Source organism: Parasteatoda tepidariorum, chromosome 10, assembly GCF_982258835.1.
Source record: "Parasteatoda tepidariorum strain Cologne lab strain chromosome 10, Ptep-v5.0, whole genome shotgun sequence".
Lineage (NCBI taxonomy): Eukaryota > Metazoa > Arthropoda > Arachnida > Araneae > Theridiidae > Parasteatoda > Parasteatoda tepidariorum.
This window is the reverse complement of record NC_141764.1, coordinates 103,998,902-104,143,080: the sequence shown is the minus strand read 5'-3', so window position 1 is coordinate 104,143,080 and position 144,179 is coordinate 103,998,902. Positions and strand designations below refer to the sequence as shown.

The 144,179-nt window shown below is 30.0% G+C and overlaps 1 protein-coding gene across 1 annotated transcript; it reads left to right on the top strand.

The window, feature by feature from the left end:
• Window positions 1-30,660: 30,660 nt before the first annotated feature.
• Window positions 30,661-128,522, top strand: LOC107446547 (two pore potassium channel protein sup-9-like). Its single transcript, XM_071184367.2, has 4 exons — window positions 30,661-30,833; window positions 49,143-49,654; window positions 124,661-124,978; window positions 125,839-128,522. Exons 2-4 carry the CDS (start codon window positions 49,372-49,374, stop codon window positions 126,351-126,353), a joined length of 1,116 nt encoding a protein of 371 aa, XP_071040468.1. The 5' UTR covers window positions 30,661-30,833; window positions 49,143-49,371; the 3' UTR covers window positions 126,354-128,522.
• The last annotated feature ends 15,657 nt before the right edge of the window (window positions 128,523-144,179 follow it).

Genomic DNA, 144,179 nt, shown 5'->3' with positions numbered 1-144,179 from the left:
AGGTGATTCCATGACAGGTGCTTAGAGTATTTCTTTCATAATCCAGGATGCATAAAACGTCTTATGAATGTCAAAGCTTCAGCTTCAATGAGTAAATATAGCAGAAGGAAACCAAGTAAGCTCTCACGCGCAGTCGTGGTAATAGTCCTAGGAGCAGCCTGAAAAGGATACACAGGCTATTCTTTGCAGTTTGTTAAAACTTGAACTGACGGAACTCAACTTAATCTTTGAACACCAGACAATGGCGCCATATATGACAATAGGACTAATGATCATTGAGTAAATCCATTAGATTAACTTAGGGCATAAACCCCATGTTTTACTAATAGCGTTACTGCTGGAACAAAACGCTTTCTTAGCCCTGCGAACACAGTATTTAAAGTGATTAGTCCAGTTAAGTTTGGAGTCAAAGAAAAGAGTGAGTTTTAACCTATGATTAAAGTAATGCGCTTGAACATCATCAATATTAAAGTACTTTTTTCTTGTGAAGGCAACAAGACTTATCTTAGATGGATTAAGTGAAAAACCAAATTTAGAGCACCCTCTAGAGCACTAGAAGTGCATCATTCATAATTTCAGAGACTGTTCTGCTATATTTGCCTCTGACAACAATAACGCTATCACCAACATATCCAATACGAGGAATATGATGATTAGCCAACTGAACCAATAATGAGTTAATATCTAGGCACCACAGGATGGGGGAACCCCGAGGACAGCCGGAGGTCACACGAACCTTCATGCTATCAGTCAATAAAGAAGAACAAACATAGCTGGAAGACAGCTGATTAGCTATCCACCTGGTAATAAACGAATTTCTACCTCTGGATTTAAGTGCATTGATGATGGTCTCAACAGGAACATTGTAGAATGTTCCTTTCATATCAATCAATACGGCCAGAGCAATCTCTTTATCTGAGTGAGTTTTCTCAAGGAGCTCTCATGCAAAGCAGAGTCAGTAGACTTATCACGCTGATAAGCATTCAGTGAGATTGACAATGGCTTATCAATAAGAGCAAAGTCCCTGAAATATCTGTCAATCTAAGCTATTCAGTGACTTTCTACAGAAAAGAGGTGAGGCTGATTGGTCTAAATGACTTAGTTTCAGAGTAGTTATCCTTCCCTAGTTAGGGGATGAAATGTACCCTGGTATTCCTCCCAGAATGAGGTACTTTCCCAAAAGCTATACAAGCTCAAAAGATTCTGCATAGAATAGGAGTCAATAGGTCAACATCCTTAATAAGCATCAGCCATACCTGGCGAACTCAAAAGATTTAATAGCCCATACGACTTTTTAATAAGAGACTACCATCTTGGAGACCTCCTAGTCTTTCTAACTGCATGTATTCGAAGAGCTGTGATGGCACAAGGGATACGGCGTTCGCCTTCCAATGAGGTGAACCGGGTTCGAATCCCAGCGATAGTTGGTTCATGCGAATTTCGCTCCCGGCTCTCACCGATCACAGTGCTGATGTAAATTATTCTCAGTGGTTGAGTCATGGTAAGAGTCCCCTTGCCATCAATCTAACCGTGGGATTTTTTCATGATTTTCCTCCCAATGTAACGCAAATGCTGGTTAGTTTCATCAAAAAAGTTCTCCACGAATCAAATTTCTTCCCATGCTTGATTCAGGATGTACCCTTGTTTTCTGGATTGAGTTCAAAATTACAAGGCTATGAACTAAATATTACTAGTCGTAAGCCCAAAATTTAGTCGGTTATTCAACGACGGTTATAACTATATTCATAACTACATGTAGTCGAGAAGTTACTGTAATGAGTACCGGATAAGTAATGACTGCAGGATAAGACCGAGGGAAGTGTTCTCTAAGCAGTTCACCAAGACCATGACTCCCTTTACTTTCCGTTTGGAAGCCGGATAGTGTTAAGGTTGCAACTGTAGTCTTTAGTAACAATTTGTGCAGAATTTGCGGTGACAAAAATTGTATTAATACCATTGCAGAAAGTCTTTCAAGAGCAATGATTCGCCTGTCTAATAGTCTTGTTACTGGTTGTGAGAGGTAGGATTGTCATTCACCAGATTTCTTTGCTCGGTTAAAACGCTTTCTACATTTTTAACGTAACATACTAATCTCAGAGGACCACCAAGGAACTCGCCTTGGGGTGCCTGTGGCCAATGAGACAAACCCCAAGTGGCCGCCATTAAAAAAATAAAAAAATAAAATGCGGTCCATTAACGCATCCTCCCCGCTGATTGCTGACTACTACCCAGAGTTGGTCGTCGATTACAGTAATCGATTACAGCTGTAATTAATAACAGATAATTACGGCTATGTAATCAATTACTTGCAATCACGATTACAAGTAATCGCGATTGCAATCTGATGTAATTAAAATTTGTAATTAAAATTTTTGACTACATCAGAGTAGAGCGAAAATGTAATTGATTACATTTTTCAATTACAGTAATAAATTACTTGTAATCATGATTACAAAGTTTGATTACAGCTGTAATCATGATTACATAGTCGATTACAGTAATCAATTACTTGTAATCGTGATTACAACTTTCAAAAAGTTTTGATTACAGTTGTAATCATGATTCCAAGCAATTGCAATTACAATTAATCACAACAAAAATGATTACGGGTAATTATGATTATAAGTAATCAAAATATATGATTACATGAAATCATGATTACATGTAATTTGATTACATGTATTTGTGATTACTTGTAATCAAACTATACGATTACGATTGTATACTATATGCAAATTCATTATGTAAGTATGCATGAGTTTACATATTTTTATGTACATAGAATGTACGCACCGCACGCATGAACGTACAATTTGTGATTCTTATATATACAATGTATACACGAGCGTTGTTTGTACGTACAATATACATAATTATCGTAATATACTTAATGCAATACGTATATGCTTAGTACATATAATTATGCATTTATGATACGTGTACGCACGTATGTTAGTTTGTACAAAAATGCAATGTTTTGTATCTTTGTATACATAGACAATATATGTATGAACGTATATCAAAATAATGTTTATGCGTTTGCATGCTTTTATGTATTTAAGTACATACATTGTATACATTTACGATAATAGCACGTACATACAATGCACGTACATACATGTATATAAAATTGCACGTATTTACGTACAATATGCAAGAATGTTGTTTAAAAGTACAATATATGCACATAGTTGCGTAAATAAAATGCATAAATGTACATTTATATGTACACATCGATATGTGTACACGCAAAGTATGTACTTACGCACAACGTACGTATGTACTACATACTTTGTTAATACTTATACGCATGTAATGTATGGATGTACAAAAAATAGTTATTTGCACAATGTACGTATGTACATACAACGTATACATGTACATAATTACAAGTAATGTATAAATACATGCGTATATTTAAATATAGGTAATTACAACATACAAATACATTGTGCATACATTAAAAAAATTTATATAAGTAAAGTTATTAAAGTTTGTTTTAAAATTTATTCTAAGGCATATAAAACTCGACCTCATACTTCTTAGAAAGCAAACGGTAATCATATTTTAAATTTCTAAATATTATTTCCACACATAAAATTTACCGTTTTTTTTGCCATTTAAAAAATTTCTATGAACCATGCATAATGTTCTAAGAAAAATAAATCAGTATTGTGAAACATTTCAATAAAATACCTGAAAATAATTTTTCATTCAAAGAATTTTAAAATGATATAGAACAATTAAAGCTGAAAACTAAATTTAAACATCGTTTGATTTTGTCATTTAGCTTGCTTGAGTCATTATAAGTTAACTTACACGCATTTTATTTATTGCATTGTACACATATTTAGACGTAAATGTAATGTACATATGTATAGGTGCAATGTATGTGCGTATGTACAATGTATGTACATACATTCATGCATTGTACATGCATATATAGTACATAAGGACATGCATACATGGTACATACGTGCATTGTACATGTGTGGATACATTCATTGGAAATATATACATTGCACCATATGCATAGATTGGGATAGCATGCATGTACACATGTAAAATTTGTACGAAAGAATTATGTCCAATATATTTATGCACATATGTACTGTATATGTACACACATATTTACATTATATGAACATTATATGTTCATTTCATCATATGTACATTATATGAATATACATCTGTACACTATATGTATATACATCTCTACATTATATGCATCTCAGATGTGTGTATGTAAATACGTTATGCATGTCGAATGTATGTATGAATATATGTTAAATATAAATACGCCCAATGTGCGTGCAATCGTACACAAATGTATTATGCATATTTGGATACATTGAACAGGAACATATTGTGTATATGTACATCCATACATTGGACATGCATATCATGTACATGTATGCATGCATATATATTGTACATTATACTACATATATACTTATATTGTACATGTATACATATATTATACTGCTCATAAATAAATTGTACATGAATGCATGGGACATACATTGTACAAACAATGTATGTATGTTTGTACAAACAACAAGTACTTGTATATACATGCGTAAATAAACATAAATATACATTTTACATACACAAATATTTGAATAAAATGCATATATTCATTATGTATAAATGTACATGTCTACATTGTTTGCACATACATACGTAATTATTAGCTATATGCATACGTACATATATTTTATACTTACTATATAAGTGTATTTACATGTGTGTGAAGCTAAAATGTCTGTACATATGCACTAGATGAAATCATATGTACATAAATTTCAGTTGCATTCATTTGTACGTATACAAATAGGTACAAAATGCAATACATGTAAATACGTGTAAAATGTATTATTATAAAATACATTATACTATCTACTGTAAAATATAATCATTTATAAGAATACAATAGTCTTGTAATCGTGCATTTAGATTACATGTAATCATAATTACATGTGATCAAATTACATGTAATCATGATTACATGTAATCATATATTTTGATTACTTGGAATCATGGAGATTTACCCGAAATCGTTTTTGTAGTGATTACTTGTAATCGCAATTACTTGGAATCATGATTACAGTTGTAATCAAAATTTTGATTACAGTTGTAATCAAGATTACAAGTAATTGATAACAGTAATCAATATTGTAATCATGATTACAGCTGTAATCAAAATTTTTTGAAAGTTACAATCACGATTACAAGTAATTAATTACTGTAATTAATATTGTAATCATGATTACAGCTGTAATCAAAAATTTTGAAAATTGTAATCATGATTACAAGTAATTGATTACTGTAATCAAAAAATGTAATCGATTACATTTTTGGCCAACTCTGCTACTTCCCCTTATTGTGTGGTGTTCGTTTGCACCACAGCCAAAAATTGTACAATGTCAGGAATTGAATCTTTGCTGTCACAGATTTTTACAGCAACTAAGTCCCTATGAAGGAAGCTGACAATCTTAAGGGCACTTAAATTAGAAGCCAAAATGCAGGACCATGGCGGGTTAGAACGGGTATCATATCAATTTTAAGACCCTTAAACTTGAGACCACGAATTCTACCTATACGGGTTCAAGGCTTCTGTACAAGAGTAATATCTAAATCTCCTTATTCAGCCTTTTAGACAAAAGGCTAGAGACAGCAGTGCTATGATGGAGATTAATTAGATCAATCTTAATTGATTCTATCCCCATGAGGGGTTAAAAGAGAATGGATGGTAATAATTAACTATCAGGATGACAATTAACCATCCTCGTAGGATTTAGGAGGTAACTCCTTTTTTAGCAGTTCTATGACCTCGTCAATTCCAAGCATAGATGCTGGTGATTCAGGTCGTAAAAGTAATATCTGACCCAGTATCCAGCTCCAAATCTACATAATCACGAGCATTAAGGGAACTTACCTTGGTAGAATCAAGAGATTTATCTTGGTAGAATCAAGAGTCTCCTGATCCATTCCTTCAGGCTCTTTGCCTTCAGTTGAGACAGAGAGGACATCCGATGTTTTCGGAGAATCTTCTGTCCTTTTCTTATTTGGTTAGTGGAAGACTTTAAACACGCCACGATCCACTCTAATGAGGCTTCCATTGTCGGCCTTCATAATATCCATCGCTTTTTCAAGATCATCTAGAGGTGTCCGGTTCAGCAGCACTTTGCATGACCCTCCATCTCATCGACTTGAACCCCAAGTTGAGACGCTGAAGGCGATTGGTTAAAAAACGTCTCCTTTATCTTATAAGCAACCTTCAAAATTTTAGGCAGCTCATCAGCACTTAAGACTTTAAGTGAGATATGCTGCTCAAAGACCTCTCGTGAAAGTTGCACCTGATCCAATTCATTGTGTCATTGCCACACTGGAGAACCAGTGACCCTCACAGCACGTTATTGCTGAGGATTTCGGACATCCTATCACTGAAAGAGATTGTGTCAGTCAGACTCAAGATCCTCTTGATAATTTGATCAGATTTCCCCAAAGAGAGCCTGTTCGAGAGAAAGTTCCTCTTGACAGTAGCAATTTTGGAGGATCTGATGGTCTGGGCATAGGTTGGACCAGATTGGAGGACGCCGGTTGGGCACCCCTCACCGGCTTGGTTATCCTCACAAGGAAGGACCACCTAACTGGAGTAGGTTTCTCACAAGGAACAACATCCTCTCTGGGTTTCTTGTTAGTTTCAGTCTGCTCACTGGGGAAAGGTGTTGCGTCTGGAGGTCTAGGCCTTTTGGCACCACCATTTCTCCCAGCGGATTTCCTCCTATAACTCATTTTCCTTCTCTGGTTCTTGAATAGTCTATCGGTGCTAGGCGGTCCAACCTCTGAGTGTTTTCGGTCAGGGACGGAGGCTCCAACTGAAGTAAGATGCTTACTTTTGGATTTCTCCTCACCAGCATTATCAGCAGTATTGACAATGGGCTCACCCGAAGGCTTACCATATGCTCCAAGAGCATTCCGAGGAACACTACAGAACTTTGTGGGTGGTGATTGTAGTGTATTTTTCGAACAGGAATCTCGCCTGATCTGCGTCCTTTGTTCACCGACGTGACGGACGATGCCGCATCAAAACTTTTTATCTTTGCCACTCATTATCAATTCGACTACCTATCGTTTAGTTACCCGTCATGATTATCCAGGAGGTACTACGTGGAGGCGGCAGGCATTCCCCTCGAGCGTCGAGGGTTAAAAAACATAGATTTTAAAATTAATTTAATAGATTGTGGCCCAAGGGACACAACAGGAAATTAGTTATGACAAATTAAAAAAATATCTGAAATACCTTCAACAGTGAATTAGATACATATATAAAGGTTTGTAAATAGATAAATTCATGCCTATTTAAATTGCTGTAGCCTTAAAAGGTACTCTCGGACAAGTTTCAAACAAATTTTAGCAATACCATAAGTTTCTTATTTGCAATTGGTTTGCTATGCCTGACTATTACGGCTTTAATACTAATTGCTATTATTCTGAATATTATACATTGTAGAAAAACATTAAGTGATAAATAAGTGATTGTATAAAATTATTAATGAAAATAATTGAGCCAATAAAAGAAATTATTTGAAAAATATAAAATTTGCGTGAAGGTTAATTGAAAAATTTTTATTGGGTCAATAAGAATGTCGATAACATTAGTTATACCATATTATTCTGCTAAGCCTAAAATTGTATGCAACAAATTGAGACGACAAATGCATTAATTAATTAATAATTTTTTCTTTCAATTATCTCAAGAGGTTAGTAGTAAATTTGAATTAAAACTTTATGAATTAGAATTGTTTAAAACATAAATGTCAGTTAAAATTTAAAACGACGTATTTCTAAATTGAACTTTTGATTTCAGTGGAATTCTGTAACGAGAGGACAATTTAAAAACTAAATATTTATTACATTCATCAAGAGTTCACAATTAGTGATAAATATGATAATATTTCTTATAAAATGTATCACGTATTAGTTTTAAATGAGTTGTTAAAGCATACAAATAGTTTTGATCAATTTTTTAGTAATTATTCGAATTTATATTTAGAAAAAAGAAAATTGTAAAATGCGTACAATTAAAACCTAACATGGCGAACGTTGGATTCTATCCCATCATCCTCGAGTCAGCTTTCCTAGTTTCGCCCTTTTTGGGTAACTGAGCGCTAGTTATTGCAATGTGATGAAAAATTACTTTATTAAGTTGCAGTAAATAACATGATTTTTCATAGCTTATAATGTACTACTGTCAAAAGAAAATCCAAAATACATTTTATTATTTGTTTGTATAACAAATTATTTCGCCTGGCTTGTCTTATTAAAAAAAATTATAATTCACGTTTTTGCTGCTAATATAGAATGCTCATTACCACTTGCTTTTTATCAATATTTTGAGTTAAGTATTATTTACAACCATCAATAGATCTTTCTTTCAATAAAAATTTGCAAAATCTGCAGAAAGATAATCAACCACCTTGATTACTATCAGGCTCTGAAACAGAGTGACTTCTTAATTGGACAAACTCGTTAACCTTAATTAAAGAGAGTGTACCAGATTTAAAAAAAGGAAATAAATAAATTTGTAATTCATTCGAACATTTCTCGATGTTGAATTGGAGATCATGCCAAAACAGGCGCCACATGATGAGATTTTTTAGGCAACATAAAATTATATTTTAATTACACAGATAGATATAATGGTAAACAAATAACCTTTTGATTTAACACAGTGTTCTACTTGAAAAATTTTAACATTGTATTTCAAATAATTTGTCACGTCTCTCGTTGGTCAGAGATGCTCATGCAGGATTTCAAACGCATTTCACTGGCCGAGGTAGGCGTAGATTTTGCGAGTCACAATAGACATTTTCAGTAAATGTTGCGCTTCATGAGTGAAAGGTCATAGACAGAAATTTTCTCAGTAGTGGTGTGTTTAGATCGTGCATACCTTGCATCCGACGCATAGAAATCGGCGACTACTCACGACTTTAAAAAGCACGCCGTCTGAATCGAGAAGAAAACGAAACGATTTAGAATCAATGCTACAAATGTTTCAGACTAGAGCCAACACATGTAAAAAACTTCGAAAGTACAACATAAAGTGTATGATTGCTAAATAGTTATAAATTGCACACTTACCCAATAATTCGAGAGCAAAATTTATATAGGGAAATAACTATTGTCTTTGTCTCATTGCACAAACACTGCAATCATTAAGTCAGATTTTTCTATGTATTTAACTGTGGTTTTAAAAAACTCTTTATTGGAAAGTATATTTTTAGAGCTTTAACAAAGAATGGGCTCGAAGCTATTTGGAAAATACTTTGCACGTGAAACAGGTACTTATTGTTAAGGGAAATACGTACTCTGTCTAGTTAACTTTGTTTGAAAGTTGGATTTCTTTGCTCCCCTTCTGTTACTTCAATCGATTCTGTCAACAGTCTTAGGATTGAGGAAGAAGGATTTTGCTTCAAGTCAAATAGAATAAGTCAATATGCTTCACTCTTATGATTTTTTGGGAAATAAAATTACCTTTTATCTTCAACTATAATAGGATGTACGGCAGTGAGGTAAAAATCATAAAGTATTGGGAAAATAGGAACACATAAATAACTTTTGATCTAATGATCGGATTTTCGCCCAATTTTGATAGTTAGAGAAACTGACTATAATTATTCTAATAGATTTTTGCTAGCGGTATTTTAGTTACAAAATAAGACACAATGAAATAAAAAAAAACTTAAAATATGGCATTTGGATGTAAAGAAAACTTTGTTAACCTTATACATTTCACAGGTTAGTAATTTTTATAGATTTCGGGTATAGAGATTGCATTCTTTATTTTATAAATGGCTTTTATTAAATAATTATTATTTAATAAAAGACTATTATTATTTAATAAATAAATATTATTATTTAATTAAATGATTATTTTTAGCACGTATTTCTTTTCTTTCATATTTAATCCGATCATTGCATTTTATTTATTCTAGAATTCAAATTTATACTTTTAAGACTACGTTTCTATCCGATAGAAACATGTAAAAAAAATCTTAACATAAATTAATGATTGTATTGAATTATTCATCACTAATGCGTCATTTTTTTCTTAATTTTTGTTCTAAAATATACCAGGTGTAGTTGTATTTTTTTAACTCTCTGTAATGCTTTTGAAAGAATAAGTTTTTCAGTATTTCTTAATTTCAGAAAACTTGTTTTTAATCAATTTAGTTCATAAAATATATTTCTGCTCTTAGAGAAAATTATCTAGTAAAATTATACTTGTTCTTCGGAGAAATTAATACCCACGATTTTTTTCTTCTTCATAGTAAATTTGTTATGTCCAGATAAATGGTGCATGAAAACTCCCCTATTCTAATTTGCATGCTTTTTTTTAAGGGAGATGGGTGTGGTTTGAGGGGGAGAGTGGAATATCTTTTAGACAGGCAAGTGAGGCATTGTTTTTCATGCATTTTCTTAAGCTGAATCGAACGAAACCCATCACAAAGTCGGACGAATAGTATTGAAGTTATCATGGTTTTATACACAAAAAGTGAAAATTTTTACATTTGTACCTATTTAACAATAAGACAAATATACAAAAAATAACGCAAGTATACAAAAAGTATATATTTGTATTTATACTTATTTACTCATCTGATCAATCAAAACAAGTGTACACGAGTCAGTAGATGATATAGTTCAAAAGTTACAAGAGTTTTCATGTCTAAAGTGCAATTTTTGACATGACTGACGTGCTCGTTTTACGTTGCTGCCTAGGGGCTATCAGAACATGCGAGGTACATTTGTATATGAACACTTTCATATCAAATTGAACGAGGTGAAATTCGAGTTAAAAGAACAAATACGCTTGAAGTTAAATAGGTTTTCATTATAAGAAGGAATAAGGAATAAAGGAAAATATAACTTCTTTATTAAAAAGCGAATATATTTTATTTATCAGCTTTTGGTTGTTAAACGGTATTTATATTTTATCAAATAATTTTTATCAAATAATTTTTATCAAGTAATATCATATGATTACTTTATACAATAAAGGAACTTCATTTTTAATTTTAAGCCTTTAACTTAAAAGTATTATAACCATAATAATAATAACAAAGAATAATGGTAAAAGTGGGTAATAAACACATTTTATTTGTAAATGACGTAAATAAAAGGACAAATAAATAACTTACAAAAGTGTAACTTATTTCTAAGAAGTTCCTTAAAAACTATCTTTGATAAGCTTTATAATTTTCTGAATGTAGAAGTAAAATCATAAGAAAACTGATCTAACTCTTTCATTTCAGTTTTGAGGGTTCATGAAATGATTCATGATTTCTGTCGTAAAAATAAATTATAACATTTACGACTAATAAGCTAAAGTGACAGTTTAAATTTATTTTTCTAATAGATCATTTCGATGGATCAATTAAAAGCAACAAAACAAAACAATTCTATGTTATACTTTAATATATAGATTTGTGAAGCTGCTCACTGTAATTAATATAAATATTCATCAAAATAATCGAAATTAATTTATAAAAAAGTACGATATCGAAATTTTTGAAAGAAAAGGCATTTATTGATTTTCATTAAAACTTACAACATAACAATAGATTGAGACAAGTTTACTTTACAAAATTTTATCAAATGTAAAAATACAAAAAATTATGGTTATCTAGGAGATATATTCATATAGATGGTATGCTGGCTAACCCTGGGAGATTTTCGTGTTCTTCCTCTGCATGTAATACTAATGCGGGTTAGTTTTCTTTTATTTTAATTAACTACAACTACACTAATTAAAGTTTGCAGTGCAGATGTTTCTACACAAAAAACTCTTCTCCATGAATGACAAAGGAGGGTCAGGGAAGCGAAATTAAAATAACACATTGATCACATACTTTGTTCTATCAATGTAAAAGAGCAAAAAAAGATTGTGAATACAAAATTACATTACGCACTTTTAATATGAATTCGCAAAATTTCTCGCCATTAAATCCATAAGATATTGCATAATTACTACTCTTAATATATATTTTTAGAATATTGCGAAAAAAAGTTTTGAAAAGTGTATTAATTAGGAATTACAGATTAATGTTAAAGCAATAAAAGTTTTAGATAAAAGTTTAGTTTTAGCATTAAATGACTAATAGTTTAAAAATGTAGTGAATCAACTAAGGAATCAGGTCTGAAAACATCAAAAACAGTTTGACTGTCTGAAGTAACAAAGAGTAGCTTAACTCTAAGTATTACAACTTATTTTCATTTTTTAATTTATCGTGATGAAATTTCGTGCTGTTAATAATAATCACATTTCTCATTCTTTCTATTTCATCTGGCAATCAAGCTAGCTTCAATATTTTCAGTGTTGCGTTCCTAAGCAGCGATTCATTATATTTTGATACCGTTTGTATTTTTCTCTCGTGAATATTAATTATGTCCACTAATGTTCTTTTACTTCCTTTTTTTTAAAGAATTTTACAACACATGCGTATATTTTCATATTTTTCTTCATTTACTGATTAAAATAAAAATTTCATAATACTTTAGTGTTCTTGTGTATTTGCATTAAAGCCCTAAAAACAGGGTTAAGTGCTTGTTCATGTTTGGATGATGTGTGGTCTTGTGTACTAGCTATTTTTTTCCTTACCGTGGAAAAACAAACAATCCCAGCTATTGGAGAATTAAAACTATTTACGGAATGGAAAATTTGGAACCTTTAAAATTTTTTTAATGTAAATATTTTTTTAAATCTACAAATGAGTGTACGATATATATATATATATATATATATATTTTAAAAAAAGGAAAGCTGCAGTTTTGTGAGGCTTTATAGTATATTGGAAGATCTTTACGTCATTGTCTCGATTTTAATTAATCTCACTTTATTCGACAGCTAATTTATTTAATTCTGAAACATCTTTAAAAAACAAGAAAAAAAGTTAAAAAAAAAGGGGAATAATGTATTTAAAAAATAAATTCCACTCTCAAAATAAATAAAAGCAAGAAAATTATTACTACTAAATAAATAAAATGTATATAGAATGAACGAATTATCAGCAAATATAATTTTCATAATAAATTACAAGCTTATAAATAAAAAGAAAGCTATTGTTTTTAAAGCGTTCTCCATAGCAGTTCTTCAAAAGGACAGAGAGAGAAAAACATTTTCAAAAGGGAGCAAGACCACCTACGGAGAAGATTAGACCGCAATCGTCTCTTGGAGAATGAACTTGGGGATGGAAGTTGCCTTCCTCCCTTGCTCAAAGGTAGAAAGGGACTTGTGTTTCAAAGGCAATATTACAAAAGTAATAAAGATAAAAAAAATTGACCTACATTTTCGTGGATAGGAAAGATTGAAAAATTTATTAATATTTTTTTTGAATTGATCACTCCGATTCTTAAACAAGAAAAATCTATTCAAAGTATGACAAGCCCGCCATAGACTTTACATGTTAAAAGCAGAATTGAGGAGTCTGCTTGGTTCAACACTTTTCTCCCGGCAACCATGATTGGGGAAGCGACTTTCTGATCATTTGAGCTCGCCCCGTGTTCTTTGTTCGCCATGGTTCAATCAAATTTAACACATGTTCGGATTTTGATGGTAGAGCTTGCCGAGAAAGCAAAGCCGGTTTCAGCGTTGTCAGAGACTCGAAAGTTGTTTCCATAATCCTAATACTAAGTGTCATGTGGGAAGAATCTTATGTAGAAAGAAAGAGCTTTAGTACTGTTTACTACTTTTCGAAGAATCTAGGCAATACATCTTAAACTTAGTTTCATTTTCATGAATATTTCGCACTGATATGAAAAGCAGAAAATAAGTTTCTATCTAGATTTTTCGAGAAGTGGTAAACAGGGTCTTTTCTACACACAACGATTCAATTATGGTTCACATAATACTGATGGGAGTTTTTCCATTAGGTGGTACAATAATAGGCACTCTCAGTAGAAACACATCTGTGCAATCCTTCACTTCAAAGTTCAGCTGTGTGTAGCGTTTAATTCTGTTCACGTGTTTAAAATTACTGTTTAATATTTATCAAGATATTATTAGTCTATTTTTATATTCATAGAAAGGCGCATTCCCGCAAAGTGTTCCTCTCTTTTGGAGAGCTACAGTGCCTTCAACCTATATCGCATAATTTTATAAACAGTAATGGATGTTCGATGTATGAAAAATTTTTTTTTGGGGGGGGGGGGGGGAGGGGATTCTTATTTGTTATGTACAATCGTAAAACTCTGTTCGCGATGGTTAACCAGCGAGCTTTGTTCAGCCAGTCAAAGTTCATGAAAGCAGGAACCCTTCGACTCTTCGAACTTAATGCCCTTAGATATCTGGATTAATTATTCCAGGTTGATATTAAGTTTTAGAAAATCATCACCGATGAAGTAGGACACATTTAATAGGAATATTTCCAAAGGCGGATAGTTTTTGTAAAATTGGGGGCTTGATAACATGACTGAATACATGTTGTCCAATGGTTTCATTACGTCTAAACATTTACTTACTTACCTATCCTCTACGTGCCTTTGGGCACTTAAGGCCTCTAGGCCCTCCAACGCCTCCTGTCTCTAGCAATAGATCTTGCATCCTCCCAGCCAGATATTCTACATTCTTTTAATTCGCCCAAAAACATGCGCTGGATGGTAAGTCTGGGTCTTCCCCTTGTTCTTTTACCATCAGGGGCCCATGTAGGTGCAGCAGATGTAATTTTTTCTTTGGGCATTCTAAGGATATTTGGCCCGATATGCTTTTGGTTTCTGTAGTCAGGGATGTCTTACGGGGTAGAGGGACTAGCCCTACGCCCAACCCTCCTCCTTTATCCAGGCTTGGGACTGGCGCACGGAATAGCCGAAGCAATCCACGTGGCGGAGTTTCTAAACATTTAGCAAGGAAATAAATATCACACCATAATCCATTTAAGAAAAATTGGAATTGAGAGAAAGTGTGCATTTGTTTCACCCAGAAAATATTCATCCCGCCAAAATGACTGATTTTCGACTTGATGTCCACCAAGAAGCGGCAAATAAGATTTAAATCTCTTGACAAGATGAGGTTTAGAACCTGTGCATCATTTCATAGCTGAGCTTTGAAGTGAAGTATTACACAGAAGTCATTCGATTGGAAAGCAGTAAAGTGTTTATTATTACACCACCAGTTTGTTGCAAATGAATAAATGAATTAAACGAAAAGTTCATGCACAAATTTCAACTTAACTACAGTAATGTGAGAACTAGAATTGAATCGCTGTAAGTAGAAAAGGCTTCAGTCCCGTTCATTACTTTCCAAAAAAGCTAAAGAAAAAAAAAATTATTCCCTGCGTTTTTTTTATCATTGCAAAAGATTTGAGAAAAGGGTTAGAATGCATTTCCTGGTTGCGTTGTAAATTATATTTTTTTTCAAGATTTTCCATAGGAATAGAAAAAGCAGAAAATAACTCTTTTTTTCAGCTTTTTCGAAAAATAGTAAACAAGCTCTTTCTGCGTACAACGATTCCATTTTCTTCCTTCACCTTTCCTTGCCACTTGATCAAAGTATAGATGGCAATGAAGTTGATTATCGTAGTAGAATTCCAGTGTGTGGCTCTAACGATGGAGATGATTTCGTCTCGGTAAGCTCTACTGAATTCTCTACCAATCCCTTCTATTAAGTGACTTTAGCAAACATCTGTCCTGATGGTTTCTCTACATTTAAAAAATGCACAAAAATTTTAAATCAGGGAAACCGAGACAAGAGTAAAGCAGCTATTTCAGCTTCATTATTGAGAAACTTAATGAATTTCCAAAACTACTTACATGAATAATTTTAAAATCACTTTAATTCTAAATATGGTTGAGTCGAAAATAAATATCACAACACTGAATATCCAGTAAAAGCTGCTTTGGTTCCTGGTTTTGAGACTAAAACTATGACCCGGTACTGGGCTGTCAGTAGTTGCCGGGAGCATACCTCTCAACAAACTCTTTTCAGGTATTTCACTTCCCGAAGAATAGCACTGCGCAAGCGTCGGCACAGAAACAAACTTCTCCTGGCAAGGTGCCAGAATACCTATGTTTTACCACTTTTATTTTTAAGGTGACCCAGGTTCGAATCGACCACACTACTTACACAAAATGTCAGAAGGATCCTATTTTAGAGTGATCATTGCTGGAACAACAACAGCGTTTCTGTCAGTTAACATAATATTACTTATCTTTCTCTATCAAAAAAATCAATTAACACACTAGTGTATAGAATCAGTTACTTAAAAAAAATATAATACAAATGGTTTAAATTATTATTACAATTAAAAAAAATAACGCGTCATTTATTTGTTTTCCCGGTCATTTATTTCTAAAGAATCATACTAATAAATGCAATCAAACAATAAAAAAAAGTACTTTACAAAACGAAGATTACATACGTGCCAGCAATTTGTGCTTTTAATTTTTGTTAGGATTAGTAGTAGTTTTTGATATGTAAATAAATTCTTAAATATCGTCCTTGTTTAGCATACATTATTTTACAATACTGCTCAAAATAATGAGTTCTGTAAAATATAATTTACCATCAATTTTAAAACCATGAGGAATTAGATATTTCTTCAACGATCCTTAAGTGTCAAAATTTAAAGACTCATTTGAAAACTTAACCTCAATTTTTTTAGGGAACTCCTTGTCTTTTTTCAACTTTTTAAGTAGTCTACTCTGAAAAAAAAAAGCGCACCTTTCTCCTTGTCACTTGCATGATATATATGAATTCAAATTATATCTCTTCATTCTACCCTCTTCAACAGAAATAAATTTTGTACAGCTCCAGAGGCAGGCAAAAAGTATATTTTTCGAAAATATGCTTTGTATTGATTTTTCTTTCTTTTTGGAAAGGGGAAAAACATTTTTAACGAGCTCTCCTCGTTTCATGTTTTATTAATGAGCTATAAAATTTGATTTTGTAAAAATAGGAAAAGGTATTAAATTTTCCCAGCTCTCTTAACTTACGAGTTTTCTCTAAAGAGTTTCCGATGTATTGTTTTTTAAGTCTTAAAAAAAAAGAAAAAAAAAAAAGAAAAAAAAAAAAAAAAAAGAAAAAAACTATGTAAATAAATGCACTTAATTTTGAGAGCATGTAAGACCCGGAAATATTTACTCAGTCACATACATACAACTTACAATCATGCTAAATATTTTGCTTTCCCAATAAAAGTATTTATCGTGTACTTATCGTGTACGGTCAAAAAAGGGTTCGTTATGAAATTTAATTTAAGTTTCCGTTCGTAGTTCAGTGAAAATTTTTGTCAATAATACATAAAAGTAACCGTAAGTAGAAACCGTAATAATAAAGTAATTGAATTTTTTTTTTTACTGTTCCGAGAAATATCACGAGAGCTTGGAAAATATTTCAAATAGTGGATGACGCTTTGTAATTCATGTAAAAAGAAAAAAAAGGTTTTTAGTTTGTTGTATTGATACTTTTCAGATACTTTTTGATACTCATTTTGATACTTTTCACCTTATTTATTGATACTATTCAGAAAATAAAAAAGGTAATACCAAATGTAGGTTAGGTCGATTTTTAAATTTTAATTTACGTTGTTCAAGTCATCTTTTTATGTTTTTTCTTTGCTTCTCAATTTTGAATCTTCTTTTTTTTCTTTTACTAGGCACTATTTCTTAGCACTCTCTAATTCTGTTTTTTTTTTTCTTTTTGAGTAAGTTAATATTGCAATACATCAGAAATTCTAAAACGATTTCACTCAAACGGCATATAAGAATTCGTAAAAATGTAAAATCGTTTCGATCTTAATAAAAGCGATAATTTTTATTAAGTTTTGGGAAAACCATAGATAAAAATAGGATATTATGAAAATATTTTAGTAAACTACATAAAAACCAATTTAAAATTGTTATTTTTTTTAATAAATAAAAATAGTTTCTTAGAGATTTTGAAAAAAAGAAATGACATTAAAAAATGTGTTTCAGGAAACTATGGAGGGGGCGGGGGTAACGATTCTTGAGTTTTCGTTTTTTGATTGAGATTGCTAGACTCTCGTATGATTAAAATTTGCATTCAACAAACCTTAATAAACCTAGATTATCACCATTTTATTTTTCGATTTAATGTAAAGAAAAGTGGATTTCAAAATTAAAGCTTTTTCAATAAAAGTAACTAACTTTGGTATAAAATTTAGGAGATCAAACTTTCAAAAAGTCAGCAATATGAAAAGAGTCATATTATTTATTTCATTATTATTTCGATCGGAATTTTATGCCAACATCATTCCCTGCAACACCAGCTACGATGATCTAATTTAAATAATTTCATTCAAATTGAATTCCTTTCCCTTTTCGCTGACTTCACAAATCCTCTCTGAATATTCAAAGTGTGAGAGAGAGAAAAAAGAATAACTTCGTTTAAGTAGAAATACTATTTACAAAAGAAAAAAAAGAACGAAGTTTAAATTGAATATTAAACCACAAGATTTGAATGCAGAAGAAATCTGGCGCTAAAATGCCGATACGAGGAATAGGGATCTAAGTTTTCTTTCTTTCTCTTTTTTTGCAATTTGTTACGGATACAAGTTGGGATTTAAATATGCTTTTTGTTTCATTATTAAAAAAATCAATAATTTATTGTCTACTTATTCTTTTTATTTCTTTATCAAAGCATGAAACAATTGACATTTTTTTCTTTTAAAAAAATGCGTTGTATTTTTTTTCTTCGTTTTTAGCAAATTTGGTGTCATTGAATACTTACAGTAGCCATAAATAACTAAACAGCCTGAAACAAACAAGCTTGTGTAAACTTACTTTATAATTTATACAGAACTCAATTAAAAACCTGAATAAGCTGAAAGAATATTATATTTTGTATCGAAAATTAATTGTTGTTAAAAAAATAGCTAAGTTAACAAAATAGCTGATCCAAAATTTTCTTTTCTTCCATATTTATTTTTGTAGGATATATAATTATGTATTTTGTTTAAGTTGAGGTTACGTATCTAAATCTATAGCCTAAATAAACTCAAAGCAAACTTTTTATCTAAAATTAATTGTAAAAAGTTAAAATTACAAATAATTAATAAAAAATATTCTTTTCTTCATATATTTATTTTGAAATCTCGGGTTTTTTCGAAATGCAAGTTATATGTATTGAATACACTAAGCTTTTTTTTCTTTCAATATGTTGCTGATAAACCAAAATAAGAGGTAATCTACTAAAGTCATGATCATTTGCGGATAAAACCCTGAGAACCAGCCTTTAAAGCTGGGTCCAACGCAGAGCTCAAAATGCCATGTTTTTCCCAGAGTTAGCGTTCAAAATCTGGGAAAAATATCAGTACTCATACTTCAGCAAGCCCTCGAGCAGCAAAGAATATACATAGGGGAAGAAGTCTAGCTTCCATTGACGTAAAGTAAACCTGTCTCCCAAAGTCAGGTGTGGTTCCTGAGTAGAAAGGGGGAAAAAAACGACATTTAGGGGGACAACCGCGCAAATTCTTGAAACGGGCCCTCCATTCCTCCTAAAAGGAAAAGAAAGGTTTGAAAAAGAGAAGTTTTCTCTTTTTATCATTGGTTTGTTTTTACACTATTGATAAACTGTGCTGTATTATTAATTAAGATATTTTTTTTTGAGAATACATTTAACACATTTTGACAAAGAATAAAGTGGTGGGAAGCAGCCTATCCAAAAGTTGTCCAACAACTGGTTGACGTATCATTTGACTGTCACTTTTGCTTCTTTATGCTGGATCTTTGTATGTTGTGCACCCTGTAAGTTGTTTTTCCGATGTACAGAACCAAGCAGTTCCCTGCGTTATTCTAAGAACTGGACATTTCTTTTACCGAAAGACTCGAAAATTCGTTAGAATTACTAACTCAGAATTTCTATAAATGGTCCCCTAACATATTTTGACCCTGATATTTTAGTCCCTCCTGATGACAGAGAAATGTTCAAAAGTATGTTCAGATTGTTTCCTTATTTAATTGAATTTTATGATATTGGAATCAATGAAACCTTAAGGTAACATTTTTTTCAATAAATATTATTCTAATTTTTTTGAGAATAAATATGTTTACGATTTTGATTATTATTAAAAAGCTCGTACCACATTTTGCTAACATTTTAAAAATTATATGCGTATGTGATAGCGACGGTCAAATCAAGCCTGAAGTTACATTTCATATGCTTATTATAAAGTAATAAAAAAAAGACGCATCCTTAACAAAAATTCAAACTAAATGAATTAAAAATGCATTTTAATTAGAAATTAAGACATAGAATATGAAAAAGTATAAATGTGTGTTTGCAAGACAGCTTCAGGGGACACACTGCCTGCAAACACACAGGAGCCTTTCTGCTGTCAGTGACCAAAACTGACAGTGCCCCGAGTCCCCATAATGAATAGAAAGTGCTTAAAAACAATTTACTTATAATGTTATTATTTTACTTAAAATGTTTAAAAACACATATTTTGCCATTTACTTTATACACTTTTAAATCATAAATAACAAAACTTTAAAAAATTGAAATATAATTAAAATGACCGTTTGCATTCTTGGCAGATGTTTAAAAAGTGCTCTCCCCACAATTAACCTTGTTGCACATTTTGTCATCCTGCGTTTCCTAGACGGTCAGAAAGTACAAATTGGCCGCACTTTTAGACGCGTCTTCTTCTGTTAGCCTTTCCAACAATCAAAATATCTTCAATGCTTATTTCATATATATCCGTCTTTGAACAGTTTTTGGGATTTACGACTACCCATGTTTAACTCCGTAACCTTGTCATTTTGAACCCAATCCAGAAGACAAGGAAACTCCGGGATCAGTACCCCATGGGGTATGATTTGTTATGGGAACATGGAGGACTTTGTAACCCCGACAGATTTAACGTGCTTGACTCACCCTTTACTACACGGGGAGTCTTCGGTCGCCGGGGATCGAGCTCACGACCTCTTGGACATGGGCTCCGCTCTCTACCAACCAGGCTATCCCGGCCCTTATTTTATTTTATATCCGCCACTGAACAGCCGACCCAATTTCAATGCTTATTTTAAAAATTCGGCTGTAGGACAAATATTATAGCGAATCTCGAAAAGTAACGAGCCTAACTAATTTTAGTAAGCGCAAACGGGAGCAGTTTATAAATGTTTGGTTAAATCCATCGAGAATTGATTGCATGTTACTGTCAGGAATATTTCTAAATGTTTCACTTTCTCACTTTACCATAGCATTCAAGAACTCGTTGAGGAGTTTCATTCTGGACACACTGCTCAAAATTTGCCTCTTTAAGAACACAGCATTTGATTCCATTTTTCGAACTTTTCTTTTAAGCAGAGTTTTTTTTTTAAAAAAAATAAACCAACAAAATTAGTTTATAAATAAAATTAGTAATGGCGTATCCACCCGTCGCATAAATTTTTTTATCATTTTTTAAAATCAATCTTTCTTTTTAAAAGACTTCAAAAGTCAAGAGTTGTCTTAAAGTTTGTCACGGGTCCTATAAATTTATAATAGAGGTCGTAAATTTACATTATACAAATTGAGAGATTATAATTAACTCACATTATTTCGCATTTTCTGGCTGCTGTGTCTTCCCAATTATCGTCTTTTCTTGAATATTGAATCAATTGTTTTATAATTTCGAAACTTTTCAACGAAACACCTTCATTAAAGCAGTTATTTTAAGTCCTAAGGAATGTAATGAGAGCAAACAGTGTTTTCTTTTTCCTTAATTCATTGTACGAAAAGATTACACTTGCGAAACTGACTTCGTCACTCTGATTTAGTAGAAATGACTCGAGTCATCCTTCGGTTCATTAGGGGACGGTTCGAATATGACGTAAGCATGTTTTTGGAGCTGGAAACGACTTCATATCAGCAAAAATAAGTAAATTACAAACCCTCTCTCCAATGCTTATGTAAGAAAATAGTAACACTCTTTTGTTTTTCTGTTCAATGTTAATGAAATAAAAAAAATTGATGACATAATTAAATAAAAAAAGTAAAATATTTTTAAAATAAGAGATGTAATTTTGAATAATAGAAAATTTACGTTAAAAAATTTATTTTGTGAAATTTTGAAATTTTATTTTGTGAAATTTGAATTTTCTTAAACTTTTCATCAAATGTTATTTTTATTTTTAATTTGAAATATTTCAGAATGCAATTTTTCTTAATTTTATTTATTAAATTAATTTGACACGTAAAAAAATATAAAAAAGGATATTTTAGTTTCTTCCTTAAACACTACTCTTAACCTTAAATTCCCCTTGTCAGCCAAAATAAGCAAATTACAAACCCTCTCTTCGCTTTCGGCTCTAAAGTAATATTTAAACGACCCCCTTATGTTAAAAACCACCCGAAATAAAATTTCATTACTTACGACTCCCAAGAAAATAGCTAAGAATCAAATGAAATGGATTTCAATTAACCGTAATTAAAGTATTTGAAGAGATTTTCAATTTATAAGAAATAAAGTAATTAAAAATGAAGATTAATTATGAAATGTGCATTCGAAATATAAGGGTTTAACAGAATACAAATATTAACAGGATTAAGTTTTCTTAGATAATTATTATTTTTTTCTTTTTTTAAAAAATTATATTGCATAATGATTTACAAAGCTTTTATTAATCTGTAGAAATGTATGACAGTGAATAAATTAAACCAGAAAACTAACTTAAAAAATTTAATTTATTTTTTCATCATATGATTTAAAAAATTGTCTCAAAATACTTATGCATAAATTTCATCTTTATTATTTTACTTTGAGCTATCATTCTCAAGAAATCTCTTTTCAGATATTTTAATTTTACTTTTTATTAAATCCAAATTTTTCTTTTTGTATTATTCAAAAAATAAAATCAATGTTAAAAAAGGGTATGGTTAACTGGGGGATGCTTTTAGAAACTTTTATGATTTTTCACATTCGTCAATAAAAAAATAAAAAAGAATTTCCAACGTCCAAATTGAGTTTTAAACAAAAGTAAAAGGATGTTTTTATTTCACTTTTCTGTATATTTTTTTATTACTATTTTTAAAACTTTTACTGAAAGTAACTCCTAATTTTTTATTTGAGCATCACTTATTTTCATTGAAATTGATTACAGTTCACATGCTAGACTATTGTAATCCCTTGCGCAAGAATCTGCAAGCGAAATGACAACTGCAAGTAAGAAAGAAATAAAAACAAATGACGCACATTGAAAATTGATTACTGAATGTAATATTTTGACCCTTACTTTATCACGCAACTGGACTCGTAGACAATGAAAAGCTTGGAGGTAAGCATAAAAAAAAAATCTCCAGTGTTGCTAAAAGAAAATTTTTTAAATTTACTAAAACTAAAAAAAATATCCTGAATGAGTGTTTAAATTATTTCTACGCCCAAAAATAATTATACGTCTTGTTATATTTTGAGTATTTTTAATACTCTGAGAAATTTTAAAAATACTTTAAACCTTTATCTAGCTTTTAAAAGTTAGTTTGTTGGTTTTCCCAGTTAAAAAGTTAGTTTGTTAGTTTCCAACTTTTAAAAGTTAGTTAGTTTTCCCACAAGGTTTTTCAAAATATGAAGAGAAACTGTTTTGTGTCAATTAAAGGAGAGAAATGAAAATTTATAATTCATTCATTGTACTGCTTACACATTTATTAGACAACAACGAGAGAGATAAATAAAAAAATATTTTGCTAACATAAGACCTCACATGGTATTGGTTCGTATCTAAGCTCAATAGAATAATACATTTAAATTAAATAATATATTCACAAATTTTCTGTTTAATGTTAGAAATTGGGTGGAGACGGTACACCCGTCTCGTATTTTGTTATCAAGTAATAGTAGTAATAATAATAAAAATTTAGGACAGTGCAATTTTCTGAATTTACAGAAGAATGATTCTATTTATATACTTATTTAATTATTTAGGTTTTAACCTCACAGAAGCGTTAAATATTCAAAGTTATACCTAGAATGACGGCTCTGATGCAATTTAAAATATTAGAAATAAAATGTATCGTTTTTCGGACAAGGAACTAATATGATTTTATAGTAGGTACTAAATATTTTTCCGTTAAAAATGTGCCAGATCAAGAACTGGAAAGAAAGAATGTGAAGAGCGTGTTATCAAAAAATAGAGTAAATACTATGAAATAAGAGGAGCAATGTGAAAACAAATATAGCTCAATCAGAGAATAGATTGGTTAAATGAATTAAAAAAAAATCATGTATTCGGCCTTACTGAGGCAAATGTGAAAGATTGTTTTGAAACTGTAAGGAAATGAATAAGTCAGTCATATTTATGAATTAAAAGAGAGTATTTCAGCTATAATTTACTGAGTTCTTCGAACAGATTAGAAAAAGTCAGCAAACAATAAATCAGTTCTGAACAATACTACGAAATCCTGCACAAACTTGAAAGAATATGTCAGCACAATTAAAGATAAAATAATTCCTTTGTTTAAAAGTAACAACAGAGTTTTTGAACGTTGTAGAAAATTGATAGAACAGAAAAATATTTATGAAACTTAATAAATGTGTTCAAATAAAAATGTGCTGTGTTTCAATATACTGCGTTTCGGCATCGAATGGAATTTCAAATTTCAGCTTAAAATGATATTTATGTTCATTTAAATCCCTTGGAGAATACTACTTGAAAACGTTTTTTTTTCGTACATTTTCAGTCTGCGACAGAAAGTAAAAAGAATCGATTCATCTTGGCTAAATATTGAAATATGAATCTATAGCATATCCTCTAGAGGTATGTTCATTTATTTTTTAAGAACATTTCCTTATCTTTTTTAGTCAGTGCTTTAAAAAAGAGTAGCTTAGAAATAAATGAAACTTCTTTTCCTGTTTTTTTATAACCAACTATACACTTAGGTATATTTCTCCATCTGAGAGGAATGAACGGGGATCTTTTAGGTCGAGAAGTTGAAACTTGACAAGTAATTCGAAAAAAGGTACTTTATTTTTTAGTTATTTTTTTTTTTTTTGAACACAGAAAAATGCCTGGAATCGAACGATGAATATCGGTTTCTCTTTATAAAATGACGTTTATGTTTAGAATATCTATAGAAATTTTATATTATAAATTTGTTTTCCATATGAAAAATAAAACTCCACATTAAATGTTTGCATTTCGCATTTGGTTTTTGAATCAGAAATTTTTTTTTCAAAATAAATAATAATAAAAAAACAAAGAAAAATTTTAAATTAATGTTTTTTTTATCGATAATTGTTATTTTTTTAAAACTTTATGGATCGATGCTGGTACTGGTATTTTTATTTACGTCGCATTAGAGCTATAAATTGGGCTATTAGCTGTTGTTTGGGAAGCATCCCTGAGGATGATCTGGAGACTACATACGTCACATACCGTTTCACAGGCGGACACATTCCTACAGCATTCATCCATTTGCAAAACTATCTTCATCGAAGCCGATGCTTTACATCCGGCGTTCAGTACTATTTCATATTGTTTTAGCCCTCTGATGGGAAAGACTTTAAAACAAAACTTAGACTTTAAAACAAAACTTACAACAGTTACTTTTCTCAGCAACTGAAATTTAGAATATGTGATTAAGAAAATTGAAGGAATGTGATTAAGAAAAATATGTGAACTGTTTCCAATTTCAAATTAATATTGAAATGCACAGGTTTAGAATTTTCTACAGTGAAAAGTTTTCGGAACTTCAGTGTTCAAAAAAGTATACAAAAGCTAGACGTTAAGAACGTATCCAATGAGCGAGCAAAGCGAGCATCGGATTGCGAATCAATCCGAAATGAACTGCGAAAGCAGTTCCGGGGGTTGGCGAGCACCAGCGAGCAGGGGGCGAAGCCTCCTAGTATTTTGTAATTTGCCATTTAAAATTGCATCATTTAAAATGATTTGAAAAATTGTCTATCCTATAATTCAAAAATTTTCGACTATTATTTAATTAAATAATGAAGGATAATAAATATGTACTAAAAGTTATATTTTTCTTTGGATAAACACATTTGTCATAATTATCTTTGTTATAATTATAATTATTTGTTATATTTATCTACACACTAAAGTTATAATTATCTTTGGATAAACGAATTTTATTATTGTGTGCAAATGTTTTTGAATTCGCTTAAAACTTTCTCGAGACATGGAGATGTAACGTATTGAGTGCTCGAAACTTTGGTCTCCTGACTAAACTCTTGGCTACCCCCCCTCCCCCCTATGTTTTGGGGGGTCAGAAATCTGAATCCATCGAAAATAAGGTATATGTTTATTCAGAGAAAACAAGTTTTTGCGTTTGGTTTCGTAACTCAAAATATCGTCTGTACTAATAAAATAGCATATATGAGGCCACCCCCTCGAGCCATTAAGATTAAGATCTAGAGCGCGATCATTAGATCTAAAGTTATTAAGGGTGGTCCGTTTTTTTTTTTTATTTTGAGCACTCTACATACAATGTGATTATTAAATATCGTTATAAACATATCGCTGGTTCAAAATTAAAACGACACTTCTGCATTCAAACAACAATTATGTTTTCGGAAGTGCCGTTTTAATTTTGAACCAGCGATATGTAGCCCTGGGGATTATTAACTCGAAAAATAAAATTTTGTATTTAAATCAATTTGTAGGCAGGCATTTGAGAATACCGTTATCCAACTCTTGCATTTGCTGTTTCAGTAGCTCAAGCTTGAATGGCGAATCCTCGGAACTAAAACGAAACTCAATTTTTAGCCTATTTTGCCGACGACAGAATAGATAATTTATTAATTTTTGAGGAGTCAGTAATTTAAGTCTTTTAAGCATATTTTAACGACAAAGGGATGGAAGCTGTGTTGCTGCCTCTCGCTCATCATCTCTGCCTATATTAAAACAATCCTTCCAACTTTATTTGAAGTTTTTTTCCCCTCTTTTGTGAGGATAACTTTTTTTAAAAAAAGGCAACGGAGAAGGGAAATGAAAATCGTTATAAGCATTCTTTTTACAGTACTTATGTCCACAAGATGTCAATTCGTTCTATATAGATAATTGTTATAGGTGTTTTTTTTCTTCATAGTATAAATGTTCTTAAGCGTATTCAAGCCGCAATTTCGTCATTCGCTTTTTTCTCCTATCACCAAAGGTTTCAAAAAATCGTTCAAAGCTACAGAGTTTCAGCAGGTGAGGCTGTGAGAGGGGTCACATTATATTTACTGTGCCCAGCCACTTCACTATACTCAGATACAACTTTAATAACAATAGTAGCTGTTCAAAAATTAAGAAGAGGGAACTCTTTTAGGCACCTTATATGCTAAGGGAAAAAAAATAAAATCCTTAACTGGGCGAACCGCAATGAACACAAAGTATATATTTTTGATATTTATTTGAAAAGTAAATGCTATTTAACTGCTTAAACTTTCGAATTTGGGATCTTTCAATTTTTGCATTTTATCCTTGTGCAATGCTTTAACAACAGAAACTCAATTTGTTGAAACTGCGAAAAATTCATGACTCTCAACCAAGTACTATTTCTTAATTTTTTTGAAAAAATTTTGTTATTTTTACAGACAAAACCTCGTTTGGAATATAACATAGAAACATTTTTCATATGATTAGAGTACTTAAATGCATTTAATAGTTCATGACTGAAAAGAAGTATTTTTGGAACTCTTCCTGAAAATAATGTTTAAGTAAAGGAATATCCACTGGAGTGGATCATTTGGGATTTCTATATTAATCAGATTTTTCTCATCTGACTCAAAGGAATTCTCGAAGGAGTTATCTATTGAGTAGTTAAGGTATCAGTTTTCTTTACAACTAAAAAACTCTGAGAGAACAGCAAAAGAAAAATATGTAGGTTTTGAAGAAGTTCTACTCTTGGGGTTTCGTTTGAAAAAACATACTTTTCTTTTGGATTGGAAAAAGTATAGAAACGCTATCTTTTTATATTAAAAAAATCGCAATTTGCTGTTACGAGCGTTAAACGTAATGTTATACTTTGTTTGGAAGTAAAAAAATAATACATTAAACTTAAATGGTCTGTAGAATTTACAAAAAATGATGGCCGATCTGCGGCCAGGAGCAGAGGAGTTGAAAACTGGCACATTCATTTGCTAACATGAAGCGAGTTTTTTCTCGAAATTAGAATTTGTTCGAAATTTTATGTGCTTCTTTCTGAGATTTCCCCCCCCCCCTCAGTTTGTATTGCTTGAAATATTGACTATTTATCCATTGTTGTAGAATTTTTTTTCCCACATTTGAGTTATTATTAAAGTAACAAAAATAGGGCAATTTTGCCAGATTCTTACCATTTACATCGAAAACTTTAATTTTTTAATTGTTAATATCTATAAAAAAAACTATATTTGAAGTATTTCGTCGGTAAAGAGTAAACTTATTTTCTTCCCATTGAGTCTCCACGTTCCCTTCATATTACAGATTATTCATTTTTAAATCTAGTTAATCGTTCATTTCATTCACAAAATGTTCTTACATAAAACTACAATAATTGTGTATTTTATAAACAAAATTTTTTTTCGTTTTTGTGGAAAATATTGAGTGAAACAGTGTTGAAGTGGGTCGGCGAGAAGAGTGGATCAGTATAAAATTTTACAAGGCTTTCATAACTTTATAATTCATTGATCTGATCCACAACTAGAGGTTTTACACACAGAAGTGTAAACTGAAGCTTTTTACAAGATGTAAAGTACCTTGACGTGATCAGTAGTTCAAAATATTGATTTTAATTAAGTTTTTAAGAAACCCATTGTAAATAGGCAGTCAACAAATGTCTGTTGAAGTGTGTGGTAGAATTCTTGAAATAGTAGAATAATTTTTCCTTGTGAAGATAACTTGGCTGGTGGTCACCCACACATTACTGCATAAATGAAATGTTGATTTTTCCCTTTTTCTCTATTTATAACAGAATGTCTTTCATTTTAATCATTGATCTATAATATTTCTTCTATGGGATATTTCGTTTAAAAAAATTGCCGCAATAGCGGGATTCAAGTCATTTTCAGCTCGTCATTAACATGCAGTTTTTGTATCATAAGTATTAATATTTTGATAGTGACTTGGGAAAATTTTCGCAATAGCGGACTTTTCATAGTAAACCATATTCGTTACACCGAGGTTTTACATTATTTGTTGAGGATGACATTCACTGAGGTTTTCATAAATTTCCAATCACAAATATTTGGAAGTGCGTTTAACTACTTGGATGTAATGGTTAAAGTTCAAACTCTGTATTTTATGAAGATCACCGAAGATTTACTTTTAAATGAGCGGAATTCTAATGACGCTTGCAAATATTTTCCTTTTAGACAAATAATGACGTTATTAAAACTTAAGTAAAAAAGTATTATTTTCAAATCTAATTCAGATTTACCTTTCTGAAGTATGTAAGAATTCGGTACTTATTCTAAAGTAAGTTTGAAATATATCAATAACATAATAATATTCAAAGTAAATGTTTTAAAAAAATTACGCCTTTTTTTTAAACACTACACTGTTCAGTTGAGTTACCTAAAGCGTGTATTTTTCTTTCAATATATACTTAAAGAAGTATTTTATAAGACTTGCTCTTCAATTTGAGCAAGATTTGAGTTTTGCACAGTTTGTTACCAGCAAAAATAAAACTCTACAGCATATAAAAGAAAAGTTGTTTACCAATGACTAAGATTTTAACATAAAGTATAAAAAAACAGCAGTTTTCACTAGCGGCAACACTCAAAATTAAGAAAATTATGTAAAAATGAAAAAAATATGCAGTGATTTATTAATTGTTTGCACACAGAAATGCAGGCTTTTGTGCTCATTATAAGCCCTTGAAAAGCATGACACGTTAGAGAATGATTTGAACATCGACGAGAGCACACAGAAGGTGAGATAAAAAGAAGGTCACAAATAAGTGGAACAAATAATTGGATTGCAAGAGAAGAGTCAAATGAAAAGACAGTTGAAATCTGCTGTTCGAGGTCACAGAAGTACAATTACAAATAAGCATCTCAATGAAATAACATTAATGACACATCAGAGAGGAGCTCAGGGGATCGAGGCTAAACTAAACTAAAATATATTAGTCCATTATGAATTTTATCTCTATATGTGAATGAATTTGCAATTTTGATGGTCGCAGATTATTCATTAGGTCAAAAGGAGGGGGATTTCTTGTTTCTTTTCTTGTCCCTACAACTAAAATAAAGTGCCCTAACCTGCATTAGTTTCAATCCATACTTTGAAAATGAATTGATTAGTACAAGTCAAAAAGTGGAGAATTCGAGACGGAGAACCAAGTAACTAAATAAATATAGCAGAAGATGGCAGGATCAGTGCGAAGCTACAAGATTCTGTAAATCCACGAGAGCATACCAGCTGGCCGTCATAAAAAGTCTTATGCAAACGTGTCTGGCGAAGTAAAAAAAAAAGAAAAAAAAAAAAAAAAAAAAAAAAAACTCAGAATAAAAGGAGTACTTAAAACAAACCGCTAAATTGAAAAACAGTTAACTTAATAAAGGAGAGCAATAGATGAATAACGGAACCAATGACAGCTCTCGACTAAAAAATCTAAATCACGTAAAAGGAGTGACTTTTCTTCCCTTTTACATGCTGCCGTCCCCCCTTGCATCTTAACCCCCCTCATTCTCTAGAAACATAATGGACCTTCCCTAGATCCCAAGTCTGCTCTCCTCTAGGGCGCTGCAGAGCTGAAGAACAGGGCGGACGAGGCGCACCGCCCCAACTCGCGTCTATCAGTAGGATTTCAATCAAGTTCTGTTATGTTTGTGGCGCCAATGGTTTTCGACATCTGGAGTTCGAGTGTTTGCCTCTCCACTCTGGGATACTCAATAATAGAACGTCCAGAGGTAAGATTTCTTTTTCTTTTTTTACAAAAACACACTTTGTTTTCTCGAAATTTAACTTTCATACTTTTTTTTTTCATAAATTTTTAATAAGCCATTTATATGAAATAATCGTTTCCTAGAAAACGTTTAAGGAATGATTTCTAAAAAATATTTTGATATAAGTCTACTGAATATATAATGAATACGTCTGTCTACTGAAACTAAATTTTCCTACATTTTACATATAGATTTTTATAATCCGTTTATTTAAAGTGTCAAGCTAAATAAAGATACTTTATTTAAAATACTGATCATAAAAAGATGAACGAAGTAAATATCACTGAATAACACATTGAATTTTAAAATGCTTTTACTCATCTCCGGTGAATTTTATATCGATGATTCTAATTATTACAATAAATTTCAAATTTATTAACTAAAACATCCCGGAAAGTTAAGAATGAAACTAATAATGAAGAACTGAAATAAGAATTTCTGAAATTCTTACTTCAAAACATAAGTCTGTAACAGCGAAATTTTTTATTTATTTAGTTAGTTTCACATGTTCTTAGAAATGTAAGGCAGATTTATAAAACATCTATCGAAATACTAAAACTTGCATATAATGATGCTTTCAAGTTTTAACATAAAGTAAAAACTTTTTTTAGATTAAATATTTTGCAAACTGTGGATCTGAATAGAATGTTGAAACATTAATTTGTTTATCGATGCAAATTAGGTAATTTTACTTAGAAAAAAATTATTAAAATATAACTAAAGCTTAATTTTTATTATCAAGCAATTTTTTTCTTAACAAAAATTTAGAACATGCTTTTAAAACATCTATGGAAACATTAAAAATAATATTTATACCGAAATGATGCGTTCAAATTTTAATAAGAAGCAATTTTTTTTAAAAATTATATTTTTTGGGAACAATAGATCTGATGTTGTTGTTGTTGTTAATTTACGTCGCACTAGAGCTGCACAATGGGCTATTGGCGACGGTCTGGGAAACATCCCGGAGGATGATCCGAAGACATGCCATCACAATTTTGATCCTCTGCGGAGGGGATGGCACCCCCGCTTCGGTAGCCCGACGACCTGCAATAGATCTGAATATCATATTCCACTAAATCAAATATAGAAATACGATTTTGCTCGGAGAAATAAATTGAGTAGTTTTGCCTTATTAAAATCTGTAAAAATGTAAGTACAGTTTGCATTTTATTTTCAAGCAAATTTTTGTTTTGTTTGCTAAAATAACCTATAAACTTTGCATTTTTATTATTAAAATTATTTTTAAATTTAAAAATACTTTCAAGAAAATGAAAACGATGTTGAAATTAAAGAAATATAATACAATTTAGAATTGAAATCTAATCTATTAGTGAACGATATTGTAGAGCAGATGGAGGAAAATTGAATCTTGTGTATCGAATTATGATAGTTTGTTTAAAATCAGTTTTTTTATATTTCGCATTAACTAGTACAAAATATAAAATGACATCCAATATACTCTGCTGTAACTTTTAAAAGAGAATCAACACTAAAAGTAAATTTCTGTTTTCGTTCAAATGCCTAAGATTATATGCACAACACTCAGGATGTTTGATCCTATCTGTAATGATACATATTTAAATATTCAACTAATTGATTTGACAAAAGATTTAAGTTTTACAATTTTATAGTTGCTTTTACTAATGGATAAAAATGAACTGAATTTGATAGAACAGATAATTAGTAAATCATTCAAATGATTCTGCATTGCATACAATATGATTCAAGGACATACAGTGAAAAAACTGCACATTGGTGGTCGCCAAGATTTTCCTTCAATGGTGGCTGCGACCACTTTATTCAGCCTGCATAGGGACCGAGGATGCGCGTCCCTCATTAAACTGTTCCACCACGAAGTGCACGACTTCACCCGCCGGACATTGGCTACCAAAGCGGGGGAGTCATCCCCCCAGCAGAGGATCAAAATTGTGATGGCATGTCTTCTGACCATCCTCAGGGGTGTTTCCAGACCGCTGTGAAAAGCCCATTGTGCAACCCTAGTGCGATGTAAATAAAAGTATCTACTTACATATCTTCTGCACCCAATGTCTATGGTCACATTTCAAACGAACTATATATATATATATATATATATATATATATATATATATATATATATATATATATATATATATATATATATATATATATATATATATATATATATATATAATTATAATCAGGTGTATTTATTTATTTTTATATACTAATTGACAAACTTGTCAGCATTTAATTCCAAAAAATTGACTATCCTTTCTAAACAATAAAACTTTTTTTCTTTTGTGATTTTAGATGAAAAAGTGAAGAAAAATATGAGACGTAACTTAAAAGAATCGATGGCAAGTGCTATTATTAATTTATAAGACTCGATTTAGTCTCAGGAATTACTTCATTTTATATAAAGTTTATTTTAATATTTTAAAATGAACTGCAAAAATTTTTTTAATAAAATTTTTAAAAAGAAACCAGATGAGAATTCTACGACTTACTTAATGTTATTATTGTTATCTAAGAACTATCGGTTTTTCGTCTGCTTTCTTTGAAAATTAGATAAAATGCCTTGCAACTCTCAAAGCTAAACTTTATGCAAAATGAATCTAATTCATGGAAAAACATAAACAAATTTTATTTAGGTTTCGCAATTTTCTACAAAAAACAAAATTATCTTGGCCACTAAAAGACTTCAAAGCTAGTATTAATGGTTACTTTGGAAAATAACATTTTCAAACATAAATCAAAAATTTAATCTTCAAGTTAAAAATTTAAGGCGCATATAGACAAGTAGGGAGAAAAATTGAAAATTTTGAAGTGTTAAAAATGTGAAGATTAGAATAAATTTATGCACAAGAGAATATTTGATACAATAAATGACATTAAAATCAATAAACAAATTGAAAACAATATTATAATTATGGAAATCAAAATATCATACTTGAAAGTTCAAATTCTGATCCTACTGGAATTGAAAAAAGTTTTTGCTTTTAGATATGGGAATAAAAATCAATGTAAATTTCTAATAAAAACCTAAATATAACTTGCTTAAAGTAAACAGTTGTTTTTTGACTGCAAATTCCATTGGTAAATAATAGTATAATTTGGAAACTAAATAAAGAAAATGTTTTCAGTAAATTTCGTGGCGCTCAGTTGGAAGTTCAAATATTGTAGCAGGAAGTCTATCTGAAATATTATCCTTTTAATTTACAAAGTGATTTATTTTGGAAACGATACAAAATGAATTGGAAAAAGGCATTACATCGAAATGATCTCTTGAGAGTCGATGAGTAAATGTTAGCACCAAATGTTTGCAATGTCTGGAATTATAAGAGATTCAAAATAGAGTTTCTCGACAGATTAAAATACTGAGTAAAAGCAAAAAAAGTTGATTAAAAAGCATTAAGCAATAGTTTTATGTTAAGAGTATGAAAAATTTGACAATTTGAAAAATCTGTAAAAATTATTCTAACTAAAAATTTGAAACTCCAGCTTCGAAGTGCACATTTTCGGGTTTACATCTATCTTCATGTAAAGTGTGGTAGCTGTAAATGCCTCCCATAGACGCAGACAGGCTCATTAATAGAAAATGATCACGTGTCAAATGCAATTTACCTGTTAAGCTGCAGGCGGATAATGTTATTATGCTGAAAGAAGACACGTTGTGTTCTTTTAAATTTTCTGAGGACAATAGAAAACAGTTTGAAATTAACAAATGACTTATTAATTTGCTTTATTTTTTGGTTTAATTAAGATCAATGAATCTATTTTACAAAATATTAAAATAACTGTAATATTGTGAAAATTCTAAAATCTTATGTTTCCAAGGGAAAAAAAACTATTTTTCCAGTCAATTTTCAATGGCAATTTGAATCTCACTAAATTGTGGAAATCGTGTATAAAGCTACACTAAACCTTTAGGGAGTTAACCATCTGGGTAAACTAGGAAGGCCTTACCTATTCTTCAAATAATTCTATCGATATTTGCCTTTTGCTGTTATTATATTTGAGGCAGCTGTTTGAAACACCCTTTCATTCATCGAAAACAGGTGTCAGTTGAAAAGTAGAAAAGCATTTCTTCCAGTTGCAATAGTTAGAATTTCAATAAAGGAATTCCATGAAATATTCCTTGATTTTCATTTAAATTGAATTCTGGCATTTCAGTAAAGAAATATTTGAAATGTGATGAAAAATGACCCATCTTTTCTTAGAAAGTCATTTTTATTTTGGGGTCAGCTATTGAGGATTTTAGAGACAGTCTGTGATTAGTTTTTACAGAAAAATTTGCTCCAAAAAATGAGTGTACCTTTCAATTGATAAAACTACCTTCAGGAAACATTGGATAATGGCAGTGAAGAGGGCAGCATTACTAAAAACATGGATTGAAAAGATTCCTTTAAATTTTTCAGATGCTTTAGACTGGATCTGAAATTCAATATGTTATGCGTTTGATAAACAACCTGATATTTGTGAAAAAGGTAAATGAATCTTTATATCTTTCTGTTGAAAAATATTAGGCAGATGTAAATTCATATTGACGGCGCTAAATAAAAATAAGGGATTATTTTTGCAACAAATATGTCTATAAGTAGCAGAATAGTTCACAAAATGATGAAGAAATTTTACTCAAGTTTATTTTGTCATACTGAAATTTTCAAAATTAATAAAAAAAATTTAAATATAAGAAAGAATAAATTTCTTTAAAATTTTATTAAAAAAAATTAAATTTTTTTTCATTCTGAACACCTGGTGTATGCACTTCTACCAAAGTACGATTTTTAAGCTAATAAGTTTAATATTGAAATTAAATAATAAATTGAAATTTTGCCTGGTAATTAATTTCTTTTCTAAAAATATACATTTGTCAAATAAAACTTTAAAAGGCATGTCAAAACAAAGATCTGTTTATGCTATTTCCTTTAGTGGGGAAATAGAAATAAATTTGTAAGAACGATGAAACAATGATTCATTTCCTACATAAGTTGACCACAGAAACAATGCACCACAAGTCGTCAATTTACAGTACAGTACCTTATTTTCTATTCCCTACTTCAGGGCATGAATTTCAGTTATAAAGATAACAAAACCTTTTGCTCGCTTCTATTTTCGCGAAAAATATAAACAATTTTCATCAAGAGATTTTTGGTGATCGAAACCATAAAAAAATGTGCAAAATGAAAAATCACTTTTATAGTTAAAACTGAGGGATTTTTTGAGGAAAAGCCATTAGAATACAAAAAATTAAGTCGTAAGAAGTGTTTTTACACTATATACAGACGGGTCGCATTCATTTCATCGACAATCACTTCATCGACACACCATTTCATCGACACCACTTCATCGACAGGCCGTTTCATCGACTAGGTCATTTCGTCGACAGGCCGTTTCCTCGACAGGGTTGCTTCGTCGACAGGGTCATTTCGTCGACAAGTCATTTCATCGACAGGGTCATTTCGTCGACAAGTCATTTCGTCGACAGGGTCATTTCGTCGACAAGTCATTTCGTCGACAGGGTCATTTCGTCGACAAGTCATTTCGTCGACAGGGTCATTTCGTCGACAAGTCATTTCGTCGACAAGTCATTTCGTCGACAGGGTCATTTCGTCGACAAGTCATTTCGACGACAGGGTCATTTCGTCGTCAAGTCATTTCATCGACAGGGTCGTATCTTCACCTAGGTTATTACATCGACAGGGTAGTTTTGTCAGCAGGGTCATTTCGTCGACTGGGTCATTTTGTCGACAGGGTCATTTCATCAACATGATCGTTTCATCGACAGGGTCATTTCATCGACAAATCATTTCGTCAGCAGGCCGTTTCGTCAACAGGTCATTTCATCGACAAGTCATTTCGTCGATAAGTCATTTCGTCGACATGATCGCTTCCTCGACAGGGTCATTTCATCGACAAATCATTTCGTCGACAGGGTTATTTTGTCGACAGGGTCATTTCGTTGACAAGTCATTTCGTCGACAGGGTAGTTTTGTCGACAGGGTCATTTTGTCGACAGGATCATTTTGTCAACAGGGGTCATTTCGTCGACAATATTAAGAGAAGATTATTTTGTAGGCAAAGTCAAGCGTAATTTTGAAACTAGTCTTATGATTCTTTTACAATAGACGTTATGCCCCTTGCACTTTTTTGTAATTTGGTATATTTCTGATGAAATTTTTTAAGCCTAGCCTGATGCAAAATCTTAATACTATGTTGAAGTTGCAGGAAAAAAGCATTTCATTTGAAAATTGCCTACTCCTCTATTCATATCACGTTTCAAAAACGAAACATTAATTGTATTTTACACATTTAAGTTGTATATTGCACAATTTTTCTCTAATCATATTTAACATATTTGTTTCTAAGATTAATTTTTAATGTACATTATTGTAGATTATTATCGCAAAAGCAATTGCAACAACTATTGTGAATGATTCTTGATGTAGGGCAGGGGTGGCGAACCAATGGCACGCGTGCCATTTATGGCACTCGACACAATATTCTGGGCACGCCACCGATCACAAAGTTCACTATGAAGAATTTTAACAATTAAATTAAAATTCACAGAAACAAACAAAATAAAATAAACAATTGACAAAAAGTATTAACAATTTAATGCCAATAAAAACAATAACTGTAAAAAACAAGCTAACAATAAATAACTAGCAAAAAAATTAACAGTCCTGCTTAAACTAACATCTTACAACCTAATATAAGTCATTTGTTTTCTAATCTGCAACAACAGAAGTCACACTAATGTTACTTTAGGTCGAATTACGCGTATAACTGAGACATTGCAAAATGTTTTTTTTTTCATAGTAAATAAAGAGTTTTGAGTTGATATTATTTAGTGTTATTATTTTTCCAATAATCAAGAAGTCAAAATTACTTGACGGCACGTCTATGACCTCATTAAACAATTTTTTGAAAAAATGGCACGTTGCTGCATAAAGGTTCGCCACCCCTGATGTAGGGAGTGAATGACGGGTGAAATTAGGAAGGAAAAAAAGACGGTATAAAATGAATCTGTGAAATAACGAAACCATGTGGTCGATAGATAATTTCAATGACAAGGTTTTTTCGTTAACAGGCCATTTCAGCTGCAAAAATTTTCTGTCGATAAAAAAGAAAATTATACTTATATAACGTTCCCCCGCGATGAGTAAAACGCATTAATACAGTTTGAAATCTTGTCCAAAAAAAAAAAGAGAAGGAAAAGGAATTAACTTTTGCAATGATAACAATGGTGATGTTTACAAAGAATTTAATCCGAAAAACACAAACCTTTTAGATAGTTAGCTAGTAAGATTACTTCTTGTTTTATCAAAAATTTATATATTCCCTGTGTTTAGATATTTATTTTTTTCAAGCTCAGTTGATTTTTTTTTCATATGCAAGTAATCGTTAAGTTTGTTACTATTGACATATTAATAAAATTTTCTTACATGAAATTTCAATATTTATATATTTTCTCTTTAAAAGAAAGATCGATGTAGGAAAAAAACAAACTAATTTGTATGAGTGGCTATTACGAAGGTTGGCGAGCGAAGTGAGCAACGGGCTGAACTTCCTAGTATTATAAAAATCTTGGGAAAAAATGCACGAGGGGAAAAATAAAATGAAAATCCAACTTGGAAAAAATATTCGCGATCGCAACGCTCGAGTACGCCGTCTAGCGGGAGCCTGTAAATATCGGACATTAATTTATCACGTTTTCATTTAGTTCCATCAAAGTCATTGACTGAATCAGACGCCATTTTTTAGCAGCAAATAAGAAACAAAATTTCCCTAAGGAAAAGGCCGAAGAACTTGAAAAAAATCTCCAGAATATTAGTAAATCTTTCAGGAACAGAACACGCCAAACATTTGAAGAAAAATTCGTCAATAATTTTTAATTTCTATTATCAACAAACTTGTAACTGATGACTTCCGATTTCGGATACTGTTACAGATGTGTGTATTAAGGTAAAATGCATTTCTTCTGTCTTCAATTCATTACGAATTAAAGTGAAGTCAACATTGCTTTCGTCATTCCAGTGAATAAATATGAATTCAGAACATACAGAATTGTAATAGTTATAGCATATTCTTCTTCGTTATAGAATAGTATATATTTCTGTATCCATATAATTCGGAAAACAACAATAAAAAATTATCCAAGTTACTTGAAATAGTGCCATTTGTGCTGATTCTTAATTAATTTAAATCGTTTTCTTGGTAAGTTTTTTTTAATTTTGAAAGAATAAGTTCAACTAGAATTCAGCTATTCTGTTTTTAGCTACATATTCAAATTCATATCAATTATAAAATTTTGCTGTGTAGTATGTTATCTAAAAGTAATGAAGGTATAAACTATGTATCTATTATTTGAGAATAAAGTTTTCAAACAAGGAACTTATCATTTTGGAATTCTCCGGGAATCATAAATCAGGTAAGTGCAATGATTTTTACAATAAAAAATTTGCTTGTAAATATTTTTTTTTCATTTGATGATGGTTCTCTACAGGATGGTTTTTTACGTCTGATTAAGAACTATAAGAATAATAAAAAAAGAAACAATATGAAAGTTTTTATTTCAATGTTAATAATTCTTAAAATCGTTTTTTTTATCCTAAGAATTCTTTATTTTCCGTTTTTTAGTTTATAATTTTTTGATAAAAATTGTTCTCAAAATACTTTTGAAAAATTAAATGGTATAACATTATGTGTTTATGTATACTTCTTGTATATTCCAATGTTTGAAATAATATGATTCAGAAAAGTATGGAATAAAAATTCGGTACTTACGACGTATTAACGCCACCGCCGCTACAGATTTGGCGGTTTTTAAGTGCCGCCAATCTACACTTAAAATTTTTGCGACAGTTCATAAAATAAAACACTTTATTTGAAATCAAAATAGTTCATTGGATTTCGGTGGAAAATGAGCCGATATAGAGTTTAGCATAGATTCAAAACAATCATATCGCCATATGAACTCTGATGAATAAGATTCCAAATGAAATAACATTTCCAAAACGTACGTTTGCCAAGATAAAGTTTTATGTTGTGGGAATTGGTACATTTTCGTTTTTTCGGTAAAATATTTCCCTCCTGAAAAAATAAAATTGCATCTTGTTTTGTTTTTGGCAAATCCCAAAGACGAATATTCGTAGCACTAAAAATGGCGACAAAAAAGAATTGTTCATTTGTTTTTGTTTCGTCAGCATTCTTTATTTTACTTTTCTTAGTTTCTAAATAATGATTTTTATTGAAACTTGAAATTTTTTGATAAAAATTGTTGTCAAAAAACGTTGTTTACAAAATTAAATTTCATAAAATTATGAGGCTTATGTATACTTTTTGTTCATTTTAATTTTTGAACTAATATGATTCTTAAAACTATAGAATGTAAAGTTTAAATGGGCCTTTCATATTATATCATTAAATTTAGTAATACTATTTCTCGGGCATTAGGTTTTAACTCTTATAAGAATATACATATTTTTTTCTGTTAATGTACAAATATTTTTCCGATGTGTTTTGGATATTCCTTCTCTAATAAAAAGAGATACCATTTTGTTTTCGGTTGTACAAGAAAGAAGATCAAGCATTTTTCTTTTTTAAATTTAATAAGCCACATTAAAGAAGGAACGTTGCAATGCTACACGCTACATTAACGAGGTCTCCAGAGTAACTGAATGACGGTTCATATGGAAATCGCAGGTAAGCGTCTCATACAACAACGCCCCATATAGTTCGTTGCGATCGCGAATTGGAAAATAATGTTGATAAAAATTTTTGTTCTAATCCTCATGTCTTTGTCAGCTATTCTGCTGAAGAGGGAAGTTTCTGACAATTCTTGTGAAATTTAAATGAAATATTATTTGAAACAAAAACTTGTTCTCGTATTTCCAGTTTATTTTATTTCTTATTTAATTAATTATTTATAACGTTTTGGCGTTTAATAGTTTAATATGTATTTTATCCTATATGTTCCCTAAACATTTATAAGTTCTTTTACCTTATAAAATAAACTTCGTTAATGTAAAAAAAAAAAAAAAAAAAAAAAAAAAAAAAAAAAAAAAAGCCTCACAATGACTCCACATCCTCGGTATGCGATGCAATCGAAATGATATAAAAAATGGTTCTAAATCAGAGAAGGGGAGGAAACCTGTCTAATTGGTTTTTATGATCTAAAACATTTGGGAAAAAAACGCAATTTACTACGATATAACAAATAAATTGACTTTTGAGTTTATAATTGAGGAAAGTTATCTATATGCATCTGATTTTATTCTCATTAATGTTTTATTAAAATAAGTTTAGCAAACTTGTTTTTTTACTCAAATATTAAAATGTTTTTCTTTTCGATTTGCAAGAGAATAAAAATTTATTTAAATTAATAAAATTTGCAGTGAGAGTATATATTTTAAAGGCGAGCAATAAGTCCTTTAAAAAGTGTAAATGGAAATGTTTTTAAATATCATGTTTGATATGTGTCCTGATAAAGAAATGTGAATTTTTGTTACCAAAACGAAAAAAGTGGAATTTTGAATGTTGATAGAATATTTTGTGAAATTTTGCCGTTGTGGTTTTTGCTATGCGTAAAAATTTTTATAAATTGTTTTTCTCGTTTGTAGTCTATTGAACAAACTTGATATTTTAAATACATATGCATTTTTTATTTTCATTTTTTCTGCATTTTAGTTTTGAGTCTCCTGGCTTGTTCAAGCAGAAAATAATCAAAATTTTGATTGGCGATAAGTCGTGCTAATAGTGGTCAGTAAGCGTTTGAAAATTGTGTTTTCATCCTGTGTAGAAAATCAGTTAAAAATTTCAGCAATTATACTAGTAAAAAATTGGTCAAATTTTAATAGCAAGATGTCTTCTCTTTTTTGTAGAGTAGGAGTTATTTATTCTTACGTTTAAATTCCAAGCTTGACTTTTTGTTAATTTTCTTTTAAGCAAAATGTGTCTAATTTAAATCCTGCAAATAAAAAATTTATTAATTCATCATTTACTTACTACTATTATTATTCTTATTAAATTATACTATTATTATTTAATTATAATAATAGTATAATTCAAAAATAGTATAATTTGATAGTATTATATTAGAATTGAATAATTCATACTATTATTAAATTCACTATTCATAGAAAAAACACATTTTGTGAAGACCAAACACTAACAGGCTTGCAACGTTACGCCCGCGCTTCTAAGAAATTTTAGTAAGGTGAGTAGCACTTTAAATATTGTGGGAATCTACAACCGCCTCGATAAATACCTAAACATCAAGTTTGTGTTCATATTGTTCTTCGAAATCTCTAATAGAAGTAACGAAACTATGACTCAATTCGATTGTTCGAATACGCATATTCCTGTCCTAATGTGAAAGATGCTGAACAAAAAGTTTAAAATTGCAATTAAAGTGAACATTAAGAAATTACTTTCCCATCATAAAAAAACTAGAATTTTTTTTCTACTTATGCAGATATAATAATTAGGCCTATGATTATTTTCATTTCTGTGAGAATTCGACTGATGTCTATGTTTTTGTTAAAATTTATGTAAAAATGTTGAAAATTTTTACAGCAATAAATTTAGCTTACCTCTCCTTGAAATAGTGTCTAAATTTTCATTGTAATATATTTTTATTACTTTTAATTCTAAAAATATATTTTATTAATTTGATTTGATATTAAAAACAATTTGATTGTTAACGTCACACTATATTAACTGTAACCACGGTCCGGATATCATGCTTGGTAATGTTCTGAAGACAATCTTTACCTATCCTAAAAATAAGTGTCGAGCTATTACGATTTAGATATAGAAAAGTAGATTTCGATACATCAACCGTTTAAACGCTTCTCAACTACCTATTAATTAATTTAAAAAGCGAACTTCTTTTAGTGCAATTGGAACAATAAACCGCCATTAAAGAATTTTACTTTAGTATAAAATTAAATAAGTGCATTTTTCTAATTAATAATAGAAATATTTAGATTAAGTCTCTAAAATAGTTTCAGAATTACGCATGACACTATCAACGAAATGACCCTGTCGACGAAATGACCCTGTCAATGAAAAGACCCTGTCTACGAAATGACTTGTCGACGACATGACCCTTTCGACGAAATGACCCTGTCGACGAAATGACCTAGTCGATGAAATGGCCTGCCGATGAAGTGGTGTCGACGAAATGAGCCTGTCGACGAAATGACCCTGTAAATGAAAAGACCCTGTCAACGAAATGACTTGTCGACAAAATGACTTGTCGACGAAATGACCCTGTCGACGAAATCACTTGTCGACGAAATGACCCTGTCGACGAAATGACCCTGTCGACGAAATGACTTGTCGACGAAATGACCCTGTCGACGAAGTGACCCTGTCAATGAAAAGATCCTGTCGATGAAATGACCCTGTCGACGAAATGACTTGTCGACGAAATGACCCTGTCGACGAAATGATCCTGTCGACGAAACGACTTGTCGACGAAATGACCCTGTCGACGAAATGAACCTGTCGACGAAATGACCCTGTCGACGAAATGACTTGTCGACGAAATGACTTGTCGACGAAATGACCCTGTCGACGAAATGACTTGTCGACGAAATGACCCTGTCGACGAAATGACTTGTCGACGAAATGACCCTGTCGACGAAATGGCCTGTCGACGAAACAACCCTGTCGAGGAAACGGCCTGTCGACGAAATGACCTAGTCGATGAAATGGCCTGTCGATGAAGTGGTGTCGATGAAATGGCCTGTCGATGAAGTGATTGTCGATGAAATGAACCAGACCCATACAGACTTTTAACGCTTATTATTTATATAGAGCCGCTTTTTGATAGTAAAATGCGTCGAATTCAGGATCAAACTTTGTTGGGAGGTAGGTTTAATTTACAGAAATTTTGAGCAAATTACCAAAGAGTTACTGTAAGATGTTATCAGTTTTTTCTGAAACCTCTCTCATAGCAAGATCTGATCACGGATGAAATTTTATAATCAGGAGTATATTTGGTGCTGAACATTCTTCACTTTTAAACCTCTCTCCAGTCAATGTTAGTGTCTGCCAACGTATTTTCATTAAAAAAAAAATTAGAATCAGAAAGTTTATGTCAAATTCAATAATTTTAGAACACCTATCCAAGGCGTCAAAACAGGCAGAGATGTCAACTCATCTGCAGATCGCAGTCTTTCTATGGTGCATAAATCTCCCTCTTAAAGTCTGAAACTATTGCTGCCCATTTTTAATATTTGTCAACTAAAAATTCATAACTCTAAGAAAATATGGTAGTCTGATTTGAAACACATCATTTTATAAGGCAAAATTTCAGCCTTAAATATTTGGTCTCCAATGGCAAGCTGCGAGTGAAAATTTTACGCCCTGCTCTACCTAACTATCTAATTTTTTTTTTACAAAAAATGTGTTTAGCTATTTTTTTCGAATATAAAATGCACATTTACTCCGGCAACGAAAAATTTCAAACTTCTAATTTAGGAAAATAAACAAGGATTCTAAAATAATTTTCTTAATTCTTAAGATATTTTATTTCATATAATACTATTTCTAGTTAAATTTTTCAACAATAAAAAATCTGAAAATATTAGGAATCTTTGAAAGAGCTGTTAGAAAAATTATTAATTTGTATAAATCCACTGAAACAACACTTTTCAAAATTTCTTTTTTTTAATAAAATTTTTAAAAATTTTTGCTTTTGATAGTATCCAATTAATCATGTTTACTTGATCGTGTTTTATTTATTTTTGAATTCTTATATTCATAATTGAAAACATGAATTATTTAAGCTTCTGGTCTTTTTTTAAAACTCTGTTTAAAAGAGAATAATTCCCTGGACTTAAGATATTTCATGTCATATTATAAACTATTTTTCAAGAAATCTTCCTCAGAAAATAATCAGTTCCGTAGAGAGTGTTCATGAAATCTTTAGTATAATATTTTGAATAGCCCCTTTTCAAGTTTTTCTTTTGAAGGTAAACAAGTTCAATGGAAAAAAAAAAGAATGGCTTTCACGTAAAGGCTTGATCAATGATTAATGGTATTGAAATTTTATATCCATTACAACTGATTTGATTTTGAAGTAAATTTTTTAATCAATAAAATTTACCAATGAAATTTAAATATTATTTATGTTCAAGAAGGAATTAAGAATATTTTGTGGATTTTTTTGACATTGATTTTTTTGTTGACAATTACATAAAATATGTTTTTAGATTTTTATAAATTGATTACGTTTTCAGTTTTTTTTAGTGAAACAGGGTAATTTTCTTCTTCTAGTGATTACACTCGAAATATCAAGGATATCTAACCAATTCCGGTATCCAAACATATGTATACTTAATTTTAGATAGGACTGATATTTTCTTTTGAATTTTGAAAGAAGTTAAAATTAGGTTATAAATTGTTTTTCCTAATATTTGCATTAATGTAAAACTTAGGTGTCTGCTTTAAGAACATTAAGTAAAGGATTAGTATTTGCTTTTAAGAATCAATTTAAAGAAGCTAGAGCTAGAATTTAGATTTTCTTTTAACTTTTTGCATAATTGAAATAGAATTTACGTTACACTTGATACTTTTTACTGAATTTTTTAATGTATAAAGATGCAATAATTTGATTTTAGATAACGGATTTTTTTTGATTCTTGCAATAATGTAATGGAATTTAAGTAAAGTTTTAGATTTTATTTTTTTGTATCATTGTAATGTGATAAGAAAAAAAATATACAATGAATTTTTATTTTATTTATTATGGATCTAAACACATTCTAAATAAAGATTTCCAAAAGAAAGTCTGACATATTTGATTTAAGCCTTGAGTTTAAGAATTTATTTGTAGTTCTCTAAGTTTTCTAACTTAAAATAAACCTTAATTGTTACACTCAATCAGCATTAAAAGTGTCTTTCTTTTACAGATATTAGGCAATAAAAATGTGGTTTTGGAAAATATTTTAAACGAATGCAAATCTAAGTTAACTTGAAATTAATAGAGAATCAAATAAATTTGATGTATTAAAGAATGATTTCAAGACTAAATTCTTAATCAAAACTAAGTTATTTTTCAGCTTGGAGTTAAGGAAAAATATATATCAGGTGTTTTTTTTATGATAAAAAGGTTTTGAAATAAATTGCTTAGCTTATAAACTAAGGAATTTAAATGCTATAATTTTCAATTTTTTAAAAATTTTATACCTCATTCTATATTTATAACACCGAATTAGGATCTTTTGTAAATAGTACTATTTTATCAAATGGTATATATTTAACGAAGTTAGGTAATTTAAATTAATTTTACTTCCTCAAAACTTTTAAATATAATTAATTTTCAATAACCAAAGTATTTTATAGGCTAGGAGAAAGATTTTAAAAAAGAACAATCTTGTCACACGTTCAGTTATATGTTAGCGATAATATAATTTGATAAATAAATCAGCATGCCACATGCTTTTGGAATATAAATGCATATTCAAATATAAATGAAATTAATACTTTCTATAATAACCACAAAGAAAATCCGGCAGTAAAAAAAAACAATCATGTCACAGCAGCTTATGAATGATTCAGCATTTCCCTCCTCTTCCTCCTCACTGTCCCCTTTTGATGAAATGCTTCGTTACATATGCTTGCATTTCAGAAACAAAATGTTACAGATCGCATTTCAATATTTAGTTTCAAACTTTAACTATGTATTTTGAAGACTTACGCAAGATTACTATCAATAAAGATAACATGCGTTCTTATTTTGTATGAAATGTCTATAAACTTTTTTAAACAAAAAACATAATCTTCATACAATAGTTACAAATCAATAGGCTCCACATTTCCTTTATATGAAGCCGGTATCACCTTATCAATATTCTTATTGGAGCATTTAAGATTGTTCAAATTAGGTGAAAATGATCTGTTTTTTTTTCTATTCGAGTTCAAATGTTTCTTTGACTTTAACTTTTTAACAAGACGGACCTAATTTGAACCGTAGACAGCATCGATGTTTTTCAACATAAAATAAAATCAGAGCAAAACTGCAATTTTAATTTTTTAATATGAACAAAAAAATGAAAAAGGGGGACATAAAAATGCCCTGATGATGATAATTGTTTTTATTTTAACGCAAGTGTGGAATATCATTTGTTTTTAGTCCCTAATCCTGTTACTAACATTATGATACAAAGAAATATCTAGCATAGCATCAATTGCGAACAGTTATCGCATCACAATATGCAAAATTAAAAAAAAAGTTTTTTTTTAAAGTTTTACACTAAGAAATATGAAATACACTAAGAAAATAGTTGACTCCTCAATTCATAATATAGAGCAATAAAAGAAAAATTAAATAATAATGACAATAGCAACAAAGATAAATTAGAATCAGTGGACCTGCTGACAAGTGAATAGTTTAAGTAAATGATTTGCGAAACTTCGATCTTCCTTTTTCTTTTTCATAAAAATTGTATAAAAATGAAAGTAATTTTTACGATCAACGGCCGTTTCGGTAAAGTGATAAGGAAACTATGAAATGGAAGAATGCGGTAGTTTTTCCCTCTTGACTGCTTTTATAAAGGAAAAACACTTCTGCAGGGTTTAAAAAATGGAAGGAAGGATATAAATTGGATGTATATTGAGATAAATCGATTACGAAATTTTGGAACGGAAATTTAATGTCCAGGTACTGTTTATTTTTGAAATGTTAAGGGTCCTAAGTATTATTAAAAGTTCTGTCCATGAAAGTGCACACCCCGTTTTACGGTTTTGCAAAATGTTCATTTTTAAAAGAAAGTTATATTAACTAAAGCATATATATTCCAACTTGAAACGAAAGGTATTTGAAAGGGCACTATAAAGACACTTTTTGATTCGATGGTTCTTTCGGGAACAGAATTTCTCTAATGATAGTTTATCTAAAGCAATGGATCCCATTTTTTTTTTTAGAAACCTGAAGGATCTTTTTTGTGGAACCCTGACTTTTATTAATCACAGGATATAGTCGTGCAATATCAACATAATTCTCAGTTCTAGAAATCATTGTTCATCAATGCAAAATGTGACAAAAAAATCTTGCTCACAATTTTTAGCATGATTTTATTAAAAATAAATTAATTAGCAAAATATAACCAATAATAAGAATGGATCTTTACAAATAAATATTTTTTTCCAGATGCGCAAACGCTTATTGACATTTTCGCTTATTGCCGCAAGTCATCTACCTTTAATACAGAAGCGATTATTTCAGAGAGTCCAAACTTTTGGGTACAGCGATTGTGTAGAGAACAAAGAAATGACTTTGCACTTTTCTTGCTTAGATAATAAAAATTGTGCCAAAAAATACGTATACTAAGAAATATATGTCATAAAATAATTTATAATTAAAGTGGTATACAATAAGAAATGAGTTAACTTCCATTCCATGGTGCAATAACTTAGATCAGGTTTTTTTTGCCCCACCCTGTAGGTTTTCTTAAATATTGCTTCATGCTATATGCTACGATGAATGATTTTCTCTCTAGACCCATCTTGTAACTTAGCTTTTCGTTATTGTCTTTTGCTTATCCGTGTTCTACAAATCGCAAACAAGTTGTAACTCTCGGATCACCTGAGTCCCTTCAATGTACAGGTTCCATGGAAGCCTGGGGTTCCACAGAGCACCTTTCGGGAACCAATAATCAAAAGAACTGCCATAGAACCTGGAGGTGTCTGTTGCTATGGAAACGTAAAAGAGCCATTTTAGTGAGAGGGGCTTCGAATATTTTTCTCACCGACCCCAGTAAAGAATTGTTCAAAAACCCACACTCCTACTTGAAATAGTTAAACCACAGTCATCGACAGACTTCCTTAGATAGATTGGAAAAGCAGTAAGGACACTTCATGGCCTTTATATAAATTTAGATTTTTTGATGCAATTCTTTTGCAGTGTTTTTGTTAGTCTTTATTATAGGAATAAAATAACCGATTCAAGATTTTCTATTAATTAATAGCAACAGCACGCTTGTTTTAAACTCAATTCTAACATAATAACCTTTTGTCACTTTAAATATAATCTAGGAACGAAATTATACTCTGCTAATGTGGACAAATTCTCCCCTTTGTTAAGGTAAATAGGTTTGCTACTTAAACCAACTTCATCAATAAATATTTGAATTCTCGCTTATGTGAACTTCATATAAACTAAATTCAGCATTTTAAGGGGAAATATTTTGCTCTAATTATAATTTCGCATGATCCAAAGTTTAATGGTCTTAATTTATGTTTCTAAGAATCCCTGCTTTTCTTTAATTTCAGGTTTGCAACTCCAAGAATGAAAACTAAGAGCGAAATCTACTTGGAAAACGTAATGCTGCTAACATCGTTTCGATCTTAAAAGTTCATCGCTAAAGACATGTCTCATTATTTACTAGAAAAAATAAATCAGTCAACAACGATACAAATTATTTAATTTTACTAGTCAGCCAAAATCACAACCGATTGCTGATTTTGTGCAAAAGATGAATAAAATCAGCCGCTTGGAGGCATGAAGAGGCAAAACGTACGTACATTATCGTTGATCGTGTGCACCTTCACATACTTGTTGATCGGGGCGGCCATCTTTGACGCCCTGGAATCGGACCAGGAGAAGATTCAGAGGGACATGTTGCTTTACATAGAAGGATTGCTCATCAAGAAATACAACATAAGCAAAGAGGATTATAGGATATGGACTACTGTGATCATTAAAGGGGTACCGCACAAGGCTGGAATACAGTGGAAGTTTTCAGGAGCTTTCTATTTCGCCACAACAGTGCTCACCACCATTGGTAAGTCTTCGATTATTACTATAACCACAATTTTTTTCAAATGAGACAAAACTATTCCCGAGTATTTATTCTGGATAAACGAAGAAAATATTTTTAGTACCATTGTTAACACGGAGCGTATCAAAATTGGGGAACAACCATTTTCACTCAATTAAGATTCTCCAAAACTTGAGTTCGTTCTGGGAAAATGGAGGTTGTGTAAAATGACCTTTCTGCCTTCTATTGTTAAAATCCAAGTCCTTTTTAATAAAAGTACTTCATTGGTTCAAAAAAAAAAATTCAAAATTTAACTCTGTTCGTCAACTAAAACAATTACAGACTATCATAAACCCCTTACAGGAACTTAACAGTTTTCTAAAATTTTCACTAGATGACAGCGCAATATCTAAAAACATCATACTACCGATACTCAAAGCCACTCTCTTAATCTGAAAAATGCGACTTATTACTAAACTTTCCGAAGTCATTCAGTTAAAGAACTTACTAGGTTTTCAGGGAAAATTTCCTCTCAGTCCAATGCTTAGCAACAACGAGGATCAATTAGAGAATTTCATCAAATTCTTCGTCTACTTATTTAGAGGATTGGGATACATTTTAACTGAACAAAGGATTATCAAAGGATTATCACAGAGTGTTTCCTTGTTCGTAGAATTCTTGTTAAGTGACATTTAAAAAACAGTTGAATACAGAAAATATCTAACATTAATGTACACCAACACAAATACTTAAATGAAGCTGCTTAGAGTGAACCGTCATCGAATGCTTGTTTCAGACGTCCGTTTTGTGTAAATTGCGTAAAAATTTGTATTGTAAACAGCTTTATCAGATGTTTGGATACAGCTTAAGACAAAACATTTCAAATCAGCAAAAATCTCTCTCTTATGATTCTTTTTACTTCAATCTTCAATTGGAATCTTGTAAAAAGATCTATCGTAAAAGTCATTTAATTCTTTTTATGTAAAATCGTTGGTTTCGTTTACAAAACGAAAAATTAAAAGTGTTTTTTGCTTTAATATTTTTTAAGCACCATTAAAAAAGGATAATAACAGATTTAAAGAATAAAATTCTGAATAAGAAACATTAGTTTTATTTGAGTATTCACCGCAAGTTATTTTCAGTAATATTTTTTTAAATCTCGATTTTCTTGATTTCAAACTTTTTTTTCTCCACACTTTATCCATCAAAGATTATAATTTTGAGAACTATGGTGTATTACTAGCTGAACACTCATTCAAAGTAAAAAAGAAAATAATCGATATATGAGTACTATCAACACTACAGAATCATACATACAACAGAATATAGACACCATTAATAAAGCTAAAATGATTACAATTGTTCATTTATTTATAATTATTTGTCACCCTTCGTGGTTGTTTTACGTTATAAGTTAATCAAAACACGCTTTTTTCTCCATCAGAATAAAGATTAATTGAATTTAGTATCATTTGGCATGATGGTATTGATCGTGGCTAACTCACGATAGTCAAATTTTATCGCCATCAAATGATTTTTGCTTATTATTTATCTATTTAGTTTATTATTTTAAGGGGCGTAAGATACTTATTTCCACAGTAACTGTATTCAAAATGAACAGTATTGATGAAATTTTAAATATTACACATTATATCATAGTTTGTACTTATATTAGTATATTTTATACCTATTATCTACCCTTTAATTCTTGAGTTTAGAGCAAATTACGTATCGCAAAATGAAGCCAAAACTTTAAAAAAAAAAAAAATACTCATAAAACCCTGGTAAGGTTTTTAGAGTAACGCCATTCTCTATTTTACCTCTTATATACTGTTTGAAACATTATTTTTATTAAAAAAATGCCAGCCACTGATTATTAGGTCATTAGGCTTTTAGCTCTCCAGTACTTCTTAACAATACAGTCAAAGTCTTGTAGTGCAGAGCCTGTGTTCAAATGCGCAGCAGTCATGGCTTGTCCGCAGTTACATAAAAGGCAATCTGATGAAGTAGTCAGCTTGAGGCTAAATAAATGTGAACGTAGACAATTATGTTCGGTCAAAAGTCTAAACATGACTAACGCAGTAGCACGGGGTGAATCCGGAACACTGTGACTGTTTAAAATATAAGTAGTGGTGGAAAAAAGCTTTTTTAAAGTTCATTGTTGTTGTTGTAGGGCATTAAGACAAGGGGTGCGATTATTATTGTATTCCACTGGTCAAGAATCTATGTTCAAGAATTCGACTTCTGCCACACCCATACGTTACACAGGCTGACCCATCCATACATTCATCCTCAGATCGTAATTTTGATCTGAACCAGAGGACATTTAATCTCCAATCCAGTACTTCTAGAGATATAATTTGTTATGGGAACATGAAATGCTTTGTGACCAGACAGGTCTAACGTGCACCTTTCGCCATTTACTACATGGGGAGCCTTTAGCCGGTTGGATTTGTATTCTAGTTCTTACGAACAAGAGTCCAGCGCACTACCAACCACGCTATCCCGGCTCTTTTAAAGTTCATTAATATATTAATCTATATTCTTTACTGCTACTAAAAACATTTTCTGAAACTATGGAAAATCTGTACTAGAATTTCGGATTAAAACTGTATCAATTTCCACAATACCAATAGTACGTGTTATCAAAATTAATTTAGCGTCATCTGCGTATTAGTATAATATTAGTATAACGATTTTCTACTGTTCCTCTAAGCGACTTTTCCTCATTTACTTTGCTTTTGAAATATAGATTTTTTAAAAATTTCAACTAATACATATCATCAATATTAAGCATTAGTGTTAATAAAAATGTGGTGATTTTTTAAAGATACCTATAAAATTAAGTATCTTTTCTTTGTTCTTCTTATACTTATCCTCTTCACAAAGTGCATGATACCAATATGTATCGTTAACTTTGGTTTTCAGTACATAGCATGTTTTTTAATTTCAAATATTACACAATACCGACATTAATTTAGCAACATTTATGTCAATAAGAGCATGGCGACTTTTTTAGTACATAGCTTATTTTTTTAATCACGATTTGTACTGATTGCCGTAATTGATTTAACACCATTGGCGTCAATGATATTACGGCAAGTTTTTATGTTTCTTCTAAACGAAGTAGTACCACTTTTCCATTGGTTTTGCCTTTCAATACAGAACTATTGTTTTCCACTTTAATTACTGTTGATTTTAAATAATTTATTTTTAAGGAAGCAGGGTTTATAAGAAATGCTATTAACAAAATAAACACGTGGTTTCATAAAGCTTTAGAAATACGAATTTTGTAATGTAGTCAACGAATGCTACCATGTTAGCTTTGATTACTGAAATTATCTGACATAACGAATAAAAAATAATTAAGTATTAAAGTACGCGCAATGAATTCCTATTTAGATCAAATAGAGCTGTGAACAAGTAAATATCACCGATGTTATTTATACTTATAACATTTGAAAAAAAAAATAAAATGGTCGATATTTTAATTAAATACAATGGCTAACGTTTAACCAATGAGAAAATTCCGTCAAACGTTCTAATGGAAAATTTCGAATGAATTTTAGGATTGTTGCCTAAAATTGACCTTTCCAGCTGGCTTCCACATTTCAGGATGATAGAACAAACAGTTCTGGAGTTTAAGCGAGGCACATACAGGCAGACAAACTCTTAATTTTATTATTATCGATTTGAATTTATTTACTATGAATGATATTAAAAATTACCTATGAATATTGTTGCTAGCATATTTTTTAAATTAAAAAAAGTAACCATTGGAAATTTTTCTTTTCACGAACGAATCTGCCTACTCTTTGTTTCTTATTTAACAGAAACGCCTGAGACAATTGAAATTTTTAATTCTTTTCAATATAGCTGAAACGAGAAGCTTTCGAAGTATCATTACTAAAGTTATTTATTTCATTATAAAGTGTTGGTTTTTATGAAAATAACGTATTGTACAAAACATGCTTCGTTAATTTTTTTTAAATATTTACTAGAAATAACCATTTAATTTTACAATCATTTCGGAGAGAATTATCTCAGTCAGAGTCATCTTTGGTTTTTATGCTAAGAAAAATAAATGGCTTTCTACGGATAGAAATTAAAACCACATCTTAACAGATTTTTTGGTAAAAGGTTAAAAAAAGAAAGAAAATGTGTTGAACTGTAGCTAAATATTATTAAATGCTTTAAGACATGAAGAAAACTATATCTTTTAAAAACAGGTCTCTTTTACATTGCTTAAAAATTCTGATCCATAATCGGTATTTTACAACCAACCTCTCTTAGAAAAGTAAAGGAATTTTCTAAATGAACAGTGAATGGCAAAAAAAAAAAATACTTTTTAAGAAGTACTCAATCAGAAATAAACCAAACTTCTAATGTAGGTATACAAAGAACATCCAATTTGTAATACTAAAAAAGAAGACATGTTGATAGATTGATGTAGAATGCCGATTAGGTAAGTAAAAGGAGAGAAAAAAAAAGCTGACAGGGAAGATAAATTTGCATTTATATTAGAAGCCCACGATAAAAAAAAAAGGAAAGAGCGGATATTCAGATTTTGAGGATAACAAATCCTGAATGTAATGGATACGATTTCTATCAGGAAAACAAATTCTTTTATTTCACATTATCAGTTTTCATTTTTTTTTCAATGGTAATACAAAAACTTCTATTAATAATTAAATTATAAAATGCAGGTTAGTTTCAAACTCATATTTTGAAGCATCTACAGTCAATAGGTTTTAGTCAGCGTGTTATAAAATGGGAAAGATTTTTATTACATTATTTAAAAATAAAATTTAAATTACTGTTTAAAATACATGAAATCTATTCTTCCTGAGAAACCTCCTTTGAAAGAACCTCCTGAGAAAAAAGCTGGAAGAAATTCGAGATTTACTTAGAAATATTTGTCGGAAACAAAATTTAATTCATAAATGTGATAAACAATTTTTAAAAAATTTCATTAATTCAACTTAATATTTTTTCTTTTTAATTATTAAATTCAAATTATGAATTTGATTTTTTTGAACTTTTTTTTTACATAGTATTGGATATTTTTATAGTGTGCTAGCTGAGTACGTATGGGGTGAATAGAGAAATTTTTTTTTATTTATCAGTGCTGACCCAAGTCAAATAAATCTTTTGATGGTTTTCCATTGATGGACTAACATAATCTTGATAGTAACCAACACAAGTAACCATCACTTCATTGTAGGAATTCGGACTGATTTATGATGATCCAACATAAGAACAGCGACTTGTTTTGATGGTTTGTTCATGTTAAAATATCAAAAAATTTCCCTCATAGTTTCTTAGAAATGAAATATTGCTACATCATGAACCACCATCACCCCAAAGTAGGAATTCGGACTGATTTATGATAGGCCAAAATAAAAAAAACCACATTGTTTTAATGGTATATTCCTGAAAACCAACAAGATTTGAACAAGAATTGCCATTGAGTTAAACCATCATGAAAATGTATAGTTTGAATCCTCATAGACCATCACGGATTGTTGGTTCATGAGAGTTAAACTTCTCTTGATTGTTAACCATCATAGTATTAAAGTAGTATTTTTTTATCATGGAATGATAGAAATTTGTTTGCATATCAAAAACTATGAACACATAATGGAAAATGTTGCATGATGGTGACCATAAAATGATGTTGAACTGAAACCAACATAAACCCTCAAATCCTGGGACCATCAAGAATTTTGACTTGGGGGAAAAACACTACGAAATCAAGCACAAGACTGACTAAATTGAAGAATCAGGCTTAAGAGTATTTATGAATCAGGGAAAATTACATAAAGTGATTGTATTGATGTGTGTATGTTTAATGCATCAGAATTGCTTTTGATTTCACTTTAATCTTAATATAACTAATTCACATTAGTTTTTAGTATGAGGTAAATAAGAAATGCCGTATTGAAACTGTTTAGTATTGGTGCAGTTTTGAGAATCTCCACATATACATATCAATATAATACTTTATTCCCATGTTTGAAACTTATTGCATAACCCTTCAAAATTTGAGTTTTGTATAAAACACTTTTTTCTGTTGCAACAAACTGAAATTTTAAAAACAAATAGAATTATTTTAAGACCTTGATAAGGACTTTGGTGTGTGATATTTTTCTATCTGAATCTTTAACTTACAATTTAAAATATTTACAAGCAGTTGTGATACAAAGTTCTCTTAATTCCAATTCATTAAAATGTTAAGACACTATCTTTCACAATCACTAGAAAAATACTCTTTGAAACTGCGGAAAAACCATTTTATAAAACTGCTCTAATTACCATAATACCAGTAGTACATATTACAAAAATCAAGCGTATGCTAATTTTCTACGGCTTCTCTAAACTAATTTCCTATAAGCCTTTCTTCTATTCACTTTGCTTTTTAGCCTGTCACTTATTTCTTTGTCTATTTCAATGAATGCATATTACCAGTATTAATGAAGCATTGGTCAAACTAACTTTTTGAAGAAAATACCGAGAATAAACAGATTTTTCTGGTTTTAAGTTATGAGTTCAGAAAACTATTTTTTTCTTCCCGAAAATATACAAAATTTTTATCATTATTTTCTTAAATCTAAAATACGTTAAACTTTACTTAAATATTGGGTACCAGGAATGATTTATCGTGGCAAATAGGAATGCAGAGTTTGAAACCAATTTTTATGATTTCTTCATTTTATCAGCCCATTAATGGCCAAGTTGCAATTTTTAGATAATCATCATCATATCTGGCTAGACAGCCCAGGGTGGGCTAGTGCCTTCCTTTGAATTCGAATCCACTTCTCTCTACTTTTGACACTTGTTCACCAGTTTTTCTCCTTTAGAGTAAGGAAATCAGTCTCAACTAAATCCAGCCATCTCAGCCTGGGTCTACCTCTTTTCCTGTTCGTTAGGGGTTTGTGTAATAGGATTTTCTTTAAATTTGAGTCATCATTCCTTCTGAAAATGTGAGCTGCCCAGTTTATTCGATTTATTTTAATGAATTTCACAATATCTGGCTCTCTGTAGATTTTATACAGTTCAGTATTATATCGTCTTCTCCAGGAATTATTTATTTTTATCCCACCAAGGATGGCCCTCAAAACTTTTCTCTCAAAAATGGCAATTTTATTTTCACCAGCTTGAGTTAGGTTCCAGGTCTCAGAGCCATAGGTAAGTATTGGCCTAATTAATGTTTTATAGAGTAAAAGTTTTGTATAGATTAAAAGTTTATTATACAGATAATATTCTGTATAATAAATATCGACTTCTGATTTAATTATTGGGATCTCATTTCGGTTGCCTCGTATTTTGAGGGTTAAAAAACAAAGTTCTTATTAATAGAGTGTAATGACGTGATTGTCTTTTAATTATTTAAAATCTTCTGAGCGGCTTGATTAGAATTTTATATTAATAGCGAGTGGTTAGTAACATTAGTATTGGATGATGCCTTAGAAATGAATGACGAACTTTTCGTAATATGCCATGATCGCTCTATGGAGCTTTTACTATACTTATTGTGAATCATTTTATTTGAGTTATTGCACAGAGAAACAAAGAAAGTCTCCCTATTTAACTCCCTTTGATAAAAGTTATCGCTGAAACTGTAATGAAAGAGGATGAATAGACAACGAGAGAACATTATTCTAGAACTACAAATTGGGTCTAAACAAATAGGGTTTCAGTTTTCGTTTCACTCTCTTCTAACATAATTTAGTTAAAAAAAAAGAAACAAAGAAGCAAAACATTCAGCAAAGTCGATATTGACAATTTAATGAAATGAGCTTTTAAACATAATTTCAGCTACGATATATATTATGATACTTTTCTACTTTGTTTGAAATGGTGCTCATTAAAATAACTCTTAAAATGAACCTTTTTATTTTGCTGTTGCACACCTTTAGTTTGTTTTGTTAAAATATGAGTGAAAATGTTATTTGTAAATTTACGCCACTTTTTTATGAATAATTTATAATGAGAATATAGGTGGTTATTGTGAGACGAGAAATAATATAAATGTATTCGCAATATTGCATTACAGATTCATCAAGATATGCATATTCAGTAGACTCGTAAGATATTTTAAAGAAAGAAAAATATTAAACAATAAAAAAATGTTTTGAACAAAAGTATTTTCTTAAAATTTAAATTTACTGCTCAGCTCTTCCACAACGACATGAGGATTACATGATACTTACAGATGTGAGCAAAGTACAATTATATATATATATATATATATATAAAATAAAACTATGTATCTAACAAAAGTATTATATTTATAATTCTTGCACGAGTTTGAACTCTTATACTTTGGATTTATTATTCTTTTATTTCAAATATTATATTAATACTAATCATCACAAAACTGTCTTGAAAGCTGCATAACAGTATTGAGAAAAGGATAAATCAATAATATGATTGATTCCAAAAATTCTAAAAATGAAAAATAAAAAATATTTACTGATAATCAGGTTTTATTACAAAAGTGAAAAAAAGTGGAAAAAAACGACGTCAACGAATTAGTATTTTTAAAGCTATCTGATTCCACATATTTATGTTGTTAATTGTTGCTAGTCTGTGTTTCTATAAACCTGTTATAAAATCAGCGATCGTTGAAGTAAGAAAAAGTAAGTTAATTAAGAATAAATGCTCGATTGTGGTGAATTTCGACTGTCATGAGTTGACTGCAATCATTAATAATGCAATAATGCAGTGCTAGTTAATGGTGGCTAAAGTTAAACTTTATTTTGATGAGTTGATTTTCGAAATGTTTTGTTATTCTAATTACATGAGATCAATGGGAAGGGCAACTTTCCAATTTTAAAGTTTTTTTTTTCGCTCTTGGAAATTCACGCATGAAACGATTTGTCAATTTAATTTATTTTATTTGTATAATAGTAGCTTTGAAATTTTAGATTAGGAAGCTAAACAAACTGATTTTTTCCAACAGAAAAAGCTCAAACAGTTGAAGTACGTCGAAAACTGAAGAAACGGTGCGAATATATCTCTTTTTCTCGTTTGTAAAGACGTCTTTCTCCATTTCCAGGCCTTGTTATTGACATTCCTGGACAAATACTTCTTTTTCTTGACTTACAAGGAATCTGCAGATGACATTTTCATGGTTCTGATGGAATTGACTGAATTTCTTTTTCTTATAAATCGTAACTGCATTCCTAGACCAGGAATCATATTAGGTATTAGATTCGAAAAAAGCGATATCATTCGATTTTTATTTTTTGTAGTAAACAATTTTCTATCCTTTTTTTAAAGCATTATTTTTTCTTTAAATGTAGAAATATACTAGAATTGTAGACAATTAAAATGGATTGGGAGAAAAAATGCTCCCATTCCTTTTTTTATAACTTTAACATTTAATGTAACTTTTTTTAAACGCATTTTCAGTTAAAAAAAATCTAAATTCTGCTTCCGATCAGAGCCATTAACATCATCCATTTTGTGAAAATGATTTATGACTGAATGAAAGATATAAATTATATTACCAATCTGTGCACGTTTGTAAATAATTGCATGAAAAATTTGAGCTTTGTTGCTTCTACACTTTTTTGACAAGACATACACCTACACAATTAATAAAGATAAATTAATTAAGATTTTTTTTATTCATTTTTATTTTTTGTATTTGCCTATAACTTAATGTTAGTAGACAAAACAAATACGTTTTTAGTAGTTCATTCTATCAAGATGGCGATTAACTGTATTCAATATCTTTTGCTAAATGATGTTATAGCTCGAAGTCAACTCATAATGAACAAAATCTCACCACAATTCAGTGATTTTCTCTGGTACTTATCCCTTTCGAAGTACCGTAAAGCACTTCTTTCCACATTATCTATGTTTAAACTGCGCAGCATTAACGCAGTTATAATAGGTACAAATTATACTAATTTTATTTATATCGTATATTTGGTAGTGATTAAATTATACCAGTTGTCATAACACTGAAAGTGCCTAATATCAAAGTTAACTCTTTGAAGGGCCTTTTTCAACGCTAACCACTATCTAAAAAAAATAATGTGAAATTCATTTAAATAAATTGTTCTGCAACAGCCAACTCAAAATAATTTTGACGACTCTGATGTTCTATTTTTTAGAAAAACTTATGCGTGAACAATAGTATGGCAATTTTTAAACATTTCTCCTGATTGAATTATTACCATTTCTCCATTAATTTTACTTTTTAGTGCAGAGCTTATTTATACTTTAATCAATAAAAACAATAATTAAGCATTATTAGCGTCGATAATAATAAGGCTATTTCTTACAGTTACCCTAAACGGGCACGTTCATTCTCTCCATTAATCTTGCTTTTTAGTACAAAGATTATATTTTTTAAGCTTTACTTGAAACCTATTTCCAAAATTAATAAAGCATTATTGGCATCAATATTAGTATGACGATTTTCTTACGTTTCTCGAAAATAAACTTATATAATTTCCCTCTTAATTTTTTTTTATTGCACAGCTTATTTTCTTTAAATTTCAATTCGTAACTAAAACTGAAATTACTCAAGCATCATTGGAATCAATGAGAGCATTGTGATTTTCAAAGTTTCTCCTTAATGGGTAAGTACAATTCCTCCATTAGTTTCCCCTTGAAGTACCTGAACTCATTTTTTTAAAATTTCAAATAAAGTTGATTTTAAATTATTTAGCTTTAGGCGAAAATTTTTTGGATCATAACTACAAACGAAGTGAACACTTAGATCCAGGTAACTTTGGAAATGCTAGTTTGATGATGAAGTCTGCCTAGGTTACCACGCTCTCGTTGATCATTTAGTTTATCTGATACAACGAATAAAAAATAATTAAGTGTCTAAGAGCGTGCAATAAACTCTTTTTTAATTACAGAGAGCTATGAGCAAGCAAACTTTGCTGACGCTATCTGTAAAACATTAAAAAAAAAAAACAGACTCGTACGTCGTTTCAATTATATCAATGACGCTAGCTCCAAACTCGATGAGAAAATTTCATTTTTAAAGGGAAAGACATAATTTAAATTTTCTAAAAATTTTTAGGAATTGCCTCTTTCTACCACTCTCCAAATTTCAGGTCGCTAACATAAACGGTTCTTGATTTATGGGAGACTGTCAAGACAAACTTTTAGTATGACGATGTATATTAAATTATGTAAAATTATTAGATAAAAATTGAATAGATGCTCATTGCTTTTATTCACTTTATTTAGCTGTTTTTTTTAATCAATAAAGTCTAAATCGAGAATTATTTCAGTGAAATTTTAAGAGATTTATAATAATTGTGCAATCATGGAATTTTTAATAATACCACGATTGCAGTACATAACTATACTTATTCACCTACTTATCACAACTTATTTTTTAATATTTTATTTCCAATGAATGTAGAACTTAATTATGTTGAAAATAGTTTTATTCGGCTACAAGTTGACGTTGATTATCAGTCAATATATTTGTGTATCTCTTGAGTATTGAATTTTAAAATTTACTCAAAGTAATGCAAATCATGAAATATGTGATGCAAAATTACGAAGTAAAAATTCAGTAAACTTTATAATTCATTACTACCTTTAATTTATCGAAACTTTAATTTAATTACCTTTTATTTATCCAACAAAATGCTGATCCAAGAATAATTTCAATGAAATTTTAAAACATGGTAATTCATAGAGAATAACTATCAATGCTTTATTCATCCCCTGTATCATGACCTTATTTTGACTACTAAGTTTTGATGAAAAATAAATGATGGTTTGAGTTGGTATAGGTTATTGATATAGGTTTGTGAAGTTTGTAAAATTATAGGAAATAGTGAGGAAGGAAAGTTATTGTGAATTAACCTAATTTTTATTGATAGCATTCGGCAGAGGTGGGGGGTGTGATAAGAGAGCAAAAGTTAGATATAAATTCTTTAAACAAGTTTTCCAAGCAGTAGATAAACATTCGATAATCATTTTTTGTTAAACCCCTTCCCTATATAGTTTTAAAAACTAAAAACCGGAACTGTTTCGATTTTAATGTGCTGTTCCGACTGAATTCAAGCTGATAACATTTTGGAAGTGATTATGTTTTCTTTTCAACTTTCTTTTTACCTCTCTCTTTTTTTCTTCTTTTAACTTACCCGATGAAAGGAAAAGCCGTTCTTTCCAAAACTCACAGGTCATTTTTCTTTTTTAATTCTCGATATGGTCTACGTTTTCCGCATTCTTGCTACTTCCACTTTTTTAAGACTGAAAATTCTAATCCGTTGAAAAAAAGCTGTGTTATTTAGAGAAAGTTCGTTTTGGTGCTCAATTTCGAAACTTGATGAATCATTAGGTCTAATTAACTAGCATATTTGAGGTCACCCTTTTAAGTCATTAAAATCAGCACTTAATACCTGAAGCACTTAATCTGGTAATTAAAACAAAATTTATTTTAATCATGTATTTTTTTTTTACTCTTCGTTTTTGTGTTGGCAACAAAGAGATGAAAGATCAAGCGTGTGAACTCTCATAAGCATGAAAGCATAAACAGACACGTTTACAAATTTCTGAATGAGAATTCTTTTCTCGCGTTTTCAACGAAAAGCTGAAATAAGCTGAGCTATACATTTTGACGAATTGAAAGGCTAGAAGTGAATAATTTATATCACTTGAGTGTTCCATATAATGTTTTAGTTGTACTTATGCAGATTCAGTAATAATAATAATAAAAAATAGAAGATTTACAATAATATATCAAAGTTCTGAAATTTATAACTTTTTTAAAATTATAATTGTTATTTTTTTTCTGCAAATTTTTTTTATTGTACGTCATTTATTTTAATTAAGTTTTTTTAAATTTGAATAACTTATTATTGAGAATTAAATGGAATATAGAGAAATTTAATAATTTATTTATATTCTTGAGATTTTAAGATGGAAGACATTTCAAATGGGTCTGAGTAGTGAAGCGAGACAAGCACAAAGATGTTTTGCAATCTTTCGGAGCGTCAGCGAATTAGATAAAACGATCTTTCATGTATGAAATTCTCAGCAAAATATTGCATTGAGATAAATTATCAAAGTCTTTCGCATTTGTTTTAGAAATTAATTTTGCTTTCATTTATAAATTTAATAAATATAGAGACTGAATTTCGCAATATTAAATCATAAGTTCAATTTTGTTCATTTGGAATGCAATGTGATTTTTTACAACTAAATCTACCATGATAAGTTCTTAGGGTTGATTGCGAAATCAAATTACGATAAAAGGGCTATGTATGGGATGTTTTAAAGGTATATTTTGACAATAAATACAAGAAAATTTTAAATTAAAACAAAATTAAGATTGGTTGAATATTTATTAAAATTTCTTAAAACAGTGTTTACCTTGGAATTTTGAGAAATCTTAATAAATATTCACGTGTTTTGCGCTAGTCACCTAGTTCACAAATTCTCTACTGAATCAATGAATCTTTCTTTATTTAAACAGTAATAGAATAGTTTAATTGTTTGTACTTTAAGTACTTTAATGGTTTCGTGTGTCTTAAGATTTTATTTGTTTATTTGAAATCCAAAAATATCGCATATGGGATGCATTTTTTTTGTATATTACCAAAATAACTGAAAATCCCTCCGTAAAACCTATCACTTATTTATCATGAGCATAAAGTGCATTGATTTAAAATCAATACTATCCTCCAATCAAACCACAAAACTACTCAGATCATATTTCAGTTATTTTAGATAGGGTTCTTAGTTCATCTTTCTTGCTGTACAAAATGATTAAACTTTGCAGATACGATTTACTAAACACTATAAATATGTGGTATTACTTTACGATGCATTAAAACTTTTAATTGCTGTTTTAAATGGAATAATATTGTTACGAGACTTTTCTCGAATTCGTAAAATTGCTGCCCCAAAATTGTTCCGCTCTGAATGCGCCAAAATAAATGAAATTGTTGTTCACTATTCAAATAACTACTTCGAACAGCAAATCAATTTATAACTAAAATAGGAGTATGAAAGAAAACAACAGACGAAACAAGCAAAAGAATGAAACGAGACAAACCGAATGAGACAAAATAGAAACATTAAATTAAAGAAACAAATGTATCAAACGAGACAAACAAAAGTATCAAATAAGAAAAAATAGAAGTATTTCACAGCAATTGATTAATTCTATGTTTAAAAGTTGTTTGAATTGAGCAAGAATTTATTCTAGTTAAAAGTTTATCTCGAAAAAGCAAACCAAACAATTTAAAATCCCTGAAATTTGCAAGTGACTGAGAAAAAAAAAAGAAAAATGCAGAAGTAAGCAATATGTTGCTTTAAACTCTTTTCATCAGAATAGAATGATGTTAATCTTAATTCATTTTAATTAAAATGTATAAAAATGAAGTGTTCCCTAGATGAGAGAATTTTTTTTTCCAAGACGCTTTAGGGAAACTTGGTATGGGTCTTTAAACAAATTATACATATTCGTTCGTTAAGTTGTAAGAGCTTGGAATAAAAAAAAACTATGTATTCTGAAGTAACTCTTTCAATCCTCTTACATCTCTCGAGACAGTCAATTACATTTTTCTTTATGAGTTTTAAATATTTTTCGTCTAAAAAACTGCTCACACCACTTTGATTGCATTAGTTTATAAAACAATTTTTAAGACTTACTCTTAGAGTGACAGTTTAGCAGAACATATACATATTATTTTTATTCAAGGGAAAGTAAAATTGTCTTTGGAAACAAATATTAGGGAATTATCTTAGAAAAAGATTTTTTTTAAAAATAGTATCTACGAGTCCAAACGAGGAATTTGTGCTACGTAGAATGAAGCACAAATATAGGCAAAGAAATGGACATACTATAGTTTCGGTTCTCTAAACAAGAATCTTCCTCAGCGTCTACACAACGAACGTTGGCGTTACTTGAAAAAGCGGTGTTTTAATTACAGTGCTGTAATACAAACAGAGTATGCCCGCTGTTTTATTTCCCTCATCTACTTTCGTCTCAAACATCAGATTCTCTACATTCATGTGCTCCTTCACACTCGGCAATTTCATGTGACAGCGTCATGTGACAGTTGAGATGAGTTCTAATTTTTGTTAGATTCGTGTTTTGTATTTATAAAGACAATACATCTATAGCAATAGGGCGCTAAAAGCTTTAGAAGCCTTAAAACTAGCGAAACGGTAGAATATTTTATTATTTTTCGACAGGATTTTGCTATATTAAAATTCATTTCAGAATTTCAATTTTTTAATGAGTATGAATTGTACAATATTGTTTATATTTTTGCAAAATTAAGAATATTTCATTTTTTATTTGGTTTTGAAATCTTATTAGCTTATGGAGGAATGTATCGTACAAAAAAACGTGTAAAAACTTGATTCAGAAGTTTAAAAAACATCTGAAGTTATTTTGAAACAGCCCTGTATAGTAATTTTTTTAAATTGATCTTCCGATATTGAAGTACATAAAAAAACGTGTTTAAATTTTAATACAATATAGATTTAGCAAGAGTACTGCGTTTTTCAAAATCATGGATATCTTTTCAAGTATTTAGAATTTTTGAAATCATTTACGAGAAAGTATTTCAGACATGTCAAGCAGTATAATATAAAGAGAAAATTGAGGGGGAAAATGCTGCATCACCTTAAGAATATCACATTCTTTCTTTTTAAGTTCCTAATTTTGTTTCAACTTTACACCTATGATAAAGTTAAACAGTTTATAACTTATGATATAATTTATGATTCTCAATTTTTTTTATGTGTTGTTGTGCGATGTTATGTTATGTGCAATTTCAATTGAAGAAGACTTCATGATATTATTAACGAACTAACAATTTAATGTTACAAAAATCTTCGATCTATTTTTTATCATTTTGTATTAATCTTTCGCACCCCTCTTTATTATGGGTAAATGTATGTTATAAACAAGACTTAAACCAGAAGTTGAAAAAAAAAATAGAGAGAAGAGTTTTTTCGTCGAAAAAATTAGAAAGAGTAAAAATAAACGCAAGCAAAGAAAGAAGAAATGAAACAATAATGTCACCAAAACTTAGAAAAAAATTAGGTATTAATAATGATTAATTCTGTATAATCATGTATTTGCTCATGGTTTAGTTGGTTCCTTATGGTTAGATCTTTAATCTTTACTAATAAGATAGATTTAAGACTAAAAATTTGGATTCTGTACAGAATAAAATGAAATAATCGGCAATAGTATGAAGCTTTATAGAAAAGAAGAACATTCTCAAAAATCTATTTATATCTATACATAATAATAAACGCGGCTGTGTGTGTGTGTCTGTTTGTCTGTCTGTCTGTCTGTAATCACAATATATCCCCCCAGAAGCCTCGCCCATTCACGAAACTCGGCACATGATTGTGGTTTGACATAATGAAGAAGTATTTTTTTTCTTTTTCAAAAATTTGGATTAGTTTTTTAGTTATCAGTCATTTTGTAAGAAAATCTATGCTTTTTCGTCTTCAAAGAGCCATATTCAAAAAACTATTAAGAAATGCATATACTTTTCTCCACTCTTATAAATGTATGCTAATGCGAACCTTACAATTGAAATATTAATTTTCGACAATTTAATTGTAAGGTTCGCATTAGTTTATATTTATCAAAGTGGAGAAAAGTTTAACTTTTGTATTAAAAATGTGGCAACATATTCGATACGTAAATCGAACTCTTTGCTTTGATATATTTGTCGCTGTTCATAATTGTTATAATAAGTTTTTCTTCTTCCTACCACACTCTATTTTTTTTTTTTAAGCGAAGACGATAATTTTTGTAGCGATATAGAAATAGAAATTGATACCATAAAAAATTATATAGAAATAGAAATTGATACCATAAAAAATTAATTCGTTCTCGTGTTCTTTTAAAATGGATGCCTAATGTTATTGAAGCTATGATTATAACAGGACATTCAACAAGAAACAGTGTGCTTATTCCTCGCATCCCCATCATATCTTCAGACATTCCGTTTCAGTTTAAACGACTTCAGTTTCCTGTTCGACTTAGTTTTGCGATGAGTATAAATAAATCTCAGGGACAATCTTTAAAAGTCGTTGGTCTTGACTTCCAGAAGCCTTGCTTTTCACATGGACAGCCTTATGTTGGCTGCTCAAGAGTTGGTGATGAAAAGAACTTATATTTATTGGAAAACCAAATGGAAACACTAAAAATATTGTTTATAAAGAAGTTTCACAAGAATAGGAAGAATGTCGACAGTACCCCGGCATTTTACGGTACCCCGTAACGATTAAGTAAATTTTCTCCATTAATTTTTCTTTTTCGCACATATATAATTTTTATATCATTTAGTATTTATAATCAAAATTAGTTAAGCATCATTGACAGTAGTTTGCCACAATTAATTATCCTTGGCGCCAATAATAGCATTGGTGTTTTTTTTATGCTTATTCCTCAGTGAATTTGTTCCCTTTTCCAATAATTTTGCCCTTCAGTACAAAACTTTTGTTTTTATTTCAATTGCAGGCGATTTCAAATTGTTTAGTTTTGTAAAACCACAATTAAAGGTATAACTAAAACAAAATAAACACGTGATTTCAGATAAACTTAAAAATAATAATTTGGTGTGTAGTTTGCTCATGCTACCACGATGACGTTGATCATTCAGATAACCTGGCACTATAAACAAAATGTAAGTAAGTATTGGAAGAGCAATAAACATTTTTTTTGATTAGAGCAAGAAGTTAACTTTAAAATATATGGAAAAAAAACAATCGTCCATAGCTTATTTTAAAACACTGCCTTTAGAACCTATTAAAATTGCACGTATTACCATGATGTAATACTCATTATCAAAATTATGCATCATTGGTGTGAGCAATAGTATGGCGACTTTCAAAGGTTCCTCTTAGTTCCACTAAATTCCACTTTCCCATTAATTTTGCTCTTCAGTACAAAATTTATTTTTTTAATTTCAGCAACAGTTGATTTCAAATTATAGAGTTTTATAAAATCACGTTTCAAAAGCATAACGAAAATAAACTCGATCGTTTCAAATAACCTTAGAAATATTAATATGGTGATGTAGTATGCTTATGTTACCATGATCATGTTAATCATTCAGATCACCTTGCATACCAACAAAAATATAATTAAGTATAACACAACACGCAAATAACATCTTTTTTGATTAAAGATATAGCACAGCAAACATAACTGATATCATTAAAATATTTGAAAAACTGAATTTACTATAGCTTATTTTAAGACACTGACTTTCACTAAGCGAATGAGAAAAGTCCGTTTTTTTTAAAATTTCACTGAATTTAAAATATAATTAAAAAATTCAAAAATCAATCTTCTTAATTTGTTTACAATTTTACTTATTTAGATTCATTTTTAATCTGGCATTCTTAGAACTTACGGTATACCTTCAATCCGGTTTACACACAGTCAGACTGACATACTCAGAAATTCTTTATTTTATTATATTCATAATTTATTGTTGCCTTTCTCAATGAATTTATGTTATTAGATTAATCAAAACACATTTTCAACGTTTTTGGCAAAATAAAGGCTAACTGCATTATTCCTTATTATGAGGCATAATGATGTTTCTCAAGGCAACTCATTCCATTGAAAATTTATCTCAGTCAAGCTACTTTCTCCTGTACTTATATCTTTGAGGGCCGTCAGAAATCTATTACAAAAATGCGCAATATTGGTGTCAATAATATTGTGGCGATATTTTACGGTATCCCGTAACGAATAAGTACATTACATCCATCAATTTAGCTTCTTAGTATATAGCTTATTTTTTGTTTATTTTACATAGTACCTATTACCGGAAATAATTAAGCATTATTGACATCAATATTTGTTAATCGATTTAAAATGTTCTCTTAAGCCAGTGTTTCCCAAACTTACTACTTTTGTGTACCCTTTCGTAACCCCGTGTACCACTAATAAAAAATAAATGCGTTTTTCACTATAAAAAAGGGCACAAAAATTAAAAATCACAACTGGCAGTTGACACCACTAATCATGTAACTGTTAACTCAGCAAAAAATAGCCAATAGAAAAATACGTAATCGTAAATTTTTATGACTAGCTTTGTTTTTAAATAAAATTTTGTGAAATTTTCGTTTGTTGTAAGATATTTCGTATACGAACACGTACCCCAGCTAAACTGTTCCCGTACCCCTGGGGGTACGCATACCACACTTTGGGAAACACTTTCTTAAGCGAATTAGCAGCATTTTTCGATTAGTCTTCCTTTTTAGTACATGGCTTATGTCTTTATTTAAAATTGTAATTATTACCAAAATTAATTATCATTGACGTTAGTAATAATATAAGTGTTTTATTACTTACCTTTCAACGTACTAGTACTATTATACTATAATAGTATTACTAACTATTACTATAATAGTATTACTAACTATTACTATAATAGTATTACTAACTATTACCATAATATTACTATTTGCCCCTTGATTTGGTTTTCGGTTCAAAACTCATTTTTTTAAAAATTTAAATTATAGTTGATTTTATATAGTTTAGTTTTATAAAAACTCGTTTTAAAAGCACAGCTTTAAAAAAATAAACACGTTTCTTCAGATAACCTTAAAAATATTAATCAGGTTACGCAGTCTGCTTATGCTAGCACGATCCCGTTGATCTATAACCTGGTCTAATGCATAAAAAATAATTAAAAAATTATCATTAAAGGTTCCATTGAATATCCGCATCCGTTGAATAAAAGGTATGTTTGTTCAGAGAAAGTACATTTTTGTGTCTGATTTCGTAACTTAAAATATCGTTTGCATTTATTAATTAGGATATTTGAGTTCTAGAACTTGAAAATCTGATCATGAAGTCAAATGTTGTTCAGAGTGGTCCATTTCTTATTTTGCATGTATATTTATGTGATCCGCAGATCATAAAGACCCGGTTTCTAGTACAACATCGAAGTCAGGGTTTGGCTACGGAGTACCTGGGCTCGCACCTCCGATATAATGACTGACAATAATTGGGAATGTTGATGTAGTACACCAAAGTCCATCACTGGCCACGGTCAGTAAGTGGAGGAACATTTTGATCAGTCAGCGTAGGGACCGAGGGTGTAGATATCATAATTTTGGAAATAATACAGTGTTTGTTAAATAGTTCTGCAACAAATTTTTTTTCGAGCAACTAGACAATACGAAAGTTAATTAGTGAGCAAAAATAAATTGACTATCAAAAATAATGGGAAAAATATGCTCTAATTCTAAAAGCAAAGAAAATATGAATACTTTGAAATGCATGCTTTTTTGATGAAAAAGCAAATATTTTTTTTATTTATGCCAGATTTTGAAGCTGAAGTGAGAACGCTTTTTGATTAAAATCATCCAAGCTTAGATGTAAGAAAAAAAAAGAAAGCTTTTTAAAAGCAATAAGAAGATTTGCAGAAAAAAAAATCTGTTGAAGAGATGAAACTCTTTCTCGTCGTTCCCATGGTTACAAAAAAGAGATAAATTAAATTCGATCTTTAGGTTTAAATTAGCTCAAAGTATGCTTTTTAAGAAGAACTTTTCAGAAAGATTAGAAAGCTTTCTCTTAATTGGGAAACAACTTCTTTATTTCACTGCACTTAATTGAAGAGAAAGTCTCACAGATGAAAAAAAAAGACGTTTTTCTGTTGAAGTTCATATTTAGAAAAGTTTGTTTTTATTCATTTAATGTGTATAGATTTATTTTGGTCTTTATTGATTAAGGTTTCCTTTATTACAGTTGAAAACGTATACAATAAAAATATAAAGCAAATTAACTTTAGTTTAAAAGATTAAATACTTTTATAAAAAAATGTTTTTTTGACTTGAAAATAACTATTGTAAAAATAAGAATCGAAATGAATTCTTTTTTAGAAATCATTTTTAAGAATGCGTTTGAACCTCACTTAAATTTTAAGCACTTAAAAATTGTTGTAAATAGAAGGACGTAAAATAAAGATATTTTATAGAAATGTGGTAAATTGAATATAGTGAGACAGTAAATAAACAATATCGCATGCTTCATTAAATTAAATTTAGCATTGGTTAATGATGGCGCAGATTGTTATTAGAGCTGTATATCATTTACTTGTCGTTTGTCTGTTGTATCTATAATACAGGGTTTCATCTTTAACTCAAACAAGCAAAGCAATTTACAAAAAAAAAAAAAAAAAAAAAAGAACTATGGAAACAAAGCGAAAATATCACCCATTATACCATTACTACTTCTTACGAATTTCGTCCTATATCAGAAACTTGCAGCGAATTGAAATTTTTTTACACATAGTTTTATAAAACTTGATCATCTAAAGATAATTCCATTTAATAAAAATAATTTTTTTACCTATTTTTTATTTTCACTACTTAACTTTATAGTGATTGAAATATTTTTGCCACCAATGCAAGCTATACAAATATTTCACTAGATTTATCCAAATTTTGATTAAGCAATTTTTAGTATGTAATTTTAAAAAAAAATCATAATTTTAAATTTTTCTTTCCTTCTCATGAACTATTAGATTAATTCCGCTGAAAAGCTTTTTTTTATTTATTAAAAGTAGGATAGTTTCAATTGATGTGCACATTCAGTACCTTTTATGAGGAAAAAAAATTCTGGTGAAATTATTGTAACGTTAGTAATGACATTTTTGGTAAAATAAACCAAAAATATACGGTATTCAAACCATTCATTTATTAATTTTTCAGTTCATATAGTAATGGTTCAGAGGAAATTCTGATATTTAAAATTATAGCTCTTATTACCTCACATTTATTAAAAAATATAAAATTAAAGAGTAAATTTAACCGAATAAATGGTTTTTAAGACATGCTCTAAGGTATCATGATAAAATTATCAAATTTCACCACATTTACCAAGTGTTATCACTTATTATAAAAACATATTTGATTGTTAATTTTATCAAAATATAGTGTTCACATAGAGCTAGTGATCAAAATATAGTGATCACATAAACACTGTAAATATTAACATATTCTGATAGTTTTGATCCTACTTTTTGCAGTGCTATGTTTTGGTTATCACTTGAATGGAGGATAAAAATAAGCAACTAAAATTTTTTTCGGCATTGAATGAAATTTTTTTATGTTTGATTCACTTAAGCAGTTCAAGAGTTATTAAAAATACGTGAAAAAAGTAAAAAGTAGAAATATCTCGAATTTTTGCTCATTTTCTTGGTTAAGTCACTTGAATAATATTTTCTTGATCTTTGCCATATTTTGTAGGACATAGAGATATTGGATATCTATTTATAAAGCAGCATTATAGTATAAAATAAGATAATAAAGCATTAATAGTATAAAAGGATTTCTTAATCTAATTTAGTAATTCAGAATTTCGAATCAGTTTCTTCAAATTTGAAACACTTACTGCTTCTTGACCCATTAAAATGTCATGTTTTTTAATAATTTGGTATTTATTATTTGTTAAATTATATATTTTTGAGTAACTCGATAGTCGTATTGAGTTATAAGATAATTTCCTTAAAATTTAATATTTCTGATTCTTTTAAAATTCATAATTAGTTATTAATAATTTAAATCGATCGAGATTCAGTATTTTCCACTATCTCGATCTTTGCAATTCGTTATTCATTAATAGTTTAATTCGATTAAAAATCTAGATTTTTAATGATTTGATTCTTTCAATTTGTAATTATAATTTGATTGAGATGTAATATTTTACATTTATTCTATTGTTCTAATTCGCTTTTAATTGTTTGAAATGATTATGATTCGATTTTTTTTTAAATAATTTGTATCTATAAATCTTTATTAATAGTTTATTTCGATTAAGATTCAATATTTTTCAATAATTTGTTATTTGCAATTCTTTATTACTAGTTTAATTCCAATAGCACTTGATATTTTTAATAATTCCATCTTTTCAATTCGTTAAGGGTAATTTAATTCGAATAAGATTTCGTATTTTCAAAAATTTGACTTTTTTATAATTCGTTATTAAAAATTTCATTCTATTTAAATTCAATATTTTTAAAAATTCGAAATTTTTTATTCGTTATGAATAAATTAATTCGATTACGTTTTGATATTTATTGTGCAGCACATTCAAAAGTAGAAAAAGTTAAATTTTTCAACAGAACTTCTTCGAAATGTGTTCCCCTTTTTTTCATTTTCTGCTCGAATCTTTAAGTATTATTCATGATAGAAAAAAATTGTTTTTTATGTTTTTTTTAAAGAACATTTGTTTTCATTTATTCCAGTCAAAATCCTAACTTGGCCGACAAAGTACCACAAAAACACTTCTAAAAAACTACTAAAATCACAATGGACACAGAAAGAGCTTTACACAGCTTCCTTACCTGCGCTAGGTTTTGGATATTTTTTAAAGAACAAAAATATACGTTCCATAAAAACATTCATATAAGGGAGATGCAATAATCTGACTTTCTGAATCAATATTGTTTCTGCAATATTGAACAAGAAGAGTGATTTTTTTCCTTTCCAGATATTTATAACATTTTGCTATCAAGTATTTATGGGAGAGAAATAACCCATTGACTGAGAAGATTTTATGGTTTATAACTATTTTCATCTCAAAATAGGCGAGAAAGTTTTGCAGCGATTTTAAAACGAAGAAAATAAGTGCTTTAAAGGACAATTTTTCAAAACATTTGAATTGTTTTTGTTTGAAATACATTTGACGCGAAATAATCATTCCATTTTTGACGCATGGCAACACGTATAATAAGTAAGATTAAGTTCTGTTGTTTGAACATGCCCGAAGCAAGATAATTTGGGTCGATTTCTTTCTTGTACAAAACAATTGTTTGTACCTTGAAGTTTCAGTTACCTTATACCATTAAATCATTTAAATTTCTAAATAATTTTTTAACACATAGTATAAATAAGATACATAAGTCATGTGGGTAAACTGGTCTTCTTACGAAATTTATTTGCGCAACTTGTATATTTTATATGATAAGAGATTTTTTTACGACAATTTTTCGCTTGTTTAAGCTTTTAGTAATATTGAACCATAACTTTGAATCAAATTTGTTACAGCCTTAAAAATTTGTTTAACTGAACCATAAATACACAAGTGGGCGACATTTGTGCTTAAATACAAACTAAAGGCAAACAACGTTAAAGAGCACAAAAATATTTATAAAATACAGAGAGCTGTTTCGGATGCTCAAAGGGCAACCTTCATCAGTTCTCTGTTGCACTGATGAAGGTTGCCCTTTGAGCATCCGAAACAGCTGTCTGTATTTTATAAATATTTTTGTGCTCTTTAACGTTGTTTGCCTTTAGTTTTTCACTGAACCATATTTTTGCTTGAATTGAACCATAGTATCGTATATTCCACTTTAAAGACGAAATATTTCCTGTGGTCTTATGAAATAGCGATATTTAGCGAATACTAATTGTTTCAATTTTGTTAGTCACTCATAAACGTTATTTTAAATATTGACCATCTTTAGACTCCACTATTTATGCTATTTAACAAAAAATGGTGATAAATATCAGTATGGAGGAAAGCCCCGGTTTGCAAAAAAGGAAAAGTATTTTGCAAAAAACTAAAATATTTTTTTAATAATATATAAGATACAACAACGGTGCTTAAAAATCTAGAATTATCCATTGATTTTAACGATTTTCATGCAGGTGGAAAAATTACTCCAATATAACGATCTCCTAAAAATGTTTAATAATTTCTTAATGTATTTAATATATTTTTGCAATTTTAAGTCCTGGTGTTGCTTTTTTGTATAACTGAATTAAAATGAAAGTTATGGCTGCAATTTTGTTGCAACTGGATTTAAACTAAAAAAATTCAGTGTTCCTTTAAGGATCGACTTAGCATCAAATGCAGGCGTAATTTGAAAATGGGGGATAACTTATTAGAAATCGACTTTACAAAGGAAAATACGATAACTTTGTTTTATTCTCTACAATTTCAATATGAGTTTCGGAAAGTCATTTCAACACATTTAGATCATTTTATTTTATATGCATTTTGTCTTTAGGTTGGTAAGTACTTTACTTACTTCGCCCCAGAGCTGCACAATGGGCTATTGGCAATGGTCTGGGAAACATCCCAGAGGATGATCCGAAGACATGCCATCGCAATTTTGATCCTCTGCAAAGGGGATGGCTCCTCTGCATTTGTAGTCCGACGACTTGTGCGCCAAGTCGAGCTCTTTACGGTAGAACAGTTTATCGAGGTTCAATAATGCGCACCCTCGATCCCTACGCAGGCTGATCAAAGTGGTCACCCTCCCACTTATTGACCGACGCCAGTGATGCTTGACTTCGGTGTTCTTTGTCTTTACGATCGGGGTAAATCAATCCCTAGAAAATCGAGTTTCTGTTGAAAAAAATTTATTTTTATTTTGTTTCGAAAGGTATCAATATTTTCCATCGATATAAGTTCTCTTTTTATAGTAATGTAATAGTATTCCCAACAAGTTATATTATATCTGATCATGACAATTTATGGGGAATGTCAAACAAATAAAGTTAACGGTGATCCTTGAAAATGGTGACCGTGTAGTTTTGAACTATGCCATACTAAACTTCATACTTTAAACTGGATTTAAGTTAAAAAAGTGACTTTCAGAAGCCAATTACATATTGAAACTATTAATGATTTTATTTCATAATTAATAAATTTAACCCTAGTTGCTACATAAATTTTCTCATAATTAAACACATGATTTCTGGCTTGTAATAGCCATAATAGTCTAAATTCAACTTCTTTAGAATATGCTATTGAAGCTAGTACTTTTTACAACTACAGTTGCTAACTTAAATATCAAAACTGGCAAATGGAGCTTATTAAATGCTTAGCAATATCAATTTTTAATTATCTCTATCAATGCCAAGAATTTAAATTTTAAATGAAATTAAGTTCTCATATCATAAAATCTCGAGTAGAATTTTTGCTTTGTTACGGTAAAAAAAAAGCGTCAGAGGGGTAAGGATTCATATTCTTTAATAACAACAAAACAAAAAGTAAACATTAGAATAGCCAAAACAAAAGAGTAGGCAACGATATTGGTTCAAAACATAAATTTTCTTCAGTTACAATAGCATTGATTCATTCTTACGATACTATGCCTCTCTCTCATGTAGATAGAGAGTGATGAGGGGTTGGCAAATGAAAAATTGCTTTCGTTCTTTAATTATTAATGTAGTTTAAATCGGAACATTAAAAAAAGAAATACATGATATTCTCAGTCATTTCTTTTTGTTTTCTTGGAAGAAATAGTTCCCATCTTTCAGAATGAAACATGAAGACAATGAAATGTCATTAGTTTGCTTCCTGTAAGCCAATGTACCACATAAAAAGATAAAAGTTATTGCGGAATATGTGTCATACTGTTACATTTATCATTTGGTAATACCTGATGAATGGGACAATTACTTTTATTTCTTTTTATGATTTTTCGAACACACAGCTCGTATATGTGAAAGAGACATAAATCATGCCATTCATATAGGCACATTTAATAATTTTGTTCTTCATAACATTAGATGAATTATGCAAAGTTCGTAAAAAAGTATAGCTTTGCTGATTATAAAAATAAAGGTAATGATAAAGCTTTGCTGTTTATAAAGGTATGTATTTTGTCCCAAGTCAGACAAACCCAATTCTGTCAATTTGTTTTAAAACGGCGTTACGCTGAAGTTGCAAATGATAGTGGTTATTTCATAGTTTTTATTAGTAAACAACTCCGTTTGTTGGTAATTTTTGAAAAATCAATTTTGAAGCTGGTTGAGAATAATTATTCTGAAAGCATCAAAACGTAGATTTCCACCTTCCGTTTCTCTTGAATTGATTTTTGAAATCATCTGTCTTTTTGGGACAACCTGTAGCAAAATTATAAAACAACTAGCATGTAGCCCTTTAATTTAATTGATACTGTAGTAGATTGTTCTATATATTTTACAGGCAGAGATAGAGAGAGAGAGAGAGGCTATACTATATATGCATGACTATATATGCATTTATCTCCATACATATCTCTGTGTTTTTCATGAATACATCTGCATTTTTCCCGAAACAGATACAATGAATATCTTAAAGAATATATCTTTTCCCAAAGCAAGACGTACTTAAAAGCACTTCAACTCTTCGAGTTTGGCACTTTCAAAATTTTTATTTTATAATATTCGATTCAGTAACTTTGCGGTTGGCATTAGGTTTCTTTTTCAATTTCTTTTTGCCCGGAGGTATTTATAGGTTTCCTATAATTTAAATTATAAAAATATCATAGGAAATATCGAAATAGGGTCTTTGACTTTAAAAAAAGTATCAATGTAGTAAATGCTAGGCAAGTTTCAATATGGCAATGGACCCTAAACATTAAGAAAAATTAAGGAGGAGTTTCAGAATTGAAGCGATAGTGATGCCCGATGCGTTATTTCCTAATCGTGATTCCCTCAACCGGTATCAATCCATCAAAAAGCGGAAGTAGCTCTCCTGGTCCAAAACAGTTTTATCTTGAACTAGCAAATCACATGTCATGATCTCCAATTGGCAGACAAAATACAGATATGATAAATTGCCATTAAAATGAAATTAATTAACGTAATCACGACACTTGAAATACGACGACGTAATCGACTCATTTTTCTTTTAACAACTGTAACATTACTTTATAACTTAATTTGTTTTTCTTATTAATGAAAAAAAGTTGAGGACTAAAAGTGTTATGTGTGTGCTTTTTAAAGCAATTTGTTGTTTTATGTCCTGGAGTCATGTTTTCCCGTCGTAGTATTATGAAAAATTATATATATGACAATTCCTTACTCTAGACCTTAAATAAAATTTGTGATGGTTCTTTCTTTAAATTTATTAATGAAAGTTTTTTTTTATCACGTTTGACTACCAAATATTAATTTTTAAAATTTTAAATCTAAATTATTTGGAGTTTTCAAAACTTTACAAAAATTTTACAGCAACTTTGAAAATGTTATATCCTTAAGACGTTCCATAAAATACATTTGAATGAAATAAAAAAACATTCCAAAATAGTTACATATTGAACCGGGAATAAGGACTTATATATGTAAGCATAAGATTAGTTCCATAATGATCCAGATTTAAATTAGTGCAAAATAAATCTCTGAAAATAGATAGGAATGTTGGTAGATACATCCTTGAGGATTTCATTCTCCAATTTTGATTCTCTGCAGAAGGGGGTAGCTCTTCCGCTTTGGTAGACCGATGATCTGCGCGCAAAGTCAAACACTTTATGGCAGAACAATTTAACGACGGCAGATACCGCCCATCCTTGATCCCTACTCAGGCTGATCGAAGTGGCACCCACTTTTGATTGCAGCCAGTAATGCTTGACTTCGTGTTCTACCGGGAAACGTACTTTACAATCAACCTACTGCGGGACGTCTGAAAATAAAATAAAGATTCAATAAGTTTAATGCACTCAATATTTGATAAATATTTAATGACACAAATTAGAAAAAAAATATAACCTTGATAAATTGAATTTTTATAGAAAGAAAATGATTGTGAAATATTCTTAATAAAATTAAGATCCTTAATTAAAGTCAATTATTTTAAAATAAAATTTCGGTTGCAGTCAAGATGTTTGCCAAAACGCTCATTAATTTTTAATATTCAGTGTTTTGCGTAAAGATTACATTTGTCAGTAATTAATTAATTGTAAAGAAAATTGGTTGAAGCTAATGAGAATGGAAGTCTTGTTTTCCACCTCATTTACTTGGTAGAAACAGGTGTTTTCGCTCCTCTGTATGGTCAATAAAAATCACTTTTCTTTGGAAAATGTTGCATGAAGACTCCCTCCCTCCCTTGGGCGACTTACTCCAATAAAACAGTATTTTAAGAAAAATTGGGAGAAGGTACACTTTCTCTCTCTCTCTCGCTCTTATTAAAAAAAACTAGGCGATTTTTTTTTTAAAACTTCAAAAAAGGAAAAAAAAAGCTTTTTTTTTTAACACATGGTTAAAATCAAGTAATGTCCGATTATCCGATTATGAATGTCACTGTGAGGAAGAGAAATATTTTGATTTCGTTGATAAACATCATAAACATATTATTATTGGTAATTTAAATATTATAGAAAACTTGGAACTTAGGAATTTAATGATAAAAGGCACAAAATTTAGACTCATTTACCATACATCAATCAATAAAATTCTAAAATACTTTCTTAATGATCTCAATAGTTTTTGTTTAAAGATATCAGATAGATTCTCTTTACCTTTAGGTATGCTAACAGAATGGAAATGGGGTGTTTATTATTATTTTAAAAGATTTATTTTCAATAATAAGGATAATTTAAATAAGAGTAACAGTTCAACAAATTTTTCTAACATTGTTCAATCAATTAAGCAACTTCAAAAAAATTTTTTAATTACTCCCATAGACAAAGCTAACAATAATTATGCAATCGTCTGTAAAAAATTCTATATTGAACTTTTAGATACGGAATTAAAAAATAGTAAAAATTTTAAACTTAGTAATTTCAATAATAATATTGTCATTAAAATTTTTTTTGCCTTATATAAGAGATCAAAAATTAAAATTAGCAATATACAATTTCCTTACTTAATTATCAGTCCTAAATTTCATAAAATTCCTGTAAAATTTAGAACTATCACATGTGGATCTAATACTTATTTAACTAAACCTGGCACCATTTTCTGTAACTACTTATATAAAATTATTAACAATATTTGTAAAGGAGGTTTCTCTTGGATTATCACTAATAATCAACCGATTTTAGAATTCATTAAACATAATGAAATTAATTCTATTGCGACTTTTGATTTCCAGGATCTTTTTAATAACATTCCCCTTTCTTAACTAAAAGATGTCCTTTTGAATTATTACTATGATTTTAAAAATATCCTTTGTTGCGATTTTGATTATTGGGAAATTCTGATTAATTTTTGTCCTTTTAATAATTATATTTACAATGGAAAGGATATTTTTCTTCAAATTGATGGAATATCCCAAGGATCTAATTATTCATCTCTCTTAGCTAACTTATTTTTGCATTATTATGAAAAAAATTATACTCTTAGTATAAAATTTGTTTTTAGATATATTGATGACTTATTTATCTTTAATTTTCAAGTTTATACTATTTTATTAAATGATATTTACCCCGAGGAAAATCTTGCTTCGTAATCATGATGATAATATTAATTTCAATTTTTTGGATTTGGGTATTATAAAAGTTGAAAATATCTGCTTTGTTGATTTATACGATAAAAGAAATGATTTTAATTTTAATAGTAATAAACTAATTACTTGGAATTCTAATGTTTCTAGGAGCATTTATTTAAATACCACTTTTAATGAAATGAACAGAATTAAAGGAATATGTAGTAATATTTATTTATCCAAAAAACAAATTGATAAACTCTTTCAAAATTTGATAAAAAAAACAATGGAAACCCAACTAAAATAATAAAATTTTATATAAAATCATTGAATTAATCGTATATTTTTGTGGATATGTGCAAATCCTTTTCGGGTAAATCCGTCGCCAAAATTATTTACTAAATAATTTCTTTGTTAATTTTTATAATTTTTCCATGTGCAAATCCATTTCGTTCAAATCCGTGGTCAAAATTATTTACTAAAAATTTCTTTATTAATTTTTACAATTTTTCCATGTGCTTATCTATTTTGGGCAAATCCACGGATAAAATTATCTACTAAAAAAATTTTCTTTGTTAATTTTTATAATTTTTCCATGTGGAAAACCATTTTGGGGAAATCCGTGAGTAAAATTATTTACTGAAAATTTCTTTATCAATTTTTCCATGTGGAAATCCGTTTCGGACAAATCCGTGTTAAAATTATCTACTACAAATTTTTTTTTCTTTGATAATTTATATAATTTTTCCATGTGCAAATCCATTTCGGGCAAATCCGTGGCTAAAATTATTTGCAAAACAGGCAATTTATGTTTCTCTTTTCTATTTTATATTTTTTCTTGAATAAATATCTATTTTCTGAAATTATTTATGCTCAACTTTTTAAATTATCCAGTATAATATTACCTTGCGCACATCCATTTCGGGCCCATCCTTGGTAACTAACAAATCAATGCACAGCATAACAAATCACTTCAGCAATGCAGTAAGAACGGTACTTTAAATTCCTCTAGTTACACTCAATTTGCGCTTTTGTTTTCATATTTTGTAATCTGGCAATCTTGTCGCGAAAATATTTTTAAATCATTCTTGAAAAATTTCCCGTTCATGTAAGTACATCTGATTTTGCTACTCGTTTTATTGATTTTGTTTTATACTGTTTTTTCTTTTTCTTTTCTTTTATTTTCTGTTCTTACGTGTTATTTTTACTTATTGTGTTCTATTTTATTTGTCGTAATTTTTGAAAAAATGTTTTTTGAGTGCTCCTCACACTATTGTATTAATATATTTTGCTTTGGCTATATTGATACAATATCAGAAAGCACTCTTTTTGTGGATATAATCGTGTGGGCTGATGAAAAGATTATATCTTTCATTTTCCGTTTTTTTTAAAAAATTTAATCCTTTTTTTTAATTTTTTTTTAAAATCAGTTTTTTGTTATTTTTTTTCATTATTACTCCCCCTCCCTTTTTTTTCATATGTCTATAATTTACCTCTGTTTTATCTTCATATATATATCTGTATGTTACGGGTATGTAATTATTTAGGTCAGTATTCATAATGCTTAGTTATTATGAATAATGACCATTAAAATTGGGCAATTTGATAAATTTGAATTACTTTATGATAATTTCTCACATTGCCCGGTCATTATAAATACCGCTATTATTTCTTTGGGCACTTTGATTAATTGAGAGCAATGGGGACAACCACGTGCGTGTGGTGTGATTCTGGCTGGCCAATGTTCACCGGGGAATGTTGACAATCAAATTAGTCGCTTTGGTGAATGTCCGAAATATTTATTACATCCAATTTGATACTAATTTATTCGTGGATATAATTACGCTTATTCGATATTTTACTTACTGACGATAGATTAGAACAAACATCAGTGTTTGGAGTAGGCGAATATATACCGGGCAATGGCACTTGACTTTAAAAAAATATCAGTGTAGGGTATACCGGGCAAATGTATACCGAGCAGTGGCACTTGACCTTAAAAAAACATCAGTGTAGGATATACTGGGCAAATGTATACTGAGAAATGGCAAAGTGGATGAATATCCCAAGACACCCTGTGGCTGAGTGTGACCGGACAATGTAATAATTGCAACATAATTTATCATTTTGTCATATCTTTTTGGGCACTTTTTAAATTGTCCGGACATTATAAACAATGCCCAATTATTTGCATTGCCCGTGACATATATATATCTCCGTAAATATCTTAGGCGATATTAACAGCGACATAGGGCTGAACATAATTTAGCAGCACGAAATTACCGGGAAAATAATCGTAGAGTGCTATCAATACGCGACAGCGGAATGCACGGCGAAGAAACGTTGAAGAGTCAAGACGTTTAAGTGAAAACGAATAATATGGAAAATAAATGGATATAAAATGTTGTATATAAGGAGGTTTTGTAAATAATTTTTAATTTTATGATTGTTTTTCCTTACTTTTAATTGTTTTTACTTACTTTCAAAAAATCGTTCAGCCAGAAATATTAATTAACAGTTTATATTTGTTTGAAATATTTCTTAAATAATACATAAAAGTGCAAATCATTGGTACACAAAATGATGTGAAAAAAAAGATCAATGAAAAATGTACATAGCTAGGTTTTGTGAATATTCAGAGATCTATTGTAAATAATTTCTAATTTTATTGTTTTCACCTTATATTTTTATAATAATTCAAACAAAAATGTTTATTGATCATTGATAACATAATTTTTTCATTTTACATTTGTTTTTTTATTAGTACTCAATATGACAAAAAAATTAAATTGCTTAATTTAATTTGTCGAATTTCAGTTACATGTGTTTTTATTATATAATTTGCTTTTTGCTTGATTGAAACTAAAATATTTTGTCAGTAGACAGTATTGAAGTTAATTGGGCAATTACTTGCAATGATTTTTGATTTTGAAATGTTACTCAGCATTAACTTATTAATATTACATGTTTTAATTTGTTTGCCGCATTAAAAAGTTTTTTTTTCATCAGGTTTTAATTGTTTTCAGTTTAAAATTTAAATTACTGGGAGAGGGGGGAGATGAAGCACCATATAGGGAGCGTCCGGCATCCCATGAGATCAACAATGATTTGAGTTAGGGGTAAAAATATACTTGAGGGTACCCCTTGGCGAAATTGGCGACTTATGTTTGGCACCATTCCTGTTTGCACGGAACACTGTGGTAACAGGAATGGCTGCCAAATTATATGATATTTCAATAAAACATAGGAAAATTTCAACAAAACATCAGCCAAAACTTTATAAAATTGCAATGAACTCAATATGAACAAAATTAATAAATCCAATAAAATGCATTTTGAATCGAAACAAAAATTAATGGAGTCAGCACAGATAGAAAAGGAAAAAAGAACTCACTTCTTTGTTAAGCTTGAATATCCTCAGATTTAAGTGCACCGAATTCTCTAATAGCAGTTGGATACTGTCTAAATTTATCATGAATAGAATCTGCGTACCTCCATCGCCTCAGAAATTCGGCGAAATACGAATCGAAAATGGCGTTTGTGGTACCGGACTGGCGATGACATTTTTTTCTGAAGTCTCTTTTTATGACTGCCCACATAACTTCGATCTTATTGACCAGAAGCAAAAGTAACCTTACCAGCCGGTTTCCAAAGTAGAACTAACGGACCTCTGAAATTACATATACCGTTGATCATTTAAAAATAACGCTAAAATCTAAACGAATCAGAATCACGATTGGGTTTCAACATCGCCCAGCCTGGCGATCAACAGCGATCACAACTTGTCGAGAATCAAGGGGCACCCTCAAATATAGTCTACCCGAGTTAGGCTCTGTCACGCGTGCTTCGGATACGGAGATTAATCTCCGACTAATGCCCTATAGTAATGTGTTAAATAATATTGCTTCTTCACTTTATATAAGTTTAAAATATTGTTTGTATTAAAATTGTTTTATATAAGTTTATAAAAACTGATACTAAGGACCTCTGACATTTTACAATCCTATAATATTCTCTCTACGTGATGTTGGTGCAGAAAAATTGCCAGCTAATCTCCAGGAAAACGATTTTAATTTTGTTGGCGTAGCGAACAAAAATGTAATTGCGTTGCAATTATCGGGGGTTGGCGAGCTGTAGCGAGCAGGGGGCAGTGCCTCCCCAGTATATATATATATATAAATACAAGAAAACACGAAGAAAGTTAAGAAAAACAATAAGTTTCATTTATTGCGCTTAAGCTGCAAGTAAACAGAACTCATTAGATAAGTTCATAACGAAGAATAAAACAAAGAAAAATAATAGACATATGAAAAAGGGGGGGAAATAATAAGTAAAAAATAACAAACAACAGTTTATTAAAAAGAATAATAAATAAATTTAAAAAAAAAAAAATCATGAAATGTTAATTAAAAAACCGGAAAAAAAAGGATATAATCTTTTCTTCAGCCCACACGATTATATCCGCAAAACAGAGTGCTTTCTGATATTGTATCAATAAAGCCAAAGCTAAATAAATTAATACAATAGTGTGAGGAGCACTAAAAAAATTTTTTTTAAAAAATAACAACAAATGAAATAGATCACAAAAAGTACAAATAAGTAAAAATAACATGTAAAAACAGATAATAAAATAAAATAAAAAGAAAAAACATTAAAAAGGGGAGACTATAAAGCGAGCAGCAAAATCAGTTCAACTTACATGGACGGATATTTTTCAAGAATGATTTAAAAATGTTTAAAAATATCCGTCCATGTAAGTTGAACTGATTTTGCTGCTCGCTTTATAGTCTCCCCTTTTTAATGTTTTTTCTTTTTATTTTATTTTATTATCTGTTTTTACATGTTATTTTTACTTATTTGTACTTTTTGTGATCTATTTCATTTGTTGTTATTTTTTAAAAAAAATTTTTTTAGTGCTCCTCACACTATTGTATTAATTTATTTAGCTTTGGCTTTATTGATACAATATCAGAAAGCACTCTGTTTTGCGGATATAATCGTGTGGGCTGAAGAAAAGATTATATCCTTTTTTTCCGGTTTTTTAATTAACATTTCATGATTTTTTTTTTTTTAAATTTATTTATTATTCTTTTTAATAAACTGTTGTTTGTTATTTTTTACTTATTATTTCCCCCCCTTTTTCATATGTCTATTATTTTTCTTTGTTTTATTCTTCGTTATGAACTTATATATATATATATATATATATATATATATATATATATATATATATATATATATATATATAAGGGTTGTGGGTGTGCATATGTGTGTATTCTAAATTAATATTGTTAATCATGATGAAATGGCTTTAAATTTTTCAATAAATTTTAAATTGCATGTTGTCATTATTCATTAAAAGGTTATTTCAAGTTAGTTTTTCAAAACAAAGACTATTCTTTTCCAATTATTTGGAAAGAAAATCGATAAAGTGTCTCTTGCTTTGCTTGAGTATTAGAGAACAAAATCTAAAATTGGACCCGTATAAGTGGTATGTGGTTTTAGTGGAACACCGTTAAGGGTTACGTAATCAACTTCTTATCACGTGATTGAAAACAGTTCCGTAACTATAGCAACGAAAGGAGCATTTTCCCCGTAAAAGAGACTGCAGCGTCAAACATCCTGTTTCTACTATGTCGCTTGCCTGTTTCCCCCCCCCCCTCAACAGATACAGAAAAAATTAGAACGGAACATTTTTTAATAGTGACACAAAGGACACTTTATAAACTCTTTAAAGATTTCTTTTCTTCTGAAAACTCATTAAATTATTACTTTGAGCAGCAAACGAATTATTTCCAATGCATTTTCATCCATTGATCAAATTTTCACACTTTGGCCACAATTTTAAATAAGGATAAGTTATTTCGTTTATCTTGAAGGTAATTATAATCTGCATTTCGTAACCTTATTTTCGGGGAAGTTTTTAACTTTTCCAAGGCAACATTAAATTTTATTTTCAATCGAATAATAACCCAGAAATGAATGCATTAATTGCTATCTTGAGATTTGTTATTTAATCTTCATTATTCTTATTTTTACTCAAAATTAAATCACACGCTTGAAGTCATTACTTTCTCAGATACATCGCAGTTTAGTAGTGCGTTTCTTAATCGTTTTAATTTTGCCTTTTTGAAAATTTTTCCATATCCAGAAAAGCGAGATTATTTTTAACCTTTTTTTCCGTCAGTGGAAAAGTTAGTGGATAAAAATGTTCTGACACATTTTAAAGCACACATAAGTTTAATTTTTATATGTAGTTCCTTTTTAAAAATTAACCATACAAACTTATTCCATCGAATCTATAACAATAAAAGGAAAAAATTTTGTAACTGGGGAATCGTTTGTGCTTGCGTCCTTAAATTGGGACAGGATAATTATAGTAAGGCTAACGATAATTATATGACCCTGATCTTAAATATCGTTCGAAAATTTCTTCAAGTCATTTCTTAGGAGTTGTTTGAAAAATGAGTTTTTTTCTCACAAGTTGCCGTTATTAACTGTAGATGTATACATTTTTCTACTGTTCAATTGAGCAATAGAGATAAAGGGAAGATATATTTTTATTCATTTCGGTACTAGTATAGAAAAACGAATATCATTTCACCTATATGTTATGTATGGGTGAACATGTTATCTTTTTATGAATCTTGTTGTACATATCGAAAAAATGAACTTTTTGTTGATCACATATCTAAGAGTGTAATATGCATCCTTATATCATTTTCTTGACTGTTCCACATTTTCTTTCTTACAAAAGTTCCCACTTCAGTCTAAAATATGCACTACTCTGGATATGCATTTTAGATCGAAAATAGTTGTTCAAAATAAAAAGGTGTCCCTTACAACTTCTAATTTCTTTTTTATTGTATATTTGTAATTATTTTATTGTATTATTTTATTGTTAATTACTTATAACGACAAGCTCAATATACCGAAAATACCGTCCGCTATTCTGAATTGTCTTTATAACGGAATTTTACAGTATTTTGTAAATTTCGCAATTTCATAATGTATGTTATGGAAAGCGCGATTTCATAGTTTATGAAGAATAGTTAAATATAATGAATTATTTTATTTTTTCCCATCTTCATAACCAAAATTAAAAAAAAAAAACCTACACTAATGACATTCTTTTAACAATAGCTCGCAAACCTAAATCTACAATTAGTAATTAAATTTTTTGGAACACACGTTTCCCATTTTTTTGAATAACTGTCATACGGAGGAACACTTTTTATTCCTTCGGGCGTTTTTGATATCGATCCGCAAAGAAGACAGCGAAATATTCGACGCAACAATTTCTTTTTATTCTATTTCATTCGTATGCGTGACTTGATGTACTTTTTTTGGCAAATGTTTTAATGTATCGATTTGGCCTGCTTCTTGAGTAATGATATTAGGTTTCTGCTTTACGAAAGGGGGCGAATACATGACTTGAGTCCCACCTACTGCTTTTTAACTCTCAGAGGGGTGTCGCCCGCAAAAAAAAAGTTGGCTTGTGTACACCGAAGAGAGTAATAACATTTCTACACTGGTCTGATCGATATAAAAGGCTGATTAAATGAAATTCCTCTCTTGTATCAAAACATTAATAGTTCAGAGGAAGAAAAAAAAAATTCTTTTAGTCTAAAATTGACAATCCAAGGGTAGCCTCGCGTAAAAGTAGGTCATTTTAAAAAATCATTCATTTTTATACTATGTTTTTATTAACTCGCTGACGTGTAAATGAGGGGAGGGGGATATCAGAATTGAATTGTGACCACTGAAGAGTTCAACTTTAACTCCGAGTAGAAGTTTATTACTATTATTATTAATAATAATAATAAACAAAAAATTATTTTTATGGTTTACCACTTGTCGTTTCTTAAGCACTCTCAGTAGAACTTATCATTCATGCGAAATTTAGGCCACCATTCGGCAAGACAGGGGAACCGCCAGGAGTGACGTCATTCATCCCCTGAACGTCTGTTGCTTCGCCAAAGTACCAAATATGGAGGGAAGTCAAAATATCCTCCAAATGCTGATTTGTCAAAGGATGATGATGATGATTTAGTTTTGTTCTTTGACGAAATGCTCAGTATCTAGCTGTTTTGGTCTTAATAAAATAACTAAATAGTTTCTAAGAAAACTATTTTCTTAAAAACTCTATTCAGTTTTTTTAAAAAAAAATAAAAGATAGATTTTTAAAAAAAGAAAAAAAAGAACTGCGAATTCTTAATATCTATTTATTTGAAATAGTCAGTCTGCCTGACTGTTTTAGACTGAAGGAGATGATTCAGTTGAGTATGATACGCATTGACCGAACACAAGTGGGTGGAGAGAGTGAAAACATGCTTTTAATCTCACAAAATCTGATGATGGTATCTATTCGGCTGTATCTTTCGATACATGTCACACAACCACACATTGAGGTATATTTTAGATTCTCTTTTGAATTTTGCTGACACATTTTTATCAATATAATTCTGCAATGAACAATTTTTGAAATGTTGTTAAATAGTATACACTTGCCCGTTTTTAGATTTTTTGAGAAAATGTTACAATTACACAGAAACAAAATTCTTTGTTTTCGTGCAATAAATGTCTGAACATTTTTTTCACATCATTCAAATCGGTTTTCATCAGTTTAAGCCGCAATGAAATTAAATTAAAAAAAATAGAAGCGATTGTGTGAGGGTGAACGCGTTAAATAATTGACTTAAAACTACAAATCGTATATTTTTATTGCCTTAAAGTTTAGAGGAAAATTCCATAGAAGTTTTAAAAACTATTTCTCCTAATCTAATAAAGTGACCTCATAATTTCCCTCGTTTTTTAAGAAAGGTACTGTGTTTTCAAGCATCATCAAAAGTTTGTTAAATGCAAAAAAATATCAGAACACGAAGAACAAATATTTTACCCAAAATACAAGATGGTGAGGGTAGAGGACTCTTAAGGAATGCATAAATCTTTAAAAAGATTTTCTTTTTATCTAGAAACAACCAAATTTTTCGGTGCGGAAGCTACGCATATACCAGATGACTAAAGCTTTAAATTTAAAGAAATTAATTAATTAAGGATTCATTATAACACATATTAATAACTTCGAATTCAAAAGTATCTTGCAACACATTTTATTTAAAAAAAAATCTGCATTTGTTTAATACAATTGGCTTAGAATAAGGTTTAAAACAAACGTTTTTTGAAACACTTTTGAAAAAATATGTTTGTTTACATCGATAAAAAAAAGTGATTTAAAATTGCCATTTCCAGAAATGAGCCTTACGAACTTATTAATCTTGAACTCATTTTATTAAGCATTTGGTTTAAAACTTATTTTTGAACCTAATATTTATAAAATTATTCCAAAAGAATTGTTGCGCAAATGACTTTCATATTCATTTATAATTAAGAGCAAATGTTTTAATTAATATTACATTCAAATTTATAATTTATATTTTATGAAACTTGGAATTTAAATTATCTTGCACAGACAGTAAAAATTAGTTTCGTAGTATCTATCAGTATATCATATTAAAAGTTCATTTTTTAAGGTAATCCATCGCATTAAAGATAATGGATCCCTTTAAATTGTTAACATCAATGTATTTAAAAAGAGAAAGGCCAGAAGATAAGCAAGTGATAACTCTCATTCAATAAAAATTATGATGCTGATAAGATTATTTTTATGAGTGCAAATTTTCTAGTGAAAAGTTTTATAGCCTATTTTCTTCGTGCATAAAATGAGTATTATACGCTTCCAATCATTAAAGGGTCGCCACAAAATGTTAATGTAAACAGGACATTAACTTTAAGAGTTATTTGTATACATAATGCACATAAAATGGCGCGGAAACACAAAAAGGGAAGAAGTTTTGACATACTAATGTTAGTTCCCAACTCAATAGCAGTTTTGTCTATAGTAGAGATTCTAAAAATTTACCTGAAAATCAGTCAAAACATACTGAAGCTCTTTCTTAAAATTGAAATGCATAACATTTAAAAAAAATATTTTTGGAAAATCGTCTTTGTTTTATTTTATCAACTTATCCAAGTAGGTAATTTCAAGTAATTAATGTTCACATCCTATACCTTTTTGAATTTGACTTTTGTAAAAAAATAAGTTTAAGATAACTTCTAGTAATTTTAAACCTGAATTCCTTTTAGTTTTGTTCCTAATTTGTAACTTTTCGGATGCAATTTTAAATAAGAGTAAAATTCTAAAGCTGAAGGTATGCTTCTAATTTATTTTAAAATCATTTTAATAACGTCATTTAATCCATCAACTCATTTTGGAAGAATATTTAAGGAGTTAAATGGTCCGTATCCATTTTAAAAACAAGAATTCGTGATAATTCTTTTCCAAAAAAGAATATTTTTAATAGTTATTTGATTAAATTCGTCAACTTATAAAGAAGCTATATGATATTATGGAAGGATGCGCGTTTTTCTCTCCCTCTGATTTTTTATCTTTAAATGAAGACGCCATTTATGACTTAAAGAAGGTTAACTCATAAATGTGATATAAAAAATTTTTTTCTTTAAAAATTACATTTAATGACTACAAAATAAAGATTTTTAACATACTTTACATGTAATGAGTGCCTTTTTTCCCTTTTCGTTCATAAAGCAAAATTCATGACTCTGAAGTAAAATTTCATTGTAATTAAAAATTCCGATCAATGAGGATAAAATCAATTATACTTTTACAATCTATTTTATTTGTACAAACGAAAATATATTTTTAAGTAATGAAATTATACGAAATGTTGTTCTATATTTTGGACGTTAAGCCTCCGGAACATATTATGTTATTTAATTTTTTTGCAGTAGGGCAAGATTGAAGATATTTTTTAACTAAACATATTTTTTCTCCTTGTTAAAAAAAAGTTATTGCTATCTGCTTTGTGTATTTGTGTTCAGAAAATTTTCAATTAATTTTATTCGTGTAATTTTCAACTCATCGAAAGATGTTATAAAAAAGAGTAATTCTTTTCTTAAGAATAAGAAAAAATTTTCCTATCTCATATTTTTCATTTTTTTAAAAATATAATTTTGTATTAAACGAGTTTTTTTAATTATATATAAAGTAAACAATGATAAGAAATTTCAGGTTTTTTATTTATCTACTTTTCATTTGAGTTTTGTATTACATCTGCTGTATTTTTAATGATACATATGTTATTTTTACTATTAGCGCACTTTCTTGTTTCTCAATATCATTGTCTTAGGACTCTCCGACTATCTAGAACACTCAAATATCTGATGACAATGCAAGTGTCAATCGTTTCAAGATGCAAAACTGAACACTGCCGAAGAAAATTTTATTTTTAAATAATTTTTCTAATAGCCATCGTAGTAAATTTCTATAACTACCACTAATTCCGTCCATATCTTTGGATGCGCCTTCTCTGTTTCTTTTTAAGTGTCATAAAAATTTTTACAACTAAAACAAACCCAATAACCTCACACGCAGATATTCCTTTTACCAAAGCGTTCTATACCGAATGAGTTGAAACAACTTCTGAAGAAATAACTTTTTTTATTTCATTTTGTTGTGCTTGGATCCATTCTTAAAGTATTCCCCAGAGAGGAAAATGAACGTAAACCAGAATCTATGCAGCTGAAAGGAAATCATACTTTTTAAATGAGATATCTGTTTTCGGAAGAGATCTTTCGCGGATGGTTAAAAAACACACGGGATATAGTAAAAGCATAGCAAACACACCAGCTTGCTTTTTTTCATCACTGAGATACACAGAATGAAGATTTATTTAACACTAAATTCGGAGAAGTATTGTCATTTTTGTTTTAAAAAAAGCAACGCTCTTAGCTTAATTGATGCTTTTATCAAACAAATATCTAATCACATTTGATTCCTGCTAATCTCTCTCAAGTATTTTTAAGTTTACATACTTTTCTACTAGAATTGAAGTGTTATTTTTAATTTTCTTTAAAAACAACAGTTTTTCAGTAATTTATAAATCTAACATTTAAATATCTTCGTCTCCAGAATAATAAATAGAACAACGTGTCCAATAGATGAACATTCCCAGAATATACTTCAGAGTAGTTCACTTTTATTTATTTATTTCGATATTTCAGAGCTAAATTTTAAAATTTATGTTTGAATAATCCACCCATAACAAAAATTAGTTTTTATTATTTTAATCTATTTATCACCCAAAACATGTTGCCTATTTTATGCACCAATATAACTGATATTTGTAATGCCAGGTCTGAATGATCGTAGTATTGACTCGTGGGTTACCAGCAGTCGGCGCCCAGCAGCTGCAAGATTTCCATATACAACAGGATGACACGAAAATTTTAAAATTAGTAATCAGTTTGAGATTCCAACGTCTTATGAAATATCTTTTTTCAGTGCTCCGCTGGAAAACATAGAACGATCAGGGAAAGAAGAGAGAAATAATTGAGAATAATTATAGAAAAAGTGGTGCATTTAGTTCCAGAAAAATAGAAACCTGGAATTTAACTTTAAAGTCGGCCATTTTACCGCTCTGGAAGGTTTGCTGTTATGAATCTTTAATAGTAATTGGTTTTTTGAGACATAACAATTATTTTGTATCTCAAATTCAAATTTTGATTTAAAAATTTTTATACCAATAACTTATTACTGACTAAACATTTTATATTTTTTAAAGAGAAATTATCTCATTTACGACAGGGTTTCTAAAACTATATATGAATACAACACAAAATACAATGCACATTTAGATCTTAATCCTACAAGATATGCATTTATCAGTCTTTAAGTGCTTTTTCCTGCCATAAATAGATTTATTCCTCAGTTTAAATATAAAAAGATAAGAATAAAAGCAAAGATGTCTAAAAAATTTGAAACAAGAAATTAATTAATCTATCGATAGATAAACTTTGAAGTAGCCTTTTGAGCTTTGACGTCAAATTCCTATGACTTTGTATGTAAAAAAAAAGTTAAACTTCATAAAGTAACGTTTTGATTGACATGTAAAAAGTTTCGGCACTTGCCTTGATACCTCATGGCTAGTCTCTTCAATATGAACAACAATAATTCAATTTTATACAATTTATTTATAATGCCAGTTAAGTATCTTTCTTTTTGCATTCACTAGACAAATTTAAGGTGACATCGGACCTTATTTTTCTAGCTGGAAAACCATGTTTTTTAAACTTTTAAACAGATGTACAATGCAGTTGTAACTTATATTAATTACATTACTAAGTTTAATTAAAAATGGCCGAGAATGTTTAGAGATATTAATTAAAATAAAATAGTTCTTTTAAAAACTGCGTTTTTACAGTATATTTAAAGGGAAGATGTAATTTTGTTTTTATTAGACCTAAAATAGAAAACGTGGAAGATTTTCGATGGTGATAAAAGTTTGCTATCAAAGGGACATACTATACTTTTTTCTCATTTTAAATCAAACAAAAATAAATCTTTTCTTTTTAAAACCTCTTAAACGTATTGTCAAAAAAATATTATTTTTGAGCTTACATTTTTCTAATTTTGTGCTGTTTTTTTTTTAATTTCCTAAAGAAGGAAAGGGTTTAAAATGTTGTTTGGAGATGAATTGTTCTTGCACCATCGTTAATAGAGCTGCCAACAACTACGCTTTTTGCAAAATATCTAATAGAGTGGTAAACAATTAAAAACTAAAGCTTTCGTAATATTTGGTAATTTTGACAATGTTATAAAAGCCTTAAGACGAAATAGTTAGAATTGAAGCAGAATATCAGTAATATTTCCTGAGGCCGCTTCAAACTAAAAAATATCCGATCGTGAGGTCACATTAAAATACTTTATAAATGGAGAAAATTATTGTTTATGCCACGTCGTATGTCTTACAGCAATAGGCGATAAATTCCTTTTTGTCACGGTTAAAGAGACCATTTAAACTTGTACAGTCATTGCTGTCAAATTAGTTGAGAGGTGTTCAAAATTTTGATTTACAATAAACTCAATTAGGTGATAAAATGACGCTAAATTCGGAAGAGTCGTGATGGCTCAAAGGATGGAACACTCGCCTTTGAATGAGGTCATCCCAGCGATGGCTGGTCGGAAAGAACGCCCCGACCACAGTGCTGATGTCAAATTTCCTCAGTGGTAGACGGATCAAGGGTTGGAATCCCTTTGCCGTCGAGCTAACAGTGGGAGGTTTTCGCAATTTTCCTCTCCTTGTAACGTAAATGAGGGTTAGTGTTCTCTAAGGAGGCAAATTTCTCCCAATACTTTTATCCAGGAGATCCCTTGTCTTCTGGATTGGGTTAAAAATTACAAGGTCAAGGAATTGAACATCAGTTGTTGTAGAATCAAAAGTGGGCCGGATGTTCAACGATGGTTATAAAATATAAATTAAATTTGGAAAGTCGAGAAATGCTTGTATTTTCATCAGAGATGGAGCTTCTGGAGGAATTTAAAGAATGCAGAAAGGGGCCAAAATTCTGCTTGCAAGATTCTGTCTTTACAGACATTAAGCAAATAGTTAAGAAAATGTTTTTTACACCTACTAAAAATGCATGTTACTCTAAAATGATTTAAAAAATAATTTTAATAGCTTGTCTTAACAAAGTATTGAATTGTCCAGAAAGATTGTGTCTATTTTGAAAGAATGTTGAAAGAATGTTTTTAAGAAAAATTGAATTGCAGAAAATTTATATTTTGTTAGATATACATTCAATTCTCGAAGTGCCATTTTGCCCTGAATTTTTTCACCTTATTTCGGTTGATTCGGATTTTCGAGCGAAAATCTTTTGTAAATGTTTTTTTACCTCAATCAAAAGTTTTTTTTTAACCAGTTTAGTTTTTATAGTTGAAGATCTTAAGGCTGGGGAATAGGAAGGGGGAGAATATTCCAACTAACTATATACCGTAAACCGGGGCGAGTCTACCCATCCAGGGGCGAGTCTACCCATTTTAGTTTTATTTAATTTTCACTATTTTAAATTGCAAATAATTTTTTTTTACCAACGGAGGACTTAGTTCAGGATGGAAGGAAGATGGCGCTGTAGTAGTTTGATCCGTTTTTATTTATTTGGTGTCTTTTAAACCGACCTGTTCAAACGTCTTTTGAGAGATTTGTACTGAAAATCAGCAAACTTTTAGTTGGTGCTCCGTAAGTATATTATTATTATTACTATTTTCACTTTGGTTAAGTGATAAACTTATCTAAGACTAAGATTACATTAATTTTATATGAAAAAAAACAAAAAGAATGCAAGTTTTGCTGTTGTAAACAAAAAGCCAGAATTCGCGGGGCGAGTCTACCCATTCGTATTTAGTTTTAATAAAGCATAATAATATAATTTAGAACTTTGTTTATATTTAAATTAAGTCATTTTAAATGAATTTGAGTATATTATTTTAATTCTGCATTGATAAATTTATCATTAATAAGATAATTTATAGGTTAAATATAAATGTAAATATAAAATATATTTATTTTACCTATTTTTTCAATTTTTATATTACAAAATTAACTTTTTTTATTTAATGCAAGTTAAATAAATTATTATTTATAAATTATTATTACCTCCCAAAAGAATGGGAAAAGGATTTTTCATGATTCCCAATGTTTGAATTTCGATTTTGTTAATAATCTTTAATTATTATTATTTATTAATTATTTAATTGTAAATTTATATTAATTTTAATTTATTTTTATCAACAATAATCAGAAAAAAATGTTATTTTATAGTGTTAATGATTATAAAAACAAAACTGTGATCAAAATGTGATAATCGATCAAATACTCAATTTGTGTTATTTTATGAATAAAATAATGGAATATATAATAAAGTTATGAATTTTACTTCATAAATATCCCATATAGTAACTAAAATAACAATTTAGTAGTAAAATTTGATTATTTACAATGTTAACATTCATTTTAGTAGAATGGGTAGACTCGCCCCATACGAGAGATTTGTCAGCAGTTCTATAAAAATATACAGTAACAGCGTAACTGTTAATATTTACTAAAATCGATTTCACAGCTTTAAAGAGGGATAAATAGCGATTTCGAAAAACCTATTAAAAGCCTTTTTTCTTTAATATTTACAAAAGTTTGACCACTTGAAAGTTGACAAACTGAGAAAATGCGTAGACTCGCCCCGGTTTACGGTACTCTAAACACTTTTTTCTATGCCAAACAAGAACGTTCATTGTACTGCTCGAACATGAAGTTCTTCTAAACCGCTATTTTAAAAACATGTTCGTTCGACTTTCTCTTTTTCTAAATCTTCTAAATGGGAGAAATACATCTCCAAATTTCATCTTTTATAATTTGCATGTATGCTTTCTGATTTCAATAGTTCTGTTATATTCTAAACTACCCTTAAACTCTTTACCCAAAATCGGCCCGAAAATCCAATGTTAAACTGAATCCAATGATTTCATTGACATGATTCAGATTGATAAGTCATTCAACAGTTTCATGAAATTAAATTAGAAGTCATTCAATTTGAGAGCAAGGTTACAATGTATATCCATTCAAATTTATCCAAAGGGGATGTGATTAAATTCAAAACAGCAAATTTAAATTAATGTGCAATGCTATACTACTTTTAATAATGTAAATAATTGATTTCTTCAGAACATTTCGCTCATTCAACTCAATTTCCATCTCTGCACTCACGTTTCTAACAAGCAGCGAGAGGAAAAAAATCATTATTCCGAAAAACGGGGGAAAAAACGGGATATGTAGGTTTCGCTGTCATCTGCTTAGAAGACAAGAAAATTATTCACATGAAATTTGCAATAAGATGATTCTGCGAACTCAAAAAACAATTATAACTCACTCGTTCAGCCACATGTTAGACCATTTCAACAAAAATATTTTCCACGGAGTTTGTTCATTTTGTTCTCAGATTGAGCTACGCTGTTGCTGCAGAAAAAGGCTATTCTTAAAACAGCTTATTATATCTTTTTTATTTCTTTCAGTTTCTAAAAAAATGGTTCTTAAAAATCATTGGTCAATTTTCAGAAATCCTATACATTCTGTGATAACATAGGGGATGATTTCACTTCATTAAATAAATGTATATCCATTTGAAAGATATTCGATTCAATATAAATCCAGCGGTTTTTATTTACCATATTAACATATAATTTTACTCGATTTGAAGATCTGCGAGATTCCTTTGCTACGAATTATTAATTAAATAGCAGAGACTGATGCGAGTAAATTAGAAAGACACACTTATATCTACCTTACGCCCCCAAGCTATTCATTAAATGCGAAAGTCATTAATTTTCGTTTTCTTCTGACTTCACCAAAACAGTACAGTGAAAGCATTTATTTCGCCATTTGTCAAAAGGAACTAAATATCATAACACTTCAGTAAAATGCTCATCAGCGTAATTGTAATTTACAGATTATTTTTCTTTTTTTCTTTTAATATGGAAGTTAATAAGGGATTATGTTTTTGCTGAGTGCTACAATTATAAAGATCTCGTATTTGCAATGTCAGAAATTTAATTATTTCCCTGAATGATTTTTGCGTTTGTTTTGTAGATTTTTAGATACATGAGGTGTCTTCAATGGAATTTTGTCAATTTTGGTATTTGAATGTTGTTAATATGAAATGAGTAGCCAAATCGGCAGAAAAACCTATATGAGTATTGATAAGAAGTTTATTTTTAAAAATGTATTAATTATTGAATAATATAATATTAATTGAATGAAAACTAAAATAATAATACTGAAACTGAGAAGAAAATGACTCGCAAAATTTATTTTACTTATTATATTTTCTTCCTTTAGCTTTTCTTTATCTGAACGATTTGAATGATAACATGGTGAATAGTTCATGTTCTAAGCCATTGGAATTAAAGGAAAACCTAATTCTAGCTGTTTAAATTTATAATTCAAAAGCGTAATCCTAATAGTTTCAAAATATTTTTCTGTAAATATAAGACTTGCAAACAATGCTTATTTTTACTTATCTGAATTGTTAGTAAAAATAGAAATAAGTAACATTTTCTCTTATTTAAGTTCTACTTCACTCTCAGATCGTCGAGCTACAACAGCGGAGTAGCCGCCTGCTCTGCAGAGAATCAAAATTGGGATGGCGTGTCTTCGAATCATTCTCAAGGATGTTTTTCAGACCGTCGGCAATAGCCCATTGGGCACCTCTAGTTCGATGTAAATAAAGTACAGTTTCCCATTTAACCAGACAGCAAGTCGAAAAATTAAGTCTAAAATCTTGCTTTGTAAAACGATTTAAATAATTTTCAGTTTTGTTTGAAAAAAAAAAAAAAAAACAAACGATTTATTCAATTATGCACATAAATGCACACAGAAGACTAACTGATAAACGTACAGTTTGGAGAGAAAGTCACTCACTCCTGTGGGGAGGACCGAGGGTTGTGAATTCGATTCTTTAAATAGATATAACAACCAGCGAGTATGCGCAAGCAAGGCTGAAAGTCTCTTCGTTGGTTGTGGTGTGGAAGTTCAGAGGTTGTCCGTGTCGTCAGACTGGGAACGGAGTTATTCGAGGTTGGGTGTGTGTGTATACTTCGGAATGGTCCCTTGGAGTACCGGCAAAATTGCCCGGCTGAGTTGTTGGCTTTTATGCCAAACCATGACCCATAAGAACCCAATTGTCTCATGGCAAAGTAATTATTTTTGATCATGTTGTTCTAATGCATTTTTTAAACTGCATTTGTCTTTTTTGGCTAAAAAATAAAATTCCTAGTAAGAAACTAATCAGAAGCTTGTGAGTGCCAAGCGAAAGTTTATAGAAATTTATTTTAAGATCAAGATAGGGGCGATGATACTTATTTGTTTTTGAGATTTTTGTATTTTGTTTGTAATTTTTCTATATCAGAGTTTAGTTAAAAGTAGTTTGTTTCCATTAGAACATATTGGGGTGATTTACGAGGAGAACTGCATATCATTAATACAGACAGGTGAGGTAATGTTTTTGAAATACATATTTTTTACGAGGAATTGAATGAGTCACGAGACGATCAGACAAATAGTTTAAAATTATAAGTGTTTTATGTTCAAAATAGTAACTATTTATCCTATAAACTCGAATTTTATCAGTATAAATGTTTTTAACAGAAAATGTATTTTACACGTTCAGATAGCCTCTAGATGGCAAAGTAAAAAAGTGTACATAAATCGTGTGAAAAATAGTATATTTTGCACGTGAAAACGCTCGCACCTTTTGAAATACTATTTATAGTCTCATTTGATTCAACATAAAAAAACATATATGGGAGAAAATGTCTTTATTCTTTAGATACCAGATGAATGAATAGGGATAAGTACAAATTTCTACTTTCTGTACATAAAACCTTTATAACTTCTAAACCAGTGTTTCCCAACGTGGGGCCCACGCCCCACCGGGGGGCAATTTGATTGTAAAGGGGGGCAATTCAAAAATGGACATGAGTTTAAACCTTTTGCTCTGGGCCATTTAAATGCAATGTGAGATTTCGGTGACAAAATCGAAAGAAAAAAGCAAATTCTTAAATAATTGAGGTCAATAAATATTATGTGACTTACGGATTTTTTAAGCGACAAACCTGAAATGAAGTATCTGTTTACAGTCGATGGTAAAGCATTTGTGAGTTATTTAGCCAATATCTTTGAAAAACTGAATATATTAAATAAGAAACTTCAAGGAACAAATAAAACTCTTGTTGATGCAAAAGCGAAGATATTTGGCTTCATTACCCTTATTGAGTTATGTCAGAAATATATTAACAACAAAAACTTTGAACAGTTTCATTGGCTCCAAAAATGTGAAGTAAATGATACCGTTTTACTTGTTATTGTCTATCATCTGAAAATTCTATCGGCTGATTTAAAAGAAAGATATTCTGATTTGAAACAAATTTATTTTCCAACATGGATGTTGCAGTCCATGTTAGTGGATTTGTCTGATATATCAAATATATCAAGAAAAACTTGCAGAAATGCAAAATGATGAGTCAGTTAAAACTTTATTTAATATGAAAGGAGTGATGGCATGGCTTCGTGAGGAAACAGAAAACAAATACCCAAATTCAATCAAATGTGCAAGAAAACTATTGTTACCGATTCCATCTTCATATTTAGCTGAATGTGGATTTAGTGCTGTAAATGATTTTATTGGTAAAAAAAAGAAATTGTCTGGATATGGGAGACTTAAGACTGAAGCTAACCAAATTGGAACCTAAGATAAAATCTACGTGCAGCAAGCAGCAAGGGCAAGAATCTCACTAAATTTATATATTAAATTATTATAGAAAAGTCTTTATAAAGACTTAATCTGTATAAAGAATCTTAAAATTATTTCGAATTTGAATTTTAGTTTTTCATTATATGTTCTGAAAATTTACTTACTTTGTTTCACTAACAATTTCCTAAGTTTCTTAAGTGAACAATTCGATCTTTTAATATTAAAAATTATGTATATGTTACATAGGGGGGCATAAGAATTTCAGAAAAGCTTAGGTGGGGCATGGAACAAAAAAGGTTGGGAAACACTGTTCTAAACTATACATCAGAAACAATGCTTCTCTGGATTGCTTAGAAGATTCTCCATTTTAAATTACTCTCAAGAAAGTGAGAGGCGTAGAGAGGGGGGATTTCATTCTGAGGAGGTCATAAAAAATCTTTCGCTGAAAATGAAATATTCATTTTAATGAAGTCTAATTTTAGGGGCTGATTTGGAAAAAATCATGAGCAAGGAAACCATTGCAAAAGGTACTCTTTCGTCTTATATCTGTATAATTAACTTTTCAAAGTGAATTTGGTTTTGTAAATCATAATTTATTCATTTGTTATTATCGCCTTTTCAATAGTTTCAATCAGGAATTGAAATTTACGGTGATTTATTAAGACAACTAAAATTTTATTCGGCGACCACTATAAAATAATGATCCTCCGACTCAACAATCGATGTAAAGGGATGGTTTTGGTTTTTCGGTTTTGTTTCATGTGTTTCCGCCCCAAAAAAGTATACTTTGTGACATTTCAATTTTTCCTTCAAATTCGCTTCATTTACTTTGTAAAAAAAAATGTATTAGAAATAGGAAAGCAGACCAGTGCAGAAGTGTACGGACTAGCGATATCTTTTATTGATGGATCCTTTGGAAACAGTGACCAAAGGTTTTTGTAATTTCTATCTCTGGTTTCAATAATTCCACTCGTTGCTTTAAATAGTTCAGTTAAACATAGATGCAACAATGTTCACATGAAATAAATAAAGTTTGTGACCAGTTAAATTTTAATTATTTGTCTTCAGATTCATCCAACTACTAATAACCAATGTCTATAAATGAGTGCAAAGTTTTTTTTTTCTTTTTCTTTCTATTCTATGTTGACCAACCGAAGTCGAGCAAATGTTTTCGACTGTTTGATTCTAGAGCTTTGGTAAAAATACATGTCATCCATTTCATCAATAACTATGTCATTATTCTCTGTCAAAGTCAATAAAAAATTTTTTTAATGTATTTACCTTCCATTGAGATGGGTACTTCTAATTTGGAAAAAAATCAGAAAAAAATAATCTAAGAAAAAAATTCGAGTTTTGTAAAAAATAGTGTTTAGCACTCCTCCATTTATGAGACGGTGATCCATCAACCTAGTTGATCTATGACAATGGGTGACCAAAAACAGCTATAGATTAGAAAATATTTTTATCCCCCCTCCCCTTTATTGCGTCAAAAGCTAATAAAAGAAGTACTGGGTCAGTATAGATAACAAGTTGCCCTTTTCCCTTTTTTCTTCTGTGTATCATAATTTGTCTCTGACACCCCCCTATCCATCATTTTCGGCAAGCATTAATATCGTTTGATCAGTTTCATAGATGGCGTTCTTCCTAAAAGAGTGGGAGCATACACAGTATTATTTTTAGGATTTCATAAAAATACATGCTTGAAGTTTGCCATGTTAATGATTTTTTAACGTTAAAAGTTGTTTGAGAAGCCAGCGATGCGAAAAATTGGGCCTTTTTTTAGTTTTGATAATAATTTAAAAATTTTTATCCTGGAGGGCTACAGCAATAATTATAGCATCTAGTTTGATTATGATGTTAGGTGATGTTTGATTATGATGTTAGTAAGGTGGTTTAAAAAATGTGCACTTTGCACACTTAGTGAAAAATAGCATTAAATTCTGTGCAAAATTTCATGCACTTGGAAATTTTTTTCTATTATTTATATGTTTGCAGTAAGAAGATGACTTATTTTCTTTATATTAGATCGCTAAAGAGAGGCTGTATAAGGGAGATAGACTTGAATGATTTCTAACTTAACAAATGCGGTACTTTTTCCAATGCAGGTTTTTCTGCATTGATTAAAACTGGACGGCATTGATTAACATACGAGGTCATAAAATTCTGCTGGGTCCGGGATCCGGTAGAGATAAAATGTCATACCCGGTCGAGCCCAGGTACCCGGCAAAAATTTTCTTTGTTTACCGTCTGGTTTCAGATACCCAGCCAGGCATTACAACATTTATGCAAAATGATATAAACTTATTTAATTACAATTATTCAATGCATGCAAAATAATCTAAAATTATAAAACAATATAGTTTCCAATTCTGTATTTATTTAACTATCATGTTTAGTAAAACAATTTTCAGTATTGGATTTCTGAATTTACATGTCCTCCCCTTAAGTGGGCACCTCTCTTTAACGAACATTATTCTCTGTCCCAAAGGTATCCGCTGTATCAAGATTTATTTGTATTAAAATTCTGCACAAGAGTAAAATGTCTAAATTTCACTTTGATTCACTAAAAATGCACGAATTTCCAAAACATCACTATTTTTATGAATAGTTTGAAGGTTACTGTATTCCGAATACAGTTGTCTCGAACATAAATGTTACAGAATAAAATTGGCTACATCCGGGCGCCAGGTGCTGGGTCTTGAGACTGGAAACTGAGGTAGGGAAATTATTTTGCTGTGTCCAGGTAATATTCGGATACTGAAATTCTGTCCGCGTACTGGGTACATCTATAACTAAAACTAATTTTTTGGAATTGATAGTTTAGTCCATGGAATTGATAGTTAATAAGTTATCAAGTTTTCGGTTTGAAAAGTATACAATTCTGTACTTCCTACATCTTCTTTTATACTTCTGACATTAACAAGCAGCCAACCAGGTGGCCGAGTGGTTAGCGTGCCTGACTGCGGAACCGATGGTTGCGGGTTCGAATCCCGCTCAGGGCATGGAAGTTTCTTTCTCTCTCTCTGTGTTCTATGTCCTTTCTTCTGTGTGCTTGCGTGAATGTAACCTGCCCTATAAACGGGTTTGTGGTTGTATGACGTGGGCGACGCTACTCCACCGTCGTGGCTTAGCCATAGATGCTCACTGGGTAACGATAAGAGAGTAGCATTTCTGAGACCAATGGGAAATGGAGCCAAGTGCCCGCCATTAACCAAAAAAAAAAAAAAAAACATTAACAAGTAAAATATAGTTTACTGTGGAGCTATTTTCCCTGAATCGAATGGGACAGTATGATGGAATTAATAGTTCAAAGTCTTTGTATTCAAAAAGTAAAGTTTTGTACTTAATCTACAGAGCTCAAATGAATTAGGGGATTATTTGATTTTGGATTGGATACGTATGGTGTAATGATTTGGAGACTGATTTACAGTGTACGGATGTCGTAATATATTAAAAAAATAAAATAATGTTTTAATAAAAAAAAATATAAGTAAAAATATAATAAAAAAAATAAAATAATGTTTTATTAAAAAAATAAAATAATGCTTTTTGTAGACTGAATTTTGGACCTATTTGTGTTCCAGTCGTTTCTGCTAGAACAAGGTTTAATTTTAAATCTAGTCTAAACCTCATGGTTCACCCAAACTGCATAGCAGAAACGAAGTTAAAGAAAAACTCCGAAAAAAACGATCTAGTTCAGCTTTATCTATGTTAATAAACCTACTCAGGAGTAGGTTTAAACCGTCGAAAAGGCTTAAACTACAATTTAACTGTTTGCAACTCGTCTCGATTTGAGATACTCCTAGAACTGAATATTGGCATCACCGCTGTCAACTAAACACAAACAACGGGTGGTTTTGAACTGTTTGAGGGAAAGCGTTGTTTCAATAAAATGACACTCATAAAGTGTTTTCTTCTGGTGCAGAAAACCAATCCTTATTTTGTGTTGTTGTTAGAAATTTGCTTTCGTGGAGAACTTTTTGATGGAACTTACTCGCATTTGAGTTACATGGAGAGGAAAACCACGAAAACCTCCCACGGTTGACCTGACGGCAAGGACACTCTAACCCATAATCCATCTACCACTGAGGGTATTTTTACGTCAGCATTGCGACTGATACGAGTCGGGTGCGGAATTTGTATCGACCAGCCTTAGCTGGGATTCGAACCCGATTCATTTCACTGGAAGGCGAAAGCTCTATCCCCTAAGCCCCCAGAAAGCTGATTTGGAAATAAAACTCCACCCCCGCGGGTTATGTTTGGTCCGTCTTTCCGGACTGTCGGAAGGAGAAGGCCCGCAGGCTCAGAGTTTATGCGCACTTGTACAAACAAGACGAGAGCATCCTATTGAAATCATGTCCGACACTTGGGCCGAATCAGAAAGGCACGTTTCGTCTATGATACTGTGGGATGTAAAGGGAAAATTGCTCGATCAGAGATCACCCATGGCAATCAGACATCTATTTCGGCTAGGTCATGTTGCTGAGATATTGTACCCACGATTGCGATACAATCGAAAAGTTTTTAATTTATTCCTTTCAAGTAAATGCGACAGGTAAAGTTTCATATCTGAAACATGTAATTTTCTAAATCACAAATAAATTTAGCACATACACTACACTGAAAGAGTTATAATTTTCCATCTTAACTTTTTCTATTTTTTCACATACTGGATACTTATTATTTCTAATCTATTATAGCACGTCAAATAGGCGAAATACATTAAAGAATCGAGTCTTTAATGATAGAAGCTTAAATTTGGTATGCATAAAAACACACTTGAAGCTTTAATTTTGAATGAGAGGTCATGTAAGATCTAGCGAATAACAACAACGGTAGTTGCTCAAAATGGTGTTCTATGAAACTTTTTATGTGCTCTTATTAAATATTTTTAGGAATATGTTAAAAAATTTTGAATGTCTGTTAAAGAAAAGACTAAATTTGATGACTTGCGCCGGGTGCAAAGTAATTGTTTAATTTGATTTTCTATCCTCATTTATCAGCTGACTCCAGAAGTCGAGACATTTTTTGATTAGAGTGATTGTTTACTCCTAAATAATCAAATCTTATTATCATTTTTGAAACTTAAGGTGATTAGATGAGCTAAATATATGTCCGATATTGCATGCTTTTTGAGTTTTATAAGGGCACAACAAATGTGACCATGAACATTTGTGATTTAGACCAGGTAAATGCGGTTTTCTGTATTCAAATGAATGAGGATGTTCTTCCAACATTTTCTGAGAGGTGAAAACTTGGATGTTCAGATATTTTATTCAAAAGTTAAATGACATTTTTTTCAAAATTGAGAAATGGCAAAAGGTTGTTGATTACAACGGTTATTAGATTAAAAATAAAAACTAATTTATCGGTTTGATTATTTGTATTATTTTTCGGTTCCTTTAACGTTACGGAAATCAAATAAACATAATAATATCAAACTCAACGAATAATTTATTTTATGAACTTAAGAAAACCTTTATTAATTTTAAGCATTTATTTTACTTTTTGTTAAGTTCTCTGTATTTATATGACAAATTTAATCTTTTTTTTACATGTTTATAGAGGGGACGAAAATTTATGTTTCATTTTCGAAAATAGTTCGATAAAAATTTCAAGGTCTCACTAAAAATATATTTTAAATGGTCTATTGCATTTCCGCAAATATAACTTGAGTCAAATTATTCTTTTTTTAATTTAAATTCAGCTTCTTTGATGATACATAACGGAAATAAAATTAAAAATCCTTCCAACATTTTCTGATTTTCAATTCAAACACTTTTTTAAGAATTATATAAAGTCAAAATAAAGTTTTGGGAAAATTATTTTTCCAATGACATAGTTTGCATGTCGTGCAAAGTTTTAACCTAATTTTCGTAGGAATTCATATTTCGTATCTAATAATTATTTTTCCTTAGAGAATTGTTACATTTTCAAATCATAAAGATAATTAACACTCAATAGAATGTCGAGTTTCCAATTTAATTAGAAAAGTAACGGAAAATGACTGTATTTATTGCAGGTGTTGCGTTTACAAAATTGAAGCCGAACACAGGATACGTAATTTCAACCACAATCATTATATAACGAGTCCTTCAAGACGCAGTCGTTATCCAACTCATTTGAACATCAATTATTAGAACATCATTTTGGATAATATTAACGTCTGGTAATTAAATACTACGACTAAAATATCAGTTTTAGTTTTACCTTTCTGATGCCAGATTTATTGAAATAATGTTTTCTTGGAACAAGATTTAGATAATTTTAGTTTTATAATTGTTTAGAAAATTGCAATGTATTGAGAAATACCGTATTTATGTGGTTGCTTTTGTGTAATAACCATAAATAGAATATCTAAAAATAATTTTAAATGGCTTTTAAATTGGAATACAGTATGATTTAATGTAAACATTAGAAAAAAAATAATATTAAATTGACATAAAGTCGTCTGAAAATTTATTTTTAACCAAGCAGTGAGAACAATAATATTAATAATAATGTACCGTAATATTCACCTTCAATCCATATCTTTAGAGAGAGTCTCCTCCCCCCTTATTTTTAAAAAAAAGTCAGGCACATAAAAAAAAGGACTGATTCTATTATGAAGGAGGAATTTATATTTGAGGGAGGAAGAAGCAATGAAGCTTTTGAAGTTTAACGAATCCTAGTAACTGACAAGAGGACGAAAAACACAAAAACCTGTTTGATTGAAAGCGGAGTAATTGAAAGGCTATTCTTGGAAACTGTTTCAAATTTCAATGAAACCAGTGTTCATGTTTTCAGTTTTGCCCTCCTCGAAATATCTTTTGCTTTTTCTTAGCTCAAATAATAAACTGCAATCCTCAAAGTGCATACTTTTTTGATAAGGACTATATATATAAAGGGAAACTCCAGTAATACGTCAAACCTGGACAATTTTGCGTACCCAGGGAGCTTTTCCAAATTTAGAAAAAAAAAAGACTCTTTGCTTTCTGACAATTTCCAGATCAACATATTACTTAATGTTTTGTTCGTGATGATTTTTTAAAATTCTTTTCTCCGCAAAATTTGGAACATAAATACCTGAAAAAATGTAGCTAACGATACTATCTATCTTCACTCACTTTCATACTGCTTTTGCATTGCAATTACCCAAGAATTTATTCCTTTTTTGCTTAAAAATATTTTTATTAAATTTATAAATATGTGTTTTAATGAAATATTATAATTATTTCTAATGAATAATTGCGCTATTTTTGCTTATTCATTATAGATTTATAAACATTAAGTTAGTCTTAAAAGAGAGAAATCGGACATTTCATTAATAGAACGTGTCATTCACTAATTTTATTTTCCCTTACTCTGATGACCGTTCCTCTATTTGTTAGTGTATTTTAAACGGGTTCATTTTCATATTTTTTTGTACATGTGGTTACTTTTCATATTATTTCATATTTTTAAAAGTATGTTTGCGTCACCACAGAAATTGTCACTCATCATAGCGAGAGAATAAAGGAACAAAGAATGAATTGCACTCGTATTTTTGTTTCATTACTTTATACTCAAAATTGTGATTTATTTTCAGCGGCACTAAATCTTCTACGTAATTGAATGAAGAAAAGAGACATAACCCATGCATTTCTCAGTAGTTTGTTTCTTAAAATTCATTTTCAGTAGTAACGATTAGTGAACTATAAAGAACTTCAATGGCTTTTTGGAAAAAAAATATTAGCTAAGATTAGTAAGTTATATGGAATTTTAAAATAAATAGTTTTTTGGAATAAAAATATTAACAATCATCAGAAAGTTGAAGAAAAATTTGAAGCAATGATTAGTATATAATAAAGAGCATATAAAAATGAGTTTCTAAATAAAAAACAACAACATAATATGAGCAGTGATTGTTGAGAAAAACAGAACTTTTAAAATATAAGATTTGAGAAGATGCAGTTAAGTTGGCTATAAGTATGTATTTTATATATTTCGTTAACTATATTATTATCGCTCAAACTATCCTTTAGTTTTTTCAAACTTCTAGTGGTAGTGTGGAGCGTGCTTTTTATTTTCCAACTTTTATCGTTAGTATTAATAAATGATATTCACTCATGATTCTTCAAATAAAGAGAAAAAAAAACGAAGCGAACTAAAGTTTTTTTGTTCACTTGTTTGTTAAGAATAAAAATAAGTAATCTAAGAAAGAGCACGGGGAAAGTATTAAAAAAAAAAGAAGTGTTTCAGTAAAGTTAAAAACAACATTAAATTTTCATGTCATTTAGTTTGGGAAATGCGATCTTCATTGCAAAGCTAAAATGTGGGCAAAGGAACGATAAATGAGGGTTAGATCACGCATTTTTACCTTAATTTGATATGTGACTCGCTTCAGCATCAGATTTCTTAAGAATCAAATAAAGAAAATTAAAGTTTCAAGTTGATATTTCATTAATGAGTAGAATTTATTTTTAAAAAAAGGTATATGGGTTGTTTTCACTCACATTTCTACTTTGTTTTAAATTGTTTGAAATCGCATTTTTATTATGCCAATTATGATACCTATCTGTAATTTCTGATAAGATAAGGATGCTTTTGATCCTAAATATTGGCAATTATTTGGGTTTAATGGAGTGTTGCTTCGTTCAAAATTGTATCAAATTAATTTCCAGGTAACTGAAAATTATTTTATAGCTGGCTTAGAACAGTCGATACTTCTAGGATTTAAGACTTTCAATGTTTGATTTCGTTGCTCTGTAATTTTGAGCCCAATCCAGTAAAATGGGGGAACTTCAACTGCGGGGGGGGGGGAGGGGATCAAGCATGAAAGAAAATTTGACACAGTAGAAGTCTTTCAATGAAACTAACAGGCAGTTGCTTAACACGAAGAAAAAAATCACAGTATCTTCCCACGATTTATCCGGCTACGAAAACAAGTAACCCATTATCTGTCTACCACTGATAACTTCGCATTCCACTTCCATAAAATTCCAAATGTCTTTTTCTTTTCATTTTCATCCTCAAATCACTGTCATTTTGAACCCAACCCAGAAGACAGGGGAACTTCTGCGTCAAGCTGTAAAACAATTTTTCTACATAACATTTAGCTACATTTTGCAAATCAGCTATCACAACTCGAACATATCCTTATTGTTTGATTGTATATTTAAATTGTTTCATTTTTTTTGAATAATTTTTTTGTTGCGACATTTTTTCTAATGAGGAATTGTGTTTTAAGAAATATTCGATAACGTAAGAGAAATATAAGAAATATTCTGTAATCAAAAATTGATACATAGAAAAATCTATGCTTTTCTATAATCGAATAAAAGTTTATTTCAAATGCTATGGGAGAAACTGCAAGTGTATCTGGTCGAATTCTCTTTAAGAAAAATCTTATCGAAGAAGAAGCTGCACGCCACCATTTTGTCTTGAATCACTTTGGAGGAGAAATTTTTTACAATTGACTATTTGTGTGATAAAGAAGTTCAAAACAAAATGTGCTTGTTTGGCGATATTTGGGAGATTTTTCGTAAAAATATAATATTTTATTTTGGTTTAATAATTTATAACTGCAATGCCAACCAAAAAGTAATAGTCAAACAATTTTTATATCTTAACTAGATGAACGCTTTTGCTCCAGTCAAAATTTACCACAATTAGCCAATTTTTTCCCATATTTATCCTTTTCGAGGAAACTTCTCTCTTGTGTAGGGGAGAAGGGGGTACAGTGGGTCAATTTTGAGATATTTAAATATAATTCAAAAAATATTCTTAGAAAAGAATATCAAACTTATGCATTTTGTTTTCTAATCCATTAGCTATCCTAATTAAATTTATTACAATTTAGCAAAATGTTTTTTTACAATAAAAAGACATTTTTCTAAAGTACTACTTGTTGACCCACTGTGCCCCATAAAGGGGTACAGTGGGTCAACAAATGGGGTACACTGGGTCAACTAACGAAAAATACAATAAAAAATTTTATTTCATTCAATATTGAGTTTTTAAATTTATTTTATTGCCTGACAATATTTAGTATTAAGTTAGACAGTAAAATAGCTCAAAGTTTATAAATGAAAAGTTTATTTTCTTGCTCTAAAATACACATACACTACATTGCATAAAAAAATTAAAGAGAAAGGTTGTAATTAGACATTACTTTATTTTAAGTGCTATTTAGTTTACAAAACTTTTGGTTGCATAGTTATTTTTAAGACATTAAATCAAAAACTTAATTTACAATAACTAATGAACATTATATGACAGGAAATCTACAGCAAAAGTCTGTTTTGTCATTGTTCTCTTAGTTCCTTGAAATACATTTGGTTTAGGCAACTTTCTCACTATATCTTTACTGTCTGCTGTATAAATGTCTGCCTCATCAAAGATAAAGGCATAACCTGGCTGAATTCTTTTCATGTAGTGAACTTCAAATTCATTTTCTTTCTTGCCTACGACTTCAGCAAGATAGTGTTTAAAACTGTATTTTTTTTGCCATGAACTGTTACTAATACGAAATCTCCAATGTCAATATTAAAATCTTCTTCAAGTTCCAAATCCTCAAAGTCAGATTCGTTTGAAGATTCTTTCCATTCTTCCTCCTCTTCAGTTGAGCTGTATTGTAATTGCTTGTAAATTTTTGTTCGTTTATTTCTCCCTCGCTTCTTATCATTAAGTCTTTTTCTCTTTATTTCTTACTTAAGTGTAAATATTTATACTAATTTAGTGGACTATACTTAAGATAGCTAATTGGGTTTTTGCATTTCCACAGACTGGGGTCAACAAAATGAATTTCAATAGTTTATTTCAATAAATGTATCACTTATTTACTTGTTTCACATGGAATACCAAATGCCCCATTGCGAACAATATGTATAAACTCTTTTATTTAATAAACTAGTATACAAATTAAATTAAGGTCATTTAAACATTAAAGTGTAAAAGATTAACAGAAGGACAATGAATATATAAATGGGGGTACAGTGGGTCATCGACCCACTGTACCCCATTTCAAGTGACCCAGTGTGCCCCACATGTACCATTTTAGTATATTTCACCTCAAACTCTTGCTCTTCAAAATATTCATTTAAATAAAATATCATACGAAATGAGATCAGTTAGACTATATAAACATACCACATAACTCATATTTCATTGACAAATTTAAAGTGTAATAACAAAAAGTCTTACTTACTTCAAATTTCCTACAGAGGATCAGAAAATAAAATGACTCTTTCTTCCCACCACAATCAAATTGAGCTGTTTACCTTTTTCCACAGAGTAGAGTTGCTTCGTGCCTACTTTACAAAATTTTTTCATCTGAAAACAATTTACTGAAACAAAAATATCTTCACTGACCCACTGTACCTCCTGACCCACTGTACCCCCTTCTCCCCTATTGCCGTAATTACTATTGTACGAAATTGCCTATTACCAAAATTGGTATCAATAATAGTATGGTGAATTTTTCCGTTTTACTTTAACTAATTCATACCATTTCTCCATTAATTTTGATTTTTAGTACAGAACTTATTATTTTTGTTTCAATTAGATCCTGATATCGAAATTAATAAAGCAGTTTTTCTTCTTTAGTCTTTCTTTTTCATAAATACATTATTATTATTATTTTATTTCAATGGAACCTCTTACCTAAATTGCCTAAGTATTATTGGTGTCAATAATAGCATGGTAATTTTTTACGTTTCTCCTGAATAACTTGTTACCATTTGTACATTCATTTTACTTCTTTGTACATAGCTTATTTTCTTTCATTTCACTTCTTATCTAGAGTCGAAACGAATTAATGTGGCGATTTTTTGCGTTTCTCTCCGAATTAATACTATTTCTCCATTTCTAAAGCTTTTCAATACGCAACTTATTTTTTTTTAATTTCAAATGTTATTGATTTTAAATTATTTTGTTTTATAAAAATTTCTTTTTAAGCATAACTATAAACAAAATAAACAAAGTGTTCCAGATGACTCTAGAAAGGCTAATTTGTTGTAGTTTTCGCTGATAATTGTGTTCTTCTGACGTAAGGAATAAAAAATTATTAAGTAATAAAGGACATGCAATAAACTCCTCTTTTGATTGATGAGAGCCATAAAATAAATGAGTAAGATTGAAGGAGAAGATGCTTCCTTTTTTGTTGTTATATGAATTTCGTTTTAACTAGTATTAATAGGTCCTTGAAGTTTGCTTTTACAAGTTTGAATTATGCCTCCAAACGCTAAAATCTATTTCAGGAAATCGTAGCTTGTGTTTGCCCACTGAAATTATTTTTCTTTAGCCCAAGTATCAAAAAAGTTACAGATAAAACAATTTTAGGCAAATTTGTGACATTGGGTATCATTAGTTTGAAATTTGCCTCCAAACGTTATCCCATTGTAAGAAATCATTAGCACATGTTAGCCCTGTCATCAAAAGAAGTAATGGCCAAAACAAGTTTTAGCTTTGAAATCAAAAGTTTGAATTCGACCTCCAAACGTTAGTCCAATAAAAGTTTTCCTTAGTCTATCCATCAGGAAAAGCCAAACAAATTTTGACAAAATTGTGAAGTGGACAACAGCAAGTTTGAATTTTGTCTCCAAACATTAAACCATGTTAGTCCACCCACAAGAAAAAAGTCTTGGACCAAACGAATTTTTTTCCGAATTTGTGATTATGATTAAATAACTGTATTTCCTTATTTAATTATTTAAAAGCGAATTTAAAACAGAGCAAAATAATTATATTGGCTTAAATAATTGATTATAGAAGAAGTTGATTATAGAAAGGATTTAAGGATTTGGTGCACAGTTCAGTGGCACAAGAGTTAAAATCAGTAAACGGCTTTCAGCTTCATTTTAAGACATTTTTCAGAGGATAAACAATACGATTCAAGTGTTGGATATGAAAATTGTCACCGAAAAAGAAGCACCGGAAGGAAATGCCCGGAAAAAAGCACCTCGAATGATTGGAATCTAAAAGTAATTTTGCTAATAAAAAAGACTAGAGAATGTCATTACTTTAGAATTAAAATAAGTGTCGAGTTTTAAAAATAAAATTTTTTCCTTAATAAATTAAAAATAAAGTTTCAAATAAAAAAAAGACGAAGAGTTTGCTTAGAAACCGGCACACATTGCTTCAAAAAAAAAAATATCTCATCATATTTATACGGGGGATCTCGAAAGAAGAACCCTTTCTAAAAAAGAGGAATGGAAGAAAACGAAAGGAAGTGGAGAAATAAGCGTGTCATTAACTATATAAATTTTATCGGTTGGAGTTGTTAAACCTCAATTCAGCGAAATTAAATAATTATTCGAATGCACACTGAGAAAAAGATTCCGGTAAAATTACTGTACTGGCATGGCAATGATATTGTACTGGCATGGCAATTTATACATTTCTGGTAAAAAAAAATATATGTATTTCTAGTAATAATATCAAACTATACGGTATTTAAACCATTTATTTGGTGTTTTTGTCCTTTCGCGTGATAATGGTTTATCGGAAATTCTGATTTTCAAAATTGTAGTTCTTATTACTAAACATTTAGTAGAAAATATGAAGCTGAAATGTAAATTTAACCAAATAAATGGTTTTATGCCATGATCTAAGGTATCATGTTATATTTACCAAATTCTACCAAAAAGCATAGTAAAAAACGATATTTTGGTGTTAATTTACCAAAAGATAGCCATGGCCCTCAGGAAAAATTACCGTGCTTTTTGGTGCTCCCATAGTCACAAATACGGAAAAGTTTAGTGTTTTCTGGTAGTTTTGACCCTATTTCTTTTCTTCAGCGCAATTTCATACTTTTTACAAAATGAATTACTATGCAAAACTTTATTTGAACTGATACCCTGAAAGGAATTTTTTATAATTTGCATAACGTTAATTCTTAGTGCAATATTTTTGTGCGACACTAGAAAATTCTACTATGATAAGTCGGATAAATTCAATGAAAACGTTAAAGTGGTAGCTTAGGTTGAGGTTACGTCACCAAATTAATATTTCTAAAGTTATCTGAAACCATGTGCTCAATTTATAGTTATTCTTTTAAAGCGCGTTTCTAAAAAAGGTAAATAATTTAAAATACAGTGAAAGTCAATGTTAAGTGGTACGAATTCGTTTAGGTGAAACATAAAAATGTGCCCTACTATTATTTACTTCGACGATGCTTCATTTAGGTAATCAGCACATATTGAAATAAAAAATTAAGCTTCGAACTAAGAAGCAAAGGTAATGGAGTAAAGATTTGTTCAGAGGAATCGTACAAAATAGCCTTTATTGATGTCAATCATGTTTAAGATTCGTGATACGTAGTAATTGAAATAAATACGTAGCCTATGTACTAAAAAGAAAAGTTAATGGAGAAAAAATACTTATTTGTTTTGGGGAACTGTTGAAAATCGCCTACTGCTTAAAAATTGTTGAAATATTATTATTGACACCAATGCTTAGTTAATGTTGTTAATTAAAGAAAACTATGTATTGAAAAGCAAAGTTAATAAAGTATTTATTAGTTTAGAGCAGGGGTTGCCAAACTTTTTTGATCATCGACCCCTACATAATTCTTCGAAATCTCTATCGACCCCCATGAATTAATTTTCTGTTAATTAAAATAAAACTCTATTAGATACTGTGTTTGTACACTTATTTTATGATTTTGAACATTTATTAAAGCAATAGTACATAGTGTAACAATAGTTTTATGAAAAATATATTAATGTTGAGATGTAAATACCTTAATATTTATGAAATAATAAGTAATTATAAGTAAGTAGAAATAATAAGTAAAGTAACTACGGATTTATCGCTTCTTAATCAATCACATGGGTGTGCCTGGTGTTATTTTTCTTTTTTCTTTTTCTTCTTTTTGCAAGGTTCGTTATTCAAAATTGGTCAATTTTAATCCTAAATCCCCTCGAAACTCCACATTAAATTTATTTCGGTTTTTAGTTAAGATTGAATTTACGTGACTGAAACCGGCTTCAACCATATAAGAACTTGGAAATGCTATCATAAATGGCTGAGCTATTTCGTAAAGTCTTACATACTTTTGCATTATATTTATATTTGTCCAAAATTTGCTTATTGTTAAATTTTTAAAAAGCGTCTTTGCTTCAAATCCCCATAATAATTCAGCAAGCTCATCTTGCAGGTTGATGTCCACGTTTTCAATTTGAGCAGAAAATGGCACAATAATCCAATCAGGGATGTCAATGTTTTCCAAATCAACAAAACGCAGTTTAAAATCGTCCCTCAATTTTTGAAGATTACGTGTATATATTTCCAAGTCTTCTTCTTTTATTTCTAATTGTCACATATCTGAGAAATACAGATAATACTTCGACCAATCGACCCTTCCGGTTCGGATCGACCCCCATTCGACCCCCTAGCTCAGATCGACCCCCGCTTATGTGAAATAGACTCCTGGGGGTCTATATAGACCACTTTGGTGACCTGAGTAACCGTAGAAAATCACCCTTCGCAGATAACCCACAATTAATCTATTAATCTTGGTAATACGCACTACAAATATTATCATAATTACAGTTTTAATAAAAATTCAACAACTGGTTTTCCGTTGTTTCAGAAAATATTTTTTCCAGTAGTAGCAAAGATAATGTATTATTATTTGAAGATGAATGAATTAGAAGAACTTCACTATTTATAAACATTTTAAAAACTATATTAAAGAGAGAAATGGCACACTATCAAGGTCTTATAATTTGATTTTAAAATTTTGACTTTATTTCGCTGTCCCACTCATAAATATACGAGACCTGTTATTTAAGTAAGGGCAGTTTGAAAATACAAGCCAAATGAAAGAAAATTATCAAGAAACAAATTTTAATTTTCAAACAAACTCTGATTTCATTGATTTTGATTTTCAAACATTTTTTTTCAAAATAGTTGCCAAGTTTGCTTAAACATTTATCATACCTTACAACTAGATTTAGAATACCCTCTTCAAAGTAACTTGCCACCTGCTCCCTTATCCAAGAGGTCACTACCATTTTCATGTCTTGGTCATCGTTATACTGGTTGCCACCCAAATGATGTTTGAAACATCGGAGAAGATTAAAATCTTTCAGAGCAAGGATTGGGCAAAATTGAGAAGTGGTATAAGACTTCCGAGCCAAAAGAGTCCAATAAAGCTCGGTACAGAGCTGTGGAGAAAGTGATTGTAGCAAAATCTTCTGTCAGCATGCTAGTAGGAAGGATCGTAAACTTCACATATCTGCCGGACAGGCTAAAAATGTATCACTGACCGTACGCGACCGACCTCTCGTTAAATATGAACATTTTAAGGACACATAACTGACTGTACCCTCACAGCTGTAACTGAGTGCAGTTGTTCCCAAGGAATGCCAAGACACGACGAAAGCATTCGTTGCGATTCGTGTGTTGCGACGCACACCGCTCACCAACCCCCGTAATTGCTTTTCATTCATCCCTTTTTTTTCTTATGGGTTGTTACTTTTTACATGGCACGGAACATTCTGTTAAACATTGAACATTTTTTTTTCAACAAATACAATTATTGTGGATTTAAAAATTTTAGAACATTTTGTCAATGCGTTAATCGTAACGAAACGGATCTGAAAAATAATCACCCGAGAAAGAAAAATTTACCATAATAATAAATAAATGAAATTGATTGATTGATGAAGCTTTCGTAAATTTTAATAATGAATGTTTTTCATTACTGAATTGACTATTTATTACATTTTTTCATTTTGAAAAATTTCTACATAAATGTTAAGATTCATATATGGCGACATGTAATCTCCTTTTCTGTCTTTTTCTTTTTCTCTTTTTGATTAACCTTTGATTGAGTTTAAAGCGACCTTTTAAAATAAAGAACTCATGAGGGAATCGATTTTTAAAAGTACGACTTTTCGATTTCTCAAGAACTATTTGACTGATTTTGCTCAAATTTTGTATTTTACTATTTAAAATTGCTTTCTTTAAAATGATGTAAAAATATGTGGGTGATGTAAAAATTATTTCGACAATTAGAAAATAGAATAATAAAAAATAATAATATTTACTAAAAGTTATATTTTGAATGGAATTTTCTTTGAATAAACGAGTTTTTTAATTGTGTACAAAACTTTTTCAATTCGCTTAAAAAGTTCTTAAGATAAGGCGAAATACAAAATAAGTAAAAATAACATTAAAAGATACAAACTTTAAACCACTTTTCCTGACCAAACTATTGGCACCACCATATTTTCCCCATTGCAGCTAAACCCTCCTTTATTTTGAAGAAATTCGAATCCGTCGAAATTTAAAAATCCGAATTCGTCAAAAAAAAAAAAAAAAAAAAAAGTGGGTTTATTCAGAAAAAGTACGTTTTTATGTCTGATTTCCTAACTTAAAATGTCGTCGGTGCTAATTAATTAAAATATTTGAGATCACCCCTTCGAACTCTTAAGATTGAATTCTAGAATATGAAGATACGAGCAGTAGATTAAAAGTTATTCCGGGCTTTTTTTTAAATATTTGGTCGACTGTACATAATTTAAAGAAGTTTGCAATGCTTACTAATTCCAAGTTATTTATACAGAAGAAAAAAGGAACACATATTTATCCGATAAATAGTTTTAACAAATTCATTGTTTGTTTTAATATATTAGTTTTTGTGAGCTTTTGAAAGTTTTCCGATGTAACTGAAAAGAGCATCAAGAAGTGCATAGCATGCAAACTAAACAATGAAAAGAGTTGCAGTAATATGTTTCTAAGTGTAGAGTTTAAATATATCAAAACTTTAAAGTGTTTCTAAATTTTTTTGACGAAAAATTCCAGTGTGACAAAATAATTTTGGTTACTGTTTAAAATTCGTCATATCGATAGATCGATTTTCGTTATTGTGTAGTGATTATTTCGGTCCCTCGGAATTTGCTAAAATGGAATTCGACTGTCGACGAAGAGTTTGAGTATTTTTCTTTCCTTCTTTCTGTTTCCTGAGGTGCATATTTGCTTATTTTAACTTTTCGAGTAGATTAACATTTTAAAGATTTAACAACCTCATTATGGTTTTCATTTAATGAACAGCATTTCAATTATACATACCAATTAATCTTTGTAGAATAGCATTTCTAAAGTAAATTATTTTAAATTGAAATAAATATCAAAGTAAAATATTTTGAGCAAGCGAAAATAAAAAACATATTATTTTTAGAACTTCTTGTTTGTTCTTATTATTAAGAAATATACGATTTTAATTAAATATATGAATTTTAGGGAAAAAGGCATTGATTTTACGCTACCTTACAATTATAGAAAAGACAATTTCAGTTTTTGAAATTTTTTCTCAAGAAATACTTAGATTAATTTATTACTTGAGAAGTGCTTAGGTCATGCGATTTCTTATACTTATCAATAAAGTTTAAAATTTTCAGAGGTTTGAGAGACAGGTAATAAATTGTGAAAGAAAAACAAGTATTTTTACGCCATGACAGAAAATATAGCAATGAGGTTGTAACTGATATCGATTATTTTGTTTGTTATTTGCAATAATTGCATAAAACTTTCTACATCTAGCTTAAATATTTGAAGATACATGATTACTTTAATAAAAAAAAAACTTCATATCTTATGTTTTTTCCTCAATAGCCTTAAAAATATTCAATAAAATTAAACTATATTTTTGAAGCAATTTTTAACGCATTAAAAAATTATTATTTCAAAATCTGAAAGCACTTTGTTAAAAATTGCACAAGATGGGAGCATTTAAAGTAGATCTTTTATATTTTGCATACGAAATTTTTATAATTTTGTATTGAATCGTATTTGGTAACTAATGAAAAATATCGATTTGAATATCTTGTTTTTAGCAATGTGTTAATTAATTTTTGTATTTAAAAAAAACGCTCTGAATGATAAGCGGTTTTCCACAAATTTCATTCTGTATCATAAGAGAAAATTTAATACAAATCATAATACCTTATAATAATCGTTCGTACACGTGATGGTATTAGGAAAGAATATTTTAGGAGGCATCCTCTACAATGGCGATGCCATTTTTTTAAAAAAAAAAAACACTTATTTAATAGTACAAAATATAACTTGCGGAAAACCCCCCTCTTTAAAGCTTTCTTTCAAAAAGTACAGAAACTGCTTTGAAAAATGATAAAAACATTTTAAATTTTCAAGATATTTAAATTAGACTTTTTTCAAAAGTTACAATTTTCCAAAGACTTACTGCAAAAATAGGAATTTGTTTTTCAATCTTTTTTGCTTATGAAAATTTTTCAAATCCTTTCGGTACATATGCAGAATAGAGCTACTAATAAGCTACTTTAAATTCTCATATCTTGAGCAATTTTTAACGAGTTTTTTTTTTGTCAAATTTTAAAATAATAATTTTGTTATTAATCAAAAATTGCTCCAAAAAGCTCTATTCATACTTACTAAAAAAATCTAACCATAAATGGAAATTAAGCTGTTTATTACTCTAGACAATTAAAATTAAAATTTAAAATTACTTTATAAAGGCTATAATTTAGAAGTTTACTTAACAAATAAATTAATCCAGCATAAAAGGTCACACATTGAAACTATTCCGCCCAGTGGTTTTATTAATAGCTTATCATAATTAGATCCTACCTTAAAAATGAATCAGAGCTAATCCTATAATCAGAAAAAATGAATTAATGCTTTCAAATTTTATTAAAATGAAATTGAATGAATGAATCAAGAAAATGGTTTTTAATTAAATCTGTTTTAAATTGATCAGTCTCTCTTAAATACTCTTTATAATTAGAATTATTCCTGTAAAACCTAAGAATTAGAGTGGTAAAAATTTTCGAAAACTATCTTCTTGGCTAAGATGGAATTAAAGTCTGTACTCTTTTTAAAAAGTTAAAATAATTTATTTTGTCAAAAAGTTTATATGTAATTTTCCCATCTTCATTCATTTTAAAAATCTTGAAAATATTAATTTTGATGAAAATAAATTCACTTGAATAAATTTGCTGAGCTGAAATTTTAAAATCATCAAAATGAATAGCCAAAAGATCATCTTCCGAGAACGAAGAAATTCGTCGAAAAATAAATATTATCAAATGATTTAGCGAATCTATATTCTTGGAGAAAAAGAAAATATTGAAAACATTAGTACTATTATTATTTCCCTTGGAGATACCATAAGTTTGTTGAAGAACACAGTCACATTTCTTTAAGTAGTGAAATTTGAAATACACAATAATTATCCTAAGATAGAAATTAATCTTTATAATGTGTCGAAATATATATATATATATATATATATATATATATATATATATATATATATATACTACATTTAACTTTTACTACAACATTAAAAACTACATTTTAACTTTTTAATGACATTTTTTTTAATAGTTTAATATTTCTTAAAAAAATTTGTCTGAGAATTAAGCTCAAGTGACATCCTCACCCCTTCTCCCCCGTTTCTCTACAATCATTGGAGAAAAATGTAATTCGATAATTGTCTATGTTTTTGCAATTGAAATCAAAAACTTTATTGTTATTTTCTTACTATGATTTTTGTGGCAACTTTAGTGTTTTCCTTTCCTACTTTGGAGTCAAAAGGTGAACTTGAACTTGTAGTTTCTAGGTTAAATATAGCCTAAAATATTTTTTGATAGCTTTTTTTGTTAAATGGTATAACGAAAATTTTTAGTTTACTAACAAGGACTAGTGATTTCCTGCAACAATTGGAGACCAAATTCTGACCTGTGGTTTCTAGGTCCAAAACTGGCTAATTTTTTTTTCTTTGGTGGACTAACGTTTAGAGGCAAAATTAAACATGTGGTTGCCACCTTTTCCTCCCTAGTATTAATAGTATTACAGACAGCACTAATTTTTCAGATATAATAGTGAGTGCTTAAAAAGAAGTTATATCTTTTCATAGTGAATTAGCTTTTATTTTAATTTACAATTAATTAATACTGTTAATTTTTTGAATTTTTTTTATTCGTCTTTAAAGAAATTTTTTTTGCTTTCTCTTTTATTCTTTTTGTTTTTTCTTGTTTTCTTTACGTGATTCTCTTATAATTACATATTTCTGTAACAGTCTGCGTTTTCATTCGTCCTTAGTCGTATTTATTATTTTAATAACAATAACATACAAGTTCTGCGTTAGTGTGCTAATGTCGAGTAAAATTTAATACAAGAGTTCAAGTTTATATTTTAAATGAGAGATTCCTCTCCACCAGTATTCGTTCCTAATGTTTTCCAAGGAAATGTGTCTTCCTTAGAATGCGAAAATTCCTTATTTGATTAGAAGACAAACAACGGCCCTTTAAAGTTACGCTGATTATTTCTCTGTCCTCTGAGATTTTAATGACCCGTCTCTTATTTTGTTATGTCACATCAAAATGCAAAACACGAAATTTAATGAAACTTTGAATGAAGAGAAAAAAGAAAAAAGCTGAACTAATTCCCGACTATAATTTTATTTTTAAGGAGGGGAAAAAGAATGAGTTTCACGAGTTAATTTCATTAAGTGTTACGCATTTGAAATATTTGCCTCAAAATGATTCAATTTATTTCTTGCTTTTCTTTATAAGATGACAAAAGAGGAACATTCTTAACTTGCTTTGTCATTTTGGATTTTGCGTGAAATTTTTGATTTTCGGTTTCACGATGTTTTTTTTTCTATTTCTAACAAACCTTTGATGATAAAGTATCATTTAAAAGCATTATGCTTTAAAAAAATGAAATGTAAGCGCTGCTTTATTAGATTAGATAAAAAAGCACTTGACAACTTTTAAAAATTCTGCAAAATTTTTCTCAAGAATGTAAAGCAATAAAATGAAGTGATTAGTTATTTTGTGAAAGTAGTTGAATGGTTTTTGTTTGTTTGTTTTTGGATTCTTTAAAATTTGTTTTTATTATTGCTCAAACTGAAGAAATTCGATTGGGATGGTGCCGAAAAATTAGGATTAAAATCATACTTAGAATTTAAGATATTTGAGTTTGGTCGAGAAGAAAGAGGCCTCTTAAAGCTTGATATTTCTGTTCTAAAATAATCCTAAAAATATTCGTATTTATGATTTCGCATACTCTTAGAGGCCAGTTTTTTTCGTGCTAATAGTCGCCATTGAATGCCGTCACACATTTTGGCGAAATATATTTTTATTCAATTTCACAAAAATATTTAAATATTACGTCTAAACTTCCCTTTCTTTGAGGACATATTAAGTTTATACAAAATTGTCACATTGTTCGGAATTACTTTGTTGGATGACTTTAGTATGCTAGGTATCAGTGAAGACACTTTCTTTCATAAAAAAAATAGCGCTATCACACTTAACAAACTTTGCAAAACATTAGTTTGAGTTAAATATATAAATTCAAAATGAAAAATTGAGTTAAATACAATAATATTCTTTGTTGTGGGGGCTGAGATTGATATTGGCATTAGCAGAACTTTTCGTGTATTATTCGCAAGTAATCCCCTTGTTGACTGAATATTTTAAGTCAGTTCTAGTATAAACTGTTTCTAGATCCAGTATAAATTTCTGAAGTTTGCCCCTCTCTCGAGTTACGCCTTAGCCTCCATTTTGAATTTACTAAACTCAAAAACAGAAGACAACTAAACATGCTAACTGGACAAGTGATGCATTTATTCAGATATTTTATTATTTTTTTAACAGAACAGTTTAGAAATTATTAAGGTTTAAAGTAAAACACTAAAAGTTTTTTACCTATTTAAGCGCTTGATATTTTTATATAGCAAGTGAAGTATTAAGTGTTATAAATACTAAACGCTAAATCGAATGAAATCATAATCGATTCGATAGAATAAATACTCCAGTTTTTAAAATTAATCAAGAAATTTCAGTGTTTCAGTGTTTTCAGAAATCAAATTTTTGTTTCAGTTAAACGATCTTTCTCCTCTTTTCGGCTCTTACTAAATTCTAATGGCGTCTGACTTTTGAGAAAGGGTCGAATTTCAGTTATTCGATTTGAAATAGTTTATTGAACGCTATTAAAGCAATTTCCAGCTAATGATCTCTACTTAAGAGCTGTCCTATTTGTTCCTATTAGAAAGGAAGTTTAAAAATTGCATTTCGAAATATTTATTGCGAGTGTAGGTGTCCAATTGATTGATTGTCTTTGTTTTCTGACTACACTTCTCTTTCCTGTATACAATCGAGTATCCTGTAGCAGCAAGTTTCTTAAAATTTTTTATTCAAAACCTAGTTCAAAAAACGCGTTTAAGAAACGTAAAAAAATGAACTTTTTGAGTGTTCAACGCAAATTTAACAATTAAACGAGAAGATTTTGTACTTATACTTTTTTAAACACAAAGTATAATCTTTACGGACGTTCATTTACAATTCAGCTGCCTTTATCGACTCTTTTTTGGAGATTTTTCTGTAATGGGCCCCAATTATAATGCTAGTTTTCCTTTCTTTAAAAATGTGTTAGCTGATCTGAAAAAAAGGTTAAGAATAAGAATAAGTAAGAAAAGGCCAAATAGGGTCATTAAGGGCAATAATTAGAAATATTAAACTAGAAAATTGCTGCCCAGATTTTGGAGTGGCTAAGTATGATGCAGTTTCATTTGATTACATTATATTCAGAACACTAAACGATTAAGGGAGTTTAAAAATCTAAATTAGTACAACGGGTGTTCAGCATCAATATTATGAAGACAATCTTGTAAACTTTTAAAGTCTTTATGAATGACATCCTATTGTGGATTTATTTGGGTACAATAGTTAATTCGTTAAAAAAATTCATAAGAGAAGTTAAAAAAAACCGAATCAAATTTCCTAAACACGCATTTTGTCCTTCGTCCAGAATAAAAAGCTCACCGACGTAATACTTGTTTTAAGTTTTGCAAACACTCTTTGAACAAATTTTTTGCTGATCTTTTATTTCTGAAATCGAAAACTTGACTATTAGAACTAGGTTGAAGGATATCAATGCGAATCATTTGCGAATGAAGATATGTTTCTGAAACTTTTACAGAAGTATATTAAAGGCGAGTGGAGGTCAATTCGAAGCCCATTCAATGGAATAAATGAGTAAAAAAGACATATCAACACCTATTCCACCGATTATGCTCCAAATTTATGTTTTGTCAATTAAAACTGCAAAATTGAAAATGAACTATTTATATATGAAGTATGTACTTTCAAGTATATAGGTCAAAATACGTTCGACTATTGTTAAGCGAAATAATAATAAACAATTATCAAAAAATATTTTTTGTATAGAAGTATCTTTGTATTAACAAATTCATAATTGTACGCAAATATATTTCCTATTGTTTTTGAAATATAACGAAATACGTAAAAAAGGAAATTAACTTTAAGGGATCCAAACTTTGGACTGCTCCTCTAACATCCCCAGTGGTATCCTATTTTCTTGGTTGTGGTTACCCAATATTTTTTGAGGGCTTAAAATTCGACTTCGTCAAAGCAAAAAAGATACGTTTATTCAGTGTATGTAGGTTTTTGTTTCCGATTTTACAGTTTAGAATATAGTCTGCATTAATTAATAAGCATGTTTAAGATGAAACCCTTGAAGATTATGTTTTAATATGTGAAAATCTGACCCTTAGATTAAAAGTGATTCAGGGTACTTACTTTTATTAAATTTTGCGCTCCGTTACATTACGGGAAATGGAGGTTACTTCGAAATATGTAAATGCACTTTACATAACATATTCGAGAGTTATGGAGTCTTTACTTTTATTCGAATTCCTTTTGGACAGACTACTCATAAAAATGCATTTTTAAATTCTAAAATGGTTCTGTATGTTCCAGGCTATGGTCACTCCACTCCGGCCACCTATGGTGGAAAAACCTTCTGCATGTTCTACGCTTTGGCAGGTATTCCATTGGGCCTGGTAGTCTTCCAGAGTATAGGAGAGAGACTCAACACCTTTGTGGCCTACCTCCTCAAACACTTCAAGAGGGGGATAGGCATGAGGAACACTGAAGTCTCTGAGACAAACCTCATCTGTCTCATCTCCATCCTCTCTACTGTTGTCATGACGACAGGTGCAGCAGCATTCTCTAAGTACGAGAGATGGGACTATTTTGATTCTTTCTATTACTGCTTCATTACACTCACCACAATCGGTAAGTTTTTAACCCAATCTACCATTTCTATTAACGAGACGTAACGTTAAATGCGTTTAAGAAAATATAATAAAAACATGCTTGTTTTTATGTGAGATTGCGTAGATTTTAGAATGATTTCATAAAACAATGCTTAGCAAACTTATGACCATTTATAAGAAACCAAAGGACAGATAGGAATCGATTCTGTAGGCAGTTTACTTATTAGAAACTGGATCTATCGACTGTTTATTTATTAGCAACGAAATCTATGTGCAATTCACTTATTAGAAATGAAATCTATCAGCCACTCACTTATTAGAAAATCTATAGGTTATCAGAAACAGAACTAGTAACAGAACCCCATTTATTATGCACTATATCCATAGGAGACCATCAAAGACAAAAAATTAAAATTGATACTGAATTATAATTGTAATTAAAGAATGAAACTGATAATGGATAATATTCTAGTATGATTGTGGTATATCATAAGATATTAAAAATGAACTATCATTAACTAATAATGGAAACTAATTACCTACACGAGCCTTTTTATCCGCAAAAAGAACCTAAAATTACAAATTTTTAATTTGTGAATGAAAATTTAAAAATACGATTTATAAAAAAAAAATGTAAAAAGTGAAACTAATATTAAGACGTTCAAACTTTCACCCACTTTCTTGTGACTAAACTATTAAACTCATTTTCTTAAGATTGTGCCCCCTTTTTTTTGAGGTTTAAACTTCCAATTAAATCGAAAAAAACTTAGAGAAAGTGCGTTTTGTGTTTGATTCAAAAACTTAATAGTTAGCTCTAATGAATTGGCATATGTGTGGTTATTAGAATAAAAAGTGGCTCACTGTACTTGTCTGTTTCAGGTTTTGGTGATTACGTGGCACTGCAGAAGGAGAGCGCACTCCAGAGCAAACCGGAATATGTTGCCTTCAGTTTAGTCTTTATACTCTTCGGTCTATCTGTTGTGTCTGCAGGCATGAACCTTCTCGTTCTCCGATTCCTCACCATGAACACAGAAGACGAGCGGCGGGATGAAGCCGAAGCACAGTGTGCAGCTCAAGAAGCTGTGCGTCTAGAAGGGGACGTTATAACAGCTAACGGTAGCATCATCTCGGGACTGGGTCCCCCCGAAGAATCGGACTCGGAAGACGATGACTCTCTTTGTACGTGCCACGCCTTCTGTCCTATGCGCAGAAGGAAGACAATGGAAAAGCCTTATCGTTACAGGAGTAGGTCTCTTAGTAGATCTCCTCATGGCCTGCCCATGCACATTATAAGTCCCATAGATATGAGAGACAATATAATGGAATCGTTGAGATCCGATTCTGACCTGTGCATGGAGTTTCCAGACATCAGGAGAAAGAGGTTGTCCATATGACACATGCTTACTTTTAATGAACTACAACAAATTGAACAACAGACCAATACGAAATAGAACCAATTTCTCAAAGTAAAGGAATTTTTTTTTTCAACAGCAGACTGTTACAAAAGTTAGTATGGCCTCTGCAATGTATTTCGCTCAACATTTTCACTCTACAAATTTACAGGAAAATTTTGTCTTTCAAAGAATTTGTGACAAATATTATTATTTATTTTAATAGACTATAGTTTGTTAAAACAGTTCTAGGCTAGCTAGTTCCTAAATCACAAAAAAACATATAAATTGGGGGATTTACTGTAATAACAAGTTTTTTTTCTCTTTCTATTTCACGAAGTCTGTTTTAGTCGTGTGATACGCATCTTTACAAGCTAGTTAGAACATATTTGAAATAACAAATACTGTACTTACAGTTTTCCTTAAACTGTAATTACAGAAACTGTACATACAGTGCGTTTTTGAATTTTTTTTTTATTTTTTTTTATAACCGTCGTTGAACAGCCGACCCAATTGAAATTATGATATTTAATATACAATTTCCAAGCATCAAACATTTTTAAAATTTCTGTTGTTTAGCGTAATACTAGATGCTGAACTTGAACCGCCAATGCAAAAGGTTTGAATAAAAAAAAATTATATAATTTCTTAAAACTTCAAATTGTCAAAAAAAGTTTGAAATAAAATATTCTCCTTCGCAAACTGCATCGAGGGTAAAATGCTGTCCTTAAAATAATTCCACAAAAAATTGGTTCAAATCTGCCCCATAATATCCATGCTCTTTAATGAGATACGATTTTGATGATGACTTTGATAAGGTGTTAAATGAAGTCACGTTTAGATTCAAACTGAATGCAAGTGTCGTGTGAAGCAGTACAATAATAGAGCTCAACTTAGCACCATATCAAGGTATGTAGCAAGTATGAAACGTAATTATGGTTCAACACACTTTTTGACAATTCAGAAACATACTAACTTTTGTAACTTGATTCCATTAGTTGCTTTCAACTAACGAATTAGAAAATTTTTTTAGTGCTACTAACTTCATATTTATTTCAGCAAACTATTTACTGTCCAGCTATCTCGAGAACTTCTCCCGACTAAAAGTCTGAGGTTGTTATGGAGTCATGAGTTAAATTGTTTCTAATGGGAGAGAAATGACATCATTCTTACGGTCTTACAACCGACACGAATCGATAGCTCTCATTTTGAAGTGACCTAAGGACAGCAAGTGAAAGAGTTCTCGTGTTAGCCGAACAGTTGTTTGCTGTTTTGATAAGTACTAAATCGGACATCACTGAATATCTTTTCTGCAGCTCTTTGAATAAGCTATTTCACAATATATTTGGTACAGTGTGTCCAAAATAGGAGTTACTGATTTTTAAAAATGTAATAAAAAATAGTTGGAGTTTCTAAAATTTCTTTCGGAAGACTACAGTGATGTGAGGGAGTTTTATGATAACTTTTAGATTTGAATTCAAACTATCTCTTAATCTCCCTCATTTATAACTAATCTCACCTAAATTGCTTGTATTTTCTGAATAATTAAGCTACTTTAAGGGATCTTTACTTTTGACATATCAAAAAATGCGAGTTAAGAGTATCATCAAAACTTGAAATACGGGTTAGTAAACGTGAATCTAGATCAAAAGCAAGTATTTAAGCAACTAAACATACATTAAAGTAAGTATTTGAAGAAAATGAGCATAGGCCGAAATGCGTTTGTAAGGAATTAAAAATGCGCGTATGAAATAATACATATAACTTAAAATGCGCATTTAAAAGGATGAACATAGTTTCAAATGCATGTTTGATAAAGTATATGTAGCTCACAATGTGCATTTACGAGTATAGATATTGCCGGAAATATTTGAGAAAGTATAGTTCAAAATGCGTATGAAAGAAATTGAACAAAATGCTCCTTCTCCATTTTAACCTACTTTCATTTTATTTTATTGAAAAAGGCGCATACAAATCAATATGAAAATTCGCTCAGTTTTTCTTTTAACTTTATTATATTTATTATTAAATATTTAATTTATTTAATCTGCAAATAGCCATAATAGTTTAAAAAACAGAATCAATTCTTAAGTCTTGTCCATATTGTTTATAAGTAGCGATACACATTTTCTTAATTGCGTATGTTGAGTCATGCCCATTTAAAAAAAAAAACATTCGTTCCTAGCCTGTTTATTTTTTTTGCTTAACCTTTTCTACAATGCGCATATTGAGTGTCGTGCAGTTTTTCTACAATATGCAATTTTAATTGCGTGAAATTCTTCTGCAATGAAGCCTTTTGAGTTTCGTGCAATTTTTTGCAATACGCATTCTAAGGTTACGTGCAATTTTTCTGCAACACGCATTTTGAGATACTTCTGCATGTTAAAGGTACACCCATGTTCTAAAACTTGCCTTTTGAGTTATTTTCATTTTTCAAACCTCGTATTTCAAATTATGTCAATTTTATTCAACACGGATTCAGAGGTTAATCTGAAATATAAAGTAAATGGACGAAATTCTCAAAGAAGTGGGGTCTTCTATATAGTAAGTTCATTTTGTACGCGTAGTGGAATGTATCGCGTAAGATTTTGCCGAGATATTGATTCTTTTCAAAATTATAAACAAACGTTTTAATGATCAAAGCTATTTAAAAAGTCTTTTGTTTTAATTGTTCCACAATGGACTGATTGTAGGACTACTTTTGATTTTTGGTGATCCCCAATTGCTATCACAATACCTATATGAAATTAGTTTAAGTGACCCCAGGAGTAAATATCATGGGTAATCATCGTTGCAGCGAGTAAACCTCGGACTCATCAGCACGAAAAAACTGGGCCTAAGGAGAGCCGAGATATCTAGAAAGGTTAATCACCCAAAATTTAACATAATTCATTGGTTCATTCTTAGATATTGATATGTAATTATGGTAAAATGAGGGCATTTGAAAAAATTTTTGTGCTATAATTTAAATTTACTGCAACATTTAGAGTAAACATTTTTACGAATATTGTTGTTGTTGTTGTAGTTCATTTACGTCGCACTTGAGCTGCACAATGGGCTATTGGCGACGGCCTGGGAAACATCCCTGAGGATGATCCGAAGACATGCCATCACAATTTTGATCCTCTGCGGAGGGGATGGCACCCCCGCTTCGGTAGCCCGACGACCTGCGCGCGAAGTCGAGCACTTTACGGTAGCACAGTTTAACGAGGACCAATACCGCACACCCTCGGTCCCTACGCAGACTGATCCAAGTGGTCACCCACCCGCACACTGACCGCAGCCAGTGATGCTTGACTTCGGTGATCTGCTGGGAACCGTGTCTTAACGATCAGTCCACTGCGGGACATTTTTACGAATAAGTGAAAAGTTTATTGATATCGTCTTCTATTTTACTAACTGTAACCGTTACAGTTTTGATTATTTTTTTTATAAATTATCTGGTTTAAAGACACTCAGCACCAACTTTTATTTTTTGTATACAACTGCCGACTAAATAACACGTTTCTGAAGGGTGTTTTGTAAAGACCGGCCTTAATAAGTATTTTTTGCTTCCTCATCAAAAATAAAGTGAAAAAAAGCATACTCATTTGGGGCAGCAAATTAGTATTTAAACGAAGAAAAAATAAAAATGCAATTCATAAATTACTGTAAAGAAAGGTGAATGCAATAAGCAGCAAAGCAGGAGGCTGAAATTTGATGGTGTTTATAAAAATTGTCAAGTTCTCTCCGTTTCCTCCCATTATTAAACCTGATTTTCGCCATTATTGCATTGACATTCCTGACATTCGACATAATTACATTCACATTACTATCATTACATTGCAGTGTCAGATTCCGATAGTGTTTTTGCCTTTTCCTCGCTTAAATATTAATTTGTGAACCCTAATGTGTATACTTTCTTGTTTTCCCTTTTAATGAGATAAGGTCTACGCACTGTATATTTATATATATATATATATATATATATATTCTTTCCTAAAATGTCTTAACGACTTTTTACGTGCAGAACCGTCAGTGGATTAAACTATGTTCCTTAATGATTTTTATTAACTCTTTTTACATGTTAAATAATCAATATTATCTATTATTTGATCATAATTTAAAATTATCAAATATCAACTAGTAAATTATCCTATGATAGTTTGATACTTGTAACTTGCTTGATACTTGTAACATAATTGATGCTTAAAAAATCCATCATTACATTTTTCTCACTTTTTTAAAAGTAGTTCTTTCTAAATTAATACTTTGCAATAACACTATTTTGGTAAAAAAATGGTTTTAAAGATAATAAGCCTGTTTATTAGCTAAAAGAGTAAAATTAAAAAAAGTATTAACGCTTGCGTAGCTACATTTAATTGTAAAAAGTTACACCAGTTTCTACAGCTAGGTGTTAGTTCCCCTCCCATTGTTACTAAACTTTGCAAATTATCTGAACAGACGAATTATCATTTGATTAAAAAATTGGTTATTAAAAGCTACATTTAGGATTCTCATCAAGGCATCCATAAAAACTATTTCAAATTCATTTGTAAAACTTCTCAAATGTATAAATCAATTATTTTCACCTTCTATTCTGCAAATTTCCTAAATCTACGACATTTCATAAAATGCGATGAGTTGATGCTTTATAAAACTTGCTTTTCTCAAATGCAAATTTGTGGAGTTTCTCTGTCTGAAGATTATTATGGTTTTTTTTAGTACTTACTACAGTTTAATTAAAAAAAATTAAACCATAGAAATGTGTTTGATCAGCAAGAAATCTCGACTTCTGTTGACCATTGGATGGAAGAGACTTTTGAAGGAATGCCGAGTTGGAGTTGGACGATGGATTGTTTTTGTTGGGTCATTATAAATAACCATCAAACCCTGTTAGTTTTGTTTATGTGGGTTTAACATAAATATATTTCACATCCGTTATTGGGATGATGGTTAGTCTTGATGGTACCATTAAGAAATAAGAGAGCTTTTGAAAGACACTTAGGATGGCAACCATCTTATTTATGGTTCATCGTAGAAAAATCATTAAACATTTTGTCTTGGAAAGTCTCATTTGGATTTCAATTCATTCATAATATTCAGACTGTAGCATATAATTAAAACCTTTTTTAATTATTTTTTAATATTTATTTCGGCCACTCTTTTACTTGATAGGGTAGCTTTTCCTCAAAGCTTTCAATCTCAACACAAAAAGAACATTTTTGCAAAACAAAACTGTTTTTAACTATACTATAAATATTTAAAAAAAATATCATTTAGGATAATTCACAGATAATTAATAGCCTACTTTAATTAACAAAAAAATATTTATTAGTAAAAAAAAACAATTACTTGTAAAGAAGCATTAAAAAAATCCTACTTGTCTGCTTAGTCAAATTTTCGAAAATGTTCTTAAGATATCGCATTTTCAAGCAGTACGGAACATGTGGAACCATTTTAAAGTTTATATACTCTTAGTAACAGCATAGAAAAGAAAGATTTTTTTGTAAGTTTATCAAAAGTGTTACACCTCAACACGACAATGTAATAAACTGTTTAATACATAAGATAAAATAATGTTTATAAATAAATTGTTCTGCGAACTTTATGAAAACTAGAATGACAGAAAATATTTTTTTCACAAGGGCATTAGTCTTTAAAAAACTTGAATCCCAAGGAATAAAATAAAATATAAAAAAGATTTATATAGATAGATTTTAAAATGAACAGACAATGTAGTTAATTGTATCGAAATTTTTTTTACTCTTTCTCATCTTCCGAAATCAATAAATTTTTATTGTGTCATCATCAACGAAAACATGTGTACCATTAGAGATATGTTTGGACAACGCAGTCTATTGCATATATGTTTCCATTTTTAAAAAATATGCCTATTTATGTACATTTTTCTCATTAATTTTTGAATAAACTATTGATGATATCGTATTGTTTGTTTATTCAATCCAATGAAAAAATTATTTATTTTTGACATTCTTCACAATTCCTGAAAATAAATGAAAAGTTTCGACCGGCATGTTCTACATTATTCTTTATTATAGTATCCAAAAGATCGGCAGTTGAAAAGTAATTACAGAAAAAGACATAGAAATGCTTAAGAAACGAGTTAATTTGTTTTCACTGAGTTTCAAAAGTATTAAAAAAGTAAAGTTCTTCAACGCACGTCAATGCTAACTGAGGAAAACCTTTAACCATTTCTACATAACCATTCTTTGTGGTCGAGTCAATATGGATTATTGTGAAATATTTCAGTGTATTTTTTATTTTTGAATGATATAAGCAAAAACCAATTTTATAAAAATTTCATTTTTTTATATAAGATATATATTTTTTTATATAATAAAAAATTTTTTTACACGTAATGTATATATATTTTTTATATAATAAATAAATTTTTTATGTAATATATATAATATATATATAACAAAAGTTTGAGCAGTTTTGTTCCACTTTTTCTCCTATATGACTGAAAAAGCATGTGCATTTTTTTTGACAAACAAGTTGTGCAGTAATTTTTAAAAAGGGATTTTCATTCAATGAAAAAAAAATCACGATAAATTCCTGTCATTATTGAAACGTTTTTATTGTGGGATACAGTATTTATATCGATAACACTTTAGTAAATTATATAATGTATGAAATTTTGAAATTCACAATTACTCACACCTTTCCAAATGAAGGGGTATTATTGAACAACTAATAACAGCGTTCGCAAAATGTTGCGCGTAATTGGGTACTTTCATTCATAAAACAATTTACGAAAGGGTAAGCGATGACGAAGATGGAAACAGGGTGAGGGGGTGAAAAATTTTTTTGTTTGCTTCAACGAATAAAACCGTTATTGTGTTACCCATTCACATTCTGAAATAAAAAAAGTGGTTAGAAAATCAGTTTGGAGGCGTGACAGGAAAAAATCCAAGTCGAAGTTAAATTTTTGAAAGCTTAAATTTGTCTTTAAATAGGTTTACAACAAAAATTAGAGAATTATAACTAAATTAAAATCGAAAAATAAATTGAAATAGCACAAAAGAACCAGGAATGCATGCATTCACGTGAAAGTTATTCTGAGAATATCACTTTAAAGAAACAAAAGCGTTATTCGTGATCCTAAGCTCCATTTGTAAAAAATACTCAAAATATAGAAAATATAAAATGAGGTTGAATGCAAAAAAATAAAAAAAATCTTTCTATTTTAATTTGCATAAACTAAAAAATCCTTACCCTTTACAGTATTTAAAACATTAAAATTGTAAAATTTTCTTAGGGGGGGTAGGCATTTCCTTGACTCTCAAAATTTTTTGTTAGTTTTATGAACCAAATTGAAACATAATTTTTCGAAATTTAAAAATGCTTTTCAATAGCTAATTAATGTTTTAAAGAAATAAAAAAAAAATCTTTGCCGATATTTTTTTTTAAAAAAGAAAGAAAAAAAACAAAAACTAAATCAACAGAAAAGTTGTGATCACTGGTTACCCATCAGTCAAATGTTTCATCTTTCTGGATAGACTCCGTTAAACGCCACAACATTTCAAATCATGGGTCTCAATTTGATGTTTGTCGTCGGATTGATTTTCATATCTCCTGTACACAAAATACCTTTCCCTTTTCAGCATTCATATTTACAATAAAATCCCAGTCAAGCCAGTAATTATACGTTAATAATAAAAATAATGCAAAAATACTCTAAATTATTATTATGTAAATACATTAAAAATGACTGCTAGTGAGGCAACAGCAAAAGTCGCCATAGCAACGCATGCAATGACGACGCATGCGCACCGTTTACTATTACTCTTGAACACAGTTAAAAAGTGCGTGGACGCCATCAAATCCGAACCAAAACCCGTTTTGCCAATGGGTAATATTATTTATGAACCAAAAATGAACAAAAATAAGATGGTTATATAAAAAGTATCAATAAAAACTCACCAAAGGAAAAAATATTACTCCAAAGCCTGCTTTATATTGAAATAGGCAACCGTGTCAAATTAGATTTTATGATAAATGCCGTTCCCAGCAGAAAGGAATAATAGAGAAGTTGGACCAGCCAGATAAAAATTATAAATTAGAATGAAACTAAGCAAAATGCAATAACTCAGTTCTGTATTCTACCAAACAGATTGAGAAAACTTTATTCTGAAATGAAAACCAATCTTTACCAAGTAGGTCCTTTACTTTGTCAACCACATTGGAATATTCGATACATTTAATCAGTAATTTAATTTAAAATTCCAGTAGTTAATTGTGCATTTACAAATTTTTGTTCAAATTTTTTTTATAAAGCTTGTTTTATTATTACGAATAAATTTAATCTTTTGAAACTGATTATAAAAAAAATATTCCTAAAATTAATTACTCCCTAAACATGGTATAAAAACAGACAGATTACTTATAAGTTTACTGTTAATGTCAGGGAATTTTAAGTCTTCTGAAGGACAGACCTAGGCCTAACGAGTGGCTTCTTCTTTCAATTTAAATATGTTGCAAGTGAATTTCACACGATGTTAGTTGAAACGCATGCCTCACTACTTTTATTAATCCAACGTAATACTCATAATAAATAATTTGTGATCATTTTCACAATTTAGATTTTATTTCCCCAAGACGTTTTCAAATATTTTGGTATAATATGAAAAAAGGCTTTCTTTTGGCAGTAAAATTATGAAAGCATGGAAATGCAAACATTCTGAATTATCCTTTGTTTGTAAATTCTCCTCTGCAGTCTTGCATCTAACGGAATTCACATTTACCTCAAAATGGCGGGCAATTGCAGCGTGGATAATTATGAATACTAAATAACAATTATTAGAGAATACTGAATATCTAATATATACTGCTTGAAATATCTAGAATTTCATATTACTAATCCAATATTTAGTAACTCTTTCCGCTTAACGGTGACTTCAAATGCATTCACAAATAATTGACACTAATAACATTTTGAGGATGAAATTAACAGACGTCCGTGCAAGAGAGAGATAAACTCGTTTCCTAAGCATTCAACCTCATTATCTTGGAATTCATTTTCAGTCATTATATTAGAGTGTTTATATTAGAACTAATATAAATTTTGTTTGCTTTGAAAAAAAGGTCCAAACATAGGCTCAACATATATTTTATTGTAGAGAGTATCTTAAGGATCAGAAACAAATTGAACAACAGGAAAATTTTTAAGTGCTACAAAAATAATTTAAATTACTAACTTTAATCACCCCCGATAAAACACTGAAATATTTTGCAGTTTCTTGTACTAAATGAGATAAAGAAAAATACTCTAAATTCACTGAAAATCCTTAGCTATGAATAACGAATGGGAATCAAGCTGCAAAAGACTATCAGTGGTTTTGAGGAATGCAGTTGCGAATTTTTGCTGGATCAAATATGCTCTTACGATGCATAATGAGTAAGATTAAATTTATACTGTAGAAATGAAAAAAAGTACTCTCGTTGCCCCAAAAATTAGAGCACCTGGAAAGAGTTGTCAGAATGAAACGAAATTTTATACACGTAAGAATAACGTTGTTAAAAGTAAGGGATTGAAAAAATCCAAGCGAAAGGATCATTTAATACAGAGAAAAAATGAAAATGAATGAAGGCTATAGTACCATTTTGGACCACCTGAAGCTCGAACGAAGGATGCGATACGGTCAGGCATTGAGGTATACAAGTCCCTTAGGATGTTCTGCAGCATGTGGTCCCACAGTTGTTCTAAAAACGAGGCTAAATCGACTAAATTCGGAGGCTGTTCAATTAGCCGTCCCCAGTGATCCCAAATAGGCTTGTTTGGTGACTGATCTGGTGATTGAGTAGGGCAGGATAGGTTGGTAATGTGGCGGAGGCATTCTTGTGATACCTTTGCTGTGTGTTGCCGAGCACTGTTTGCAAATTGGATTCTGGAAACCCTGCCGTGGATGGCAACACGTGAGGCTGAATGATGTCACGAATGTACAGATAGGCTGTTACGGTGTCGTGGATCAATATTAAGGGTAATCGTGCATCGTATGCAATGGTACCCGATACTGTCACTTTAACTTTAGAAGCGGTGAGCTGTTTTACGGTGTAAGCAGCATTGAGACGTTCTACACAGGGCCTCTTTACTCGTACACGATGGTTTGAAGTGCGTAAGTTAAACCTGGATTCATCATTGAAGATGACCTGGTTCCATTCGATTGCAGACCAGTTCCATTGCAGCTCTGTTGACAGTGATATACTTCAAACGGAGGCAAAGATAAGTGAGTGCCGATCCTGCCAACGCTGCAGAGCACACACCTTGTATAGGTGATATAATGGTATGAGGTGCCATTGCACTAGGGGTACTCGATAACCCCTTATATTTATCCATTACATCATCACAACCAAATGGTACATTCGTGACATCTTTCAACCAAATAAGTTGCCACTCATGACAAGGTTAACAGGAGCCATTTTTCAAGATAATACTCGGCCACACGTAGTATGGTCTCCGCCACATAACCACCTTTTCCTGGAAAGCGAGACCCCTGGATTAGTCCGCGAACGAGCATATTTGGGACCACTTGGTTTGGAAAGTTAGACAGCCTCTGTGATTTGTTGATTTAGCGTTGTTTCGATAGCAACTGTGAAGCGAGATCAGATCCATAGAACATCATCTATGCCACCTACCAAATCGTATCCAGCATTCGTGCTAGAGGTTGCTCAAGATACTCCTTTCATTTATGTTTCTCTTTCTGAAATCACTTAACTTAAAATTTATTTCACTCTGACAACTTATAAAGAGTGTATTTACAAAAACTTGTAAGGTTTAAATCGCTTACTAACATTACGTTGAAATTTGAAGCATGTGACGTCATTATGAATTGCTTTTCATCCGATCATTGAAGAGGTAAAAAATCAGGGTTTACAATTAAGTCCTCGTTTAGCTCTCTAATTGTAACTACTGAGGTTCTTTAATTTTGGGACACAAATTTATGAAGCTCTTTTCTTTCGATTCATTTCCATTTTCATTCAGTTTTATTTAATATTTTGCATGAAGTTATTCGTTCTATCCTCATTTAAGCAGGAAAAGTTTAACGAAGTTCTTTGTCGTTTACAGTTTTTCGCCAAGTTTAAAGGAACCTCATTTAAAATGGTAAATTGGTTAAAAATTGTGAATTGTCATAAAGTATACTGTATAGATCTAGGTGTAGAATAGCATAGCGGGTAAATGGTCTTTATGGCTGTGTTGCCAAATACACTCACGTTCATCGAAAATTCCATGGATGTTTTGCCTAAATATGGGACGAATATCGTTGATACTGAACTTAGGTTTCTTCTACAATTCCTGAGTAGTTATGAACTAATTTGGCACAAGATCTAAATGCTGAAAATCCTAACGAAATGTGGACCCATGGCCTTCATTTTAATGATGTGGGTTACCATCTCTGAGAAGCAAAATGGGATCAAGAAATGATTAAAAAAAATGAATAACTGCTGTTTCTTTAGATTTAATCATCCTGTACCATCAGCTGTCTTTTTCTTCTTTGTTGGCAAAATTTTATCGCACAAATCTTGAATGAGCTAAATTGAGATCAGTGGCCGGAAGTAGAGCGCTACAAGTAGCGAAACTACTGCAGTCGCTATTTTTTTCCGTAGTTTGTAGTTTAATGCTCTACTTTTTAAAATAAGTAGTGTAGTGGGTAGTGCGATACAAAAAAAACAGTAGTTTGTAGCGATTCCTGGCAACTGCTTTTAACGTTAGTTAAAAAAGAAACAAAGTTCAAACGCAAAAATATTTTCGAATTTGATTGAAGTAAATCTTTTGCGGGCATGTCAGCGCAATGAGAATGCCTGGCAGAGTGTTAACAAGATCTGATACTCAGATAAATCGGTGCGCAATAGGTCTAGTTGTTTGAGAGAAATCGCATTTTAAATAAATATCTGACTTTTTTAGAACTCCATTTCACAGGAACTATAAAGTACGTTTTTGTGTTTGATTTCGTCACTTAAAATATTATCTGGATTAATTAATAAACATATTTGTGATCACCCCATCAAACTGTGAAGATTGAGACCTAGAACTTATAAATCCGACCATTAGATCAAACATTATTCAGGATGGTTCATTTTTTGTTTTTCGTACTGTACTTGATTTCTTGGACGATATAAAAAAGCATTGATCACTTAAATTACGAATATTTAATAATTTTCTAGCCTTTCTTAAATCACTGTCGAGGAAAGCATAGCATTCGAAAGTTTAGAGAACAAAAAATCTTAAAAAGTGCTTTAGAATAAAAAAACTATTTCATTTAAACACGAATTAAAACTTCTTAATATCTCCTTATATTTTACCAAGCCAATTTTTAATTCAAAATCATTTTGAATATAGGTGAAAATTAAGTTCTCCAGTTAAAGTAGTGACTACATTTCGAGAGTAGTTTGTAGGTGCTGTACTTTAAAAAAAAGTAGTTAACTATAATTGTAATAAAGTAGATGTGGCAGTAGTTAACTCCAAAGAAAATGCAGTTTTTCCGACAGCTGGTTGAGATTAACCTTTAACTTATCTCAAAGTGTGCAATATTTACTGTCTGAAAACTAAACATTTCGATTGAAAGCGTATTGATCTGTAGTTAGACTTCAAATCAACATATAAAGCAAATACTACTTAGGAATCCACTTTAATCCAACTTGGCAAACACTTCCGTTCTACAGATGTTTCAGAAAGTCCAATTAGAGAATTCTAAAATCGATTCTGAACAACTCTTGTTCAATTTAACATTGAATTATTCATTGCAAATCACCTGAATTATTTAGAAGAAGGGAAGCTTTATATCATAATTTTACTCTTAGTGCAAAATAATTCATGTTTCATAATATGATGTTTGAAATTTGAAATAATATCAGTACAATAAAAAATTATTCTTTTCGATTTCATTTTTAGCATGAAATTAAATAGCCAATGATTAGGGTTTTTGACTACTCGTTCCTCTTCAAAAAGGATACAGTAAGCAATTATTTAATTTTAAAAAAAGTGCAAAAAAGAAAAAAAAACAAATACAGCATTAATGATAAGAAAATATTTAGAGCATTTTACCAATAAACAAATAAAAAAATTTATATATATATATATATATATATATATATATGTCAAAAATGTAGAGAAAACGCAAAAGGAAACCAGTTTTGACTTATTTCATGAGTTTTACATACTTGCAGCTTGTGCGCAATGCAAACTTATTTCTTTTAAAACTTTCTTCGATTTTTCTTTCCTCTAAATATCCTTTCAGTCTTATTGTGTTATATATGTACACTAAATACAATTTAAAATTTGAAAATAAAAAAAATAAAATCTGTACAATTCCAAATCCCAACAGAGCCAAGCGCTAATGTTATAACTGGAAGAATACTGGAAGAAAATACAAATCAGATTAAATTATTACCTGACATAAAACCAATAAGTGCACTATAACAGGAAAAATTTGAAAAATAGAAACAGTAAATACTCGAATATATATTGGAAACAAAACATTCTTCTTCTTCAGGAGCGCAACAGCCCTTTGCAGGCCTTGGCTGCCTCAACAGCACGCCTTCTCCAGCTCCCTCTGTCCATGGCAACTCCCCTCCAGTTCTTAAGTTTCAGGACTTTGAGGTCGTTTTCAGTGTCTTTGAGCCATCGAGTAGGTGGCCTACCTCTAGAGCGGGACCCCTGAGGGTTCTTGAAGGTGGCAATTTTTACAGGGCTATCTTCAGAGCCTCTCCATATATGTCCGAGCCATCTTAGTCGGTTGCTTCGGACTATCTGCATAATTTGAGGATGTTTATAGAGCCCATAAAGTTCAAAGTTGTACCGTGTTCGCCAACATCCCCCCTCTTTTATGGCACCAAAGATAGTTCTAAGTATCTTTCTTTCAAACGTTTCTATCGGGCGTTGTACGTCAAGGTTTAAAGTCCAGGTTTCGTTTCCGTATAGCAAGACAGGCAGAATGAGTGTCTTATATAATTTTAGTTTTGTTTTTTGGCTAATAAAATTCGATCTTAGTTGACTTTTTAGTCCAAAAAAACATCTGTTGGCCATATTGATTCTATTGTCAATTTCAGGTTTCAGTTTGTTTTGGTCATTGATAATTGTACCAAGATACTTAAATTCTTTAACCTTTTCAAAGGAATGTCCGTTTATCTGCAAAGGTTCACTATAGTTTACAGTTGAGCTTGAAAACTCCATGAATTTGGTCTTGTCTTCGTTAATCGTAACAAAACATTAGATGCAAAATATTAGAATTATTGAAAAAATTGACTTTTAAAAGTGTTATTTATTTTGTTCTCTCTATTATTTGAAAATTGTATATTATTACATTTATTAAAAGTCTCTACTTATTTCGCTTTCACATACTTAAATTACAAATTCAACTAGTCAAATCTGCATATTTCACAGTATTTTTAAGCATCAGACAAATAAAAATGGAGCACAAGTTTATTAAACAATTAGAAAAAAAAAATCAAAATATTAGAATTAAAACTTTATGTGGTTCAAAATATTGGAATATTTCATTTATACACACTAAAATTCAATAATAAATGGCGAAATAAATTTACTTAGTAGTTTGAAGCATCGCCTCTAGTTTTGATCATTGAGAATAAGCAATCATCTTGAGATCATGAAATAAGCAAGCACAAGTGATCTTACACGGAATAAGCAAGTTTTCGCTGTCCACGTTAGCTGAAATAAACTTAATGCTCTCCTCTAGCTCAGCTGTTTCTGTAGGAGCAGTTTCTTGCAGCTTTATTCATTACTATCCACCTTAAACTATCAATTGGTTTAAGATCTGGTGAATCAGCTAGCCACCGTAGCACTGCGTTGCTCCATCTTCAAATTTATGGGAGTAAAATTACAAGTTGCTCTTACGAACAAAACTGAGCTTGTGGTCTACTTGGTGACGGGGTCTACTTGAGCTATTGCTCTTCAGTCTACTTGGGCTAATGTGGACAAAAAAAGTTTGCTTATTTCATACAAGATCGTTTAAATACAGTGATCTAAGCTAACGGTGATGCCGTAAAATATTATGTAATTTTCCACTTATAATTGAATTTTAATACTTATAAAGAAATTTTCTAATATTTTGGACAGCATAAATTTTATTCTAATATTTTGATATTTTTTATAGGTGAATTGTTGAATTAATTTATGGCTTATTGTCAACCTTACCGGCCCGAGGATCGAACTTAGGACTTGTGACACGAGAGCGCAAAGCGCTCAACCACCGGGAGCCAATCATTTACTAAACCTGTCTATAGATCCAGACGGGGTATCATTACTGAAGAAAAAATTATGTCGAGATTTACAATTAGTTAAAATATTATTAAAATGAGTTTAATGCGATTAATTTGAGAAAAAATTGTGTCTCTATAGATATTAATAAAAATATTAGAATACCAGTAAACTGAGTTGTGGACAGGAAATGGAAAGTAATTTATTTTTATCAGAAACATCAATTTGAGCGTTACACGAGTTTAATGTAAGAATAAATCAAGAAAAATCTGAAGATAAATCAGATTGATTAGTTTTTACCAGAGTTAATTCCTCTATATAAATTGTGTTTGCAGTATCAATAAAATCTATGTAATTAAATGCCATAACCAAGTTATCAATAGATCTGAAGCAATCCCTAATGGAAATCGCAGCTTCATACTCTTTTCAAAGTAGAGTAAAGAAAATGTTAGGTAGGTACTTTATTTAAGTTGCACTATAGAGCTGTACAATGGCTTATAGTCGACAGTCTGGGCAACATCCCTGAGGATAATCCGAAGACATGCCATCACAATTTTGGAAGGAAGGGCGCTTTATCAACCCGACGACCGGCACGCGAAGTCGAGCACTTTATTTAACTTCGGTGTTCTATAGGGGAAAAAAAAGCTTAGAGAGAATACTTGAGAAATCGGAACCTTGTCGTAAATCACAAGAATTTAAATATTTCTGCTAACTCAAGTAGTACTCTAGGTAACTCAAGTAAGTTTTCTAAATAACTAGCTATTCAACAATTTACATCCTATCATTAAAATAAACAATTTTAATCATGAATTTCACTTGCATTTTTTTAAAAAACCCGTTTGAAATCATAAAAATAAAAAAATGAATAATTTGAGATACTTAAGATACCTGTATACCTTATATGGTAATATAAGCCTGCTACTCTCTTAAAATGAAAGAGTTATTTCCCCTACTCAAAAAAGAGTTAAATTTTTTTAACTCAACTTGAGTGAAATACATTCTTATTTGAGCGAAATTCTTGCTTTGCGTTTATTCAAACTTGAGTGGTATTTATTAAGCAATATTTGAGTGCTTTTAGATCAAACTTGAGTGATTTATTCATTATTCAATTGTGTGCGAGCTATAAGCTGGAATTTCTATCGTTTTATTTCAAAAAGCAAACGATAATAAATCTAATAAAATTTTTATGTTCTGTGATCTAAATAGATTATGTCTTCGTTTTTATTTTACGTTTAATTTTTTTTCTGGAGAATATGTCATTTAATATTTTGAATTGAGAAGAATTAAAACAATTTTAGTTCACAACGGTATTTCTGAAGAACGGTATTTCTGTTTTACTTTTTAGTAAGTAGATATACCTTGTTGCTTTTATTTTGAAAATAATTTTATTTTGAATGTGTTATATACACATTCCATTTAAATTAGCTGTTTTTCAGCGTTTCTCAATAAAATATTATTCATTTAAATTATTTGTCAAAAAAATTTATTAAAATTGAAAGTGTTAATTGTGGATGATTATGGAATATTAAAAAAATCTGATTCCATGCTAGAATCTTTGTCAAAGCATGTGGGAATATATTATATCTGATAAGAGTTTTAGAATTTTTTCAGATTTCATATTAAAGCTTTAACATTTTATTTTAATATAATAAATTTATATCCATGTTTTAGTTTTTTTGATGCATAATTTTGGTGCAAAACATTTCTGGATAATTAATTTCATATCATTCTATACTTCTTTTATAAACGATATTTACGAAATTATTGTTCATACAGTCTATAATTGCTGTTATTTAAATTGCTTTCTATTAATAAAGTTGACTCTCTTAAATTTATGAAAGTTCACATTTGAAACATCCATTCATTCAAATCAGAATCTTAAGATGTTCAATGTATTTTATTATAAATGTATCATTCAAAGAAAAAGTGGAAAATACTATATTTAAAAAAATTAAGCAGCACTTTGAATTTTTCTGTTTTTATCCTGTTTTTAGCTTTTATTTAATTGGAATTCAGAATTAATACTATCTTCGTATTTCATAAAGTATTTATCACATTATACAAAATACTTTTCCTTTGTTGCTAGCATAAAAGTTCTTACCCCTTTTCTTCAAGTTCAATTTTCGAGGCAAAATTGAAAATGTAGAATTAATATTTAATTAAAAGTACAATGCTAATTAAAGTATTTGAAAATGCAAATAAATTAAAATTTTTCAATAGTTATAGATTAATAGTAAAAAAATAGGAGCAGAATTAGAAATAATATTTATTATGAAATATAGTTCAATTTGAATTTATATACCTACATCCCAGATGAAAATAAACTGTAGTTTTTCTACAGAACTGAAGTAATTTCGTAGTTTTTCTAGAGTTAACTGCAAATTTTCTGTAGTGCAATCTTAACTGTAAAAACACTGCAGTTATTTTGCAACTAATGAGAAGTAATTTCTCGGTAATTTATTTCGAAAAAACTTTTAGCTATTGTCTACAAAATTACTGTAGTTTAAGTGAGGTCACTTTAAAATCATAAATTTAGAAAAAACTGAAACTTTAAATCCGTGGTCATTCTGCAGTAAATTTGAAATAATTATGCAGTCATTGTTTCAGAA

What these genes read in the sequence shown, in the direction of transcription:
- LOC107446547 (XM_071184367.2), top strand. Translation starts at nt 49,372, where the DNA reads ATGAAGAGGCAAAACGTACGTACATTATCGTTGATCGTGTGCACCTTC. An exon ending in AACAGTGCTCACCACCATTG is followed by an intron (nt 49,655 to 124,660) that starts GTAAGTCTTCGA and finishes TGTATGTTCCAG; the next exon opens with GCTATGGTCACTCCACTCCG. An exon ending in CATTACACTCACCACAATCG is followed by an intron (nt 124,979 to 125,838) that starts GTAAGTTTTTAA and finishes TGTCTGTTTCAG; the next exon opens with GTTTTGGTGATTACGTGGCA.